General features: G+C 42.5%; 1 protein-coding gene and 1 long non-coding RNA gene across 8 annotated transcripts; one reads left to right on the top strand and one right to left on the bottom strand.

Annotated features, from left to right (window-relative positions):
• Positions 1–7362: 7362 nt before the first annotated feature.
• On the top strand, positions 7363–26118 carry LOC136626917 (uncharacterized). The gene is made up of 4 exons (XR_010792712.1): positions 7363–7495; positions 9012–9064; positions 20107–20154; positions 26070–26118. It is a non-coding gene; the product is annotated as an uncharacterized lncRNA (long non-coding RNA).
• A 52948-nt stretch (positions 26119–79066) lies between these two features.
• On the bottom strand, positions 79067–140584 carry SREK1 (splicing regulatory glutamic acid and lysine rich protein 1). Of its 7 annotated transcripts, none has more exons than XR_010792804.1 (14): positions 140400–140584; positions 134664–134797; positions 120062–120189; positions 117018–117050; positions 113652–113861; positions 110771–110949; positions 109334–109464; positions 103770–103872; positions 91017–91136; positions 90092–90235; positions 87028–87120; positions 85703–85841; positions 80449–80515; positions 80078–80201 (listed from the first exon to the last, which is right to left on the bottom strand). XR_010792804.1 is itself a non-coding variant. In XM_066602810.1 (13 exons), exons 1-13 carry the CDS (start codon positions 140522–140524, stop codon positions 80061–80063), a joined length of 1677 nt encoding a protein of 558 aa, XP_066458907.1. In that variant the 5' UTR covers positions 140525–140584; the 3' UTR covers positions 79067–80060. The 7 variants fall into 7 exon arrangements, 5 of the variants coding, with proteins under 5 accessions (XP_066458907.1, XP_066458904.1, XP_066458908.1 ...); XR_010792805.1 differs by lacking the exon at positions 80449–80515 and adding an exon at positions 85028–85080 and having other exon boundaries at positions 80117–80201; XM_066602810.1 differs by lacking the exon at positions 80449–80515 and having other exon boundaries at positions 79067–80201; positions 91017–91133.
• Between the last annotated feature and the right edge of the window lie 3595 nt (positions 140585–144179).

Raw genomic sequence — 144179 nt, 5'->3', positions numbered from 1 at the left:
ATGTGATTGAAAAATTGTCTAGGGATATAAATGGGAAGGGCTTGGAAAACGTACAGAACTCTGGGGAGAATGTTCAGTTTGAAGACCCCACATCTGCCGAACCATGAGAAAAGACCCTTAGACAATCCGTTCAAATCTGACCTGAGCTTGGTTAGAAGAGGAGGAAAGTTCGAGGTCGAAAGGTGTCTGTGGTTAGATAAATCCCAAGGTATTTGAGGTTGTCTCTGGACCAAGAAAAAGAAAATGAATCCCTTGGTTCTTCTACCAAGACTTGAGGTAGTGATATGTTTAATGCTGCGGATTTTTGATAGTTGATGTTAAAGTTTGAAAATGAAGCATACTGGCAGAGTTCATTTAGTAAGTTTGGGAGTAAAATATAGGGTCTGGAGAGGAAAAAAAGTAAGTCATCAGCGTAAGCAGCTATTTTATATGTGGACTCCCTTATTTGGATACCCCCAATGTCTGGATTAGTGTGGATATGCCCTAGGAGGGGTTTCAGACATAAAACGAAAAGGAGAGGTGAGAGGCAACATCCTTGCCTTGTGCCATTTGCTATTGTGAATGCTGTAGAATATTGTCCATTTACTTAAACTGAAGCTGAAAGAGAGGAGTTCAACCTGGTAATCCAGTGTAGCATGTTAGGGCCTAGGATGACGTAGTGAGGAGTCTCAAATAAAAACTTCCAGTTCACCCAGTCAAATGCTTTGTCGGCATCCGTGGAGAGAAGGCACAAGGGCAAGGATATGTTTTTTGCATGATATATGAGGTTTATGGCTTTAATGGTATTGTCTTGAGCTTCCCTTAAGGGCACAAAACCTACTTGGTCTTTATGTATGATGTGTTGGAGAAAAGGGGACAGTCTGTTAGCTAATATTTTTGTGAAAAGCTCAAGGTCAACATTCAATAGAGATATAAGATGGTAGCTTTGGCAAAGGGATGGGTCTTTTTCTTCTTTTGGTATGACTGTGATGTGTGCTTTCTCAGGGAAGCTTTCCCAGTAAAGAGGCAATTATAGAAGCAAACAAAGTGTGGAGAAAGGGTTTCTGAAAAGGTTTTATAGTATTAAAGAGGAAGTCTGTCTGGGCTAGGAGCTTTTCCTGTGTGGGATTCTTTCTATGTGGGGGCAAGTTCTACGTGCTTTTTTGATGCGAGAGCCAATACTAATGAGGGAGCCATGAATGAAACATTTATGGTCTTCCCACACCAGCAGAGTGTCTACATCTGAGATGGCATTGTTAGTGAAGTATTCTTGTAGGTTATTTTGAATCTACAATTTGGTAACTGGATCCGGTGTAAGGGACTCGTTAAGACGCCAGTACCAATTTTAATGGTGGATGGTTGGAAAGGCGAGAGACAAAGTAATAAGGGCGTGATCTGAAAAAGAGATGCTGTCAATGCCCACCCCTATGATAAGGGTGAGACTGGAGTGATTTAGCAGGAAATAGTCTATCCTGGAATAGGAATTATGGAGAGAGGAAAAAAAGGTGTAATCACGAAATCTATGGTGTGTGGAGGCAGGTTAGCTGCTAGATGCACATGAGGTGTCAATGGCAGGATCAAGAAGTACATTCATATACCCCCCAATTATCAGGGTGCCCTCCTTGAATTCCTCCAATTCCCCCAGAGCCCCTTCTAAAAAGGCAACCTGACCAGAATTGGGGAGGTAAAGGGGCGCCAGGGTGAGCAGTTTGTTGGCAAGCGTATCCTTGATGAATAAGTATCTGCCTTCTTCATCTCTGCGCATCTCGAAGTGTTCCCAGGGAATGCAGCTGGCGATGATGATGGAGACACCCTTGTTCTTGGATTCCGGGTTTTCACTATGGTAGCAATCTGAAAAGCGGGCATATGGGGACACTGTCCGCTCGAAAATGGGTTTCTTGAGCAAAGTCTACAGGTGCCATAGGAGAAGGAAAAGAGAGGATCTCTTTACTGAAATGTTCAATCCCTGCATATTAATGGCGACAATGACAAGAATTGTTTAAAGACATTGTGTTATAAGACAGTGCTATTTATAAAAATTATAGATAAATAAAAAAGATATATACATATTTTTTTAATTTATTAAGATAAGAATAAACTCGGGAGGAGGCAGGAATAGAGGAGGATCGGAGATGGAGCAACAGAGGGATAGAGAGATAGAGAAGAGCGACTTGGCAGTGGCGGAGTTTCAAGTGGCTCAAACCTCTATCACACGGTATAAATGATTCCTTATGGAAAACACAAAATAATTAAGGAAAAAAAAAAACCTACGGAAAAACTTACTACTTTGACTAGTCATGAATCATGCCCCCGAAGGTAATAACAGAATCAGGGGCAGGGTCTGAGACACCCTATTGGGGTAGCGTAGAATAGCAAGAGACGCCAAAGCAGGTGGAACCAAAGGCCAGTTATGTGTGGCAAACTGGCTATACTGGCTATCAAGTGGTTCCGGAACAGCACAACTGGAAAACTGATCCTTGTAGGAGAAAAGAGAGAAATCAAAAAATATATATGTGACAGGAAAATAACCGTTCTTGGTTATAGGAAAATCATCCCCGGGTGATGCAAAGAATATTTTGTCTTTGACTCTAAATGTAAATCAATAAGAGACCTGGAGGAGACCTGTTTTCTCTATGAAAAAATGAGTCCCTCAAATAAGGGGATGTTTGCATTATTGAGCTCTTGGTACGGCAGGGACCAGAGGGATGGTCCAGTCTGGAACCGAAACAGCTGGAGATTGTCCAGGAAGAGGAATGCTCCCTGTAGATCTGCAGGGGTGCTGACAGTGTATTTGCGTCCACGTCTCCTAAGGATGATGTGGAATGGATGACCCCATTGGTAGGTGGCATCAGCTGCTTGGGTAGCTTCTAGGAGGGGTCGTACCACTCTGTGCATGTAGAGAGTGGGTCTGGATACGTCTGGTAACACTGAAGATAAATGGGGATGCAAACAGCACAATCCTCACATCAACATTTGGGTGGATGAATGCATGCAAAGTAACTCACAGAGTCTGATCCTTAAGACCCAATAGATACCGTATCAAACAATAGCAATGTGACAGCATACAGGGTGCAGCTTCAAACAGGTTCCTTTATTCCTCTCCACAAGACAAAACACGAGGTTTCGACTCACTTGTCTTGAGGAGAGGAATAAAGGAACCTGTTTGAAGCTACACCCTGTATGCTGTTACATTGCTATTGTTGGATACGTCTGGTAACACTGTGACTTCTGCTCTGTTGTAGGTTATCTCATCCTCTTCCCAGGCTTTGCTCAGGATGTTCTCTTTTTGTTTTTTAGAAATGAACCCAGCAGATTATGTCTCGTGGGTGGTTGGGGTTCCTATTTCTTGGGCCTGGCAGGCGGTGAACTCTATCCAGTTCAATTACTCTATTCTCGGGTCTATTCAGTATCTTGTTGAACATAGATACGACAGAGTCAGGGCTTAGTCACACGGGTGCATCGGCACCTGTACACGGGCGCCGATGCGCTCGTGTGACTGAGCCCTTACTGCAAGACGGCCGTACTTCAAGACGGACGACTCCCCGCAGCGCTGAAGAAAGAACACATGACCGGTAATGAAACCGGTCACATGTTGTTTCTCCCGGCACTGCAGAGAGACGTCCGTCTTGAAGTACGGCCATCTTCTTCCTGCAGTAACATGGGCACCGATGCGCCCGTGTGACTAAGGCCTCATGCAGGGAGTCTGCGGCGACATCTTCTGGTACGCCCCTGAGTTTCAGGTTGTTGCGACGTTCTCTGTTTTTAATGTCGTCTAGGCGTAGCACGAGGTCTCTCATCTGCACTTATTGGCTGTCAACAATCTGGGTTAACTGTTGTAGGTCAGATGAGGATGCTATGGATCTTTGTTCTAGGATTGTGACCCGCTCTGTCAGAGGTTGAATTGATTAACTGCTGGTATGGTCGTGTCATGTTTCAATTCGTTGCAGTTGTGCCTCAAGGTCTGTTTTGGTTGGCAATGCGCACACCATCTTCCAAAACTCTTGTAAAGTATTGGAAATGTCTGCGGCATTGGTTGGCATGGAGCCCCTCGGAGGATTAGGGTCAGTATAATGTGAAGCAGTGGACCATGGTGCAGAATTCATGTTGTCTGGGCTCTTGGAGAGATGTGTTGCAGGAGGGGACTGTGTTGTGCAACTTGTGCTCCCAGCACGACCAGCATGTGCAGTGACTTTGTCAGGGGAGGGAGAGTATGGCTGAAGCCCTTCATTTCCTCCTGGGTCTGGAGAGCTCATTTCTGGGTTTCCTGAATATATATGCTTAGATCCTACCTGAGGATCTGTTGGGGTGCTTGTCATCTCCACCTCTGTGCTGCCGGCTGCTGAGGGATCCCTTTCACCGCTCCGAGTGGTGTCAGCACTGTCCCGCTGAAGCGGTACCATAGTGAATAAGTAACCCTTCTGTGAGGGGTAAGCCACGTCTGCCGGCAGCACAATGCTGGGAGAGCGCCGCGCTGGTGTAGCAGCTGCCCCACAGCTTAGCAAGCGGCTCAGTGGTGCTTCTGCAGGAGGTAATGTGCTCCCTCTTCTCTTACTCTTTTCAGCGGGTGTCCTGTCTGTTACTGTGGGTCCAGAGCTCTGGATCCCACTGCCTCACCTCTCCATGCCGGAGCAACACCCTCCCAACTTTTTTTTTAAACTTTCCGCGGCTGGCGGTAGGCGGGGAAGCGGTTTCACGCTATCTTCCGCTGTGCTACAGCGGGAGATAGCGTGACGGACGGCTTCCATTGACTGCAATAGAAGCCGTCCGCGCGTACACCCGCGGCACATAGAGCATGCCGCGGGTGAGGACGGGTGGTTTTACAGTGCGGAATTCTGCACCGTAAGCATTGTGCTATTAGGTTCAATAGAACCTAATAGCTGTGGGCAACGCGGTGGATTTGGAAATCCGTCCATGGGAAGGAGCCCTAATCTGTTGAAAATTATTGCAAAAATGCTCTTATGCTATTAATTTGGCCAATAATGTACAGTGTGTGGCTGCTATGACACCAGGTAGGCCAGACACACAGGGCCTTTGTCAGGCAGGCATAGTAAAAACTTGCATCCAGTGCTTCCTTTATACTCCATCTTGGGTATTCTACTCCTCCTCCTTTGTCACGCCCGTGGCTTGCAATAAATAATAACACATCCTTAAAACAAGTTACCCCCAAGATGGAGTATGAAATAAATAAACACTGCATTTTATGTTTGGATACCTCTGGTGCCTTGGACTTTTCTCCATATATTACAATGAATGGTGGTTTGGTGGAAAGACCATGCCGAGTAGCATGGAGGACCAAACAATCTTGCTTTCTATCCTCAGAATAGATCATCAATAGTTGATTGGTGGAAGTCCATCACTCAGGAAACCCTGGCTGAAAAGTTGTTCTTCTGGCCACTGTTAGTGTGTATGGAGTGGGAAGCAGGTAGCTCCATACACACTGCAGTGCACATTGGTAATACAGGCAATGTTTCCATTGATTTCAATGGATACACTGAAAAACATCCAGATGTTTTTGGACAAACGTGAAAACGTGAGTTGGGCCGCAATGTTTTAAATAAATGTTTTAGTATAGCAGCTGCTTCTTTTATGGTATGCTTCTGTGATCACTATTCTCGTGCAGTGTTTTTTTTAAAGTGGACACCTCAACATAGATTTTTGAAGCTTGTAGTGTCTTCTTCTGTTACCTTTTGGGTTCTTTCTCATCTCTTTCATGACTGCCTGTTGTACTCCTGGAGTGATATTAACCTACTTCTAAGGAAAGTAGCAAAATGATTGAATTAATTTTCTCCCCCCAGGTCTTTAGCAATGCTTTTGTAATGTCTTCCACCATCTCTATAATACAGCTTGTGAAAGTTGTTTGCATCTATAGCATATACATATTCCACAGAGCTAAATTCACCTATTAGTATGGGAAGAAACTGAAGTGCCCAAATTTAAACACACGGAACATACAAACTCCTTGCAGATGTTCCTTTTGCTAAGATTTGAACCCAGGACCCCAGTGTTGCAAGATTGCGCTGCTAACCACTAAGCTACCATGCTGCCCAGTAACCAGGCCCTGTGTGCCTTTCTTTAATGGGAAAAGCACCTGTGCATTCCCCACTTCCAATCTCATCTCTTTAACTGAAACACTTTTCTTCAGTTGGCTTTTGGAAAAGTCATTAACAGTGAGGTTCACTTACTTTTTCTAACTACATTGTGGATGTTTATTAAATGTGCTCAGTAAAAGACTCTTTGTCTGTTATTAATTTTGTTACATTTGTGTCTATAATTGTGACTTAGGCCTCATCTCCATGGATAAAATGTGATTTAAAATCTGCAGCGTTTTTCCCGCAGCATGATCGGCGCCCCATAGGGATGCATTGGACACCCGCAGGTAGTTAAATACCTGCGGATGTCATTTTCCCCTGAGGCGCGGATTGCATCTGCGGGAAAACACCCGCGGCATGCTCCATTTTTAGTGCGGGTCTCCCGCGGGGACGGCTCCCACAGGCTTCTATTGAAGCCTATGGAAGCCGTCCGGATCCGCGGAACATCCGTACCTGAATTTCTGCTCTCCGGCGTGGGAGAGTAGGAGTTCAAAAAAAAGATTGAGTGCACGGCGCATGCGCGCGGCACGCTGCCAGCGTGCCGAGCACATCCACCAGGCCGAAGAAAGAAGATCCGGCCGCGACGGAGGGAAGATCCGCAGCGTCCGGACAGATAAGTTTAATCTTCTTTTTAGCCTCATGTCCGCGGGAAAGGAGGGACCCGCTGTGGGATTCTGCATGAAGAATCCGCGGCCGGCCTGATTTTCCCCGTGGACATGGGGCCTTAGATTACAATCAGACCCCATTTTATTAGTAATCAATGTTGAAATCCAGGTAGTTCCAAAGGATTTGCTTTTTTTTTTTTTGCAACTATAGATAATGGGGCAAACATATGGGTTATAAATGAGGAACAGTTTCATAAAGGGAACTTTATTCTCCGGTGAACCAGTGACCTTCGAAGTATCACTCATCACTTGTTGCACAGTACATTATGTATGAGTAATATGGCGTGAAGGACTCATTTGAAGCTTTATTAGTGCCATTGTAATGTATATGTATCCCTTGGTATAAATTGCATCTAAATACAGTTAGTTTTTTATGGGAAATGTGATATATATTTATGGATGTGTACGTGTTTCCTACACATTACATAATACAATATATCACATTTTATTTATAGACTATTATGATCAGTAATGCCAGAGGTATTAAAGAAAAAGACCTAACTATAAGCTACAAATATCACCGGGGGTGGGATGTACTTTGTGGGATGTCCTCTGTCCTTGTCATATCTGCTTTGGAGAGGCAGATACAGATGCACTTGTTACTAGATTCAGATGCACATCACAACTCACCACAGGTCCCTTCCACAAGCGATTTGTTATCTGTGGTTAATCGTATCTACTAAACTCTATAGAACCTGCAGAACTCGAGAGAATTCATCACCTCAATAACTACAGAAGGGTGTGGGTGATGTGTGGGAAAAGGTAAGATACTATATAGCTTATTGCCAGTGTAATTCAATGTATCTGTTATATTAAGCAATTCCCTAATATTTATGACCAAATCAAAAAAGTAGATGAGAGTAGAGGAGCCACAGGAAAATACAATTCAATAATGCAACCCTTTCACTTGCCAACAATCCCAACTCTGTAGGCTCCATTTACCTAAATGTTGTACCTATTAATTACCTGCCAGGTGTATCTGCTACTTGCCCTCTGTTTGCACTATTTAGTTGACTGCTGCATGCTTTATGTGGATGCTTTTTGATACTATTTATCTGGATGCTGTATCCCTTATTCATCAGTCGCATACAGTAATGTGCAAAAGTTTAAAGCAGGTGTAGAGAAAATGCTGCAAAGAAAGAATTTTTTCAAAAACAGAAGGCGTCTGATTGGCTTCAGATTTATTCTGCAGTTGGACAACAAGCCCAAATATACAGCCAATGTCATTAAGAACTATCTTCAGTGCAATTAAGAACCTGGAAGTGATCATATGACCCCACAGATCCCATGATCTCATCATCATTTGAGTCTTTCTGGGATTATAGGAAGAGACAGAAGGATTTGAGAAAGCTTACATCCACAGGAGATTTGTGCTTGGTTCTCCAAGATGTTTGGAACAACCTCCAGGCTGAGTTCCTTCAAAAACTGTGTGCAAGTGTACCTAGAAGAAATGATGCTGTATTGAAGACAAAGAGTGGTTACATCAAATATTGATTTGATTTAGATCTCTCTTTCCTTCATTCACTTTGTATTATGTTAATAGACAAAAATAACAATAGACAAATATCAACAATTCTATTTTTGAAAGCATTTTTACTTTTCTACATTTTTCCTAAAAGTTTTGCATAGTACTTCATATCCAGAATTTGTTTGATTGTTGTATGCTTTATGTATGTGGATGCTATATGATACTGTTTATGTGAATGATACAGTATATTTCACGATAGCGTATACAGTATTTAAAAATGTTATTTACGAGGCGTGGAGCTAAACTGCAGCCAAGCTTCCTGTTCTTGCTTAAAAGTACCTTTGATTTCTTTCTAAATGCTGACAACTATAACACCTTGCATAGAATATGGGAATTCATGGCAGCCTCTATTCTGTAAGGTAAGGCCGGGTTGTCACAGTTTAGAAATCATTTATATGACTGTTATATGTATGTTTACTATATGTTCCATTTTTTACAACAACAGTAGGACTTATGTTTGAGACTCCACTACTATTACTATGAAATATGTAATTATTGGAAAGGTGGGTAAGGGCTCTTTCACTTTTGTGCTAAGGATTTTTGTTTTCCTGCTTCATTATAGGAACAGGAAAATGGCGCCCGATGGCCAAACGGATCTGCCTTATGACAGAACCGAATGGCGCAGAACTGACCCCATTGAGTACAATGGAGTATGTTTGGTTTCCTTCTGGCCATCCTGCATTTTACAGCATGCAGCACTGATATACAATTCAATTAATGTTACTTCTTATATCCGACTTTTACTCTTAGGAAAATCATGAAACACATTTTGGGGCTATTATTTGCTGTCTGCCTTGTGACAGGTAAGATGATATGTGTATATGATAATATGTAAAGTCTAAAATAATTTCCAATGACTACACTATATACATGTTTGACACAATCTTTTATTTTTTTATAAAATCGTAAATTAAAAAGTAATGGAAAATATGAATATAGAAATAACAAAGGAAACAAAGTGTTACAATTAATAAGTAAGGGTATATTCACATGAAGCAGAAATAAATTGCACGGCAAAATCCTCAGTATTTCCATATCAAAACCAAGTCAAAATTTACACCATTGGTGTGGATTATGACCCCGGATCGGCTACAGATTCGCACCTGATTTTCGCCTGGAAAGCGCGTTTCAAAACTCCCAATACTGCCCGCTGCTGAACCCGGAGCGCAGCTCACACTGGCAGCTGCTACTGAGTGTCACTGCCACTGGTCATGTGATGCCAGTTCACATCACATGATCAGCAGCAGCGTTGTGGATTTTGACTCTGGTTAGTATGCAGAAATACTGTGGAGTTTGCAGCATTTCCGCTACTTGAGAATATACCCTAAAGGGGATGCTATGTCCAAACTGAATGCAAATCTACGTGACCTTAAAGAATGAATATATACACACAGTGCAAATGCAGATAACATATACAGATACAAATGCAGATGATATATATATATATATATATATATATATATATATAAACCAAAACAAGGGGAAATGGGGAATCTACACCTAACCAACCAATGTGAGGAGACCCTACCTAAAAGTGGAGCACACACACTGATGAAGGCAATCTCACGTCAGGAATCTGTGGTGACCCGGACTCTCCCTAGTTGGAAGCAGGGAATGTGGCTACAGTAGATGTTACACAAGTATATGAAAAACTAGATGTACACAAGTACATGAACCACAAATATTCAAGAGATCAGATGTAAAAACACTCCAGTTACAATTGATAACCAAAAAGACTTATCTGAACTAGGACTAGACCATAAGCTGCCGACTTCACAAGAAATGCCTTCAGAAAAAGAACATAACCGGTGTCCTCTATGAGGAGGAGCCGGAATAACAAACTGAGGCTGATTGGCCAGCTGGGATACACACCTCCTAGCTGACCAATCAATCCACACACCAAATGAGAAGCATTTCCATCATTGTCCAGCACCGAAATGAAATTAGCATCAGGTTCACATGGGCCAAGGCTGACGCCGTGAAGTCACCCTGATCCCGATCCTCTAACATGGCTGGCGAGCCGATTCAGGGAATGTCTACAATTTTTCCCACAAACAGCACTACTCTTGTCCACAAGCTGTGTCTAGTAATGCAGTGAATAAGGCTGAGCTGCAATGCCAGACACAGGCAATTGACAAGAGTGGCAGTACTTCTGGACAAAAAAGATACCCTTCTTTGCAATCTTAGACAATCCCTTTAACAAATGTCTCAGTGTTATTTTACCAAAGTGCCGAGATAATATATTTCAGTCTTTGATTAGTGACAACGAACATTTCTCAGTAAAAACAAGAGACTGAACAAGGAAATAAAGAGTTAAAGAAGGCAGATTATAAAGTTAGGAAAATGGGGGAATAAATTATACAAGATCACAAAAAGAGGTTCAGGAAGACCAGCTGACTAGCATGTCAGGCTGATAGCAAAAAGGTAGTTTCAGGTTGTAGAGATCATGAGTAGATGGAGGAATAGTGGTGCATTTAGACATAGCTAGAGTACAGAGGAGTAGGTGGTGTTTACCGCAATTAAAAACCACATCAAAAAACGCATGTGCTTTTCAAAAAGTGAATGGGGTTTTTAATAATCCATGTGTTGTTTTTTTAAAAAAAGCAAGCAGTTTTTTTAATGCAGTTTTTCAATAGAGAAAAACCACAATTAAAAGCTGTCATCTAGCACAGGTTTTTTGGATACCTTTAGGTGGACCACCTAGATAGTAGTAAACAGGATCCACGGGTATAAGGACCCCTTGATCAAGGGAAGTTTCATCTATTTCACTAGTGGAGTGTAAGGAGATGTAGAATAATGACTCCTTATTAATTCTCTTTATATCATTTGGAAATAGGTGATATGGCTGCTTGTTTCCAAATTATTTGTCTATGAAGAGATTGAAGAATTTACCTGCTGTAGGTATTGTTCTCATTTAACTGCTGTCAGGACCGCTTCTAGTGTTTAAGGGGCCCTATTCTGGACTGGTGTGTTACGGTGGCATCCAAGTCATCTAATTGCATACAGTACAAATCAGAGAACTATGCAGCAACACACCAGATGGAGAAGGCAGAAATTCAGATTTTTTTTTTATACAGTGGCATACTTCAGAGGCTTCCATTAGAGATAAACGTATGATGTAGAGCATCAACACAGACAAAAATGACGCATGAACAGAACCTAAATAATTCATTCATAAACTAGGCTTATAAATACCTCCAAATACTATACTCACAAATAGTGTTGTCATACTATGTATTTAGAAAGTAGGCCACCAAATACCACCTGATAACCACCAAGTTCTGTACCACAATACTGTGTGTAACCCTCAAAGTTTGTTGCACAAGTCTGTGTGTAACCACAAAGCTCATGTCCTCTGTTAGAAAATGTAACAAGTATGCTAGTTGACTTAATCTTAGTAAACCTCTGGTCGAGTTCAATATTTCAGAGTCAATTTAAGTCACTGTGCCAAACTCAAGTACTATGTTAAGGGTCATAGCCCCCACTGAAATTTCGACCTTTTTACAAGTGTATTAGGAGCTCAGGCCCACAGATTGCTCCCCCAGTGGTCCAGTCCAACATTGAGAGCAGTTACAAAAGCGTGTCTCTAGCTCTGGAGGACCTGCTTGTCCTGCATTACACAGACAATCCAGTGATAATATTAAGCACTTAAAGGAGTATTTGCAGCTCGGCTTTTCATGGTTAAGATGGGAAAATCCGAAGCTCTGTGCCGACCACCCCTCAGAAAGATCCGAGCGCTGTTTCCGTAGTTATCATTGAAGTGAATGGGAGCTACGGAAACTGCGCTGGGTTAAGAGCTTGGCTATTTCTGTAGGCTCCAGCCAAGTGGCCAGTAACCATGGCAGCAGTTTTCAATCTCAGCTCAGATTTGGAACACCCCTTTAAGGTGTCGCTATACAATGTTGGCAGGACTGGCCAGCCAACTAATGTGTACAGATTTGTCCCGACTCTCCTCAAATAACCTATGTCAGGGCATGTTACATTTCATCATGCCAGATCTTTTTCTTCTCAAGGGTAATAAGTCATCTTCAGACGTGTTTGACATTGGCTTATTCCCCTCTCTGCATTGAGAACACGTACATTCAGCTGAGCATCATTTGTAAGATGTCAGAAGGCATTTGGCCTTTAGCTATCTAATTGTGTATGGCAACTTTCACTTCCAGGTTTCTCAGAATTTAAAGCTCATCACTGGGGGTCCTAGCAGTAGGGCATTCTGTGACCAGATTATTGCTAAGAGTAGAATCCTAGAATGGTAGAGTTGGAATGGACTTTCAGGGTCATCGGGTCCAACCCCCTGCTCAGTTCAGGATCACTAAATCATCCGAGACAGATGTCTGTCCAGCCTTTGTTTGAACACTTCCATTGAAGGAGAACTCACCACCTCCCGTGGTAACCTGTTCCACTCATTAATCACCCTCACTGTCAGAAGGTTTTTTCTAATATCTAATCTGTGTCTCCTCCCTTTCAGTTTCATCCCATTGCTTCTAGTCTTTCCTTGTGCAAATAAGAATATGGCTGATCCCTCTGCACTGTGACAACCCTTCAGATATTCGTAGTCAGCTATTAAGTCTCCTCTCAGCCTTCTTTTTTGCAAGCTAAACATTTCCACATCCTTTAACCGTTCCTCATAGGACATCATTTGCAGACCGCTCACCATCTTGGTAACTCTTCTCTGAACTTGCTCCAGTTTGTCTATGTCTTTTTTAAATCGGGGTGCCCAGAACTGGACACAGTATTCCACATGAGGTCTGACTAAGGAAGAATAGAGGAGGATAATTACCTCACATGATCTAGACTCTATGCTTCTCTTAATACATCCCAGAATTGTATTAGCCTTTTTCGCTGCTGCATCACATTGTTAACTCATGTTCAGTCTATGATCTATTAGTATATCCAAGTCTTTTTCACATGTACTGTTGCTTATCTAAATTCCTCCCATTCTGTATGTGCTTTTTTCATTTTTCTTGCCCAAATGTAAGACTTTGCATTTCTCCTTGTCAAATACCATTCTGTTAGTCACCGCCCACTGTTCAAGCTTTTCTAGATCTTTTTGAATAATCTCTCTCTCTCTTGCTTGAGTACCTTCTAGCAAGAAGAGATTGTCAAAAGCAAACAAACCCTTTAAGGTTCAAAATACCAGCACTAGGCGTGGCCTGACGGAGCCGATGCAAGTCGCATTCTGAGCAGCTCCGCGCTCAAGCCCGATAAATAGCAACCAAAAGCCTGCCCAGGGCATAAAAAACACACACAGAAGCTACAAGGAGGCAGCGGAACTTACCCCCAGCTGATGGCGTCCCGGAGGAGAACCGGGAAGACAGGACCGAAGCGCCTAACAGATTTCTATCCAGCGCGCGGTACGGAGGAGGACAAGATGGCGGAGGCAGCCTGCAGCAGCTCCGGAGGAGAAGAGATGAAGAGAGCGCAGGGTCCGCAGGATACAGCGGTAAGAAAAACCCCTAGACAGCCCGCTCCACAGCGCTCTGCTACAGCAGAAAACTCCCCACATGCCGACACTTCAGTGTACATTAACTCAGCAGGGAGAGAAAGTCCAGAGTCACAGGCAGCCACCGAGACAGAGGAGGAGGGGGGAGGGCAGGCGCCATCCTCTCCACAGGCAGCCCCCTCACACAATAAGGATAAAAGAGCCATAAGTTCCCCCAGCCAAAGCCCTGAAAAAAGGAGGCTAAAGAAAGACCCCCCATCTAGAGTTATTAACCATGTAGAAGAAGAGAGCTCAGAGATAGGAGAAAATACAGATCCACTACTAAATATTGAATGCTCTGACCAAATGGCTACACAGAGCTTTATAAAAGACCTGGTCATTGCTCTAAAAAGCTCTATTAAAAGCGATCTTGCCGACATCAATAGTAAAATAGACAGAAACCTCACTGTCTTGGAAGAGAGAGTCGATCACCTGGAAAATAAAACCGGGGAATTAACCAGCTCACATAACGAGCTTATCGACGCTCACTACAAGCTAGAGGAGGAAGTTAATTATTTGAAAAACAAAATGGCCGACCTTGAAGATCGTAGTCGGCGTAATAACATAAAACTCAGAGGTATTTCTGAAACAGTGAAAACTGAAGAACTAAACGATTTCGTGCAAGAATTAATTAAAATTCTCCTCCCCAATTCAAAAAAAGACGAACGCATCCTGGACAGGATACATAGGCTCCCAAAGCCCAAAAACATCCCCGAAGACGCTCCAAGGGATGTTATCGCCAGAGTGCATTTTTTCCAGACAAAAGAAAATTTGATGAGAGCAGCCAGAAATACCAAAGACCTCCCCCCCCCCTTACAGCAACATTAGTATCTTCGCAGATTTTTCCCAGACTACAATGCTGGCCAGGAAGAAATTCATAAACATAACAAGAGCTCTGAGAGAAAATAACCTAACATACAGATGGGGTTTCCCCACTAAACTACATATTAATAAAGACGGAAAAATCATCACTGCCCTCACCTACGAAGAAGGTTCGCGCCTTCTCAAAGAATGGAACATCCTAGAACCCCAAGAAAGACAACCTTACGTACCCAAAGACTGGTCTCGTAAACAGTACAACAAATCAAACAAAAACAAGACACCCCATCGTTGAATACCATCAAGAAGACCAAATCGCGTCTTTACCCTGGGCACCAACGCATAAAAAAAGCTTGGGCACAGGCTGAACTTTACCCCCAAACTAGACCTCCCTAGGGCCTTAAAACCCAATGAAGGACAGGTCCCTCCAAGTTTATTTCAACTTCAAGTTTCTAACAGCTACATGTACCGACTTTCTCCAGCCCCTCCAAGTTACTCTATTCCCCAGCTCCTTCTCCATGCAATATCTTTACCTGACTCTACACCTGAGGATAACTTCCGCACAAAAACCCAACTCCTTCCTCTCACTCCACTGGACTGGAAATGTTCTGAAAACCTTAAAAATTATCCTAGAGATCCAACCCAAAATTAAAGCAACAAATCAGGAAACAAGATGGACCTGAAAATTACTTCTTTGAACACTAGAGGCTTGAACTCACCATATAAGAGATCCTGCTTATGGAGAGAAGCTATGTCATCGCAAACAGACATCTTATGTGTTCAAGAAACTCATCTAAAAGCTTCAAACCACCCAAAGATTGAACACCCTAGATTTAACAGATGCTTTCTTGCCAACGCACCCAAGAAAAGATCCGGTGTTATGATTGCCGTTAAAGATTCGCTGGACTTTCAGATGCTGGAGGAAATCAAAGACCTGGAAGGTAGATTTCTAATTTTAATATGTAAAATTGAGGGGTTCCTTGTCACCCTGGCCAACATATATGCTCCAAACTCACAGCAAATTAGATTCTTGAACAGGGTGACGAGGAAAATTAGGAAAGTCCAGAGGGGCACTCTGTTGATATGTGGGGATTTCAATGCAATCAATGACAGTTTACTGGACTCCACCCACCCAGACAGAAATAGAGGAACTTGCTTGTCATCTTGGATCCAAAGCAATGAGTTATTTGACATTTTTAGAGTGTTGAATCTTAACTCCAAGGAGTTCACCTTTTACTCTTTCCGACACAATTCATCGTCTAGAATAGATATGTTTCTGGGAGATTTCCATATATTAAACAAAAGTCTAGAAGCCAAAATAGGAGTTACAACCTGGTCGGACCATGCGCCGATCTCGCTGAAATTAAAAGTAGGCCCCCCGGTAACTGTTTCCAATACTTGGAGAAACAACACTTTTCTAATGAAAATCCCCAAATTCCAACAAAAAATTAGAGAAGCATTAAAAGAATATTTTCTATATAATGATACCCCAGATATGTGCCGTTTCACGCTCTGGAATGCACACAAATCAGTTATTAGAGGATCTATGATCCAACAGGGGTCCATTTACAAAAAAGAGAAAAGCGCTCTGTTGAAAACAGCCCTAGAAGAACTGAAAGCCTTAGAAAACCATACCCAGACTGTTCACACCCCCTCAAATAGTAAACTCATAAGAGACGCCAGACTCAAAGTTCGTAACATCCTAATAGATGAATTCGAAAAAAACACAAAACTAATGAAAACCACATATTATACGGAAGCAAATAAGAACACTAAATGGATGGCAAACAAAATCAAACAAAAAAGAGTCAAGTCTAAGATTCCCTTCGTGATAGACCAGACCTCAAAAAACAAAATACTACACCCTAAAGACATAGCAGAACAGTTCAGAAAATTTTATGAAAATTTATATAATTTAAATAAAAACCCTGAAGTCCACCCGCCCTCAGATAAAGCTATAGACTCATTCCTATCAGCTCTACAGTTACCAAAATTAAATGAAGAACAACTAAATAAGATTAACTCCAAAATCACACAACAAGAAATAGGTCAAGTCATAAACAAAACTAAAAAAGATAAAGCACCGGGGCCCGACGGTTTCTCGTGTGAGTATTTTAAAATTTTCAAAGAAACACTAATCCCCCACATGGCAGATATATACAACAAAGCGATGCTCACTGGACATCTCCCTGCCGAGATGCTGCAGGCTACTATTGTAACTATCCCCAAACCGGGGAAAGATCCGACTACCCCTGCTAATTTTCGACCTATTTCTCTTCTTAATAATGACACCAAAATTTATGCAAAAATCCTCTCCCTGAGATTATTAGAAGTTACACCCTATCTCATACACACCGACCAAGCGGGATTTGTCAAGGGAAGACAGGCATCAGACGCCACCCGCCGGCTGATTGATGTGGTTGGAGAGGTGGAGAGCTCTCGTTTGCCTTCTCTGCTCCTAACCTTGGATGCGGAGAAGGCATTCGACAGACTTCACTGGGGGTATGCCTTCTCAGCTTTGGAGAAATTTGGACTTGAGGGAAATATACTATCAGCTATCCATGCTCTATATAGATCCCCGTCGGCGAGAGTCCTCACAAATGGAGTCCTGTCAGACCCATTCCTAATATCCAACGGCACCAGACAGGGGTGCCCTCTTTCGCCTACTCTATTTATATTAACAATTGAACCACTAGCAGAAGCTATTAGACTCAACGAAAAGATAAAAGGGATCCCGCTGGCGGGTAGGGACCAAAAAATAGGACTATTTGCCGACGACATCGTATTGATGCTCTCATCTCCGTTAAACTCACTGAGAGAGGTTTACAAACTTCTACTCAATTTCGGAAAGATGTCATATTATAAAATTAATCCGACCAAATCTAAGGTTCTTCCCATTAACCTTCACTCTAATTTAAAAACAATAATTAAAGAGGAATTCCCATTTGAGTGGGACCCAGGAGGCATCCAATATTTGGGAACGACCATAAATACCCCCATAATAAATATAATGGATAATAACATATCTCAACTTATACAAACTATCCACCAAGATTTGAACAATTTCAGTAAAACAGAACTAACTTGGATGGGCAGAATAGTCACTTACAAAATGATGATACTGCCTAAGATCTTATATATTTTTAGAACTATTCCACTAAGATGTAGTCCAAAACTATTAAAAGAACTACAAAAACAACTTATGTCCTTTATTTGGAATAATAAAAGTCCCAGAGTCGCCGCCACTATTTTATATACCCCCAAAAGGAAAGGAGGCCTAGGAGTTCCCAACATAGCTGCTTACTACGAAGCCAACATCATCCTACAGACAAGACCTTGGGGAACTTCCCAAACAGGAATCAGTTGGCTATCTATTGAACAAAACAGCCTGAGAGGAGGAACCTTAAAAGAACTATTACTGGCAACTTCCTTAAACTGGAGAACTAATCCAATAACAAACCCAATAATAGCAAACACATTAGTTATATGGAAACACATTCTTCAGATCATGGGGGAATTCCTCCCCAGAACATCTATACCCCTTCCATTGGGATGCACAGAATTTGAACCCAACACTATACACACCAGAAGCTGGAGGTTAAAAGGAATCGAAACGATTGAGGACTTAGCTGAGGGAAACAAAATGAAAACCTTTTACCAACTCCAAAACGAGTATGGGCTACAAGGAGGAGACTTTCTTCTATATTCCCAGCTTAAAAGCAGATGGCCTACTTTGACATCTCGAAGAACCTCCTTACCTAAAATACTAACAAATCTCCTCTTCAATCCCTCGCCGCACAAAACTCCCCTGAAAGATATTTACGAGATATTTTGCGGAGAATCCAGCTCACAGCCCAACCAAAAGAAAAGAGCGCATACCCTGAATTGGGAAAAAGAAATAGGCAGATCATATTCTATAGAACAATGGAACCATTCATACAAATGGGCAAACAAATCATCTTTATGCGCTACATTAATAGAAGTTCACTACAAGCTATCTACCCGTTGGTATAGATCCCCGGTGAGGCTGGCAGATTTCTTTCCTGAATCCTCAGATTTGTGCTGGAGAGATTGTGGGAGAAGAGGCTCCCTTCTGCACATATTCTGGAGTTGCCCAAAAATTAACGAAGTATGGAGAGAGCTCCTACAACTCTTAAAATCAATGACGGGAGTTGTTATCTCATTTGAGCCGGATATGCCTCTACTCCTGCTGGGGGTAGAGGGAGTGCCCCCAAAATCCAGAAAACTCATCACCCACTGTTTGATGACATGTAAGCTCCTGATAGTGAGAAACTGGAGATCTCACCACATACCTTCCCTAGGGGATATAACACAATTGGTGTCAGAACACATGAATATGGAAAAAATTCACGCTTTAAGAGAAAATAAAATACCTGGATTTGTGGAAACATGGGACCCTTGGATAAAACGCTTCTACCCACACCAATCTTTATTAAATTTAAAACCATAATATCTCCATCCAGAACATCCGGTACGGGAAACCAATGCATTTACAGAGAAGGAACAGAAGGAGAAAAATTTTTTTTTTTTTCCTTTTCTTTTCTTGACTTTCATACCCTTTGTGTATTCTAAGAATTTGGAAGATTCCGCTTTGCTCAAGCATGGACTCCCTTCCCCCATGGTTCCCCCCCCCCCCTCCCTCTCCCCCCCCCCCTCCTACCCTTCCCACCCCCGTCCCTCAACCCCCACCGTTATCACATGTTTGTGAGATTTCAATACACAACAAAGTATCCCACAAGGAAGTTGTGCTAATCCCATATTAATGATGTTCATTATGTTATCTTATTAATCTTTACTTAAACATTATATGGAATGTATGACCCTGTCTCTATACGATTGTTACCTAACTTTCTACGTTAATAAAAATTGATTGAACATTAAAATACCAGCACTAAAGGCTTGTCTTATGAACACACCAGTCCATATGCCCTATTAGTTGCATGTGTTTATGTGGTGGATTTGTGAGAATACACAATTGAAATCAATTACCCTTTTTTTGCATGTATATTTCTTACGCGAAAAAAATAGAACATGCGCACCAAAGGGCCCTATAGAATGCAACAGAAAAAAACACTGACCTCATTTGGCTAATCTGGACCTCATTAGGCTAAATAGCCTTTTAAATCAAGGTGGGTGGGTGTCCCTTGGTCATGTGAACATGCCCTGCGTGTGCAAAAAAGGACAGTACAATGCGCCGATATGCACGAAAAAGCGCCTCATTCTCAGTGCAAATGCGTTGTGCTGAGACATGTGCAAGAACATATACGCCCATGTGAAGGAGCCTTTACAGCTATGGTACACTTCTCTGTGTGCATTATTTTTAAACTATGTAATACATACCTGGGCCAAATCCATGAGAGTAGCTGCCTTTCAATATGGCTAAAAAAGTGAGGGTTTCCAGGAAGCACATATGCCCAAATATGTACAGGGTCGTCATGGGACAACTTTTCTAAGAGGATAACAGTGTGATGGATTCGGGTCATACTATTGCCTAATGACAGACCTCTTATTCTTTTTATTCAGGACTTCCACAAAACTGTGATGGTATTGTAGACTGTCCTGAGTCTCTAGGTACGTTATGCTATAATTTACTGAACTTGTCAATGTTGTTTGTGATGCGTCAAAAACCTGTCCTGACAAATACAGCTAATAAAGCTGTTTTGTGGCACTAAATTATTGATGACCAATCCTCAGGGTCCACCACTAAGGATCCCCGCAGATTAGTTGAGCGCCACTGTCACTTTAGTCCATACAAGGCATTGTATGTGACTGTGCCCGATATTGCAGCTCAGTCCCATTCAGTTGGGCATGTTCAGCATGCACACCCGATCCTTTTGTTCTACCTGGAGATAGACCGACACTAGAGGAGTCTGACTATGTGTTTCTTCAATCTCCCCACAGAAATCACATGAACCTTTCAGCCAAACCGAGCATTTGACTAAAAGCTACTGAAGGTGTATCTTTAGTCGTAATGTTGGAGGTACCAATTGCTTCTCATACTAATCTTCATTTATACAGTTATATCCATTTTAACCCGGAGATACTCTTGAGAAATCTTCCCTTTTAAGCTCGCAGGACAAGGGTTAATCTGGTAATTGCTCTCTAGAGGATGTTCTCATCCTTTGATTTGGGCACACAGGTAACCTGTTGGCAGTAGAAGTGAGAGCACAGCTGCTATAAACCAGTGGACCCATTACCAAGTGTGGACTCCATATGTTTAGATACAGATGTAGCAAAGTGTAACTGAAAGCTGATAACTTGCTAATATCATGTTATCCTATCTTAACAAAACAAAAGCCATATAAAAGCTGTTGAGAATGCAAGAAAAACTTCTGTACCATAGTCTATTTTACTACGTAATTAAGTGTCAAATTAAACTTTGCTACATCTATAATCAAAAATTAAAGAGGTCTGTACCAGACAACTAAGTACTCGCGTGATGGGGGTATTAAGGGTAAAACGGGTGAAGAATCAATCACAGAAAATTAGTCTCAAAATTACTTCATAGTAACATAACATAGTAACATAGTGGGTATAGTTGGCTAGGTCATCAGTATTTCATGGATGAGAGTCCATTACTTTGGACCCTCCTCCATCGGCTGATCATTAGACCCACTGTCAGTGCAGCATGCCGGACATCGTCATCAGTGGTCCGAGGAGGAAGCCGGAGCACCGGCTTAACTCGCATTGAAATCAGTGTGAGCGCTGGGCTTCACCTACACTTCCTGCTCAAGACAGGACGTGACATCCGGACCATGGTCCTAACCTAGTTTAAACACTACTCCAACCTTCTAGCTAGCTTCTTTCACAGCACAGCTGCACCCTTCGCATTGAGATGCAGCCCATCCCTATAGAAGAACCTGTAGCCATTTGTTTACATCCCTAATCTCCGGCTGCCTTTCTTATGTGGCACGTGGTACAGGTAGTATATCAGAAAATGCTACTTTGAAAAGGTCCTTGCCTTTAGCTTACATTCTAGGTCCCTGAAATCGTTTTTAAGAACCTTCCACCTACATCTAATTTTGTCATTGGTGCAATGGAAGGTTTCCCATTGAACACTTGCTGATCCTCCTGACCCAATGCGAGGCATTTTTAACACAAAATGCCTCATATGTGCATGGAAATCACATGTTCTCAGTCTGATATCGCACTCGCCCGTGTGAAATTGGCCTCAGGAAGACAACACACCATTCGACAGTCCCGATGAGATTGCCCTGTCTGTCCCCCTAATAATTGTGTCCTCCACCACTAGGACCTGTCTAGCCTGCCCTGCTCTCCTATTCCCCTCTTCCTGGAGCAGACCTCCTACTGAGGGTCAGAGGCCATGCCGTGCTGTAGCAGTGCTAATCCTGTAATGGCATCCCCCTCCTCTACCAACTTTGCAAACTATTGGGGGGGGTGCTAGTTCAGAACTAGTGACCCTGGATCTCTTCCCTCTACCCCTCCTAACTGTCAACAAGCTAGCTGGCTGATTGTCCTGCACTCCCAAATACCATCCACCCCCACATCTACCCTAGTGAGTGCCTGCTCAGTGTGCAGCAAACTCCTTTGCATATTGCCACTCGATCTCCGTGCTGAAAGCTGCACATTTAGATCCAGGATCTGGGCTTCCAAACATGCAATGCGCTCACATCTCGTACAGCGGTATACACCTTCATATCACAGAAAAAGGCTATAATTACTGATGCAAGGGTAGGCTAAAATACCATTTTCCAGCAGAATGTGGACAAGCCAAAATGTTATGAAGGAAGCATAGCCGCCCTCTACGATTTTTGAATAGATGTATCCCTTCTCTATGATTAGTGTGTACTGCTAGTGTAAGGACTTGCAAGATAAAAAGGACTTTTGACATGGGCTGCGAGCTTGTATAGTTTGGCCAAAATATTAAACAATACCTTGGATTTATCAGTATTTGTCATTACTTTTACAGTAAGCTGCTGGCTGGGGGAGCCTGAGGTGTCAGGTGTGAGAGGGAAACCCCTACCATGAGGCAACCTAAGCTAGTCACCTCAGGCGGCAGTCTGCAGCACTTCAGAGGGGTGGTACCTAGCCAGTAAGTCACCGACCTGGTAAAGAAGACCAGTATTTTTTTTTTACCAGCCATACAAACGACGCAACCCGACATCATCAGGCAGGGAAGATGGGGGGACTGCCATTTCTCACTTTGCCTCAGGCAACAGAAAGGTTTGGGGCATCCCTGAGAATGGGGGTATCAGTAAGAGTATGGGGTGTCAGTAATAGCCTGTAAGCATGCCTGGTATCAGTAGTATCAGTGGGACTGACACTCTTTGTATGCCTTATCTATGTGCAAGTATATTACTAAGCCGTCCCTCCAATATGTAGTAGGTGGGTGAGTGGCTGTACATCACTATATTCCACCTGGGCAATGTTCCTCATTATAGCAACTTACCTGTTCTGCATGCTGCTGGGAGGTGGTGTCTATACCTGCCCTTGTGTTTTGTATTAGTATACCAGTAAGTATGGCCGTCCTCTGTGAGTTGTTAGTATTATAAAAGCACGCAGATAAGGCAAGGTGAACCATGCTGGCTAACAGCCTTATTGAACACGGCCATACCGTTAGATCTGGCCGGCTGCCCAGCACCTTCTAAGTATACCACATAAAACACTGACACCACATTCTCCGGCAACATCATTGCATGACATTGTGGTCTGTCCACATCCTGCTGGAAACTGGTATATTTAACCTGCCTTTGTATTAGTCAGTATGGCCTTTTTCCTAAGTGAAAGGACCCCCACATAAGTTTATCAGTTTTTCTTAGTAAAATGCTTCTTGCCCCAGTGTGTAGAGGTAGAGAAATGGTGCGAGATAAGAACACATAACAAGATCTGATAGATACCGGATAAACTGCATGCTTGGATTAAACAGCTAGTCAGAATTGTATCAAAGATAACAAAGTGAGAAATGGAAATCTAAACACCCACAACTTTCTGATTCTCACTTTCAGAAGACTGCTATTTCCATCAGTGGTCAAGTACTGTAAAACAAGGCGATACAGACTGATATAAAATGCTATCTAGTTTGTTATAAACATAAACAAGATATTGAAACAAACCAAGTCATGATTAAAGTGTAAGAGAATAAGGGTGGTTTCACATCTGTGCTCGGGGTTCCACTTTCCTGTTTAGTTCAGGGAGCAGGAAAAGGGAATCCCCGTGGCCAATTGACTCCGTCTCAGGCCAAAAACAAACAGAACAAAATCCAAAATAGTGTACTTGGTTGTCTTGAAAAAAGTGTCTTGCTTTTTTATAAGGGCTTCTACCCACAGCGTTTTTTTAACACTAATATCGCTGCGTTTTTTCAATGGGACTTTCTAATGTTAAAATCGCATCGCCCAAAAATCGCAAGTTTGTGCTTCTGCGATTTTTGCGTGATGCAATTTTAACATTAGAAAGTCCCATTGAAAAAAACGCAGCGATATCGCAGTGTTAAAAAACGCTGGTGAGTAAAAGCCCTGAAAGTATTCGTGCCATTAAATACACATTTCAAACCCTTAGGCTGCCCGTCCACGGGCAATGCGGTATCCGGCGGCGGATCTCCGCCGCGGGAGCTGCCTCCTCGGAGCAGGAGCCGGCAGATGGATCTCTGCCGTGGGAGCCGCCTCCCAGGAGCAGGAGCCGGCAGACGGATCTCTGCTGGTCAGCCTCTCTGACAGAAAGGCTGACCGTGGAGGACCGTGGAGAATCGCGGAAAATGCTGCGATTTGCCATCCGCGAGCAGAGAATTGCAATGATTCTCCGCTCGTGGACAGGGGGAAGCGCTCTCCATAACTACGCTATGGAGAGCTTTCACTGCGCTCCCCACGGCCGGATTATCGCTGCAGGGAACGCAATTCAAACTCGCCCGTGGACAGGCAGCCTTAAATGGGTTCTTGTTCACCTCAATATCCACTCCATACACTTCGATTTAAATAGACTATTCACATCAATTTAAAACAACAGCAACTGAATTTTAACCCTATGAGCACTCTCTATATATTCTAATGGGAAATACCTTGTCCCTATAGCAAAAATCCTGTATATATCCCAAATCCAAGACAATACAGTGCGTATGCATGATTCAAAACTGGAATGCATTTTATTTTCAGTGCATTTATTTAATTTATATTGGGAACTGTAAATAAATATTTTTGTTTTTGTTTATAATTATATTTTTCTTTTCCCCAAATTAAGACAATTTCTATTACATATTCACACAGCTGATTCTATCTCTATTGAACCTCATAACTCAATGTTAGCTCAATGCTCGCGCTACGGAATTCCACTGCATGCGCTCTGGCCCTCCATCCAGGACGCGTATGGCAGATCCGGAGTGGTAAGAATGGGGGTTTTGGGAGGCGCCGTGATGGACTCCACAGTGATATTCCGCTGGCGGAGTCCGTCATGGCCGTGGACATGAGCCCTAATTTATAACAATTTATTTGATGGAAAGACAAGGAAAAATGTAGCTATTAGTTCCTCTTATTAGTTAGTTATGCAGAATGAAAGGTCACACTGGCTCACACAGGAGGGTTTTTTTAAGTGCGGCAATGCACTACGTAGTGCATGTGATCTGACTATGAAAGAAGATGTGTTCACGGATAACAAAAGAACAAAAGAGCATAAGATAAAAAGGTTTATTAACTGTAACTCTACCAATGTAATATACATGATAGAATGTATCCAATGGAATATTCAATATGTAGGGTGTACCCTTATGTGATCTGACTATGAAAGTAGATGTTTCATTGGACATTGTCTTCTACTATTAAATATAGTTCCTTTGCTGTAATAATGAAATGCCAGGATCCAGCTTCGGCAGCCCGTACAAATAAGACAGCTGTCGGTCAAATGCTTGTTCTTTTGATAGCTGTCTCGCCCTACACCCCCATACACATGCATGCTCAGCTTGGCCAGGCGTGCAAGTGTTTTGTATGTGATGAGGTGAGAAAAGCAATGCCAGACTGCTTCCGCAGTGGCTTATCTCCGAAAAACAAAATGATCTTTATCTCCCCAACATCAGTCAATCAGGTAAGAGTCTGCAGGCTGCCGCACACTAGAGGATTGGCCAGTCCTGCTGAAATCAGGTGGCTTGTCTGATATCCATTTGATGTGTATGGCCACCATTAGATGGGGGGGGGGGGTAAATAGATTTTTTTATTATAGATAATCCCTTTAAACTAAGAGCCACAACTGCTCCTCAGACCCTCAGTAAACCGCTGATTTTAACTAAGGAAGATTCTGCTGGCTGCACATGTAGTATGAGATGAACTGCCATACATGGGAAGCTCAGGTCCTTTAGCAACTCTTCACTCCAACTCATACAGTGCAGTAATCCCCTTGATGACATCCATATGCCTTAAAATGTCCTCATGGGTTAAACCCTATAAGAAAAACACACAATTATACTACAGATTTCTATGAAAAAAATGTATTTTATGTTAAAAAATGTTGTGTGTGTCATTTGTAAATGGAACGTCTTCTCCTAGATGCAGACTGGAACAACGGACTCTTCTGTCACTCAATTTTCAACACAGAAAAGCGATTACTATATGTGAATTGTTCTTGGTTGCCATATGCATCTTCTGTATCACCAACAACCACAGGATACAAGTTACATCTGGTGTGGTAAGTCGACTCAATGCTAGACTAGTGCCTACATTTTAGAATAGGCAAAGCCAAACTTCTACAACATAAAAGCCGGATTTAGGGGATTTGCTGGGGAACCAAGGACAGATGTCTCAGTGCCCTCATAATAGTGGTAGCAGCCACAGTCAGTTATATTGCACTTGTTTCACAGCCATGTCTTCTCAATACTTGCTTGTGCTATTCCCCCACCCTTTGCCCACCTATGTCCTAGAGTGCATATAAGCTATCAGGAAGTCTGTCAAACCCGTACCATCTAATAACAGTGATGAAGATTCACAGGTTACTACATGATTTACTAGTAAGCGTTTAACTAGAAGAGGGAGGTCACAAGCACACTGACCTATGGGAATACAGTTTTCTGTTGAAGAACAACTTGGTAGTCAAAAATCAACATTTACGAGTTCCACTATGAAGTCTACCAGTAAATTGCAATGCACTGTTTGGCCGCCACTGCTCTAGGTCAGGGTTTCCCAACTCCCATCCTCAGGGACCCCCAACAGGTCATGTTTTCAGGATTTCCTCAGTGTTGCACAGGGGATGTAATTATCATCAGTGCCTCAGACATTGCCACAGGTGTTCTTACTATAGGATATCCTGAAAACTTGACTTCCTGGGGGTCCCTGAGAACTGCAGTTGCGAAACACTGCTCTAGAACACGGTGATGAGTTCCTCAAACATATTAGCCTGCTTTCATATTTATGTTAGGGCTAAGTTCAGGGTTTCCATCTCTCTACTCCGTTTTTGGAGCAGAGAAACTGATGTAAAACTTAGACCGGTTTCACATGGGGGAGAAGGATGTGTGAGATTTGTGCATTGCGAGATGCACTAATTTTGCACAAATATGAAACCCATTACTATGAATGGGGCCATACACATGAGCGATTTGTTCCTGCATGGCACCACGATGTAAATTCCCCATTCATGCAAGGCGTTTTCATTTGAAAACAGTCTCACGTCATTTTAGGGAAGAAGCAATCCTCTGGTGTGGCTGTCACAGCAGCAGCAGAGGATCTCACAGTTTTTCCCAGTGCTTTCAATGGGGCTGGCTTTGCTGCCACCAGCCCCATTAAAAACCAATGGGCACTGCAACGCTAGAGCACGCAGCTAGATAGAACATGCCGCTATTTGTTTCTCGCATAGCATTATATCGTGGTGCCATGTGGGAAAAATCGCTCCTGTCTATGACCTCATTTAAAAGAATAGGGTTCATATTTGTGCAAAATTTGTGCGCCTCGAAACGCACATATATTGCGTGATTTTATCGCCCATGTGAAGTCAGCCTGAAATAAACTGATCAGTTTTTCCCCCATTAATTTCAATGGGGTTTAAAAAAAAAAAGCAGAATGCTTTCAGTTTGCTTCAGTTCCATTTTACTTCAGTTTTTTTTTACTGGAACAGTATTTTCTTATGAAATGATATTAAAAGAATTGTTTCCAAAAAATAACCCCAGCCCTAATGTCTTATTTAAGTTGCCTTCACATCTGTGTTGGAACGTCCGGTCGGAAGCTCCATTGCAGATGCGGCGCAAAATGGCGGAGCTAGCAATGCATGCAGCACTTTTTATTGTGGTTAAATGGCAGGCAGCTGAGCGAAAACCGAACGGACCTCTTAAAATTAATGGGGTCCGGTCGATGCTGTTTGGTTCCCGCCATAAGACGGCCTGTTCACCTAGGGGATTCCCCTTTCCTGCTTCCCGAATGGACGGTGCTGAGAAATGTTTGTCTGGGTGCTGCTTCCTCAGGGGTGTTAGCAATTACATGTAGGGTCTCTTATGAAAGAAGTTGACTGTAGTGAGAGGAACCCTAAAGCTTTTAGGTAAAAGGATTAAACTGATATATTTCATAAAGTAACAAATTGATATCTTTTTTTATTTTCAGGCCTGAGTTTCTTGACTGTGAAGTGATTGATACCAACGACACCTCTATCAGAATCCGGAAAGAGAAACTTCAAGTTGATCTGGTGACAAATATTTGGGTGTCACTTCAGATTTCTGAGCAGCTCTGTGTGAAAACAAATAATTTCTCAATTGTACCTGAAGGTTTGTCTTCAAGACTTTAGGATAAAATGGTTATTTCTGCAGTAACTTGTTTAGGCTGCTTTCACACCTGCATCAGGGGTTCCATTTTCGTGCTCCGTTCGGGAAGCAGAAAAGAGGGAATCCCCTGGCCAAACAGGTCCGTCTTATGATGGAACCGAACAGCGCCGAACGGACCCCATTGACTATAATGGGGTCCATTCAGTTTCCGCTCAGCTGCCCATCATTTTACCAGTAGAAAAAGCGCTGCTTGCATTGCTATTCCGGTATTTTGTGCCGGATCTACGATGGAACCTCTGAACAGAGTCTCCAACGCAGATGTGAAAGCAGTCTTACAGTACTCGTTTTAGTTTGACAGGCGCTTGACCATGATTATCACGGCCGCATAACAGGACTAAATGATGCCTATGTGAAGAAGTCCTAATAATTAGGGCCCTGCGGCTTAAAGTTATGCCTCTGCTTTCACAGTGTTTGTTTCAGCATGTGCCATAAACATGATAATAAACTATATACTATCATGTACCTTGACATCACTCTTAGTCCTCATGTCCACAGGCACGCATGGATTCCGCATGGGGAGTCCCGCACAGAATCCGCCCATGCCTGCTGTCGGCAACCCTGTGTACCTGTCCATGTCTTGAAGTTCTGTACTGTGGATGTGTGCAGAAGTGCCGACTGACGCGCTGGCATAAAGTGCAGTACAGATTTTGGTTTTTAAATCTCTTGCTCTTCCCGCGGAATCTGCGGCCCGTCTGCAATGTCAATCGCAGACAGGCTGCGGGTCGGGCGGCTTCCATTGACTTAAATAAAAGCCGTCTGTGTGGGAACCGCAGTAAAATAAAGTATGCTTCAATTTTTTTTATCTGCGAGCGGAAACCGCAATTGGTTTCTGCTCGTGTACATGAAAAATCATTTTTCCATAGCATGTTATGGAGGGATATAACTGCAGAATCCGGAGTGAAACGCCGACTCAGGACTCCGCAGCAAAAATCCACCTGTGAACATGTAGCCTTATTGTTTCACTGTAAGGCTATATTCACACTGGCGAGCGCAATATCAGAGAAACTCGACCCAATATCGCACTTGCCTATGTGAGTTTTTCATGGTGATGCAAAGTGTTTTTTATTTTAAAAAAAATCACATTACATTGCTTATGTGAAATTGCAATTTTCAGGCGTGTGTTTCACGCATGTGAAAGGATCTCAAGTGTACCCATCGCACTTGCATGCATATCGCATGGTATTTGAGTGCCATGTGATGTCTTCCAAGGTCCCATTGAATAAGCCCTTACTTTACTTTTGTCATTACTCTTGTTCTGTGACATCACCGTCTTTTATTCCCCATGTATAGTGATATCACTGTTTATTCTCTCTGTGCTTTGCAGTGTGATGTCACATTGACAGTGCAGCCCTTTACCTTGATAGGCATCTGATGGCACTGAGAAGGGGTTAATCACAAATGTGTTGCACAGAAACCAAGGGCATTTAGATAATTAATTGTTACGAATAAAATGACTGTTATTTGCTATGTGGTCATTATGAATGATACAGCGTGTTTTGGCTGTGGATATTAGTATGGGGCACGGTGCATGACAGCTGGAGATACATTGAATGCTTAATTTTTCATTCCAGTGGATTGTCGGTCTCCAAATATCCAGCATGCAGTTCATTCAGGAAACTTCTTAAGATTCCAGCTAGATAAAATTGGACAAGTGAGATATCGGGAAGTCACATCATCACAGTGGCATATAGTAAGTGGTGAGAACAGTGATTGACTCCATGATGACCAAGCGATGACCCTACTAATTGCTCCTTAGATAACTAATGGTAATGCATTGCTTTATATTTTTAGTTGGAGGCCCCAAGATGCAGATAATTGCAGGAACTGGGAAAGTTTCCAATGGCCATTTTTAATAGCCAATAGAATGTATTCAATGACATCCACGATAGATGTACATGTGGCGAAAATTTCCCTGCAGATCCACAGTAAATCTGCAAGTGTAATAAGCGGCAGATTTCACGAAGGATTTCGACCGCAAAATCTGCAACAGAAAACCGTTTTTGAGATGTTACAAACCACAAGACAGGTCAATTTTTCCGAAATACAACAGCATGTGGAAGAGAGTTTTTAAAATATCCACATGGCTGGCTCTGTGCTCACATCTGGATGGAAAATCCACTGCATTTCTACTACGTATGCATTTACCCTTAACCCTTTCCAATCCACTGTCTGACGTCTGAAGACATTATGATTTAAGGCTGTACAGCTCTGATGTTGGAAGACGTCCGTTGGGGTTCTCTTACTGTATATTGCCAGCCTCTCTGCTGTCGGAGCCTATCCAATGTGTCACCTCATGCAGTACTGGCTTTAGCCAGCAGATAGCGCCGTTGTATAATGGCAGAAAAAGAGTAAGCCCCCTAGGAAAACCAGGATACAAATTGGATTGGAAAGGGTTAAGCCAGATTCACATGAGACTAAGCGCATTCACACGCACATTTTGTGCTGCTTTTTTGCACAGTTGGTGTTGCACTTTTGCACGCATACATATTATACTGTCTTTTTTGCGCGTGAATGACCTACGTGATTGTGCGCGCAAAATAAAATGCAATAATGCTCAGATTGATTTCAATGAGCAATAAAGTTTATTATGGGTTAGTTGGTGCGTGATACACATCAAAATAAAACATGCTGCATTTTTTTTGCTACATGACCGACATGCGATGCATAAATACACACGTGAATAAATCCATAGAAATCAATGAGCTTTATCCACTGTTTAGGATGCGTGTAAGGGCAACTTCACATGGGCATAAGCGCAATTTTGCCACACAAACATGCTGCGTGTTTGCATGGATTAATGTACTAACAACCGTATGTTTACGGTGTAGATCCAATATATATCCAGTCTAGAATTGAATTCAGGCTAGTCTAAATCTTCAATAATAGGGAACATAGTTACATGAAGCTCTTATGACTTTTCTCCAACTTTGCAACATTGTTTTTTCTTAAAGGTGTATTCCAGGACTCTGCCGACTTTATCTATTGATCGCCAGCAGGTCATCAATAGATAATTGGCAGGTACCTGCCAGTTGATCAATGCTGATCAGCTGATTCCCAAGGCCGCTGTCACTAGGTCAGGGCAGGAAGCAGAAAGCACTGACCATAACACAGCAGACAGGATTTGTAATGCAGACGCAGCTCTCGTTGAATTCAATGGGATCTGCGCTGCAGTACTAATCCAGACCTCTGCACTATGATCAGCACCTTCTGCTTCCTCTGCTGACCATAGTGATAGTGGCAACGGGAATCAGATGATCATCGGGGATCCAAGCGGCAGGTCCACACCGATCATTTATTAACCTTCATCAATAGAGAAGGTTATCTAAGTCCTGAAATACCCCTTTAATTACTGCATTCAAAATGCTAAACTGAAGCAACAGTACAAATACTAATGCAAGATCTTATAATAGAGCGTCAGGGTGGTGGCTACAATGATGTATGTGAGTTCGTCTTCGGGAACTTTCCTTCAAACCTTCTAGTCTTCTGCCACTCTCACACATGCGTTGAGATAAACACTGATTGAAACCACAGCATTTTACCGCGATTTCGAGTGGCATTTTGTACCACGCATGGTACAGTGATTCTCAGCACTTTTTAACACACCCCATTATTGCGATGGGTGATGAGGTCCATTAAGAAAAACAAAAATGCTGAAAAACAGAACAGACAGCGCTCAAAAATTGCTAGAAACACTGTGTTTGAGCGCAGGTCTGCAAGGTCCCATTGAAATTAATGAGAGCCTTGTCCCACGATTAGTGCGGCGCTCGGGACGCTGCGCTAATCGCAGTAAAAAATGGACGGTGTGAGAGCTGCCCTTTGATGATCCTCAGAGGTTTCAACAGTACCCTCAATGGGGCTGTATTTACAGGTGGTGCTGCCCTAGGTACAGAGTCTGAATGCACCCCGCATAATGCTGGGTTGACACTGCATTTTACTGTGTGCCAAGCCTTTCTGTCCCAGAATTCCATCTGATTCGCTGGAAATTAGAACACTCCATTGTACCATAGATTTTAATTTGTCAAATGGACTCAAAATAGATTAGACTAAATAGATCAGGTATGCAGATTCTCACATCTCCCTGTTCCTTTAGTCTCCATTGCTTAATAAACTTGACCCTTGGGAGATTTGCCGGCTCCAGGAGGTCTCCTCTTTTTCTAAGAGTTTTCCAGATGTTCCAGGGAAGTTGACAAGTAGGCAATAATAGTGTCACACACAGTGCACGCATATATATTTACAAGTATACTAATGTGTATATATACTTGTAGATTTAATCACAAAAAATATATATATGTTTGTCTGTATATTGTGACAACTTGGGGGTTGATAGCTCATCGGATCACCATCTTTCCTCCACCTAGATGGGTGGTGGCAACTCAGTAACCCACATACAGGCCAGAATTGATGGTAAAACTCAGGAAGTCTATTTATTTTGGTAGCATAATAGACAACAAAGGTAACGATCCCTGCACTGTTGTTAAAGTCACAGTATAAACATGCATCGAACAACAGAATTTCTAGCCGTCTGGCTACTAACTCACAGAGGATTGCATCTCCTATCACACTGGTCTAGAACCTGAAAAAGTTCTAATCAGAATGCGTCTATGAAATAATTCTATCTTCATTAAAAAATGAGATATGGAAGGTGAAATCAAACTCACCTGGTGCTCGAAGGGTTAACCCTGCACTGGGAAAACCCTCCGGCACCCAATGTCCACGATAGCGTGTAGAAGTTTCTGATAGTCCGATATCCACCAAGCGCTGAAGAGACGTCCAGGGTTTACAAGCTAGTCTGGGTCACCAGAATCCAGTCATTAAAGATCCATAGTAAAGTGTTACATTTACCCCGCCCTACAGAGGACTAGGAATATAAACGTCTGTCGTGTAAAGTAATTTAATTCATAGCCATTCATTTCAGCACCTATATGTGCCTTTCTCAAGCTTAAAATACAAACCTTAACATCCTAATATATAAACATAAGTATTACTCACAGCAAGGTTTCACTCGGCGGCACCTCGAGGTAACTCATGACGTAATTGCTAGGTAGGGACTCCATTCCCTCTAACATAAACCATCACATGACCTTATTTATTATGAAAACAAAGGTTTGGTATGGTGTTAGCCAGTAGAGCAAAATGTGATTGTTCCCAGCAAGAGAAACCAAGTAATCTTGTAGATATGATACCTTTTAGTGGCTAACAAAAATACATGATGTAATAGTGAGCTTGCGAACCTCTCGGACTCTTCGTCAGGCAAAAACTGGAATAGATCTGAAGAGACGTGAATATTTATATATACTTATAACACACATACTTATGACAAGGCACAGACATGGATGTGATTGGTTTGCACTTAAAAGGAATACTGCAACAGAAACAAACTTTTTTGTCTAGGCACTGATAAAGGAGTGAAAGTTTTATGGTCCCTGAATTACTGTTGGGGGGTCGTCAGGCCAGGAATGCTACAAGAGGAACGCAAACATTTTTAACTAGACACTGATAAGGGATTATAAATTTATGGTCCCTGAATTACTGTGGATGGGGGTTTTCACCAGGCCAGCAGTCTTATCTGTATTATAAATGCCTCACACTTCCCATTCACGCATACATCCTGGAGAATAATTTAACCTAGTATTCAGAGTGTCAAAAGTTGTTATCAATTTATATTCCCAAATTCTTCTATGGTTTTGTGACTTGAAACCATCCTTCAATATCAAAACTCTCATATCTCCTATGTCATGTTCCTGGTTAGAAAAGTGCTCGGCCACAGGTAATTTTCTATTTCTGTGATTAATTGTGTGGCGATGAGACCTCATCCTCTCTTTCAGTTTTTGCCCTGTTTCTCCGACATAAAGACTCCCAACAGGACATTTACTGCACATGATCAGGTACACAACATTGGACGAGGAACATGTGAATGTCCCTGGGATCTTATAGTCCTGCTGTGTGTTGGGGATTTGTATCCTGTCCATGGTCCGTACATGTGAGCAGGTCTTGCAGCTCCTTACATTACAGGGATAAGTTCCTTTTTGTGTGTCAGAGGGTAATGCACTCCTGATTATAAAGTTCCTCAAATTAGACGGTTGCTTGTAACACAGAAGGGAAGGGTCTGGGAATATGGTTTTCAGACGGTCATCCTTGTGTAGGGTATGGTGGAGTTTCTTTGCGGTTTTTCTTAGTACCTCCAGTTGCGGATTGTAGGTGGATAGCTCTGAGTTCAACATGACAGGAGCTTTTACTCCTGTCTTGCCACACCCAGACAAATGTTCCCATGAAGGCCATCTTTTGCATTGCACTTCTATCTATCTATCTATCTATCTATCTATCTATCTATCTATCTATCTATCTATCACATTCACTCTGCACCATGTCTGCCTTTTTCTTGAAGGCTGGATCCTTGTATGTCTGGTGGCTTTTCCTCCTACTCCCACCTTTGATGTGAGACAGCAGGGAAGGGATCAGAAACGCTCTTTTCTCCTTAGGGAGAGCAACTATATACTATAAACTAAGTGAGGAGACTCAAATGGCCACGCACGCTCCTCTGGGTAATATGCAAATAAGGGAGATGGAATAAATCCTCCACAGTGCCACCTATTGAAAGGCAGCATTTATCTCGAAGGAATGCTGCCTTTCAATAGGTGGCACTGTGGAGGATTTATTCCATCTCCCTTATTTGCATATTACCCAGAGGAGCGTGCGTGGCCATTTGAGTCTCCTCACTTAGTTTATAGTATATAGTTGCTCTCCCTAAGGAGAAAAGAGCGTTTCTGATCCCTGTCCCAGGCCTCTCACTAGCAAAAGCCAGACTCCTACTGTACACTGATGATGGGCAATAACACGGAAACAGCTGTATGTACATTGGGTCTGGCTTTGCTTTTGATTCCCAGTCATTGTAACAAGACTTGTATAAAAAGTCCCACTTTGACTCGAAGGAATGCTGCCTTTCAATAGGTGGCACTGTGGAGGATTTATTCCATCTCCCTTATTTGCATATTACCCAGAGGAGCGTGCGTGGCCATTTGAGTCTCCTCACTTAGTTTATAGTATATAGTTGCTCTCCCTAAGGAGAAAAGAGCGTTTCTGACCCCTGTCCCAGGCCTCTCACTAGCAAAAGCCAGACTCCTACTGTACACTGATGATGGGCAATAACCCGGAAACAGCTGTATGTACATGGGGTCTGGCTTTGCTTTTGATTCCCAGTCATTGTAACAAGACTTGTATAAAAAGTCCCACTTTGTCTCGAAGGAATGCTGCCTTTCAATAGGTGGCACTGTGGAGGATTTATTCCATCTCCCTTATTTGCATATTACCCAGAGGAGCGTGCGTGGCCATTTGAGTCTCCTCACTTAGTTTATAGTATATAGTTGCTCTCCCTAAGGAGAAAAGAGCGTTTCTGATCCCTGTCCCAGGCCTCTCACTAGCAAAAGCCAGACTCCTACTGTACACTGATGATGGGCAATAACCCGGAAACAGCTGTATGTACATGGGGTCTGGCTTTGCTTTTGATTCCCAGTCATTGTAACAAGACTTGTATAAAAAGTCCCACTTTGTCTCGAAGGAATGCTGCCTTTCAATAGGTGGCACTGTGGAGGATTTATTCCATCTCCCTTATTTGCATATTACCCAGAGGAGCGTGCGTGGCCATTTGAGTCTCCTCACTTAGTTTATAGTATATAGTTGCTCTCCCTAAGGAGAAAAGAGCGTTTCTGATCCCTGTCCCAGGCCTCTCACTAGCAAAAGCCAGACTCCTACTGTACACTGATGATGGGCAATAACACGGAAACAGCTGTATGTACATTGGGTCTGGCTTTGCTTTTGATTCCCAGTCATTGTAACAAGACTTGTATAAAAAGTCCCGCTTTGACTCGAAGGAATGCTGCCTTTCAATAGGTGGCACTGTGGAGGATTTATTCCATCTCCCTTATTTGCATATTACCCAGAGGAGCGTGCGTGGCCATTTGAGTCTCCTCACTTAGTTTATAGTATATAGTTGCTCTCCCTAAGGAGAAAAGAGCGTTTCTGATCCCTGTCCCAGGCCTCTCACTAGCAAAAGCCAGACTCCTACTGTACACTGATGATGGGCAATAACCCGGAAACAGCTGTATGTACATGGGGTCTGGCTTTGCTTTTGATTCCCAGTCATTGTAACAAGACTTGTATAAAAAGTCCCACTTTGACTCGAAGGAATGCTGCCTTTCAATAGGTGGCACTGTGGAGGATTTATTCCATCTCCCTTATATACAGCAGGGAAGGGGACCCCTGCAGCACAGAGCAGAGAAGCCAGACAATGAGGAGGTAATTCAGGAACTCTTCTGTGCTGGAAGCTCTGTACAAAGGCTCTGAATGTTATCAGTATGCAGACAGCTATGTGCTGATTTTATCACTGCTAAACTGCTTTAGAGCAGGATGGTCAGCAGCACTAAGGTTACACAAACATAATAAACGATTAATTATATCTGCAAAGTGATGCCCCCTTCCTTTCTGGACAACCTTGGCATATAGCCACAAGTGCCTTATTATGAATACGGCTCTGATCCTCATGCCTATAAATATATAGAGTTCAATAATGTCCCACATACACAATAGAAATGTCTTTTTCTAGCAACGTTCATTTATATATTTCCATCTTTAACATTGCTTTTGCATCAATATAAATCTTGTGCCGAGCCACAGCAATCTCGATAGTTCTTGAGTGTTTCCTTGTGCCAGAGAGTGTCTTATTTTACCAATCCAATATGCTTGCTGTCTTCTGTGGCTCTGACAATCCTTCAATCAGTGTTGGTTTCTGTAGCTACGTTTGCATGGAAGTTTGCCTGGAGCCAAATTTCATGTCTATCACGGTCCATCAGCTGAGATCTGGCATCAACATGTGTCTGTTTGCAATTAAAAAACAGCAGCCCACAGCATCCCGTCCTCATTCCATCTACCACCTGCTCAGAAATTATTCATTTTCATTCTAAATATTGCTACCCCCGAGCGGTAGCTGTCCTGCCCTAGAGAAGCCATGATTAGTTCTTAAACAAGACAATTGTTAATGTGGGACATTGTTGAGTGCTGTATCACCATTGGCTTAAGGATACCATCAATAGCTCTGAGGATCCTTACAACAATGCAAATAACTTTATAACTAGTCTTGATTAAAAATCTCTTACAGCCCTTATGCAGGCCTATGTGTCTGGATGGTTACAGAAAACAAAACACACCCTGTGTGTAGTTTGCCTCATTTATTACTGTCTGTATGTTACCTATAAAAGGGGACAGATGGAAGGGAGTAATACAGGACTTCAGGATCAGATTCCACAGCGTTTATAGGCTGTAACCCTCTGGGGGGTCCCATGTTGCAGATTAGTTTTGAGATGGAGCACAGCACATTGGGGTAAACATTAATAGTCGTTACTTGGCAGCTGAATTAGTAGTGCAGGCCAGTTTTGGAACACTGTAACACAGTTTCAAATACTTTGGCAATGCAATCTGTAGAACTTGACAATACAGGCTCTGGAATCTTGGTAACATTGTCTCAGCTTGCTGGCCCTTGTGGAGTCAAGTACAGTCTCTTTACTGCGTAGCAGTTTTGTTACTTATAACAGCTTGCCTAGCTCTGTGGACACTCCCAATAGTTCACAGGGGTTAGCACTCGTGGTTTCTTAATGGTGGACTTTCTGAAACACAGTAGGTCAGCTCCAAAAGCTCAACTCAGATTGACCACGGATCAGAAGGCTTTCGGGATTTCACTCAACACAGTACTGTCAGCTGCAGCCAACCTCTTCTACAACAAGCCTTCCCACACTGTACACGTCTTTAGTGTGCACCCAACTTCTGTCCAGACCTTGTGAACATCTTGTGCACATGACCACAGACCTTGTGCACACAACCACAATTTGTATGTCACACCCTGCCTTTTTTACCACAACAGTCACCAACCACCCCGCAGAGCAAAACATGCCCACCATTCATCCACCACATGCACATGCCACACTCAGTATGGTACCCAGGTATGCAAACCTTCAATATGGCTACCGTAACTAAGATCAAGATCACTCACACAATGTGCACAGGGGGTCCCAACAAAGACTGTTACATTTTTCTAACTACATGGTCATACAGAATCATCATCAATAACTGTACACTAACCATCAGTCATTTTCACATTTTTCCTAATAAATATGAGCATTTACATAGTCTTTTGCATAATATGCATTAACAATGCACACTATACCATCAGTAACTATAGCATTTCTTATAATAAACTTTAGCATTCCTCCTCATAAACACCAGCATTTATATAACAGATGGCAGTCTCTCTAACATTTCCCCTATTGTCGCGAGAGATGGTACAGTAACAAAGATTCAGGAATATAATGCAGACAATGGAGTTACAGTAACACAATACTTATTGAGGAACCGAGAATGTCAGAGTGTAAACATTACAATGGCAGTTAACCAGTTGAACAGTTACTGTAAAATAGCCTGCAGCTAGCTACAGCTAACTCTTAAAACTAAGAAGACTTTGGTTATAGTATGAATTGAGAATCGGTGACATCAATGAATAAAATACCTTAAAGTCCTCTTTTACAAGTTTAACCCTCTATTTGTCCCAAAATAAAATAACCGTGCTACTGAATGGTCGATAATGGTAGTTCTTGATGTTTAACGTTACCATGAGGAAGAACTAAGGATGACAGAAGGCAATGCACAATAGCGTCTTTTGTGATAAATGCCCCAAGTCAACCTCTTAGGAAAGCTGCTAATGAAATACTCAGACAAAGTTTATTTAAATGACACAGTCTCTCACCCAAAGTTTAGTGTATGTGTTAGTAACACAATCCTGACAACTGTCCCTTTAAGTGTGCACACATGTGGGCTTTTATTGAGGTCAGCCTCACTTACGACTCAATGACCAGGAATTCTCCAATGTCCTCCAGGGCCTTTGTCTTTCACTAGCATTGGGTTCTTTGTTGTGTCTGGGGCACCTAGAAGGTTTGAGTCGATTCTTGGCATTTGGGGCAGGAATGTAGTGATGACACTAGGATTAGCGGCGGTAGCCGAGTTGCATTAGTATTACCGGAGTGAGGCAGCACTCTCCCCTCTTACATAATTACACATGGGCATTTACATCACTTTTCTAACTAAAGTTTAGCATATTATTTAATCTCTGTAATAAGCTCTAGCAATTATAGCAATTGACTAACTACACTAAGTTAACTTTTCCCATCCCACTTAGAACCATGCATGCACACAGCTCTGCAGAGAAGCTGTAGGCACAAACCAGTAGGATGATTTTAATTAAAACTATTTTAAAAGTTGTTTCATTCATTATTTTAGATGCATTTGGAGCAATGCCAATAATTGTTGCAAAGCTTGACGTACCCTGTAAGTCAGGCTTGGTGTATGTGTGGGAGCTGGCCAAAATCAATTATTAAATGTGGTTCTTCTCTAGTGACACATCTTAATTATATTTCTTCTTGGGTCATATATTAAAATGAATTCTATCTCTTTCTAAAAACAGGTTAATGTGACAAACATGATGGCCAACGTATCATTGTCAGGAACACTATTTCCAAAGTCATATTTCATACAGCAAAGATGTTTGAATGAACGTTGTTTTCATTGCAAATGGGAAAATGAGACAAAAGTTCCACATGGTAAGTGTTCTTATTTGATATAATATTGTTTCAACATGCTCTATAATGGAATCTCTAGTCCTTAGTATCAGAGATTTAATTATTAGAGATGAGCAAGCATACTCGCTAAGGACAATTGCTCGAGCGAGCATTGTCCTTAGCGAGTACCTGCCCGCTCGGAAGAAAAGGTTCGGGTGACAGAGGGGAGCGGTAGGAGAGAGCAGGGGGAAACGGAGGGGAGATCTCTCTCTCCCTCTTTCCCCCCCCGCTCACTCCCACAACTCACCGCTCACCCGCACCGGCACCCGAACCTTTTCTTCCGAGCGGGCAGGTACTCGCTTAGGACAATGCTCGCTCGAGCAATTGTCCTTAGCAAATATGCTCGCTCATCTCTATTAATTATATGATCAGCCATAACATTAAAGCCACTGGCAGGAGAAGTAGTTAGTATTATCTGGAAACATTAACACCTTTCAAGAGGTGGGATATCTTGGGCAGCAAGTTAGCATTATGTTCTTGAAGTTGATGTATTGGAAGCAGAAAACATTGGCAAGTGTAAGGATCTGAGCGACAAGAGCAAAATTGTGATGAATAGATGACTGGGTCAGAGAATTTCCAAAATTGTGGGGTGTCCCCAGTAAGTAGTGGTTAGTACCTACCACATATTGTCCAAGGAAGGACAACCGGTGATAAAATCATGAGCACTCATGGCTGGTTGATGTAGATGAGGAGTAAAGGCTCGTCCATCGGGTCTGATCCTACATAAGAGCTAGTGTAGCACGAACTCCTGAAAATGTTACTACTGGCTATTATAGAAATGTGTCAAAAGAAATAGGGCTTTGGAACTTGTATTTGGGGCCACAAACCACAGACCAGCCAGAGTGCTCATGCTGACCCCTGTCCACTGCCAAAAGTACCTACTATGGGCACATGAGCATCAGACTTGAGCCATGGAGCAATGAAAGCAGGTCACCTGGTGTGATGAATCATGTTTTCTTTCACATCATGCATCTGCGTCACTAACCATTCACCATTCATATTATTGAGATTCCTAACAATAGTTCACTTTGATATGTTATCTATAAAGAGTTCTCCTTTATAAAAAGGTTCATTGAGCATCTACATTGTTAGGAAATTTAGTCTGTCTGTGCATGGAGTCTGGCTTTGCTTTGAATTCCCTGTCATTGTTACAAGGCTTGTATGAAGAGTCTAACTTTTGCTTGAAGGAATGCTGCCTTCCAATAGGTGGCGCTGTAGAGGTATTATTCCATCTCCCTTATTGACATTTAGTCTTGTACACAAAGGTTCCATTCTAGATGGTCCAAGCTAATGCTTACCATATACCTTATATAGCTGTCTGTCGAATGCTCAAATTCTCATTTGGGAAACAGCTACGATATTGTTCCTATCCTTCTACATTCAACATACTCAATCCATCATTCATCTGACATCTGCCATTGGAAAAGAGTCAGGACACCCTGATACACATTCGATTGTTAGCTTGTCCCTCCAACGTAGGCAGGTTTGCACAACATTTATCTGATCTTAAGATGCAGAGTTATAAAGTTCATTCACAATTAGGATCCAAAAATAGTCTGGCTGGTTGCATGTGGCCAGGCCATGCCCAGTCATGGTCCCCGTGGTCACACAATTTACCAGTAGAATCATGCAGCCAATGGCCACTGTGGATAGGTGTGGTCTGGATGCACCCGACCTACTGCACTGTGTGTATATATACTCAGTGTTCCTTTCTTCCAAAATTTTTTGCTAATTTATATGCTTCCCATACACATGCTCAGCTTGGCTGATTGTACATGCGTTTGCAGTAGGGAGAGGAAAATAATTCACTAACAGCCACCTCCAATAGCAACTTATCTGCTGTGAAAGCAAAGGATGGGGCTTATTAAAATCCACATGCCCAATACTTCTTTCTTCTGACATCTGCTAATGGGGTAGAGTTAGTATACCTCCATGCACATTAAATAGTCAGTCAGTCACATTAGACAGTCAGCCTAAAATAGGCAGGCTCAGAGTTTTGCCAAAATGAAGTTCACTTACAATTAATGTGACTTTTTTAACTCATTTTGTTAATTCATTTTAGAATTAATGGGAGCCCCGGATATCAATGTCACCACCGAAAAGCTATCACCAGGCAAACAAAGACTTAGTGTTGCATGGAAGGTACCAATGTTGAGTTCACTGGTTTCAAAGTTTACTTACTGTATCTTATAAGAAATGTTAGAGAACCACAGATGTGGACAGTGCCAACTCAGTAAATGTAATTAAAGTGTACCTCCATATGTTCATACACAGTGGAACTGTTGTGGAATTTAGGCTGCGGAATGCAACCTGAAATTCCACAACAATGTAAAGTATAATGTAAGTGAATGAGTTTTATCAAACCTCATTCACTTACAGCCCAAAAAAAATCCACAGTGGAAAATAGTCATGGTGTGGATTTTCAAATCCATAGTATGTTCTGTTCGCCAAGGAAAGGCAATGAATTTCCACTGTGGATTTAATTCATTGCAATACAATGAGTGACATCTGCACATAAATCTGCACCCAAATCTGTGCAGAGTTACTCTGTGATGTGTGATCATACCCCGAATTCAGTTGATTAGAACTGCAGAGTATCCAGCTGTTGCAACCATAAGATTGTAGACTAAATATGGCTGTGTGTGACCATTCTAACTGTAGTTCTCCTCTAGAGTAGGGTTGCACCATATTTGCTGGTCCATGCTGTTATAAAAAACCACTCTTAGGGGCCACAATAGAACATAAAGGAAGTCTGTCAACAAATAATACCCCTATGAACAAATCATACCATTGGACTGATGGGTGTATGGTCATAGGTAGCATAACTGTATTTCTGTTGCCAGTACTACCATCATGGAGAAATCTTTGTTTTTCTGACCCATATGTAAAGGAGCCCTAAACCATCCAAAGAGTATTCTTCCCAATTTAGACTGGTCTGTCTTTGCGCTTTAAGTCCTCCCCAACCCTTGCCTAATTACTCACCGATCCCTTCTGCTTTGGAAGGGTCTCAAGCAAAAGGAAGCTGTAGCCCCAAATGGATATACTTCTTTCTGAATTGCAAAACAAGTGATTAATGGCCCCCCTCTCCTGATATATGGAGGACCTAGAGATGGCCACATAGTGCACCATTAGTACTTGTCTGTCCCTGCTCCTCAGCTGTATGCCACTCCTCTGATATGGAAACTATGTGTGTGCGGCCGCCAGAGACAAACATTTTTGCATCCAGATGGTTGGGGGACAGACGAAGAATGGAGGATCACATGTGGCTTGTAGTTGGCAGGTTGTGTACATAGTGAGTTTCACACTTTAGAGAATCAGCAGAATGCAGTCATGGACATCATCTTCTACCCAAGTAATTAGCCCACATCAGTTGAAAGCTGTCCATAGTGGGTTTGGTAAGTAACATTAAGGTCCTACATAAAGTGACATGAAAAGTATCTAAATAATCTAGAGAATATGTAAGTTTTTAGACCTATTATCCATACCCATTTCTTAGCTGTTTGTTTTCCTTTTGGCAGTATATCAGTCATGATTACGTGGATGGATACCATGTTAGGATACAGAGGGTTCCAAACAGTTGTGGTCACATTATCACCTTTAACACAACTAATATGAAGATCCATCTGAACGTTTCTGTGGCTTCCTTCAATGTCTCTGTGACGGCTTACAATAAAGCTGGGAAATCCAAGACAGCTTTCAGTGTAGTCCATTTGGTGTTCCCACCAGGTAATACTTCACCAGCAGTTTTATTATGTGTTTAATTTGTGTCTTAGTTCTAGAGACCTCATCTACAAAAAGACAAAGTCCAAAGATGGGCTACGAAAACAGTGGAAGGTCTCAAGAACAAAACTCATAGGGAAAGACTTTTTTTTATAGCCTGGAGGAAAGAAGGGAGAGGGGAACATGATTAAACTTAAATATGTTAAAGGTATAGATGAGGTTCAGGAGAGAAGTATATTTATTAGAAAGCTAAATACTGAAACAAGGGGGCAAAATCTGAGATTAGTTTTGGGGAAATTAAAAACAATGTTAGAAAATATTTTTTTTTACTGGAAAAGTAGTAAATGCTTGAAACAAACTTCCAGCAGGCAAGATTGGAAAATCAACAATAAATTAATTCAAGTCCAGCATAAGAATAGATCTATCCTAAGGGAGAAATAAAAAGGCGATAATATAAGGGCAGATTAGATGGACCATGTGGTCTTTTTCTGCCATCAATTTTCTATGCTTCTAATTAAATATGTGTGTAAAGGAAGAAAGCAAGATAGGGAGGGAGAACATACAAGACCCACGAATGGTGTTTATTATTATTATCAAAAACCAAAATGAGTTGCTGTTAGGTAGGCCAAATTTATTAAGTTGAGCATGCTTCTTAATACATTTAGTGTGTCTCTGGCTGTCTAGAAATTGAAATATATGTCTGCTAGGAGCAGGCATAGATTTATGCTATAATTTTCATTTGTAGTACATTTGTTGGCCTGTGGAAAGCCTGTTCTCTCCTGTTCAACTCTGCCTAGTTTTTTCTCTACATTTCAAAGATGGCAAGAGAAGCGCAAAATGGAAATAAGTAAAAAACTACCTCAGAATTGTGCTGTGCCACCATAATTTCATAATGTGTGCCTTTTGTACCCCAGAAAACTATTGCAAAGCTTTTAATAAATCTCTTAGTTTAGGCAACCTGTAGCTTTCCAGATGCTGGGGCAGAATATGGCAGAAGCAATGAATCTAGTAGATAGAGGCATACAGTAGCTGGGGGGCTACCGGGCATTTGTCACAGATGCAGAGTAAGAGGAGGAGACACTAATACTAGCAGCAAGAGTTAATAATAAAGGTTTAAATGGGTTGTCTGGGTCCCAGCTATTGCTAAACTATCCTCAGAATAGGTCATCAATAGAGATGAGCGAACCTACTCGGCCACGCCCCTTTTTCGCCCGAGCGCCGCGATTTTCGAGTACTTCTGTACTCGGGCGAAAAGATTCGGGGGGCGCTGTGGGTGAGTGGGGGGTTGCAGCGGGGAGTGGGGGGGAGAGGGAGAGAGAGAGGGTTCCCCCTGTTCCCCGCTGCTACCCCCCACACTGCCACGCCTCCCCCCACCCCCCGGCGCCCCCCGAATCTTTTCACCCAAGTACTGAAGTACTCGAAAATCGCGGTGCTCGATTGAGTAATTACTCGAAACGAGTAGGTTCGCTCATCTCTAGTCATCAATAGTTGATCGGTGAGGGTCTGCCACACAGAATCCTCAGTGATCAATACAGGAACAGATCCAATTGAATTCCATGGGAGATCAGAAGGCCCAGTCACATCACGTGAACATTCTGCAGAGGCCGAACAAACCCAATTTCGGTCCAGAGTTCCACTGAATGATTAAGATTTGGGGCAGAGGAGGGATTAAATTGGAAAAGAATGTGTCTGAAAACCCATGTAACCCAAATGAGTATAGACCCATATTTGTAGATTGTTACCACAGTGTGACAATATAAGGATGGTAATATAAGAATAGATTAATCTTTCCAAACCACTGTCTGACCTGTGAAGACATTATGATTTAAGGCTATACAGCTCCGATGTTGGAAGACATCCGTCAGGGTTCTCTTACTGTATATTGCCAGCCTCTCTGCTGTCGGAGCCTATCCAACGTGTCACCTCATGCAGTACTGGCTTTAGCCAGCATATAGCACCATTGTATAACAGCAGAAAAAGAGTAAGCCCCCTAGGAAAACCAGGATATGAATCGGACTGGAAAGGGTTAAATGGGATGTACACTTTTCAGATGTTTTGTTTCCTTGCAGAGTTACCAGGAAAGTTAACTGCTACCTATAAAAACAACACAATATTCCTCCATTGGAGCCCATTGTTTGAATGTGATTTTGCTGTGATAAACTGGGGAACAAACTACTCCCAAATGGAATCAAAAATTATTATGGACAAAATAGATAATTATTCCATTCCAGGTAACATCTCTTCTTTCTATTTTGTGAAATTTGGTTAATTGTTGCTGAAACCTGCAGTATATTAAATCTTGAAAAACATTAGCATTGTATGCAGCACAATATTCTATTTACGTAGCACGGAATCAATGTGTTTGTCAGCCATAAGTGGCTTTCTATAAGTGGTGGAGGAATCTTACTGAGCAATAATGTCCACAATTATGTTCAGAAAAGCACCTCAAAGTGAGTGTCCATCTTTGAACACCATTTTTTTTCTTTCTAAATACGTCCAAACTAATTTTTCGAAAATGACCCTCTAGTTTTGGGACAAAATTCTGTCCCAGAACCAAAGTGGTAGGGAGTATATTATCTGCAGTTGTTCTTTTTTGCCATCCATGATTTCAGGTCCCATTTTCATCTATCCAAGATGGCTGGCACAATGTTCAATCTACCAAATCCCACAGTATATTGGTAATGTTAGACTACCATTGCATTTTATCAGCCCTCTGATTGGCCAGAACTGGTCACATGATCGGCACTGTCCAATCACAGAGCAGTGCGCAGTGTGCATTAGGTAGTGTTAGACTACCACTGCATTCTATAAGCCCTCTTATTGGCCAAAACTGGTCACATGATCAGCACTGTCCAATCACAGAGCAGTGCGCATCAGGTAGTTAGAAAATTGGTGCAGCCATCACGGACATGAAAATGGGACATGAAACTGGTGGATCTGAATGGTAGCAGAGTAGATTAACAATGGGTAATATACACCCCATCCCTTCTTGTCCCAACACAGAATTTTGGCAGGACACTGGAGGGCTGAGTTCTGATTTTCTGATATAGAACTCTAAATCCACTGCACAGATATAGAGTTAAAGGGTTTGCCTCTGAATAGATATAGATTAGTTCTATAGCATTAAGATGCATCATCATCGTCTGTCTGTGGGGACTGAACTGCTGATACAGCCCATGATCACTGAAATGAAGTGAGAACTGTGATAAGAAGTAGCAAAGCACTATCGGCATTTATACATCCCTGATGCCCAAATGGTCCATGCACTCCCACATACAAGTTCTCTGACTTTTCATAAAATACCCCTGAGTAGAGTAATTATTTGAGCTTCCTTACAGGGATCTTTAAAAGCAAACCCACCCATGTTCCCTCCAAAAAAAAAATTAGTGCACCCTATAAGGCTGAAAAATTCTGGTGTTATATTTATTTTTAGGACCATTTGAAGCTATGAAACGTTACATGATCATGATTTCCCTGTATGACTCCTGTCTGTGTAAGGATGCTACAAAAGAAACAACCTATGGACTGACCTATTTATATACAGAAGAAGGAGGTATGTATGATAGAAGAAATGACCCATACCCTACAGAATATCACAACATTGATGAGAATAGAAGAAAATAAATTGATATATGGCAGGGAGGACAATAAAATCTAGATTAGAAGACATGGTGGGACTTAACGGTCTGCTATAGTGATTGTGCCAAGAATCGGCTAGTCAGGGAAAGATAGAATGGCCGTAATGGTTTAGAACTCTTTGCAGAATTTTCATTATGTTTCCAAAAATTCTACTCATTGAACAAAAACCTATAATACACAGTACCTGACGTATATAGCCAAATACCTATATCTCTGTATTCTAATGGCCACTCTGTGTTATGCTATTATCTTATTATTAATATACTCCATTACTTTTTATTTTGTTTTTTTTAAGTTCCAAGAACAGGTCCACGTAATGTAATCGTGAAAAATATCACCAAGACCTCAGCTGTCATTGAGTGGGAAGAGATCCCTGAAGACGACTGGCTGGGATTTTTGTTGGGTTACAATATTTCCTGCACTGATATTTCAGAAAACACCAGAATAGGTAAGTGAAGTAAAACAATGTTCTACCCTGAATAGAGGATTGTGATTGTAATTGTCTAACTCATCACGTTCTGAATAACGCCCTAGCGGATCCACAAACTCTCATTTAGTATGGAGAACATTCTAAACTCAACCTTGTGCCCCACACACATACATGTGCATATTCAAATGCTGCTGCTCCAACTTACCAACTGCTGGACTGGGAAAGAGCAATATGTTAAATATATGTTCCTATCTCCGAGAAGAAGGTTCCATAGGTCCCTCTTTCTTTGCTTTCTGTACAAGGCATTGTGCTCTATATACATAGCAAAGTAATTATATAAAGGACTGGCTGAGAGTTTGTTCTCAGCCAGTCTTAAGAGGTGAATGCACAGCACCCAATCGATCCTGAGAACTGGTCCTGGTCATCGATAGAGAAGTGCCAGTGCATGTTTGGTTACTCTTAGTCATTGATAGAGAAGTTCCAGAGTATGTTTTGTTACTCTTGGTCATCGATGGAGAAATGCCAGTATATGTTTTGTTACTCTTGGTCATCAATAGAGAAGTGCCAGTGTATGTTTGGTTATTCTTGGTCATCGATAGAGAAGTGCCAGTGTATGTTTGGTTACTCTTGGTCATCGATAGAGAAGTGACAGTGTATGTTTGGTTACTCTTGGTCATCGATAGAGAAGTTCCAGTGTATGTTTGGTTACTCTTAGTCATTGATAGAGAAGTTCCAGAGTTTGTTTGTTTATTCTTGATCATCGATAGAGACGTGCTAATGTATGTTTGGTTACTCTTGGTCATTGATACAGAAGTTCCAGAGTATGTTTTGTTACTCTTGGTCATCGATGGAGAAATGCCAGTGTATGTTTTGTTACTCTTGGTCATCAATAGAGAAGTGCCAGTGTATGTTTGGTTATTCTTGGTAATCAATAGAGAAGTGCCAGTGTATGTTTGGTTACTCTTGGTCATCGATAGAGAAGTGCCAGTGTATGTTTGGTTACTCTTGGTCATCGATAGAGAAGTTCCAGTGTATGTTTGGTTACTCTTAGTCATTGATAGAGAAGTTCCAGAGTTTGTTTGTTTATTCTTGATCATCGATAGAGACGTGCTAGTGTATGTTTGGTTACTCTTGGTCATCGATACAGACGTTCCAGAGTATGTTTTGTTACTCTTGGTCATCGATACAGAAGTTCCAGTGTATGTTTGGTTACTCTTGGTCATCGATACAGAAGTTCCAGTGTATGTTTGGTTACTCTTGGTCATTGATACAGAAGTTCCAGTGTATGTTTGGTTACTCTTGGTCATTGATAGAGAAGTGCCAGTGTATGTTTGGTTACTCTTGGTCATCAATAGAGAAGTTCCAGTGTATGTTTGGTTACTCTTGGTCATTGATACAGAAGTTCCAGTGTATGTTTGGTTACTCTTGGTCATCGATAGAGAAGTGCCAGTGTATGTTTGGTTACTCTTGGTCATCGATAGAGAAGTTCCAGTGTATGTTTGGTTACTCTTGGTCATTGATAGAGAAGTTTTAGTGTATGTTTGGTTACTCTTGGTCATCGATAGAGAAGTGTCAGTGTATGTTTGGTTACTCTTGGTCATCGATAGAGAAGTGCCAGTGAATGTTTGGTTACTCTTGGTCATCGATAGAGAAGTGCCAGTGAATGTTTGGTTACTCTTGGTCATCGATACAGAAGTTCCAGAGTATGTTTTGTTACTCTTGGTCATCGATACAGAAGTTCCAGTGTATGTTTGGTTACTCTTGGTCATCGATACAGAAGTTCCAGTGTATGTTTGGTTACTCTTGGTCATTGATAGAGAAGTGCCAGTGTATGTTTGGTTACTCTTGGTCATCGATAGAGAAGTTCCAGTGTATGTTTGGTTACTCTTGGTCATTGATAGAGAAGTTCCAGTGTATGTTTGGTTACTCTTGGTCATCGATACAGAAGTTCCAGTGTATGTTTGGTTACTCTTGGTCATTGATAGAGAAGTTTTAGTGTATGTTTGGTTACTCTTGGTCATCGATAGAGAAGTGTCAGTGTATGTTTGGTTACTCTTGGTCATCGATAGAGAAGTGCCAGTGAATGTTTGGTTACTCTTGGTCATCGATAGAGAAGTGCCAGTGAATGTTTGGTTACTCTTGGTCATCGATACAGAAGTTCCAGAGTATGTTTTGTTACTCTTGGTCATCGATACAGAAGTTCCAGTGTATGTTTGGTTACTCTTGGTCATCGATACAGAAGTTCCAGTGTATGTTTGGTTACTCTTGGTCATTGATAGAGAAGTGCCAGTGTATGTTTGGTTACTCTTGGTCATCGATAGAGAAGTTCCAGTGTATGTTTGGTTACTCTTGGTCATTGATAGAGAAGTTCCAGTGTATGTTTGGTTACTCTTGGTCATCGATACAGAAGTTCCAGTGTATGTTTGGTTACTCTTGGTCATTGATAGAGAAGTGTCAGTGTATGTTTGGTTACTCTTGGTCATCGATAGAGAAGTGTCAGTGTATGTTTGGTTACTCTTGGTCATCGATAGAGAAGTGCCAGTGAATGTTTGGTTACTCTTGGTCATCGATAGAGAAGTGCCAGTGAATGTTTGGTTACTCTTGGTCATCGATAGAGAAGTGCCAGTGAATGTTTGGTTACTCTTGGTCATCGATACAGAAGTTCCAGTGTATGTTTGGATACTCTTGGCTACTGTGGAATGGAAATTCCAGAAATGCGCTAGTATCAATCACCAGAAATGTTCTTGGGACTATTGGGGGCCACTGTAGCCAGAAATCTTATCACAAGTCCAGTTTAATTTTGGGGAAATATGTATAGGTTTAAAGTAGTGTTTTCCAACCTTTACTGAATAATTTCATAATATATCTTTAGGGCAGGGCCCCACATAGTGGCCTCAAGGTCAAAGTTTATGCAACTATCAAATTAATTTACTGTTTACTGTAGGCTGCATGGCATTTAACAACCTACTGTGTGTTAACAATTTATTTAGTAGCTTCACAGACTTGGAACTTTTATCCACATGGCGACTGCATCTCTGAAATGCAATGTCTGCAATGTGAAACCCTAAAGTTATTAATTTGGAACTCAGTTTTATTGCTATATAAGAAAGGTATTGGCAGGCTGGATGGGGCTGATTTTGCAGGTGGCAGCCCGAAGGGCAGCGGTACAGTTCCATTTGCTCCAAGGGAAACATCCATTCCCATTTCCTTCCGCTATAGGTAACATGAAGCAGGGTGGTGGTGGGACACAGAAGATGTGACCACATAACGCTGATTTTTATATAGATTTACAATATATAACAGTTCAACTTTTTCTTGGTAAACACTTGGCATGAGGGCAGATGTGGAGAAGTGTGCACCAGGTGACCACCTGGAAGAATACTCAGCAGTCTCCTGTTCCACGACAAGATCAAAATGATCAGGTGTCAGTTTTAAGCACTGGGTGTAGCCACAGGTTGCAGGTCTCTAATGGCATCTCTGGAGCAGCATTATTAACTCTACAGCAGCATTCTCTCAGTAGCATTTTCTCCTTCACTGCTCATTCTGCGGCAAAATCCAAGAACCTTCCTCTATATTCCAACATTACCTCTTGCGATAACTGTGTGGTAACCAAGGCTTCATCTCCCCACACTTTACTGCGCAGTTAAAGGAGTCATAACCCATTAACACACTACAACACAGTGTAAAATAATCATACAGTGAGACAAGAAAGGCGCTATGTAGTACAACTATACTGCACCCCCATTACCGATACACCAGTAGAGCCACATATCACCCCTTTTCATAATAGTCCAGCTACTGTATGTTTTTGCAAAATCGTTGTAAATATTTCACCAATTTCTTTAGTTTTCCAAACGTTAGATTTTCTTAAAGTAGAATAATTCCTCTATATATGAAAAAATGCATGTTTCTGAAACAAGCTGATCTAACTGCAATTCACAGCGTAGCCCAACTATTATGAAAAGGGATGGTGTAAATATGGCTCATATAAATGAACCCAAGACATGCTCTTTATTTTTCTTATAGACACTTTGTATTTCATAAAGGTACATGAAACTTTACACTGCAGCCTTTGAGGAAATGATTAAAAAAACCAAGGCTTGCTGTGGTTACACATTTCTTTACCTGCTTTGTTATCAGCTGCCATCTAGAACATTTGCTCTGCTGGCATTTGGGTTATATAAAAAAGTAAAGGCAGCAGTATTTATGATGAGCCTGAGATCCTGAGTGCTAGATTTTAATATTTTTTCAATCTCGCATATATTTATCACTTTATTCTTGTTGTGACTTGTTGTATCAACATTTTGCTTGTCTTTACATAATAGTAAGATAAAGTAATCTTGGTCGAAGATGAGTTTGATTAAACACCACATACAGTGGTAAACAGTCTCATAATGTACCTCATAGTCCAGAAGTTCAGCATGATGGTTATCAGACAATTATTCATCTGCTCCCCCTCCCCTCTTACTAATACCAAGCATTCTTATCCTTTCCTGTACCCTGTGCCCCATATGTACATATGCTGCTCTCAATCTAAGACTGCCTAGCTACATTGCCACTTATCTGTAACAGGATCCGCTGACTTCTGCAGCTCTTCTTCAGCTTCACTTCTTTCATATACGCTACCTACCGCCTGACACTCTCTTCAATCTGCTGATTCTCTCAACAGCAGAGGTCCCCAAACTTTTGTATTTTGTGAGCCACATCCAACTTTGAGTGATGGTTGGGAACCGCGTTAAACTAAAAAACGGAGGAGAGGCGTAATAAATGCAGAGAAGCACGAAATCATACAAAGTTGCAAACATTTGCTGCTCAAAATTTGTCACACACTTTTTGATTTGTTTTTACCCAAAAACTGCATGTAAAAAGGCAGTCTTTTTAACCTGTAGATCCATTTTTGCAAGCTTTTTTTTTTTTTAGAGGAGTTTTTTCTGTATACATTTTTAACTTTGTTCTTTTCTGGTGTCTTTTATGTTCTGTAGAGAAGCCTAGGCAGAAGTAAAACACCAAAGGAACAACCTGCTGCAATTACATAAAAAGACAACTAATCCCAAAAAGAAAAGAGCATGACCAGCAGAAAAAAAAGAAATAACAGCACCAGAAAAACTGCACTGTTTGTAGCATGTTTAATATTTTGCTATTGACTTTTACCTCTACCTCGCAGCAACACTTTTTGCAAAAAAAAAAAAGCTGCAAAAAAAAAGTGCCAGGAAAATTTTTCAAAAAAAAGACACCCTTTTAGTAACTAAAAAGACTGTGTGTTAAGCCACCCTTATTATGCCATCCAAATTGCTATTCTTTGGTAGTTAGTATGTGTCTGTAATAATGTAAATTTCCAATGTACATGGCTATAACCCAGAATTTGAGTAAAAGAAATGAAAAAGGAGGGTGGAGCAAGACCCAGTGAGGGTAGTGGAATATTTATGGAGTACACAGAGTTTTCAATGATTGAGTATTTTGAATGGTGGAGGTGCATAACCCAGAATTTGACATGGAGAGCCACACAGCAATGGGTCACAAACCACTTGTTGGGGACTACTGCTCTATAGGGATGTATAGGGAAGTACTAATTGGTTATCGTGGGCACCTTCCACTATGTTGAATTTGCTTATTGATTGCACAACTTTTTTAGTGTGCAACTGCTTTTCGGTAATAGTTTATACCAAGGGCAAAAGTAACAGAACAAGGTAAGGCCCTATTCAGATGGTAGTGTTTGGTCAGTGTTTTGCATCAGTATTTGTAAGCCAAAACCAGCAGTGGATCTAAATTACAGAAGAGTTACAAATCTTTCCATTACACTTTTTCTCTGTAAGTTCCGTTCCTGGTTATAGCTTACAAATACTGATGCAAAATACTGACCAACATACTGTTGTCTGAACAGGACCATAGAACCTAGAGGTACTGATTTTAAGGAGACACATTCTGATTTGATTTACAATACAACAGAGTTCAAAGTGTCCATTGGAGTCTAAACAATGGCATAAAAAAAATGGTGCTTTTCAGAGAAAGTGAGGACATTCCCTACAGTATTGCATAACCTCAGCTTTCATCACTCTCAGCTTGACGTGTTAAAATCACACAGCTTGGGTCCACTGGGCTTTATGCTATTTGTAGACAGTTAGGAGCCTTGCATTCATGTGATTGAGAGCAACAACAATTCATGGAGTCAGGCAACATTTTAGGAGTCATCAGTGGTTTAGTTTTGGTCCTTGTCTGGAGACTGTGGTCATCATCATCGGATAACACTAGAGCTCAATGTGAAATCTGAAAGTAACATGATGTGTTTCTATATAAAATAAGTGGTGGGAATTGACAATGTTACACCCAGAAGGAATTGGTGGAATTTCATGAAACCTGATATGTACAGAATCCTACCCAGAATAAGTGACAGCAAATTGGAATGAATCAGACAGTTTATTACTGTTGGGTTCAGGTTTCAGTAAGAAGTGTGCCCTCCATGGGCACCTATACACACTTGGATCCTTGCAGGTGTTGAATCTATAAGTGTTCAGATATCTTGTTGGGATATGTCTCTTCAGCCTGCATGACTTGTACAGTCAGTTACTGTATAGTTTGTGGTAGGTAGCCAAGTGACATAATGCATTTACCTATGGTGTCCCAGACATGCTCGATTGGGGATAACTCTGAGGACCATGCAGGCCAATCATGGTTGTGACCCCTTCAAGGTGTGTCTTGTGATGACTGCAGTATGTCGTCAAGTATTATCATGTTGGAAGGTACCATTTTGGATGTTGGTGATGAAGGGGGGGGGGGGGGGGGGGCTTGAAATATAAGCCACCCCCCAAAAATAAGCCCTAGCTACACTACATGTAAAAAACCCTAAAACAATACTCACCTAGCAGCCAGCGGTCGTGTCCCTCACGCTGGTCTCCATCACTGCTGTAGCTGAGGAAAGATGGACACCCCCATAGCCATGTTTAGAGAACAGAATAAAAAAAATTCTACAATCAGAAATTAAAAACAGGTTAGAAAAATTTAATACGTTTCTCTATCGGGTATTAATTAATTTTAAAAAAGGGTGATATAGTCCCTTTAACAAATTCTTCACTTTACAACAGGAAATTAAAATTTAAAGGGTCTTCATTGAGTTTTCAAGGCTCCAAAATAACAAATCGGCCTGGACAAAAAATATAACTAAATACATTTTTTTAAAGCTTGAAGAGGGAACAATAAGTTTTTAATGAAGTTTTTCTTTACCATCAAACTTTTTTTTTATATTCTTGTTCAACCATTTCTTAGACTGCTGTGATAATTGTATCACCTTAATATTTGGACGTTTATTTCCTAGAGATTTTCCTAAATGCCTCAAGTCAAAGACATTACCAGATGGAGGGACTGACAGGCAGTCGCACATATGAAGTAACAGTGTCAGGAGTGACAGTAAGAGGTGCAGGAGTGCCCAGTGTTCCTCAGATGATCCAGACTCTCAGCTACGGTACCAGCAATGTTCAGCCATTTCAGATTAATTTATGAATTCTTATGAATATTTATTACATTTGTATATTAAGTTACTTATATTTCTATATTGTATATTACATTTCTCCCTAGCTTTCAAGAGTGATATCTACTGAATAGCCAATTTTTCTCCTTATAGATTAGCAAGGGCCCCAGGATAACCTCAGTAATAGAGATAAGCAAACTTTTGAAAAGTTCGGTTTGGTCAGTTGCAACACAAAAAATGACAGTTTATGTGTTTGATATAACGTTGACCTGACAACATTTCTGCATTCTGAGCAGAAAGCAACTGTCCCCGAACCTTTTCATTCTGTTTTATTGAAGCATGACTAAAGTAGGGAAGGATTGCATGACTTGAATTGAGCAAAAGTTCAGTGACCAAATGTTTATTCATCTGGGATGTGTCATACAGTCCGCCGCCCTCATTTACAGCTTATAAAGTTTCCGTTTTTTTCTATTTAACATTTTAAAAGCACAGAATGCTGAGAGATAAAGCTCAATACTGAAATCAATGAAGAAGGAAACACAGTGATACATCTTGGCTAGTTTCTGTTAATCTTTGCATTTTTAGGGAAAAAAAACTATCCATATAATCCAAATAAATCAATATCAACTAAGTTAACCGTTTCCTATCCACTGTCTGACCCCTGAAGACATTATGATTTAAGGCTGTAAAGCTCCGATGTTGGAAGACATCCGTCAGGGTTCTCTTACTGTATATTGCCAACCTCTGTGCTATCTGAGCCTATCCAACATGTTACCTCATGCAGTACTGGCTTTAGCCAGCGTGTAGCGCCCTTGTATAACAGCAGAAAAAGAGTAAGCCCCCTAGGAAAATCAGGATACAAATTGGATTGGAAAGGGTTAATGTGACTACTGCTGGTTGCCCCATATCTGTGAGCCATAATTGTAAACTGAACACTAAACTGACCAAATGCTTGGTCTTTATTCACTTTTATTTTCTCTTACCGTCAACAGGTGAAGCTGAATTCCGTATCATCATCATAGTTACTTGTGTTGGACTTATCATCAGTGCTGTCATGGTATTCATAGGCTGTTCCTATATAGTTCACAGGTATGTATGCCATGGACTCGATGTCACCTGTGTTTGAATGATGAAGATTAGGGCTCCTACCTATGGGTTTATTATGGCTTATTGTTACAACGCAACCATATCGGTTGAAGATCATCAGTCCCAGGTCTCATTGGCACTGACAAATCCTTTACTGTCTGTGGGGCGATTGGTTGGCTGGGGGGTGGGACAGCCCAGCCAGCCAATCAGCAGTAGTGTGTGTACATTTATTTTAGTTCCTCCTCTGAGGGGGTCGCAGTTTTGATGATGTCTGTGAAAACAATCGCCTTGAAGGTATTTCTGGTGGAAGTCTGTTTGAAGACTGTGGTAGGAAGGTGTTCTGGGTCAGTCTGCAGATGGTTCCCTGCCTGACTTGAGTCTCTAGTCAAGATAGGATTGCAACACATTCACTTTAACACCTGTGAATATGATTAAGACCTTGCTAAATGTTAGTGGGCATGTGCATATTATAATGTCATTTATCATTTGCCACATTTCCTTATTTCCACCTAGGAAGAGTCATGGTTGCCATAGGTTCTTGAAGTGGGGTAGCGCTCCACTTTTAAGCAGAGAACCCTCATGCTTTTCTATCCTTCCTAAATGATGGAAAGGGATAGAACCATTGTGAAATGGAGACCAATGTGGTCTCTGTTTCACACATTACAGTGTAGGGATCCATCTCAATGCTAATTTCAGCATGTGAGATGGAGCCCTGGGATGGAAAGAAAAATAAGGCTTGAAAGAAGCCTAACTTAGCTTAGATATGCACCATGTTTTCAAATACATCCAGGTTTACTATTAAGAGAGGGTGGCAACTGTATGACAACTGTATGCTGTTTTTGATAGATCCGGGTCTTCTTTTTTTTAATCATAATGGGTATATTTCTTTTCTGACAGAGGCGAATGTAAGCTTATTCCTGTTACCAGATCTACGCAGGAAGCTTATTCCTGTTACCAGATCTATGCAGGAAGCTTTGTTCTCCTAAGGTTGTGGTCAGACATGATGAACTGTCACATACTGCACACCACTCCTCTTCCCTCTCCCAGGCATCGGCCCATAGAGCTTGTGAGTGCCCCTGCACCCTTTCTTGAAGGGCTAAGACGCACTCCCTAATCCTGTACTCTACCAATCATCAGCCATCCCCAACTATATTAGGCATCCTCCCTATGGAGAATGCCTAAGCAATTTGGTCTCAATAACTATTACTGACAAAGCCCCCATTTATGTACATTCTGGTTCTAACCTTTTGACTGGCTGACTGTTCTGACTTCTGTGCTCCATGACCTTGGCTCTGTATTCTGGACTTTGCTATTGCTTGCTGCTTGCCCTGACCTTTAGCCGGACTTTGTTTAGGCTCCTGTGCTTCCAGACCTGCCAGACTCCTGTTCAGCCCATTAGTTACCATGCCTCAGGCCAATACACTGTGGGCAACTGCATTGCTAGGATTATATGTGTGTGTAACGATTGGGGACCCTGCAGCAAAGTTGGAATACCCTTGGAGGGATCAAGTGTGAAAACCAAGGTTCCCTAGATGCTGCCACCCATCAGATAGCCCAAAGTCAAATACTTTATAGCAAGGCAGATCTACATTCGTCTGCCTCACAGTATCTATGTAGCAAGCTTGATTCTGGTACCATATCTAAGTACTAAGCTTGGTTTTGGTATTGTATCAATGTAATAACATCAGTTCTACTATTGCCGTTATGCAGTCAGCTCATTTTCTTTACTGTATCTATGTAGCGAGTTTGCTTTTGGTATAATATCTGCATGGTATGCTTGGTTTTGTTACTGTATCTAATCAGTAAGTATCAGAACATGGAAGCCTGTGGCCTATGGAAGCCTTAAACCACCCTTGGTCTTGTGCCATATACTGCTAAAGTCAGTACTTGACTGCAGCGGTCATGTGACTATATGGTTATGACATCTCTTTACACAAGCAATCGGAGACAAAAGGGGGGTATCAGAGCAGCAGCACTGGGAATAGGCAAATAACAGCTCCTTTATTGTTATATTACATTTACGCCCTTGGAAAATCTTTGCTTAACTTAGAAAACCTCTTTTCAGATATATCAAATAGTCAGATAATCTCCTCCCAGTTGAATATCACCGTTTCAGTATACCTAATATTACTGTACACATTTCATGAAACTCACACTGAGTAAATAGCAATTCATTAAAATGATTGCTATGCACATAGTATACAATCTGTGTACTGTGCTAGATTAAAAACTAAGAATCTGATAAAATGGGATCGCCTCCAAATTGTATTATTCCACACAACAGGATGTTTCCGCATGTGCTGAGAATATAATTTTGAACCTTTAAAAATAAAGCATTTAATCTGTAAACTACAATTTATTTTAGAATTTGCTTATAATTGGCTCCCCGTTTCTGCATCACGATTGGAGATAAACCTGAGATTAATAGGATTTAAAAGGAATATAATCCCTTGTAGTATAAGGCAGTTAGACTAATTTAAAGTAAAAATCCAGCAGCATGATGACATTCTATCAGCCAACTCCCTAATATTGCACCCATGATAATGCTGCTCTTGCAATATGAATCTGCATAATGAATATGGTGATGTACGGTAAATAAAAAATAACAAATTTTGCATTGCTTTCATCCCTATGACAGTACAGGCATACCCAAATCTAAATGTATCAAACGGAGAAAACACTCTGGTCTTATGCACACACTGTGGTATTATGGCTCCGTTTTGCATGGAGTTGTAATAGGGCTACCATACAGGCTCATGGAATCTAACTGTACCTCTATATGTATCTGATTTCATAGGCATAAATCATGTTATCTTCCATTACATAGGTATACTTCAAATGCATATTAGGGGGCAGTATAAAAGTGAAGCATTTACCATAGAAAGGACAACGTTTGGTGAGCCTCTGAAGAAAGTACAGCATTTATGTTAAAAAAGAAAAAAGTTTGGTACGATGTTAGCTAATAGAGCAAAATGTGATTGCTCCCAGCAAGAGAAACCAAGTAATCTTGTAGATATGATCCCTTTTAATGGCTAACAAAAAGACATGATGTTATAGCAAGCTTTGCAACCTACTTAGGGTTCTTCCTCAGGCCTGAGTAGGTTCAAAAGCTCACTATAACATCAAGTATTTTTGTTAGTCATTACAAGGTATCATATCTACAAGATTACTTGGCTTCTCTTACTGAGAACAATCACATTCAGCATTTATGTTATCACATCATGTCTCCAGGCTTGGAGCCTTCAATATAATATTTAGAGGTTCCTTTATGCTAGCCTACAAGGCTTATGTTCTAAGTGTATGCACTACCACTACGAATTTATGCCAGACATCACATTTGCTGCTTTCAAAACCCTCGTTGTAATGGACCGCTTGTAACCACAGATGTGATTAGTGACGCCGTTGGTGGTGGTGGTGGTGGGGGGGGGGTGTAACTAAATAAGTTGCAGAATAAGTTGGCACTATACAAATAACAAGTCCTGGTCCCTTCCCCTTCCTTATGACATACAAGCTGCAAATTATGGTATAATTGCTCTGAAATTTGTACTCGCCAGTTTTGAAAAGTGATGAGAAAAGGTGGGGTTTACCGAGAGGAGTGTGACTTAAGTTTAATTCCTTAACAACCTCTGACAGATATATCTGTCATAGGTCACAAGGGGGTTTTATGATGCAGGGCTCAGGAGCTAAGCTTGCTTCATACCCAGCAGCTATCAGCTATTTCTGACAGATGCGGCTAGAGCTAGCTCCGAACGCGGCCCTTAAATTGCATAATGCCAGTCAAACATGATTGCAGAAAGCCAATAGATTCACATGACAGCCTAGTGAATGCTTGTGAAGGATGCATTTCAGCCTATTAAACCATGCCTGTGGGAGGGCTTAAGACACTGCCAGAAAAATTCCAATATTGAGATATTGCAGAATATTGTACAGGCGATCAGATGATCAATGCTCCCCACTCACTAGGCCCAACCCCCCCCACCTCAGTCAAATATCAGAAGTGATTCTTCTTTCTTTATTCTCACACAGGACTCAGATGCCACAACAGTGCCACTCCCTCCCATCCATCTCCGAGTACAGTGTGTCCAAAGTTGGGGGAGGCATCACGTGATGTTGTGTACCGGGATGGTGCTGTGCAGCAGCTGAGTCATGTATAAGGATAAAGAAAGAAGATGGACTAACTGTTTGAGGTGAGAGAGCAAGGGGCATGCAGCGAGATGGAACATGCCTCCTGTAATGGCCCCCAAAATTCAAGATTGTCTCACCAAATCTGGCATGCATCAGTGTCATATACATCGCTAGATCTTGGCATCAAAGACATAATACTGTCTTGAGATTTAACCAGTTGTGGTGAGGATAAAATAATCATAAAGGACTGTGTTTAGGTCTGAACTATTTTAGCTGTGAGGCATTTTGTAGAATGTGCTCTAAAAATTAAAAACAGTTTTTACAAAAACCTGTCTTGGCCATATTGATATACTGTATGTGCCTTACTGACCCCCCTGATGTTTTCTTGGACAAGATGATTGCCACTTTAGGATCTAAAGGATCACTCCTCCAAAAATACATTTTTTCATCCCTGTCCCCTCATCTAATTGTCACTCTCTGGAGTTCTCCTCTTTATGTTGCAGCCACTTCCATGCAGTGCAGCCCCCTGCCTCATGTTTATTAGGCACCTTCTTGATTCAGATAGAAATGAATAACCAACCAAGGTAACACTAGCTCACTGAGGGGATAGCTACATAATGAATGGGGGGAAAAAAAAATCACCAGAGTGGCCCCCTAACATAACAGCAAAATGCAATAGCAATGTAATGCGAAGCTGACAAATACTAGAATTGCTATATTAAACCCTTTACCTTCAATTTTCAAATCATTTTACTTGCTGGAAGTATGGTAATTTATGGTCTGATTTTACAGAGTGAAGACCTCGTATTTTCCACAAATTCCTAATCCAAAACACAGTCACATTGTCAAGATCAATGAAGTAGCCGGTACAATGGTAAGTAACTGAACTACAGTAGTTACAATATACTTAATTTCACATTATGAAACAAACCATGGAGATAAACAATATTTGGAAACTCGGTCATGCTTTAAATAAGTAAAGAGGGGGCGCATTTATGGATCATGCTGCATATACAGTTGTGAGAAAAAGGCGACCGGGCAGTTTTACACTAGCGATGGCTGCTACATAGATTCCTATGGGAGCCTATGCTAGCTGAGGGAGAAGGGAGGTGGGAGGAAGTTTAGCAGCATGACTGCTAAACTCCCTCCCCCTTCTCCTTTCCTCTCCGCCCCTTGCTGTTTGCAATGGGAGAGGGCAATACAGGGGTGGAGCTAAGCTTGACATATATGCACCAGGCCCTTTGCCATGCAGGCGTTTTTTACAGCAGTGGTGGGTGCACGTAAAACGCCTACGGCTGTATAAATAGGCCCTAAAAGTGTAAGTAAACTTCTGTGTTATTGACTTCTCTCAAGATGTTTTATTCAGGTGATTGGATTGGAAGTGTGCCTTTCACAGGTGCTTTGCCCATTAAAAAAAGGCACACAAATCCTGGTTACTGACAAATCCATTCTTCTCAAGAAAGATTGGCTAGTGTGAATCATGTCTTGATGCAAACAACTTTCAGAAGACATGTTATAGAGACGTATGAAGCTTGAAAACATTTTAGTTATCAATGCAGAAATCTAAGTCATTCCAAAATGTTAAAGAGCCACTCCACTGAAAAAAATTTTTTCCCATCCTTGCCGCTCTCACCTGATTGTCTGTCAAACTCTGGAGGTCTCCTCTGTGTACTGTAACCACTTCCATGCAGTGCAACGCTCTCTGTCCCATGCTTATCAGGCACCAATTCCGTCATGCATCAGCCCAGCATTAGCTGATACTATACCATTTTTGCCTGTTGGGTGGACAGTTTAATTATCATTACCTTCTATATTCACCTAAATAAGCAATAGACATAAGTATATAGTCAGGTGGATGAGCTGTGATCTCCTCTGTTATAACTGTGTGACTGGAACTTCTAACTATCATCATTACCTGTGATAGGAGTGTCTATGTCCCCCTCTAGACCGTTTCTGAGAAACTGACTAGTTTCAGACATTATAACTCCAAGTAGATCTGAGCTGGTCAGAATTGAGATATGACCTTCTGAGGAAAGAGAAGTCAGACATTTCTTATAGAGAGAAATAACTAACCAATGTAATAATAGCTGACTTACATATAAAAGGGATAGCTGCATAATAAATGAATGGAAAAAAAAATCGCCCTTTGAGTTACAACTCCATACAACTGAGGTTACACTTACAGGAAAATGTAACAGGGCACCCATAGATTTCTGTGAGGCCCTACTAAATTTCCATGTTCCTCTGATTCCATATGGAGATGCTGTCAGATTTGTAGAGAATATTGAAAAAATAATGGCATGGACCTTTGGCTGATGCTTTACATAGGTAAGCACATCGTTAAGGGGAATATATGTTTGTTGTAGGTAGTTAGGTACTGAATGTAATATAAGGCTAAAGGATCCGAATAATTAATAGAAATACCTTTTTTCTCCTTTGCACTAGCTTTGATAAATTTCCTCCACTTTACTGTCTTACTTCACAGACTTTGCTCATGCAGTCATCAACATTTGATGAAGAAGAATCTTGTTTTCACCAGCTTGGTGTGGAGGTGACTCAACGGACAGAACCTCTAACAGAATCAAATGTCCAGGAAATGGACAGAGGGGTCTTACAGAAAACCTCTAACCAGCAGAGGACATCTCATGCCTGTGCTGCAAAAGCAGAAGATTACAGCAACATGAAGTCAGTGCTGAAGGTATTCCATGGGCTGCCAGAAACCAATAACTACTTATGACAACAGCCTTCAGCCGTATAGGAGAGCACTTATTATATAACGTATTCCACGCTTAAAAATATTTGTGATATTATGCATTATGGATTAGGCTGTTACATGGAAATTAGGCCATGGCATGGGTGGTGCGACCTAAATTTCCTAATCTAATAGAAGATAATATAATCAATATGGTTACAGTGTGGCTCGTCTGATTGCAAGTCCAGCAAAGTTTGATTACTTATGAAAAGTGGGTTGCAGTTACTTGCAAAACACAACATAACCTGCATTGACAACTATTAGATTAGGAGATCACATGACTATATTGTGATCTTTGCTCATAGAACCCATGTTTTGGCCTAAGTCACCATGTAGTCATAGCCTCATCCTTCACAGCTACTTTTAGAAATATCAATAGCAGAACTAGTTTATCAATCAAAATGACTAATCCCAAGAGCAGTTCACATGCTTTCTAACCATGATATTTTTTCCCCATCTCAAGGAACCCCTTCTAAATTCCTTGTTGTGGGACAGGCAAAGCTTTCATGCACTATGTTCTAGCCAAGATTTCTTCTGTACCTTGTCATTCATCATGCCTAGTGTGTAGGAGCGAGGCTAAAATAAGTTTGCTGACCCTACTGACAACAAGGGTTTACGGTTACTTTCTTCCATGTAATCTTTGATGAAGTAACAAAGGCTAAGAAATGTTGCCCTGAGAAACATGGCATGGAGGATCCATGATCCTTCTTTAACCTGTTAAATGGCTTATTCCACAAAAAATCTAGTTTACAGTTACACCCCGCCCATAGTTCAAAACATTTTTTTAAATTTACACTTAGTAAAAATGTTTCTATCTCCAGATATTCCAAGACTAAATATTGGAATAGCGCAACCTGCTGTTTCTAGTTTGTGTCCACCTCAGTAATAGCTTCTCTCTCTGCTCCACTGGGTATGTAGATGGATCTCTGGTGTGGGGAGCAACTGCTGGTGAAGTAGCTTCATCTTCTCTGATGTCAGAAGTGAAGTTGAGTAAGTGATAAGAGAGTGCTACTACAGCGAAGCAAGACTGAGCATGTGTGACCACCCTAGAACATTTACTGAGGCGGACCGGTCACAGTAAGGCTCTTCAATAGAAATGGCAGGTGGCGCTATTCTAACATTACTCCTAAAAAATATCTAGGGATATAATTATTATTTTTTTAAGTATAAATAAAAAAAAATTATAATTATACGCCGGATTTAACTCGAAGCAATATTTTTCAAGGGACAACCGCTTTAAGAACATAGCAATTTTTCTTTTATTTTCATTATTGTATTCCAGAAGCCAGAACTTTTTTTTTCTTTTTTACATAGCCATATAAGGGCTTGTTTTTTCCAGGAGGAATTAGTATTTTTTAATGGCATAATTTTGGTCTACATATTTTTTACTGACTTTTATTAACTCTCTGGGAAGTGGAAAAAAACAGCAATTACATTATTCTTTCTTTTTGCAAATCTTCAATTTTGCGCTATTCACTCTTTTGTACAAATAACAAATTACTGTGATGCCAAATTTACACTTTCTTGTTTTACTACTTTTGCATAACACTTAAAAAAAATATTGTTTTTGAGTCTATACTTTGTTTAAATTTATCGATGGAGCTGTGTTAGGGCTTGTTCTTAATGCAATATGCTGTAGATATTGCTGCTGCCACTTTGGAGTACAAAAAATCTTTGATCACTTTTACATTTTTTTGGGAGGTGAAATGACCAAAAATTTGTCATTCTGGATTCACATGTGGGATACATAATGTTAGTTTTAGGGTTTATTCCGACGTGCGGCTATCGGCCGGGTTTTCACGCCACGCCGATATACACTGTCTCTCTCTGCAGGGGGAGGAGGCGGGCCGGGAGCAGTGCACTTAGTTTCCTCCCCTCCCATTGCAAACAGGGGCGAGGTGCGGGAGCTCAGTGCACTGCTCCTGGCCCGCCTCGCCTCCTTCCCCTGCAGAAAGGGACAGCGTATAACGGCCAGGCGTGAAAACGCGGCTGATATACGCACATCGGAATAAGCTCTTATAATCCAGGTTGTTCCCTACATATGGATACCAACAGTTTTTTTTTTTTATTGTTTTATGTAATAGCAAAGTGTAAAGGGAATATAATATTTTATTAAAATGTCTTATATAGACACTGCAATACTCCCATTTAAGTGTATTATGAAGTACCTGACAGTTTTACTATGTTAGGGAATCTATCAGACCAAGCCTTAGTCAGAGCCAAATTGGCTTTCAGAGATCGTAGACCAAGAACCACTATTGTTAAAGGGGTTGTCCAAGTTATGTAAAGAGAAGCTTAAAAGGTCAACCATGGTGTAAGAATAACAAAGCATCTGATATAGTAACAAAGCATCTGATATAGTAACATAGTATGTAAGGCCGAATGAAGACAATGTCCATCTAGTCCAGCCTGTTTATCCTCCTATGTTGTTGATCCAGAGGAAGGCAAAAAAACCCAGACAGAAGCCAATTAGCCCTTTTGGGGAAAAAATTCCTTCCTGACTCCCTAATGGCAATCACACTAATCCCTGGATCAACCCCTAATAGTTCCTACCTGCCTGTATACCCGGATTAACAATTAACCTAAGATTTATATCCTGTAATATCCTTCCGCTCTAGAAAGACATCAAGTCCCCTTTTAAACTCCTCTATGATACTCAACTCTCCCCATTCGTCCCTAGCTGACAGCTCCTAGATTCTGCTGTGCCGCTTGTTTACAGACTGCAGTCAGTCTGTAACGTCCTGTAAACCTGCTGCCGTAGCGGAGTGCACTCAGCAATAATCGCTGAGTGCTGTCATTGGCTACAGCAGCTTGTTTGGAGACAGCTCAGGCTTACTGCACCCTCTAAAGATGACATCAGCGGTGGATGAATGGAGGGTGATGACAGATGAGTATCAGGTGCTTTGTTATTTTACCTTTACATAACTGGGCCAACCCCTTTAAGCCTCCAGCTGCCACAGGGAGCCCCTTCTCTTTGTCAACTACTTAGATATCATGGTCAATACTGACCACAGCATCTAAGGGGTTAAACTTCCATTGCTGCTGTCATGCCCTTGCCCCTGATCTCGCAGCTTAAATGACAATAACTGTTAGATCAACATGATATATACATCTGTCTTGCAGCTTAAAGTAAACCTCACTCTGGATGTATATATAAACCATGGAGCACTAAGAGATAAAAATAATTTTGCATATAAAAAAAAAGTATGGTCTTTTTTTCCTAGAGTTTTCCTACATTGTGTTGAGGGGGTATATTGAAGGGTTATATTGTTAAACATTCTTACATTTAAAAGTACATATAATTTGCTTGTGGGTTTCAGGTTTCATTGCTTTGCACAAGAGATTAATTAGGGTTGGGGTTACCCAATAGGGATGTGACAAATTGCATTTGTGGAACTTCCCGTATCCTTTCCAAACAGAGGAGGAAATAGAGCTACAAAATCATCACTACAACACGCATGTATGTGATCCGGCTGTATCTGCACGGGCTACAAAATCATCACTACAATGTGAAGCCAATGGGTTCTTTCACATGAGTGATGTTTTGTAGCCCATTGGAAACCATAAAGTAGCAGTGTGTCAGGAGAGCGCCTTGTGAATGGGTATAAATCCTACTTAAACTACAGCAGGAAACAGAAATGAGTATTAACTTACCTGGTGCTGGGTGGTAAAACCCACCTGCACACCACGTCCCGATATGCGTGATAAAAATCCTCGTCCACGATCCAATCCTCTGGAGAGAAAAAGCAGCCTGAATGATCAGAGGCTCTGATTTGAAAGTCGCTAAGAAGGAAGAGAACACCGCGCTCTTGTGGATACGAGTATTGGTGTAGCAGAAGACACCGTGCACCTCTGCCTGACGTCATCTACGGGGAGATGACATCAGGCAGAGATACATGGGAGTCTTCTGGTACCGCGCAGATCTCAGCGGGATACCGCTAATACTATTGTTTCAGCTGGTATCCTACTGGGAGAACACAGCAGAAGTATGCAGAAGACAGCGCTCCAGCTGTCTTCTGTATACCCCGCTCGGAGCGCTCAGCTGGATACTAGCTGAGTGCTCCGAGAAGACAGAAGTATGCAGAAGACAGCACTCCAGCTGTCTTCTGCATACTTGCTTGGAGCGCTCAGCTGTATACCAGAGAAGACAACAGCTGTATGCAGAAGATAGTGGTCCAACTTGTCTTCTGCATACAGCATGAGCCTTCATTTACACACTTATGCAAAGTGAATGCTCAAAACTGTCACTCAACCTGCCGTTTGAGTGATTTTTGAGCAATCATCTAGCCGTGTAAATGCGCACAACGATTATCGCTCAAAATATGTCTTTTGAGCAATAATTGTTGTATCTAAACAGGTCTTTACAGATAAGTGCTATATAAAGCAAACATAAGTGAGTGTGCGAGCCGAGTGAGTGTGTCTGGCAGTATTCTAAGTGTACTATATTCGAAAGTGTGCTGTGTGTTAAGTTAGTAACTTTGGATTCAGGAACTTTGGATGTGTCATTACTGCTTATCTATTTGAATTTTCGCATATTGTACTTTTATCTAATCTATCTGTACTCGCCTGAATGTAGCAGGGCATTCCTTCCATTAGTCTGCTGAAAGCACGTGTGGAACCTTGGCCAGCTGCAAGTCCAAGCAGCAAAGAATATACTTCAAGAAAAGGGATAAGTTGCCAGCTTCTTCACACAACTTCTTTCTTTATTGAAAACTCATACTTAGAACACAAGACACATAGATAAAAACACCTTGTCCGCAGCTCCGGACAAGGAGTTTTTATCTGTACAATCCCCATTTAGAATGTGCTTCATGACTGATAATGCCGTCCAGGATACATCTTGTGCCATGTATGCGGTCCTTGAACAGCCGTTCAAGGGTCCATATTGCTGTACAAAATGTGAGCGCGTTGCACATTTGGAAGCACAGATCCTGGATCTAAATACACAGCTTGCAACACAGATCCATTGGCAACATGGAAAGGAGTTTGCTTATCACTGAGCAGACGCTCGCTGGGGCAGATGTAGGGCAGGCTAGACAAGCCCTGGTAGTGGGAGACTCAATTATAAGGGGAACATAGAGGGCAATCTGCCACACAGCCTGGAATCATCAAACTATGTTGTCTTCCTGGCGCTCGGGTTTGACACATCGTGGATCGGATTCACAGATTACTGAGAGGGGCTGGTGACGATGCAGTGGTCATGGTACACATTGACATCAATGACAAAGTTAGAGGTAGGTGAAGGGTCTTTAAATGCACAGCTGAGGAGCAACCTAATAACTATATATAGATATCAGGTATCAATACAATTTCTCCCACAATCTACACTCCTTGTAAACAAAAATCAAGTACCTAAAAGTTGTCATTTTACTGCAAACCTCAGCATGCAGTTACATTTTAGGCAGATATGCAAATGATTGGATTTGTGGCGGGATTAGATGTGTTCTTGGAATGCGTGAAGCTGGATGATCGTATCGACGAATTGCCGCCATTCGGGCTGTTCTGGCTAAACTGTTAGGAGGTGTTGGCACCATTGGATGCATGAGAGCACGTTCACAAGCCGAGCGGGCTCAGAACGCCTTACCCAAACCACCAGTGAAGAGGGCCATCTGATCGTCCAACAAGCACGAGCATCTCCAGACACAGGTGGCACCATCGTTACAGGCCCCTGTGCCTGTCACAACTATTTCCACGTGCTTGGCTGAAGGATATTTAGTCTCACGGAGCCCATTATGTGTACTGCCTTTGATACCCATCCACTGTCCCCTCCATGTGCACTGGTGTCATAAATCGTGAAACTGGACTGTTCTAGAGTGGAACCGCGTTGTCTTCAACAACGAATACAGGTTTCGTTTGGTCACTGACGGAAGCTGTGTTCGTGTCTGGAGACCTTGGGGTGAGCACCTCAATCCTGCATTTTCCAGCAGGATAAAGACCAATTTGGCCACAACGATTATCGCTGAAAAGAGTGATAATCGTTGTGTGTAACTGCACTGACATCGTGCAGTTTTTGTTAAGCCGTCGCTCATCGTTGTCTGACGACAATGAGCCTTATCAGGGATTCACAGCGGGATACAGCTGATACTATTGTTTCAGCTGTAACCCGCTCCCTGATGACAGGCTGGGTATGAAGAACAGAGCGGTCCAGCTCTGTTCTCCATACCCCGCGTGGAGCGCTCGGCTGTATAACAGCCGGGAGTTCCGTGCAGAAAACAAGCGGTGACACCCCGCTTGTCTTCTTCATGCTCCGCTCCGTTATACAGATGGGCGCTCCGAGCGGAGAACAGCTGGATGCAGAAGACAAGCGGGGACACCCGCTCATCCTTAGCGATCATCTTGCGCTGTAAATGACACAACGATTATCGCTCAAAAGTCCCTCAAAAGACATATTTTGAGCGATAATCGTGTCTAAATGGGCCTTAATGCTCCAATGCACACACAAGTGGGTCATAAGGAATGCAATGTGTAGAAAAAAGAAAAAAATTAGCTCACCAGTCTTCTTATGGGTTTCCAGAGAAGTGCTTCTGCTGCTAGTAGGAAACTTTTGCCTGTACCTGGCTTGCTGCAAGTTTGCACAGCTAAAGACTTTAAGTTTTAAGTTGCCATGACGTAAATGCTACTCTAAGATTTTAATGCACAGTCTTAAGCTTTTATGTTAAAACGTCTAATAAAGCAACTTTTTGCACTACAAACCTGGCTATATTCACTTAATTGAAAGTAACAGAAATGCCCCCACAACATTGTCATACTTCCGTGTCCAGTCACCAGATTTATGACCAATAGAACATGTATGGGGCCACCTAGGACACCAACGTCAACAGCCTACAAGTTTACATTATCTAGAGGCTCAGTTACAGCAAATGTGGACCGATATGCCGTAGGGTACCATACAAAACCTGTACGCTTCCATGCCAACCCATATCACATCTTACAACCAAGCTACAGCCTCCCTTTAAGTCCGTCTCCCAGCGATGTCAAAGTATTAAGTGGGTGGTCCCAACCGCTTACTGTCACCTATGTTATTCTCACTGTTGCAGTGCTGTGCACTCAAGAAATCAGCTCACACGCAGCATGACGCAGATTTTTTAGGGGCATGGTGCTGCAAAGGGGGACCTGGTGAGTATAAAAAGCAGCTCCATGGACTCCCCGTTCCCTCACCCTTGAGCCCCATAACAGTTTATGGGGCTTAAAGGTGCCGACAGGTTCCCTTTAAGTCTGGTTCCCACCCTATCAATGTACGAAATGGATAGTCCCCAACGCTTACTGTCAATGGGAAATGTTGGGATGTCAATTAAGTTCAACATCACTCATTGACAGTGGTGGGAACCACTCACGTGACATACTGACACAGCCCCTGGAGCCAGATCAAAGAAGAGCCCTCTAGCCTGACTATAAAGGAAAGGAAAGTTTTAAGTAGAGAATACTTTTCCTCTTTTGTGCTGTCAAAACTTGGAGTGCATCTTATGGTCAGGAAAATACAGTAGCTCCTCACAGTAGCTGACGCAGCAATCCTTGTTGTACTGCTGAAGTGCCCCTGCCTCAAGTCATTTGTCCTGCTCAGAGCTGCCCTGGGTCTTGTTTTCGGCTCTGTCCTCCTACCACAGCTGTCACTTGATCACCAGGATCAATGTAAGAAGTGGCGATGCATTGAACGAGTGAGGTTTATACAGGTATTAGACGGTAGAAAAAACATTTTTCAGTTATTTTCTTCAGGAGAGTACTGCTGACAACAGCAACAATGCTTGTGCAGCTACTAAACTTACAGGACACACATGTACAGATGTGCAGAGACACAAGCCCAGCATGTGCACTCTAGCAGCTGTCAGAAAACTGGAGAGAATTTACAAGATAAGTTTGTGTGGTTTTGTTAAGGACCATTTAGATGCAACGATGATCGCTCACACATTAGTTTGAGTGACAGTTTTAAGCGCTCATTTTGCATAAACTCTTAAGTAACTACTCAGCTACTTAAGAGTCTATTAGCGTGCAAATGAAGTCTTTTGCCAAATGCAGATAACAGCTGGATGTCTATTATCTGCATTCAGCTCCATTGTTCTCCACCAGGATAGAAGCTGAAAGAATACCATCAGCGCTATCTTGCTGAGAACTCAGCGTGTGGTCCTGATAAGACACATCGCCGACCTTAAGCAAGCTTGAAGTCAGTGATGAATGAATAGTGCACGAAAAATGCAAGATGATCGGGCGTTTAGACACAGCGATTATCGCTCAAAAACGGGAATTTTTCTTACCGATAATTCCCTTTCTTGAAGGCATCATGACAGCATACATCTGGAGGTTGCTTACCTGCTGACCTGATGGAACAGGAAAAGGCAGAGCATAAAAGAAACCTCCCCTCCACCAAACACCACTGCGTTCCAAATAACCACAGTGACAGAATACTTAACCAGAAGGTGTGTTTTTATTGACATCACACACCTTAGACAAAGAAACATAAGCATACACATTACCTCATGTGTTGGACAAAACAAAGGTAACCATGTCGGTAGGGGGGGGGGGGGGGGGGGGAAAGCCCGTATGCTGTCATGATGTCTTCAAGAAAGGGAATTATCGGTAAGAAAAATTCCCGTTTTCCCTTCGACATCATGACAGCATACATCTGGAGGAATACCAAATAACTGGCATGGGCTTTTTTAGGGAGGGATTACCGCTTGGAGCACCTTCCTACCGAAGGTTGCGTCCTGACTACATTTAAAGTCCAGCCTGTAGTGTTTAATAAAAGTATGGTCAGAAGTCCACGTGGCTGCGTTACAAATCTGCTCGATTGACGCGTGCGCTCTTTCTGCCCAAGAAGATGCCACCGCTCTCGTCGAGTGGGCCTTCAATCCATCTGGAGGAGGGATGCCCTTGGCCTTGTAAGCCTCCTGGACAGCTCTCCTGAGCCACCGGGCGATCGCATCTTTAGAAGCGGCCCTTCCTTTGGCCTGCCCCTGAAATTGAACGAAAAGTTTATCAGTCTTTCTGAAACTTTCCATTGCCTCAAGGTACGCTAGTACAGCTCTTTTGACATCTAGATTATGGAGCTTCTGCTCCTTTTCGTTTTTGAAATCTTGGCAGAAGGCTGGAATGACTATTGGCTGGCCTCTGTGGAAATCTGACAAGACTTTAGGCTGAAAGGACGGGTCTAAAGAAAATACTATTTTGTCTGGGTGAATAGTCATATATGGGGCCCTTCGTGAGAGGGCCTGGATTTCACCCACGCGTCTAGCCGACGTGACTGCCACAAGGAGGGCTACCTTATACGTCAGCAAGGCAATGGATAGATCTCTAATAGGTTCAAATGGGGGATCGCAGAAGGCCTGAAGGACTATGGTCAGATCCCAGGGGGGTGCCGTAAGCCTTGTAAATGGATGCAATCTACTTGCCCCTCTAAGAAATCTCCTAATCAACCTGTGCTCCGCAAGCACGAGATCAAAGAATGCCCCCAAAGCCGCAAATTGGACTTTGAGGGTATTCGGACTCAACCCTTTATCCAGGCCCGCCTGGAGAAAATCTAGGGTTTTACGGATGTCTGGCTGATCTAACTGCTGGATGTCCTGGCCCATCCACTCTGAGAATTTTTTCCAGACTTTGGAATAGATCTTTTTTGTCGAGGGTTTAAGGCTCTCGCTAATAGTGGAAATTACGTTAGGAGAAAGACCCTTCCCCAAGAATTTTACCCGTTCAAGATCCAGGCCGTAAGCCTGAACTTGTGAACCTCCGGGTAAAGAAGAGGGCCCTGCAGCAATAGGTCCGGTCTTGGTGGAAGGTGGAAAGGCTCTCCTACCGACAGAGATCTCAGGAGGGGAAACCAAGGTCTTTTGGGCCAATAAGGTGCTACCAGAATTACTGACAGGCTTGACCGCAGTAATTTCCTTAGTAGGAGCGGAATTAATGGTAAAGGGGGAAAAGCGTACGCCAAGTCCCAAACCCAGGGGTGAGAGAGAGCGCGTCCGTGCCCAAGGCCTGTTTCTCCGCGCCTCGGGAAAAGAAAACCCGGCACTTGGTATTTGCGTTTGACGCAAATAGGTCTATTTCTGGTACCCCCCATTTCGTCACAAGCAGGCTGAACACCTCGGGATGGAGTTCCCACTCTCCTGGGTCCACTTTCTTCCTGCTTAGAAAGTCCGCGGACGAATTCTCGGCTCCTTTTATGTGAAAGGCCGACAGTGACTTGGTTGTGAGTTCCGCCCACTGAAGGATCCTTCCCGCCAACTGCTGCAGTAGAGGATTCCTGGTGGTACCCTGGTGGCGAATGAGTGACACTGTCATATTATCTGAAAAGATCCTCACATGCTTCATCCCTAAGAGCGATTGCAGGCTACATAGGGATTTCCACACCACATTAAGTTCTCTAAAGTTAGACGAACCAGATCTCTTATGAGCGTCCCAAGTGCCCTGTATATGACCGCCTTCAAAGTGGGCCCCCCACCCTTTGGCGCTGGCATCTGTTGTGATTATTATTGCAGGGTCCAAGTTCCATTCGGATGCCCGTGACAGGTTGCCCGATGACAACCACCAGCGGAGTGAAGATCTGGCTTTAGCAGAAATAGAGATTGTCTGGTTGAGTGAGGACTGTAACTTGTCCCAATTCTGAAGGATTAGTGACTGGAGACCGCGACTATGGAACTGGGCCCAGGGAACCACACCAATACACGAAGTCATTAGCCCCAGGATCCGCATTGCATCTCTTACTGTTACTCTAGATTTTTTATAGAGAGTGGAACATTCCTCTAAAATAAGCTGTTTCCTTAGAGGAGGAAGGGATGAATTTTGGAGACTGGAATCCAGAATGACTCCCAGGAATTTTTCCCTGGTTTCTGGTTCCATGTTGGATTTTAGATCATTAATAATCCAACCCAGGTCCTTAAACAGTTGAAGCGTGGAACCCAAGTGTGACCTCAGAATAGTCGGGGAATCTGCCACCAAAAGGAAGTTGTCCAAGTAGGGGACGATAATAATCCCACGATTGCGCAAAAAGGCAACCATTTCTATCACCACCTTGGAAAAAATCCGCGGAGCAGAGGAAATTCCAAATGGGAGGCAAATAAACTGAAAGTGACAGATTTCCCCTTCCATTCTCAGCGCAAACCTCAGGAACTTTTGCGAGTTGGCGTAAATAGGGACGTGAAAGTAAGCATCCTTTAGGTCAATTGTAGCCATTACATTATCCCTGGCAATTAGGGGAGTTGCAGTTCTGATAGTCTCCATTTTAAATTTCCTATACTCAATGAATTTATTCAGTTCTTTGAGGTTAATTATTGTGCGGTGGGAGCCATCTGGTTTGGGAACCAGAAAAAGGGGGGAATAAAATCCCTTCCCCTGTTCCTTCTTGGGGACGGGGATAACCGCGCCAAGATCCAGCAGGTTCTGTACACCTCTAAACAGAGCCTGCTCTAGGGCTGGAGACTGGATTGAGGTTACAATAAATCTGTCAGGGGGGCGAGATTCTAGTTCGATCTTGTACCCCTCCGCCACCAGGTGTAGCACCCACTCGTTAGTCATTATGTTATGCCAACTAGTGGCAAAACGAGCCAGTCTACCGCCCACCGGGCACGAAGATGCGGGCTGAGGGACAACAATAAGAGTCTTACCCCTTCCACCCTTCGGATAAGACCATCTTCCGGTCTTCCCTTTCCCAGCGTATGTAGACGAGGGACGTGGAGTGAAGGGTCTCTTGGGCGGTCTGATGGCTGGCAGTCCCTGGTTCTTGTCAGCTGCTTTTTCCAGCAGGCGATCCAGGTCCGGTCCAAAAATGCGTGCGCCCCGAAAGGGTAGGGTACACAGCTTGTTTTTGGATGTTAAGTCCCCCGACCACTCCTTTACCCAGACTGCCCTTCTGGCGGTGTTGGATAGGGCTGCCATGCGAGCTCTGAAGCGGACCGTTTCCATAGAGGCATCCGCCAGAAACCCCATTGCCATCTGTAGCAGAGGGATGCCGCTCGCAAACTCTTCCCTGGAGGCTTTTTGGTCAATTAGGGACGCGAGCTGATCCAGCCAGACTGCCATGGAGCGAGCCACAGAAGTGGCCGCGATATTGGATTTTATAATAAGGCTGGACGTGGACCAGGCCTTACGCATGGTCATGTCCACTTTATTGTCCAAGGAGTCCTTTAAGTGGGACGTATCTTCAAATGGTAATCCAGACTTCCTGGACACCATAGCGATAGCCGCATCTACTTTCGGCATTTCGTCCAGAAACGCCACCTCGTCTCCCGCAAATAAAAGGCGCTCCTTGAACTCCCTAGGGATTAGCGGAGCCTGATCCACACAATCCCACTCGTTCAGGATTAGTTGTTTGAGTCTGGCATTTACAGGAAACGAAGATTTCCGTTGTGGAAGCAATCCCGCAAACATATCGTCTTGTGCCGTGCGGGGTTGCTGCACATCTTCCTCCACCTGCATGGTTCTACGTACAGCTTTTAAAAGTTGATCCATGTCAGCGGTGGAAAAAAGGTACTTTTTCTCCTCCTGCAACACTTCCCCAAGATTATCAAACTCCAAATCTTCCGCCATGTCAGAGTCAGACTCTGACACAGCCGGAGCAGACCTTCGTGTAACCCCTGAGGGCCCAGGTTGAAGGTCCGAGAGGGAGGACTGAACTTCTTCCCGGACAACCGACCGAATTTCGGACATAAGGGAAGATTTTTCCTCCTGCAGAACTTTTGCAGAACAAACGGCACATAATGTTTTGGTGTAGGAGTCGTCGAGTTTGGCCAAGCACAGTGGACACTTTTTACTCCTCCTCCTAGCCTCCCTAGGTTTTTGAGTATCCCTGTCCTGAAATGACAAGGGAGAACTCTGTTAGTCATGAAGTGTATGTAGTGCAGGTGTCTGTAGGTTGGCCCACTTACAGTTTGGAGATTCTCTGGGTCCTCTCTGGCCGACATCATGCGCTTGTGGGATCAACTCCTGTACTTAGGATCGATTCCCCGGCGTGAAGAAACACCAGCCGTCTTTCCTGGTGCAGAGGAGCTTTAAAAATTGAATCCGGCGCCAGCCGCGCTAGGCCACGCCCCTTTCACACTAGGCCACGCTCCCTTGCAGAGCGTCTGACGTCACTGCGTCACTCCCGGAGCTCCGCCGAGGCCACGCCCCCTTGAGGAATGCTGCTGCTCGGCCCTTGACCCAGAGATGGCGGCCGCCACCTAAATGACGGCCGCAGTGGTGCCGGAAAGCCCGTACTTGGACCCAGGCCCACGCAGTCCCCGGTTAGCTCCCAGATGAGGTACTTCCCACGGGGGCAACCGGGGCTGCCAGGAGAGATGCCGCCGCTCACCGGTAAGCCCTGGAACCTCCGGCATGGGACAGCATCGCTGGAGCTCTGCCGCTGCTGTCCTGAAGGGACAGGAAAAGCACTGGTGTTTGGTGGAGGGGAGGTTTCTTTTATGCTCTGCCTTTTCCTGTCCCATCAGGTCAGCAGATGAGCAACCTCTAGATGTATGCTGTCATGATGTCGAAGGGAAAGATGGCTTTTAAGCGATAATCGTTGTGCCTCAATGGGCCTTTAGAGAACAGTCTACTATCAGTTACTTATCTACTAAAGTGGTTATTCAGTCAATATCTGCCTTTCATGATTGGAGTTTCCCTGTATGGAGATTAGACATGTAATCCCACAGTGTAGCAAAATCAAATGAGCAAGTTTGCCATGGATCAGCTTCGGTGTGAATCAACATTAGATAGGAAGTATTAAAGGAGATGTCCCGCGCCGAAACGGGTTTTTTTTTTTTTAAACCCCCCCCCCCGTTCGGCGCGAGACAACCCCGATGCAGGGGTTAAAAAAACCACCCGCACAGCGCTTACCTGAATCCCGGCGGTCCGGTGACTTCAATACTTACCGCTGAAGATGGCCGCCGGGATCCTCTATCTTCGTGGACCGCAGCTCTTCTGTGCGGTCCACTGCCGATTCCAGCCTCCTGATTGGCTGGAATCGGCACGTGACGGGGCGGAGCTACACGGAGCCCCATAGAGAACAGCAGAAGACCCGGACTGCGCAAGCGCGGCTAATTTGGCCATCGGAGGCCAAAAATTAGTCGGCACCATGGAGACCAGGACGCCAGCAACGGAGCAGGTAAGTAAAAAACTTTTTATAACTTCTGTATGGCTCATAATTAATGCACAATGTATATTACAAAGTGCATTATTATGGCCATACAGAAGTGTATAACCCCACTTGCTGCCTCGGGACATCTCCTTTAAGCAATCTGAGCGACTTTGAACAAGGCCTGGTCACTGTTGCTAGACTATACATTATACTTACCTTTCCGCACGCTGCGGGGCTCTCCTCCATTGCGGTCGGATCTTCTTTCTTCTGCTTTCTTCTGCAGAAGAAAGAAGCAGTGGCGGCTGTGGACGTGCTACGGTTCCAGACGGCTTTCATTAGCTTCAGTGGAAGCCGCAGCAGCCATCCGTGCGGGAAAACCACATAAAAATGGAGCATGCTGTATTTGTTTTCCCATGAATGCAATCCGCACGCGGGGAAAAATGACATCTGCAGGTATTTAATTACCTGTGGGGTCCCAATGATTCCCTATGGGCGTGGGAGACCCGCACAGATTTTGAAAAACAATTTATGCCGTGGACATGAGGCTTAAGAGTATACCAAGAATGGCGTGATCAAGAAAAAAAAATCATCCAGTGAAAGGGGATCATGCGAACTTAAAGGAGTTTTCCAGGTATCGCCGGCTGTCCAACCCTTGTGTAGTGGCCATTGCTCAGAATTATATCCGACCCTTATGCATCCCCGGTCCTGACAGCTGGCCCTGCCTGGAAAACCCCTTTAAACAACTCTTTACAAGAAGGGGTCAGAGGAGAGCGTCTATAATCATTCTGACAACCAGCAGTGCAAACAAGCAAATTTATACCAAATACAACTGGTGCTCCAATTAACATGTCCAAACATACGACTTGTCGTACTTTAGCACAGATAAGCTATAACAACAGACAACCTGCTCCAGTGCTGTTAATGTCTAAGAGCTGGCTCACACAAGCATAATTGTAAAACACTGCATGCATAACAATATTTTACCGCTGTGTGAGTCGGCGTTTTGCTGCGTATTGCAGCGATTTTGGACTGCACCCGACAACGTATCTCACGCACACTGTCATGCGCAGTCTTCCCATTTTTTCAATTTCCCGCTCTGTGGCTTAGTGACTATACGTATAAATGCTGCACATACGCAATTGCATAGGTACAGTGTTTATTACATGTCCATAGAGAATAATATGGCTCTATCGCGTGTAATACGCAGTAAAACAGAATATGCTGCGTTCTTTTTTTACGCAATATATAAACGCAAATGTGAATGGATCAGTGAAAATTAATGTACTTTCATTGGATCCATTCACTGCATCGTAATACGTGATTAAATTAAGCTCATGTAGCCTGCCCTAACAGAAAGAAGACAAGACTCCAGTGGGTAAAAGTGCAAAAATTGGATTACTGAGCAGTAAAAAACATCACCAGGTCAGATCAATCCAGATTTCTGTTGCACCGTGCTGGTGGGAGGTCAGAATTTGGCACAAGCAGCATGAATTGATGAATCCTTCTTGTCAGCTGCACAGAGCATGTCAGTACCTCCATCTAATTTACAACTACTGTAAGAAGGTTCCTGTCCACATGGGTCAAAATTACTCTAAATGGAGGTTCCAGTCCAGATGTGAACTCGGCTTTACATACAGTATTAGGGTGTGTTCACATGTTGCTGACCTGCTGTTGATTTTAGCAAAGATTTGCAGCAGATTTCACCTTTTCAATTGCATTCAAACTGAAGGGGTGAAATGTGCTGCAGATCTGCACCAAAATGCACAGTAAAGCAGTGGAGTGTGAACGCACCCTTACTGCTGCAAACTGACATAGCAAAGAACACAGAACTATAGATAGAAACCAGTTTAATGTAGGATATTTACTAACAGGTCATTTCTAGGTGTGCAATGTCCCTTATAAGAAGCAGTCATGTAAAACAACATGCCACAGGATCAGAAGGCACTGAAGTTTTACGTTGTGCTCTAATGCAATGAAGGAAAAACAGTACCACAACTTTCTCAGTCCAGCAGCCTGCTGCTCAACACTAGAACTGGACTCTAAAATCTATCAAGGCTCTCATGGAAGTCAGATGGGAGAAAGAGGGCGGTAACAGCAGGGTCCATTTTTGCTGCTTTAGATGAAAGAATCCCGATTTCAATACAATAAAAGCAAGGGATCCTCTAATAAAAGGGCAAGTGACACAAATAGAAAACATACATAGGTAACACGAAAGTGAGAACCCCGCAGTGCTGTATACAAAACGTTGCCGTATTACAGAGAAAAATAAAGTACATTGTATACTTTTGCAATTTTTTTAGTAGTAAAACTGGAGAGAACTGTTATTGGTCGTCAGTTTCAGAGTTTGGAGGGAATATTTGACAAGTTAAAAAAGACCCTATCGTACGGTTATAAGCGTCGCTCCCACTGTGAGTCCATGATAATGTGAAAAATAAAATATACATTTGTGTTACTGGCAGTGATTACCGTCAGCATTTACAGCTTTCTGACTCTAGTGAACATTGACATGTAGGAAGAAAAAAAAAAAAAAACTAAAAAGGAAAATATCAACCCATACTGACAAATTGGAAATATACAAAATGTCAAGACTTGATGGAAATGATTCAAGATTAAAATCACCTTCTAAAAGGTAACCGGTTTGTACACTAGCCAACACTGTAGTGAACCAAATGTACAAAAAAGAAGAAAAAAAAAAAAAAAGCTTGTAATGGAGTTCTTTTACGGACACCACGTAATGCCCACGTTACGTTCATTGTGAAACCAGATGAACACATCTAGGATTTTGGCTGCGATTTCTCTGAAGATTCATCGGTCGTGAACAGGCTTAAGTCATTTCTGTTTTCCTTGACTTATTGTACTCTTTCATTGTACAGTTCCCATTGTGCCGAGAGCCCGCTTCATCTTCAAAATGGTCTTCATTGGTTTCATTCACAGCGTCAAAGTCATCCTTTAGGTTATCCTTTTCCTGTAAGTAAAAGTAAGAAGATGTTTTAGTTTTCAAGCAAGGACATGTAATTAAGCCACTGGGCTAATTATGACACAAGTGACGGACATATGAAATAGGAGGAGGAGTTGTTTTTTTTTTAAACTGATTATTTCTCTACTGAAAATGCGAACAATATACATAGAAAATTAAAATAAAGTCACAGAGCGGCACTTTAACTGAGGTGTTCATTTCTAGAAGTTTTTAAAAATGAGATTTTTGTACTTACTGTAAAATCTTTTTCTTGTTTCGTTCATTGGGGGACACAGCTTGGACCAGGGGTATAGCTACTGTCACTAGGAGGCGGACACCAAGCAGAAAAAGTGTTAGCTCCTCTTACTAGCTATACCCCTTCCTGTAGGTACCAAGCTAATCAGTTTGTATGCAAGCAGTAGGAGCAGCAGAGTAGGATATGAAAAAGGTACAACAGGTAGTGTAACATATAAAAACATTAAAAATTAAACCGTAACAGTGGAGAACAATACGTAACTCCGGGGAAAATGCTCCAACAAGGAGGGAGATAACAAACAAGTCTCAAAATTGTAAAAAAAAAAACTGGGTTGGTGCTGTGTCCCCTAATGAACGAGATGAGCAGGTTTTACGGCAAGTACAAAAATCTCATTTTCTTGTCCTGGTCATTGGGGAAGGGACAGCTTGGACCGTGGGATGTTCTAGAGCAGTCAGTCCCTGGGGGTGATAAAAATATGTAATAAGACGTGCAGTCAGTTATATGGCTGTCTGCAAAAGGCGCCGACTGAGAAGAAAGGATCTCTTGCCCTTTGCACGGTATGCCTCTACCACGGCTAACCTGATCCAGCATGAAATGATCACCTTGGAAGCCGCAAGGCCTTTTCTAGGTCATTCTGAAACCATGAAAAGGGAGTCAGAGGGTGTGTACGTCCCTCCCCTTCCAAGGAGACTGGTGTTCATGGTCAGCACCAACCACTGTACTGTCAGGAAGAATCGCCCTTGGTGAACTAGAGGGGATTCCAGTCACCAGTTGAGTGAGTGAGCGTCCAAGGAAGTTGGATTCACGGATTCAGCGAGTGTGTAGATTAGTCCAAGCAAGAGAGGATTTCAGTGGAGAGGTCAGGTGTGAAATTGTCTAAATAGAAACACCTCGAACGAAGAGACCATTAACCCCAGGACTCTCATACAATGTAGAGTGTGGATCCAAGCCTGAATTTATAGGGAGCGCATGTGTCTGGAGTAATTTTGAAGTTTCTGCTATGACAGCAGAACACGGGAATTTATGTTGAAGACAAGGCCCAGAAATTCCAGACGCTGAGAATGGAAGAGGGAATTAAGGTAGTTGATATCCATCTGAAACAAAGCAAGAGTGTCTAGAGTGATGTCAGGACTCTCCAGAACAGGTAAGTGGGAAGGTTTCTTCACTAGGATGTTGTCGAGATAGGGAATAGTGACAATACCCCTGGAGTATAGAAGGGTCATCACTGGCGCCAGGACCTTTGTGAATACCCACAAACCCATGGCCAACCTGAAAGGGAAAGCTACAAACTGGTCATGTGCCAACTGAAGTGTGAAGCGCAGAAAACATTGTGCTTTGCAGATGGGCACATTGAGATATGCATCCTTGATGTCGATGGATGCCAGGAATTCGCTTTGTTCTATGGATGCAATGTCCGACTTTAGGGACTCCATGCAGAAATGCTAGACATATTGATTCAGTTTCTTCAAGTCTAGAACCGGGCGGATGGACCCATCCTTCTTGTTCTTTGAAAAACCCACGAAATCGAGACAATTAGAGCCTGGGTAAGTAGCTGGCATATCACTTGATCCAAATAGTTTATCTGTGAAGGAGACATCGGAAGTCTGGACCTGAAGAAACTATTCAAAGGGTGGTTGACAAACTATGTCATATCCTGAAAAGATGACCTCCCAAACCCAGGCATCGGAGACCTGGAAAAACTGGATATCTCAAAAGTAGGAAAGCCCCCCCACCCTGAGTGACTGGGGTGGGGGGAACCCATCATGCAGAGGTTATTGGGGAGGAGAGCCTGGGACGGGGACACCAGGTGGGTCAGGATTTGAAGTAAGGTTTCTTCCTGTGATTCCGAGTGGTTTTCTTGGAATCCACGATCTGTGGACTGGAGCTTCGAAAAGAACGAAATTAAGGGCACTTCTTCTGAGAGGAGCTTGTTTGGCTAGTCCTGTTCTGAGGTAGTTGGGAGCTCTTACCACCCATGGCTTCCTAAATAATATTGTCTTGCCGAGCGCCGAAGAGGCGGGAACCTACAATGGAAGTACCTTTTAGACACTTCAACTGTGTCCCAAGATTTCAGCCACATGGTCTTTCATATTGCTATGGAAGCTGATAAAGCCGGGGCCACTAGTCTGGGTGCATCCAGGGAGGCCTTGCAGAGATATTTACCAGCATGGTAGATTTGTGGCGCATTATCTGTGAGTTTTTCCGAAGACGAATCGGATAATGCCGCAGCGTAATTACTTAGCCCACTTAGAAGTAGCCCTGCTGACCCAGGTGGAAGCAAAGAGAGATGAATCGGATAATGCCGCAGCGTAATTGCTTAGCCCACTTAGAAGTAGCCCTGCTGACCCAGGTGGAACCAAACTTTCCGCCTCAAAAGATGTTTTGCCAGTGTTCCCAGTTTCTTATTGTGGGTGTCCGCAAAGGAAGAGGTGTGCACCATAAGCAGAGTGGTGCATTTTGCCAAGCGTGACATTGGAGGGTCCACTGAGCAAAATGATGCCTATTTCTTTATGGACTCCTCCGTTTAGTGAAACACTTGTCAGGGAGATTCCATTCCCTGATCAGGACGTCTTCAAATTCCTTGTGGGAAGGAAAGCCCTTGGGGAAACATCCTGGACACTTGAAAGTGACTTTCCCAGCGGATTCTTTGGGCTCCGGAAATTTTACCTACAGGGTGTGCTTCAACGTAGTTATCAAACTATCAACTAAAGATGATAGTTTGGAATATTGTTCCTCACCCAGATCTGAATTAGAGGGAGATTCAGACCCCTTGCCTTCCGAGTGAGGGTCATCTCTTACAGAAAGCTCAGAGTGCAATTCAGTTGGTGGGTGGAATGGTGTGTGTGTGTGTGTGTGTGTGGGGGGGGGGGGGGGTAAAGAGGTTCCTGTCTGGTCCCCAGCAGTAGGCACCTTGTTAAGAAAAGGAGTAGAGAGGCACTGGTGGGGTTAACGGTCTCACTGGTATAAATGAAAAGGAAAATAAGCACTGAAGCAACAGGAGGGGAGCACTGAAGAGGAGCTAAACTTAGGTGAAGAGCCTTGAGCAGGTATGATGGGGGTTGTAGTAGGCACCCTAGCAGGCGAGATGAACAGACTCCCATCTAGTGGCTGAGAGGTTAAGAGTGAGGAGGGGGAGAATACTTACCTCATAGTGACGTATACTCATCCATCCTTAGAATGACTTCTGTACTCCTAACAGTGTGTGCTCCAGAGTTCAGCTACCCTTTGTAGAGGGAAAGCTCTCGTTGGAGGGTGCACGCTATGGCTGGCGGGTCATGGTCAAACTGGTGTTAGACCATACCTCTTTTTCTTCTAAGACTCAAGCATACAACAGGTTGGTTGGCTCCATGCTGTTAGCCCTCCTCAGTGGTGTACCAGGAAGAGTCTAGTGCCAACCCTGCATATCCATAGATCGTCGTAGAAAAAGGACTGAAGACCGGTAACAGAAAGTTCTGCCTCCTACAGACACTAAGTTAATACGGATTAGCTTGGTGCCTACAAAAGGGGTATAAGCTGGTAGGAGGAGATAATACTTTTTCTGCCTAGTGTCCTACTGGCAGTTGCTATACTACCAAGGTCCAAGCTGTTCCCCAATAATACAGTCAAGAAATGGGTTTTCCTATTTTACAAAGAGATTGATGGCATATCACTAGGATATGCCAAGTACTTGGTGATCGGAGGGGGTGGCATCAGTTTTCTTTTACATTTTTACATGCATATTCATAAGAAAAAAAGGAAATCTTGAATTATTTGAATTTGTACACTGGCCACTCAGTTGACACTACGTGTTTTCTCCAGCAACCTTGTCGGGTTTGTTTTGTAAATTGGTATGGGGTCGGCAGGGGGTAAGTGACAAAGGTCTACATAAGGCAGGATGGCAACATTATACACATAGATAGGCTCTACATGCATCTCTGGTCTCTACATAACTGTATTAACTCGCACTCATCATAGCTGCCAGAAAGCACACACATTGCTCTTTATTGTATAGACTGTATACAAAGAGTACAGAAAGCATGTGTCTCCAATTTGGCCATCTCCAGGGTTATGTTTAATATAAAACATAATATGATTACATTTGCACTACATAATCAAATTAAATTAGTGAAATGGTTGTGAGAAGTTTAATTCACAGGAGAGGGAAAAAGTGTGCGATGGTGGGTATACAATCGTTGGGAGCAACACCAACTGCAAGAAAGGGTCCTATCCCTCACCCCCATATGAATGTAGTGGTGGTCAAACATGCACACTGCCGCTTCAATTATCACTATGGGACTGACAGAATCTGCTGAGCACTTGTACTCCGCTATCTCAATCAGTCCCATAGAGATGAATGGAGCAGCAGCACGCATGCTTGGCCTCTGCTCCATTCATATAGGGGGACAAGGGACGGCCCCCTCTTTGTGAACAGTGGGGGTCCCAGTGATAACAGCATTTTGCAAATGCTGTGGTTGCAAGGAATGATAGACATGACAGTCTGTCCAATCTTCTATCCTTCTCCAATCCAATTACATCTTTTAGTTATTAAATCGTGTAAGTATGAACAGCACCTAAAAATGCTGATGTGCATAGCCTGTACCTGTAGTAATTGAAACAGCACTGCTGCTGCACTTACTTCTGAAGGGAATATTACTGGAAATTAAAATAGATACGGTGTTATAAATACTTAATATTGGAAGAAAAATATTACAAACAACTTTAAATGACATTATAAAGGGCTAATGCCCACGGACAGATTTCTGCCGCGTGAAATGTGTCGGAAATCCACGGCGTTATTCCATAGCTATTGAGTTCAAATGAACTTAATAGCCTTCTGCCTTGCAATTTTCATGCTGCAGAATTCCACCGCGGATTTCCGCAGCGTGAAAGAAATTGTGGCATGTTCTATTTGCCGTGGAAAAACGCAGAGTCGGCTTCCATTGTAGTCAATGGAAGCCGTCCATTCCGTGATACTTCCGCTGTGAGCACAGTGGAAATATCGCGAAAATATGCGCCACCACCCCCGCGTCATGCGCACCGGCTCACCAGACGGGACTCCCGCGGTGGATCCGGAGAGGTGAGAATGGGGTCTTTGTGGGGTGCAGTGTCGGACTCTGCTGCAATATTCCGCTGGCGGAGTCCGACACAGCTGTGGGCATGAGGCCAAAAAGATTACTATAGCCTTCCTGATAAGTTCAACAGAAGTGGACAATTTTGTGATTTGACCTAGAGACAGAGAATAACTGCAATAAAACAAACATAGCAATTATCTTACCCTTATCTTGTATTTATTGAATGAGTCTCTCATTTCTTTATCTTTATTGCTATTTTTCTTTGATGAGGAGTGATCACTCTCCCTTCTATCTCCGCTGTGATCCCTTTCTTTCACTCTCTTCTTCTCCTTCCTATTTTTACTAAGAAAACAGTCATTACAAATTTGCAAAAACTTTCAGTATGGCTTAGTTATGTGGAAACTTCTCCAGTTGCAAACAAAGAAACACTCCAAGAACAACTAAGACATTGTATTATGCTGAAAGTAGGAGCCTAAGGGGCAGCACACAACTACTAAACCCTGGAATATACTATGAAATTGTAGGAATACTCCGGGTCATACAAACACAATTGCCAAAGGCATCCACATCAACTGGGAATGCCCAAGGACTTAGCACTCAATTTTTCTAAGTCCTTGGGCATTCTCAGTTGATGCGGATAGAATTCAACAATTCTTTTTAAGTGTCTGCATACGCTTTATTGAGTTAGCTGCACTTGCTATTTTCTAAGTCCTTGGGCACGCTCAGTTGATGCAGACAGCACTCAATTTTTATAAGTGTCTGCACATGCTCTATTGAGACAGCTGCACCTGTTCTGCATTGGGCATGCTCAGTTGATGCGACAACATTCAATTATTTTTCTAAGTGTCTGCATACGCTCTATTGAGGCAGCCGCACCTGTTCTGCATTGGGCATGCTCTGGCAACACACTATGATTTGTGGAGTCATCGATATGGGATTGGTCAAACTATAGCGCCATTCGCTGTCTGTCAAGAGTTTCTCACATCACTATTTGTTGCTGTCTTGTCTCTGGTCTGGATTGACTACTCAAAAGAATGTTCCGCCTCTCTTCTATTTAAGAGTTATCAGTTCAGCGCTCGGCTCACTATAGCCCTGGTTGTTGCCACCCCTGAGGATGCCACAAGGCAAAACATGTCAGGGTGGGTATAGATTAGATTTTAATAGGGTTTTAGTGGTGCTGACGTAATAATCTCTACATAGGCTTTTGGAAGTTAGCCATCCAGGCCTATGTTTTAGTGTGTACATGCACAATTACACAAAGATACTAACTGATGACTGCTGGTCACCATTTGCCCCTTTATTTTAAATATTAGTTAATGTTGTCTTTGTCTTTTTGAATTATAAAGTATTTAGTATTTTTTAGGGGATATTACCTATGGGTATTTTTTGCCTTTGGCAATTAGAACTACTGAACCCTAACCCTTTCAGGCTTTGAACTAGATGTAACACGGTGTTAGATTTTTCTTGAGCGGTCCATGTTATGGCTTTCTATGATAACCACTAATTGTGCCTGCTGGTGGAACATTACCTTTTGGGCGAAGGAGATCGAGAAACTCTCTTTGCAGGTTTGAAATTTCTGGGGGATTTGGAAAGACTTCGACTCCTCCTTTTACGTCTTTCCCTGCAACAAAAAGTATTTACACCAATAGTTTTAAAAGTAATCTATCAACTATTTTCTAACACATTAAAGACCAAGTGCCGTAAATACACAGCGCTTGGTCCTGAGCTTTAATCTCAGCCAATAGTAAATATATGGAGCAGGATTAAAGCTCCTGCAATCAAGGACCCAAAGGAGAAGACAGGAGTGATTTTTATAGCCCCATTTACACGAAGCGATGATCGCTCAAAAGCGATCGTTTGAGCGATCATCGTTGTGTCTAAACGCACGGCCATCGTGCACTACTACTTGATCGTTAAATTCAGGCCAACCTAAAAATCGCTGTTCGGCTTATCAGGAGTTCTCCGCAGGTAGTGTTGATAGCATTTTTTACCGTCGGAGAACAAAGAAACTGAAAGCAGATAAGAGTCCTCCGGCTATTAACTGCATTCAGCTCAAGGCTTTATTTGCATGCTGAATAGCTATTAGGTAGCTGAGTAGCTACTTAATAGTTTATGCAAAATAATAAAATAAACAACCCACCACCAAGGCAACCTAAGCAGTCACCTATCTGCTATGTAATTTGAGGTTACATTATTAAAACATTCTAAACAAAATGGCGAATCCATTCCTATACTTTACTTTTAACATTATTACATTTACATTAAAATAAAGAACTATGAATTTTTTTTTACACATTGTCCCAAATAAAGTGTGAAAAAAACAGAAAAAGATTTCAGTGAACAAAAAAAGGTATTAAAAAAGAAAAGCAGCACTATATGTGCCGAAGGGAAAACAAAAACTTACTAAAAAGGGTCTGGTCCCTTTTTAGTGAGTTTAAAAAGGAAGTATAAAATAAACACTGGTCTTTATGGGGTTAAGTAATTAAAACCAGATACTGCTAAATATTCTTTTTTTTAATCAGTTTAATTTTCTGATTGTAGATTTTTTGGGGGGCACTGGTACGGTTACAGAAGAGTGCTCTAATTATGGAATTAGATAGCACGCGATGAGAGGTCATGGGTATGCTCTACAATGCTGTACTTATGCTTATTGATTTACTTGTGGGAGAAAAAACAAGACAGGATATTACATTAGAAAGTTGTTTCCTGAAAGTGTGAGATTCCTTTAAACAGAACAAAAGTAAAAACTAAAAAGGTACTTTACACGGGGCAAGTAACGGCTGAATTTTCACTGGAAACAGCTAATTTGAGCAATAATTATTTAATGTACACGTGGTTGCCGACAGGGAACTGAGTAACAAATCGTTCACCTGTCAGAGGCTCCTGGTTTTTCAGCAGAATGTTTGAGTGATTCCCATTTAGGCCGGTTTCACACACGCGCTAATCACGCACAAGTTTTGTGCGTTGTGAAACTCACCCGTGTGAATATGAACTCCATTCTTTTGAATGGAGTCATACACATGAGCAATGTTTTTACTTACAGCGATACTGCAAGGAAAAAAGTCGCGGCACGTCCTATTTTTTTGTGTTCCTCAGAACGCATCGCTCACTGATTTCAATGGGACCTTAAATGCATTGCAAGGCTCTTGCATACCATATGATGTATAGTCGAGTGTGATACAAGGTTTCCCATTTAGATCAATGGGAAACACTTCTGATCCTCTTGCACGAGTTTCACGCGTGGATTGGAATTTCACAGAAGTGTTATTGCCTGAAAAGCGCCTTGCATCCATAGGTAAAACACACACAGCCCACTGTGAATGGAGGCAGGCAGGCAGGAACAATCTCTGGCTGCTCCGCCTCCATTCACTTGAATGACTATCAATCCTGTTTAAGCACAGTACCAATAGTCAGGCAGCAGTCCGTGGGACAGCTGTCAGGCGCTAATGTGCCTGCTGCGTGTCCTATGTTAAGAAATCTTAAAGAAAAAGAAAAAACACTTTTGGATGGACATTTATAATATATTCACATGGTGGATTTTGGCACGGATTCTGTGTGATTTTTCTGCCACAGATTTGAAATCCACCTTGCTAAAAGGAAAAAAAAAAAAAAAAAGGAAGTGAAATTTTACATCGCAACACCAATCTGCATCACAGATTCTGCATGTGCATTTTCTCCATTCACAAGGACTAAATCAGCGGCTTAGCCACAGATTTCTGCTCAGCTTTAGAGGCAGAATCATGGAATAAATCTGCATTGGATTCCACTGTGAACATACCCTATGACTAGTAAAGTGCTAGAGATATATATACACACATACCGTATATACCAGCGTATAAGGCGACGGGGCGTATAAGACGACCCCCCAACTTTCACCTTTTACGCCGGTAATACAGTGGAGAAAAAAAAAATCAGTACTCACCTCCCCCGGCGTTCTGTCGCGCTCCGGCAGGCTGTCGCTCCCTCCTGGTCCCGGCAGAGCATTGCTTTCTGAATGCGGGGCTTGAAATCCCCGCCTCCAGAAAGCTAATACACACGCCGTCAGCCAGTTACAGCCATTCAATGGCATCATTGAATGGCTGTGATTGGCTAAAACACACGTGGCTTCAGCCAATCACACTATTCAATGACATCATTGAATGGGTGTGATTGCTAACACACGTGCGCCTTCAGCCAATCACAGCCATTCAATTATGTCATTGAATGGCTGTAACTGGCTGACGGCGTGTGTATTAGCTTTCTGGAGGTGGGGATTTCAAGCCCCGCATTCAGAAAGCAATGCTCTGCCAGAGACCAGGAGGGAGCGACAGCCTGCCGGAGCGCGACAGAACGCCGGGGGAGGTGAGTACTGATTTTTTTTTTTGACACTTTTTTTTTTGTATTACCGGCGTATAAGACGACCCCCGACTTCAGAGGAGATTTTTTGGGGTTCAAAAGTCGTCTTATACGCCGGTATATACGGTATATACACACACACACACACACACACACACACACACAAACATAAACATATATACACATACATACATACATATTATATATATATATAGATTTGGGAAATATTCTTCAACACGTTGCATAAAAAGTCTAACCTGCTAATGCTTCGAGACTTCCTAGCAGAGGAGTGGCCCTTTGAGGGGCTCCTAGACTGCTTTTCCTTCTTTCTTCTATCAGTTTTCTCTTTCAATCTTTCTTTTTCCCTAACTTTGCTTCTGTCTTTGTCTCTTTTCTTCTCCCTGTAGAAAATAAGATTGAAATAATACAAAAATTTCACATTATACTGAAAAATGAACTTAGCAACCACCTCTCTCACACATTCTTGTAGAAATAGTAAATATTAATTGGAAGATGTAAGAGGAGCAAGACAAGGACATTATGTTACATGTATAGAAGACACAATTAGCAGCGAACATGCTTTGTAGACTACCAAAGAACGTTTTTCCCCCTCTTCAATACTGCCATCTACTGCTAGGTACACAAAACATTCAAAAAGAACTATGCAATTGCAAATGCATCTTGAGCAGCACTTTGTCTTCAGATACGCCTTCATCCATTTAGGTAACACTTAAAGAATTTTTACACTGCGAATGGGCATAAATTAACACACAGAAGATAGAACATTCATAAAGTAGAGATAATCTCTGCGGATGATCCTGAGACACAATGAGTGATAGTCATACTAGGGCCAGCTTCACGCGGTCTTAATATGGCTGCAGTTTAAGGTTTGTATTAGGTCTACTTATTTTACAAAATACTAAGCAAAGATAATTAGCAAAACCTAGCTCTTCCTTACTTTTTAAATTAACGCCGTAATGACCTGTGACTGATATATTCATCATGGGTTGCAAGGAAAGTTATAAAGCAGGTTCAAGAGCCCAGCTCCCTTCATACCTGGCGACTATCAGTAGTTTCTGGAAACCATAGATACATTTCCACCAATGGGATTTTCTCCTTGCACAGTTGTTGCATTAATGTTACCTTATGGAGACTCTAATTCTGATCGAATTGTGATCATACCTTGAACGTGATCGGCTTTTTGACTTGCGTCTGTCTTTTGATCTAGAGCGTTTCTTATAAGGACTTTTGGACCTTCTGTGTTCTTTATGCCTAGACCGGGAACAATTCCGTGATCTGCTTCTGAAATAATATTAAAACTGTTAAATCAACTAGTTTATTTATTGAAATTAAAAACTGGTCACCAGTTGGACAAATCCCTACGGTCATTCAAGACGGTCAACATGAGGCCTTATCAAAATGAAGCCATACCTAAAAGAAATGTACGTGACAAGATGGTCAGGAATGTCTACCCCGTAAGCTACAGTCATCCCCATCTCCTGAATGGATTAAAGATGACTTTTATAATATTTCATTATAATGATTAGCCTCGATGATCTTGGTTCCCTGTCTTGAATAAGACAAATGTGAAGACCTTGATGTGTTAAAAAGTTACACATCGAAAAAATACTTAAAAAGGGGTATTCCTTTGGACATTTTTGCTCTTAATGACCGACAGGTCATGAATAGATGTTCGGTGGGTATCCAACGACAATTTCTCAGTGCCGCTATGGTCAGCAAAAGAAGCAGAAAGCGCCGGCCATAGCGCAAAAGTTCAGGTTGGTACTGCAGTGCAGCACTCACTGCATTTAACAGGAGCTGCACCTGCAATACCAACCCGGCCACTACGCTATAGCCAGCACTTTCTGCCGCCTCTGCTCACTATAGACACAGCAACTTCGGGTATCAGCTGATTGTTGGGGATCCATGTGGAGAGTCCCCGACAATCATATATTGATGTCCTGTCAGTAATCAATAGCTAAAGTTAAAAATGCCTCAAAAACCCCCTTAAAAAGGGGGTGACAGATATTTTAGGAAAAAAAAACAAAAAAAACAACTTGGGTCTCCCACGACAGTGTAAAAGATATAGTTTGGTTCATGACATTGGTTCACTCTGAAAATCCCTTTAAGGCCTTCAGATGAGAACACACTGGCCTGGTCATGAACTGTGTGCTGATTTAGCATGTCACGTACACATGGTGATTAGTACAAGGATGTTTTTGCATTATGAAAGTATCTTTTTCGTGGAAACCAGGATGCGTTGAGTTTGTGGGTGCGGAGGGGTTATCCTATTATTGTGTAACTTTGCAACATCTGTGAATTCCAATGTCTCTATGTCAAATGTGATATTTAGAGCCTGAGAAAGTCATTTACCTGCCAATAATGTATACTCCCATATGTTTTACCTATATCTCATTTGAATATGCCTCCCCTCTCTATATGTTAACCACACCTTCTTTTAATACTCAATAAAAGTTGGGTGCCTGGCTCACCAGGCATTCTTACTGACTTTGACTACATTCGGATGTCGTGTCTGAGTTCTGGTTAAGGTCGCTGTCACTAGTGACTCTTATACTTATTTTACCTGATCTAGGCGTACTTCTTTATCACTGCTTTATCAGTTGGAGGCCCCAGCGAGATTGCTAAAAACTATACACTTCTTACTGAACGTGGAGCACCGGCCTACTTCTCTTGGATGAAGCAGTACCCCGGGGCAAGAGATTTCTCTTGACTTCTCCTAGGGGAGAGGGGTCGGCTGCGGTGTCAGTGCCAGGTGTACAGCTTCAGCATTTATGAACTTGCTCCCTATCAGGTAAAATACATCTCTCTTACTCTTTTTATATGTTCTTCTTTCTTTACCTTTTGTCCATTTTCTGTACGCTGTTATATTTGTGTTTCTACCTTAACTCCTTTTGTACTACATGTTGGTTCTTCCCTGGGCTATCCCATTGTTATTATGTTACACTAATATATGTCTATGTTATGTCTAATGGTACTCAACACCCCTGTGATACTCCTCTAAAGTGGGTGGATGCATATTGTGAAGAAGGTTGTTTTCTTGCATTCTTCCTTATTCTTCTGATGTCATTGTGGATTGCTTATATTGTGTATAAGAATCATAGAGCTGGCTTCCTTCCCCGCATTTGGTTCTTTTTCTGTTTGTATGGTTTGTGATTTTTTGCATTTGTACAGCAGTACTGACGCGAGAATCTCCGATTACTCCTTTTGTGTTGTCTCATGTGCGGCATACTGTTACCTCCCGCCATTCTTATTATTTGCATCACCGGTTATATCTTGAGGTTCCATGCCATGCAGTTCCTATTCTAAATAGTGGCAGTTTGTGGGTTAGTATTATTAATAATCGCTGGTATATTCCGTATTGGATTGATGATCTTGAATGTCCTAATACCTTTGATGCTTCTGCTGGTGATTCCGGCATTGATGCGTAGTTTTGTGCTTTTGTTCACATTGGTTGTCAGGCTGATTCACGCTTGCCTTGCCCACAGTTTAACTACGACTCTACGGTTCTTGGCTACCGATAGGGTGTAGGGCTACGTAACTGGGCTCTGGGATAGCCGCCCACTGACAGTTGCGTGACAAGGGTTTTATACATAGCTGGATATCCAGAAGACGGGACTGGCGCTCCCTGACTGGTTGCTATGGGTGTGATACTTACCAAACTCAACAAGATGTCCAAGTACAAGCCAACAATTGTTGATTTGGTGGGGGTCACGTTTGGGAAGGCTGCGGTGAAGAATGCTGCCACCATACTACGTAAGGCTGGTATGCCAAAAACTGGCTGCCTTGACTTACAAGCATGGCGTGACTTTGCTTTGAAAGAAGCACGGTGGATTGCTGATCATAACTATGGTTCGCAGGTTCAAGCATGGGTTGATGCATCTTTGAAATTTGATCCCCTTATTCCAGTAGATGATGATATTGAGTTACATCGTAAAAGAACTACTTTGTCTCCACCAGCTGCAGCAGCAGCTGATTCAGTTATGGAGGTACAATCTACGTCAGTTAAGCAGGAGATTCCCTCTCCTGTCCTGGTTTCCAGTCCTGCTGTAATTCCGCGCCCCGTCTCCACATCCACTCCTTTTCCCAGTGGATCGGGTGATGGTGCTGCTGGGATGAGTAGTCCTATCCAGTATGACGGGTTTAGATTGGCACCTCCCCAATATAGTGTTACTGGGTCCACAGGTTCTACGGGTTACACCTCATTACCGAGCCCTGCCACGAGTAGTATATACCCACTTCACGAATTGCAGGATTACGCATCCCGGTTATACAGAGAGTTTCAATCCCCCGCAGCTGCACACCCCCCTTCACACAATTCCTCACACATTTCCTGTGCTTCCAGTGCAGAACACAAGGCTTCACCAGCATCAGACAGCAGTCTGTGTCAGCAGATGCGTCCCTTGCACTTAGCCACAAGTGATTCGTCAGATTCACAGTCACCAACACAGGCTCATCAGTCAGGGAATAACGTTACACCACGCCGGGTGGCAAACATACACATGCAGCGGACTGATGGGGGTCATTGGATCGTCTCTCCTGGCCCACGTCCTCTGGGAGATTCACCTCAGATAGATCCTGAGCGAGAGCAGGAGGCAAGGGAAGAGGAAGAACGCAGAGAACGTAGACCTCCAGATGATGATAACAGGCTCACCCGCTCTAACTCTTGGGTCTGTAAATGTAATAAAACCCTACCCAGTGATGTGCAACACTGTAGCCAGTGCAAAGCGACCCGGCTTGTCCATCCCTCTGCCCCTAAAGCATACCCAGTCATTGTACAAACTACTTCACAGAATCAGGACGGACAGCATGTCAAGGAAACTACACGCTGGTTTAAGCCATGGAGTCAGTCAGAGCAGTTAGTGATGGTTAGTAAATTACCAGACTGTTACAAGAGCCCAATTGCTTTCTATAAGAACATAGATCGCATTCAGAGAACTTATGATGCAACGTGGAGTGATTTGGCAGGATTGTGTTCTCTTGCTGCTGGTGCACCACTGTTGATTAAAATCCGTGCTGTGCCAGTGCTTGATGACATTACTGCAGTGCCAGATGACAAGAAAACTGAGGATTCTGGAATTCAGTTTGTTAAGCGTCTGCATGTTCTGAGCAGGCAGCGCTCTGATGAACTATCGTCTGGACTGCCTGAAGCAGTCCAGGGGCCAGAGGAATCCGTTGATCAGTACCATGCGCGATGTGCCAACATATTTACTGATCAAGAATATGATATCAATACGGCCACAAGTAAAGATGCGCGATTGTTTCGCACATGCTTTATTAATGGGCTCCGTGAAGATATCAAGACTGAATTGAACGCAGTGCGTCCTGAATGCATGTATACACCACTTGAACATTCTCTGGTGGTGGCTAGAAGCATAGAGGACAAATTTAATAAGAGAAAATTAAAGAAAAGTCAGAAACAAACACCAGTCATGATCTCTGTCACTGCCCCTCCAGAGTTAGCGCTGTCTACAGCACAGGGTAGAGGTGGGCAGGATCCTGACACACATAATGCACCAACTAGACAGAGAAGGTACGCTTCATGTGCCCCTCCGCCACCGCCAAGGAGGGAGGATACAAGGAGGGCTGGATTGTGCTATGGCTGTGGAGGAAGGGGACACATGAAGAGAGATTGTCCATCAAGAAGGGGCCAGACGCATGCTCAACTACTTGGGATCGAGTATCCTCAAGTAGACTAGGAAGTTGGCAGCCCCACTTTGCTTGTTCCACCTGTACCAGGTCCACATGCTAGTATGGAATTAACGCTCCCCCATGGTAACAAGCAAAGATTCATGATTGATACAGGGGCCGGCCGTTCAATAATACGCAGACAAGACATACCTTCCAGTTTCATAGAACCTGGTTGGGTGGGGGGAGTAGGAATTGATGGACCGTGCTCCTTACAACAGACTAAACCATTACAAATTCGCCTAGCTGATACAATTGATGTCTGTGTACAGTTGCTAGTGTCTGAAAATTGTCCTGTAAATTTGATTGGCGCAGATGTACTGAGTGCTATCAATGCTGTTTTGCGGTTTGGCAAAAAGGGTATCACTGTGACGGGTCCTATGTCAGAGGAAGTGTTGACAACTCTGATAGGTGTTGTGCAAATTGATGACGCATGTCAGATTCTTGATGCAGATGTTGAGGAAATGTTGCGTGACATTCCAGCTGAGTTGTGGGTAAAGAGCAAGACTGATGTGGGTTTGTTACGTGTTGCACCTGTAAAGATTAAGTTAAAACCTGGAGCTGTTGTTGTGTGCATTAGGCAATACCCCCTGAGCAAAGACCAGACAGCAGCAATCTCAATGCAGGTTGAGCAACTTCTTAAAGCGGGTGTTATAAGGGTTTGCAGATCCCCTTATAATACACCGCTATTTCCTGTGAAAAAGAAGTGCCAACCAGGACAGCCGCAGGCGTACCGGATGGTGCACGACCTGCGGGAAATCAATAAATTGATGATCATAGACGCACCAATAGTCCAAAATCCACACACAATTTTAAATCAGATACCCCCAACTGCAGTGTTCTTTAGCATCTTGGACTTGGCAAATGCCTATTTTGGAGTGCGTGTCGACGCAGAATCCCAACTGCTGTTAGCCTTCACACATGAGGGTAGACAGCTATGCTGGACCCGATTACCACAAGGAGGGGCCACTTCCCCCTCAGAGTTTTCACAAGCGCTGGCGTATGTCCTGTCTTCCTGGCACCCAGAGGACCAGGACACACAGCTACTGCAATATGTTGATGATCTGATGTTGTGCACCACGACCAGAAGTGTCTGTTTGATTGAAACCCGATCCCTCCTGCTGTTTTTAGCTGCGGAAGGGTGCAAGGTTTCAAGGGACAAGTTGCAGATCGCACAAACAAAGGTGGTGTTCTTAGGACACTGTATCTCGGCACAAAAGAAACATATCACTGACGGAAGAAAGACTGCCATAGAGCAGGCACCTGAGCCTTCAGGTGCGCGGGCACTACGAGCCTTTCTGGGGTTGGTGAGTTACTGCCGAGAATGGGTCCCCAGTGCATCAAGCTTGATGCAGCCACTGTTTGATGTGCTGATTGCTTGCAACAAAGGACAACCTTTCCAATTGACAGTTGAAGCACAAGAAGGGTTTCAGAAACTCAAGACTGCCATTGTTTCAGCTCCAGCATTGGGGTTACCTAATTATGATTTACCATTCAATCTGTTCTGTCATGAAATCGAAGGACACGCAAAAGGTGTCCTCACCCAGCAACATGGATCTAAACAAAGACCCATAGGATATTACTCAGTGAGACTGGATACAGTTGTGAGAGGAGCACCTTCATGCATTAGAGCCATTGCCGCCTGCGCTGTTCTCAAGGAAAAAGTCGCTGACATGGTGCTGGAGCACCCTCTGGTGGTACAAGTACCACATGCAGTGCAGGAGGTGTTGTCACAAGTGACAACCAAGCATTTGTCAATGGCAAGGCTCACCAAGTATGAGGTAGCTCTCCTCACTCCTCCCAATCTCACAATTAAACGGTGCACTGCTTTGAATCCTGCTACACTCTTGCCAGATGTAGGGGAAGAGACTGATGAGGATAATGACATCCCTGCACATGACTGTATTGAACTAATGCATACCGAGACTAAACCACTTGACAATGTCAGTGAGACTCCCATTCCAAACGCTGACCTAGAGTTGTTTGTAGACGGATCCCGGTTCTACCAAGATGGTAGGCCACACACAGGGTATGCCATAGTGTCCCAACATGAAGTGCTGAAGGGAGAATCCTTGCCATCCTCCATGTCGGCACAGGAGGCGGAGCTGACTGCACTCGCTGAGGCGTGTTCAATGGCAGAGCATCTTGTAGCCAACATATACACGGACAGTCAATACTGTTTTGGTATATGTCATGACTACTTACCCTTATGGCGGGCCAGAAACTTTACCTCCTCCTCCGGGAAACCTGTTAAGAACGCCCCACTGGTGGCACAGCTGTTGAGGGCTCTGGAGCTGCCCAAGAAGGTAGGTATCATTAAGGTTAGGGCACATACTAAGGAAAGATCGCCAGAAGCCCTAGGAAATCAGCGAGCTGACTTGGCAGCCAAGGCTGCCGCTCTTCTGCCTTTGCCCAATCAATCATACTGCTTGGCAGCGGATGTTGTTTTGGAAAAGGTGGATATCGCCCTGCTGTCAAAGCTCCAGAATCAAGCCTCAGACCGTGAAAAAGAGGAGTGGGCTAGACACTCCGGATCTCCAGGAGAAGATGGACTGTGGAGGGTGGGAGCCCGTACCTGCTTGCCTAGGGTCTTGCACCCCATGATGTGTTCTCTATCTCATGGCCCCACCCATCAATCCAAGGACGCAATGGTAAGTTTGGTTAGTCAGCATTGGGTGGCGCCAGGGTTCCGTCAGTCTGCCACCAGGTTCACACAAGGTTGTGTTATCTGTGCCTGCCATAATGCCGGGAAAACTGTTAAAGTCCCTCGTAAATGCACTCCAAAGCCATTGTATCCTTTCCAGAGATTGCAGATTGATTTCATTCAGCTCCCCAAGGTTGGGATCTATGAATATGTCCTGGTGTGTGTCTGCCTCTTCTCAAACTGGCCAGAAGCGTGGCCCTGTAGCAGGGCCAATGCAAAAACTGTTGCAAAAAAACTGCTTTCCGAAGTAGTATGCAGGTATGGTGTCCCAGAAGTGATAGAAAGTGACAGAGGTACACATTTCACATCACAGGTGTGCCAAGAAGTGACTCAAGCATTGGGGATTGAGCAGGCGTTCCACACTCCATACCACCCACAAAGCAGTGGTAAGGTGGAACGCATGAATGGTACCCTCAAGACAAAAATTGCTAAGGCTGCAGCAGAAACTGGGCGACCTTGGACAGAGTGTCTGCCTATAGCCTTATACTCCATCCGTACTACACCTAATAAGCGCACTGGACTTAGTCCCTATGAGATACTCTTTGGGGCACCACCTAAAACTGGTCTGTACTTTCCACAGCAATTGCAAATGCTACATTCAGATTTGACCTCTTATGTGGCATCCTTGCAAAAGACATTGCAGCAGATTCATAAACGTGTTTTTAGTTCCATTCCAGATCCATCCTCACTCTCAGGAACTCATCAATTGCAACCAGGAGATTGGGTAACAGTACGTAAGCACGTCAGGAGGGCATTGGAGCCTCGCTTTGAAGGTCCTTACCAGGTCCAATTAACTACTCCCACCTCTGTGAAGGTCCAAGGGAAAGAGACATGGATACATGCTTCCCACTGCAAGCTGTTCGCAGGCTGCCAGGAATAAATCAAAGGAAGTATTCAGTCATACTTTGTCTCTTATGTACATTGATTACTGTTGTTACTAATCAGGATGGTCTGGACACCAGTTGTAACAATAAGTTTATCAAATATCATGGAATTGTGTCTAGAGTGAAAAATCTTTCAGATTGTTGGGTGTGTACACATTCTCCTGTCTCAGCTAAGGCAATGCCCTATTTTGCATCTCCTTTGACTGAGCAGGAGTTGTTGACTTCTATCTGTTGGGATCTTCCTCTTATCTCTCTCCCTGAGGATCAAAAGAGAACAGTGATAGCATTACCTGTCACAGGATGGACTAGACACCCCTGGTGGCAGGTGAATTTAACCTCTAGAATTAATAAATTCTTTGAATTAAGGGATGAAGGTGCAGGGTGGCATAATAAACCACTTCAACTGTTAGAAATGGGAAACATACCTACAGATAAGCTGCAGATCAGTTTTTCTATTCAAGATAAGGTAGCAGTTGTCCAATCCAGAGTAATCTCAGGTGTTAATGTGGTGCAGAGGAAACCCTCTGTCCTCCTGCGGGAACTGCATAATACCACATGGCAATTTTCTGAAAGGTTTCCAGACAGTGACCCTACACAGTGTAAAGACCTACACGGATATTACAAGGAGGGGGGAGAAGTGCGAGGGCCTAGACAGACTACGGATAGCGAGCAGCCACAGATTCATGAACATTCAAGCGATGAACAGCCAAAATGTGATCTTAAGGCCTATTATGCAGTCTTGACCGGAGATAAGGCTACATCATGGTGCCTATTCCCTGACACAGTTCTGGTAGCTTATATTGCAAGTGCTCTCATACATGGCGCACAGCTTAAACTGCCAGAAGGCATATACGTAGTATGTGGAAGTAAGGCATACAGATGGATTCCTCTTGGAGCCGGAGGCACATGTACCCTTGCAAAGTTAGAGCCAGCCACCTGGGTTTGGACTAGTGATGAATTTCCCTATCAGCACATTCCTTCACACATGTTATACAGGCGTGATGTCCCAGAGCATAAAGTACATTTTGCACATACACACTGGGCCTGGAAAGCTGGAGCAGCTCTGGGAGGACCAATAGGTATGATGTTTAACTCATTAAGAAATACTCACATGATAGAGGCTTTGGGAGATGCTTTTGATAACATCACTGATACACTATTTGACATACTTGGTGTTCAAAATGAATACACTAAACAACTGATTCTGGTCACTAACCAACACACAGTGGTCCTAGACTATCTCACCGCCTCACAAGGAGGGTTATGCCAGGTGGTGGGTCCATCTTGTTGTCACTACATAGATCCAGCAGGAACATTACGGATCACTCATGATTTGGAACAAGCGAGAAGGATAAAAGAGTCGTACCGTAAGGCTATCTCTGACGATGAGACCAAATGGCCCGAATGGTTATCTTACTTGAACCCTGTGAACTGGTTTAAGGGGTTGGGTGGCATGATCTCTGGAGTAGTGGGCCTATTCTTACAAGGAGTGTTGTGTGTCATAGTACTCGTGATTGTCATTAAGCTTGTAATGGTAATCATCAAGAAAATTCTGGGAACTAATTGTAAATGTTTTTCAGGAAAATCCGCTAAGAAATCCCCCGGTGTGCTAAAAACTGAAACTCATCTCATGACAGTGTTGACAACTGATAAGACACCTTGTACCTTGTGTGGAAAACCTACTCTGCAAAAATTTGATAATTGCATGTACTGCGGATATGACAGCGTGATCTAAAGGATCCTAACCTTCAAAGAACAATGACCTTTCAAAGGACTCATGCATTATATGGACTTTTAATCATACCATGAACATTTCCTTATATGGACTTCCATTGGACTCATTTATTCTCATTTACTCTTACCTAATCAACGCTTTTGGATGTTGTGCAATGGGATGTGATAACCCCTTCTACTGTGTGCCTTGAGGAGACTAGCAGGGAAAGAAGAGGCCTGACCCAGTGGGGGTGGGGTAGAGGAGTGGGAGGAAGATCTCCACACATCCTCGGGGCGGGTCTCTCTAGGAAGGGCTAGTGAGTGTAGCAAAGATAGCAGGTCTGCTTTGTTTTACATCTTCTAGCCTAGGGTGCATCCTACCATTCCACTACAAAGATATTTTAGGAGGGAAATTGTAAAAGATATAGTTTGGTTCATGACATTGGTTCACTCTGAAAATCCCTTTAAGGCCTTCAGATGAGAACACACTGGCCTGGTCATGAACTGTGTGCTGATTTAGCATGTCACGTACACATGGTGATTAGTACAAGGATGTTTTTGCATTATGAAAGTATCTTTTTCGTGGAAACCAGGATGCGTTGAGTTTGTGGGTGCGGAGGGGTTATCCTATTATTGTGTAACTTTGCAACATCTGTGAATTCCAATGTCTCTATGTCAAATGTGATATTTAGAGCCTGAGAAAGTCATTTACCTGCCAATAATGTATACTCCCATATGTTTTACCTATATCTCATTTGAATATGCCTCCCCTCTCTATATGTTAACCACACCTTCTTTTAATACTCAATAAAAGTTGGGTGCCTGGCTCACCAGGCATTCTTACTGACTTTGACTACATTCGGATGTCGTGTCTGAGTTCTGGTTAAGGTCGCTGTCACTAGTGACTCTTATACTTATTTTACCTGATCTAGGCGTACTTCTTTATCACTGCTTTATCAACAGAAAATAAGAAAAGAGCTAATACTCACCTCTACCAGGTCCAGGCATAGCCCTCGCTGACAGCTTGGAGTATTGTCTGTGATGAACAGGCTGCAGCAGCCTGTGTATGGGACGTCACAGCCTGCTGCAGCCAATGACAGAACTTAGCGCCTGTAAACAATATTTCACAGTGGAGACCCAAAGCTGTCAGTGAGGGATGTGCAGGAACCCCGGAGAGGTGAGTATTCGCTCTATTATTTTCTGCCCTGGGGGACCCGTTTAAAAAAAAAAAAAAAAAAGATAAAATATGATATTATATAACAGTTTTAAGCATATATCATGTCATTAGCCGCTGAACATAAAGGATTGGGTAACTTTGGTTGAACCCAGCATTAACACCTTAAAGACCACCCATATGCCTTTTTACAATGGTCATTAAGAAGCTCTATTCCGATGCATGCACCTTTTTATGGAACAGCATTGGAAGCCCAATACTGGTTTTCCATGCCACAGGGAGCAGGGGCTCAGCTGTGTCATTCCAAAAAAGTTGGGACACCGTGTAAAATGTAAATAAATGTTGGAAATCTCATATAACCAGTAGAAAAGTAGAAAACTGACCCTCTAGCATTTTTAATAAGTTACATGACTGCATATAAAGAGAGGCAGAGTCTCTTAGAAGCAAAGATGGTCAGACGTTCACCAATCTAAAAAAAAATATTACTTCTGCAAAAAGCAAGCACTCATACAGCTATTAGACAGAAAAATCAAAAAAGTTGAGGCTAAAAGAATACAATGATAAAAATGAAAATTTGTTGGTCATTAAAGGGGTTGTCCCGCGAAAGCAAGTGGGGTTATACACTTCTGTATGGCCATATTAATGCACTTTGTAATGTACATTGTGCATTAATTATGAGCCATACAGAAGTTATCAGAAGTTATTCACTTACCTGTTCCGTTGCTAGCGTCCTCGTCTCCATGGTGCCGTCTAATTTTCAGCGTCTAATCGCCGGATTAGACGCGCTTGCGCAGTCCGGTCTTCTTCTTTGCTGAATGGGGCCGCTCATGCCGGAGAGCGGCTCCTTGTAGCTCCGCCCCATCACGTGCCAATTCCAGCCAATCAGGAGGCTGGAATCGGCAATGGACCGCACAGAAGACCTGCGGTCCACCGAGGGAGAAGATCCCGGCGGCCATCTTCACCAGGTAAGTAAGAAGTCACCGGAGCGCGGGGATTCAGGTAAGCACTATCCCGTTTTCTTTGTTAACCCCTGCATCGGGTTTGTCTCGCGCCGAACGGGGGGGCTATTGAAAAAAAACAAAACGTTTCGGCGCGTGACAACCCCTTTAAGGCCTAAAATGGGCTGGTCATTAAATAGACTCTGTCACCATCTTTTTCACCCCTCTCTGAGGGCAGTATAATGTAGTGTCAGTCGCACTAATTACATTGATATGTCTGCTGTGTTGATCTGTGCAGTAGTTTGGGAGAAACTTGCCTTTTATAACTAGCAGCACATGCATAGAGGACTACTTAAAAGCAGCCCTGGATATTCGTGAGTTGCAGGCTAGCTACATCCACCCTGCCCTCCAGCCAATGATGGACAGGTTAACACTTATTATTGTGCATAGACAGAGAGCTGCCAATCATTGGCTGGAGGGCGGGGTGGGCGTGGCTAGGCTGCAGCTCATGAATATGCAGGACTAGTTCTGTGTCTGTTTGCTACTAATAAAATGCAATTTTCTTCAAAACTACTGCACAGATCCACACAGCAGACATATCACTGTAATCAGTGTGACTGACACTACATTATTGTGTTCTCCGTGAGGGCTGCAAAGTCATGGTGATAGTGTCTCTTTAAGGGGTTAGGATAGGCAAAGGTAGGAATAGAATTTCTAGAGATCCTTTATCTCACAGCACTCTAATGGGCAGTGACCATTACTTTTAGGAAGTGGCGCAAGCTTCCCTAAAGGTAGCAAAGCAAGACAACTTTTTACCTGTGCTTCGAGCGCGACCTTTTCCATCTGGATCTCGACTTGGAACGAGAACGGGATTGAGTTCCAGAGAGTTTCTGAAGCTTTTCGATAGGTTTGCCTGTTTCTGTTGAAAATAAAACAAAGAACTTGAATTTATAAAAAAAACCTTGACATAGAAAACATAGTAAAGACCGTCTTCAAGATAATCGGGAAATGTGGAACTCCCCATTAGCATGCAACATACAAAAGAAACTACTGGCTAGAATGCACTTCCTAGTCATGAGCATAGACAGATGTGAAAATGTGCAAAGTCTCTGAAAAACATAACAGTACTTCTTCACTTCTACTCAAGCTAAAGCAGACTTTTTGGAGAAAGTGCAACTTCAATCCCTCTAATCTGCAGCCTAAGGGGACAATAAATAAAGGCCCAATAAGACAGGACAATTGTTGGGTAAACGATGCTTGACTCTCGTCCCCGCACATACTCGCTCTCGTGCTGCTGCCCGGGAGCTAGTATCGCTGGCTCACAGCAGGGCGGCTGGAGATTTCGCTTTTCCCCGCCCCTCTCGAATGACTTAACATAGTGGCCGTCCAGTACTGAATGGCTGCTACTTACACTGAGCGATGATCGTTTATGCAGCATAAACGATGGATGATAAGCTGAACGCTGATTGTTCAGTGTAAATTGCAGCCGTTCAGTATTGAATGGCCACTATGTTAAGTCAATGGAGAGGGGCGGGGGAGAGCGGGGAGTGAAATCTCCTGAATCCTCCCCGCTCCCCTGCTGGCCGCTCTGTAAGCGAGCCAGCGATACTAGCTCCTGTGCAGCAGCACGGGAGTGAGTGTATGCAGGGACAAGTGTCGGGCATCATTTGCCTAACTTTGGTCCCGTCTAAATGGGCCTTTAAGGCTCTCTGCTTTGGACATTAGATGGGTCCTGGACGATAAGCTAATCAGAGGTTGTCTCAGCAGTGAACTGCAATCTGGGAGGGAGCCTAATACAGATGTAGCAATTGTTAATAGGTCTGGCGCGTCATGATTACTTGATTTTACACTATTGTAGTATATGGTTAACTTGACATTTAATGCGTTACGATAACTTAACATTTGCAGCTAGCAATTTCTTCGTAGTAATACCGCACAGTGGCCATTTAAATCAACATGTTTCCATAGCCCTCATTCACTTGAATGAGAGCTACGCAAACAGCGCTGGGCTAGGCACTCCACTTTTTCGGGTGGCTGGTAACGCCCACGGGTTGTATTCTAATTAAAGAAACCAATGTACGTTACTTGCTGGGCATTGGACATTTGCCTTGGCAACAGTCCAGCCCATCGTGTAGTGGCGTCTCTCAACTGCTAATTAAATGGGATTGTATTATGGCCCGGCAACTCTTTTAGGAGTTGACCTAAAAGTGCAGGTCAGTGTGGCCTTACATTATAAGCTGCTCTGTAAGTGACAGCCAGAAATGTCAAGGAAAATTGCCAAGGGAAAGCTAGGTGCCGTCACAAACAACTATCATTTCTGTCATTTCTGCACAGTGGATGCAGTACATCACCATCAATACAGAGTCTCTCGAAGCATGAAGACAACCGCTTCAGATAAAACAGGCATAAACCGCTTACATAACCACAGAAACATGTAGACTTGTCAAAAAAAGAGACATACTAAAATGTGGCAGTCTCAAAACCATTTTCCTTAGGGACTCACCTTCATAATACAGGATACCGGGGGCATTTCAGTGGCACAAGTGACTGTTGCCATGTACATCTGCAACTAACAAGCTTATTCATAGCATTCACATGCAGCTGTATCATCATGCTATTATACTGTCCACTATCACGAGACATATAGTGTGTACCTTTCCTGGGGCATCCATTAGGATTACACAACTGAATATCTGGATTAAGAGTTAAAAAAAAAAAAAAACACAACTCACATTGCAATCATGCTAGAAGTGCTGAGAATTGTAGTCTGTTCCCAGTCCTGTATACCGTACTTATAATGCAATGAACAGTAAGCTACAAATACCAGCCCTAGTAGGTCCACAGTAGCCCATCCACCCCTGCAAGTACCAGTGCCAATAGGAACAAGTCCTTGTCATCAGTAAAGTGTAATGTCTGGTTGATTGACAGTGACTAAAGCCAATCAAGTTTCTGCAGAGGAAACAAGGAGAAAAAAAAAAAGCAAGAAAGAAAGTGGTAATGTTTATATGTGACATTGCTGCAGTAGATCGTTCCAGAAGGCATGAAAATTACGGGTGCGTTTGCAACAAAAACAAAGCATATCCAATATACTGTCCCATGAAAAAGTACTTATTCCCCTATCCAAGCACTGGAATCCCATGATCATGAGAAAGAGGGTCCCGAGTGTCCTCGCATTAATGGGGCAGTAGTTACGTATACACACTACAGCTCCACTGAGACTGCCAGAGATAGCCGTGAACAAGCTCTCGGCTATCTTCGACCGTTATGCTGAAGTGAATGGGGTGGTGTTGCACATGTGTGACCATCACTTCATCCATTCAGGACTCCCTTCTCGTGATCAGTCAGATCCCCCTGATAGGATATTTATCCCTTATTCTTTCTATACGGGTGTTATTTGTTGGACAACCTTTTTATGCACCATATTCGGAGTTAAGGTCCTTTTACATGGAACAATTATCATTCAGTTGCTCGCTGGATTGTGTAAAGCCAAATAAACACGACTAGGAATAGACGAAGAACAATAATTCCTTCACTTGTCTTCGTCGTTCAGTATAGAGAGGCAAAAAACTGAAATGACAGTCGGCCTGTGTAAACAGCCAGTTGATCACCTATGAACGACTGCCTGTTAACTGTGAATGGAGGCAGGCGGCAGAGAACTCCAGCCCGTTCCGCTTCGCTTCTATTCACTTAAGTGTTTATCGTTCCTGTGTGAAAGCATAGGAGTGATCATCTTTGGGACGACTGTCAGGCCCCCCGACAATCGTCCCGTGTAAAAGGACCCTTAGTGCAGCAGTATGCATGAACAAAACGAGAGGAAGGGGGTGACTAACTCAGGGGTAGAGTAAGACACTAGTAAGGCAGGGAACGTAAGCAGAGTAGCAGTATCTCTCATTCTTCCTTGATGAATGGGTTTCTTTTTCAGCTCTACCTCAGTCTAGAACAAGAAGCATTCTCCCTATCAATTTTAAAGCACATCACCCAAATTGTGAATATTCAAATAATCTTTACTTCACAGGGAGCTAAGAAACGTAAAATCAATCAAATAATCCTTTAAGAAAACTAAAGATTTAAGTAGTGGCGTTTGGGTACTTGGGACCCCCATCAATACCTCAATCAGAGGATCAGAATCACTCAGCTGAGCGCTGTGAAAATTGCAAATGAGTGATGCAGCATGAAACATGTGCATGCCAAAATAATGTATAAACAAAACTTTAGTTAGGACCACACTATTAAAAACACTAAAATCCAAAGAAAGGGAGACATTACCAAGATCATCAATCAGACAATACCAAAATGAGGTGTAAGCAGTGACAAAAGATGGTTATACACAAGGCACCAATTTCATCTTCGATAAATAGAGCATAAGAGTGATGCATTTCTACTGCACAATGCCTACAATGAATAAAGCACAATTGGTCACAAAGTACATAACTGTAAGAGACATGCTCTACGCAGCGATACACGTGAACTTCCATACATATCAGTTGTAGGCAATGGCTTCACTTCGGTGTGTGCACCTTTGCGCCTATGTCTGGTGCTATTATTAATTGGAACACATGGATGTCACAGCCATCTCACTAGGCACCTTCTGTTTCTTGGATTGTTTTCAGTGCATGTCTCTTACTTGTATGTACATTGTGACCAATTGTACTTTTATTTACCGGAAGCATTGTGCAATATGAATCTATGACTCCTAATGGGCCTATACCTTATGTAGGGAACATGAAATTGGTGCCTTAAATTTAATCACCTCTTGCCATTCCTCCCGCATCACGTTTGTAATGGCTGCTATGTATTCGGATTAATTAATCTTAGTGGTGATCTCCCCCCCCTTCTTTGGATCTTGCCCTAAAGTTTTGTTTATACATTATTTTGGAGTCTGTACTTTCCATTCTGTGTTGCGCTTTCTTACAATTTTCATTGTTGGTTTAACACAGGTGGCATACTGAGTGGTGGCGGCTTTATTTCTTTTCTTACAGGTGAGTTCTGTGCTCCATTTGGAGAGCCATACACTGAAATGCACAGGTTCATATGTTTTCTAAGGATCCGTACATCACACACTCGGGTCTTCGTACGGCTCTCCTCTGAGAACGGTCATAGCTGAAGGAGAGAAGTGCTAAATTGAGAACTTCTGCCCCTTTAATTCTGGGATTGGACAGGGTCTCAGCACTCAAATCTCCACTAATCAAAATTACTAAAATGTCAAAAGATTTATGAAATGACTTAAATGTTAAGTTGACATGTGGATAAAACAATGTTTTTACAGCCTTTAAAAGGTCCCATTTTATCTTTCCGGTTGGGCAAATTTACCATTATAGAGGTTGTCCGGTTATTGGGCAATCCTGCTTTATTTGCGTTGTCTGCATTAAAACAAACTGAAACTATACTTACTCCTCTGTGGCCACCGTGATCATGCAATGCAGCCCATGAGAGACTGCAGCATCACCGTTTGTTCTCATGGCACTGGTGCTCCCATCCTGAGCACCATGATGCTGCAGTCTCTCATGGACTGCACCGCATGATCCCGGTGGCCACAGGGGAGTAAGTATAGTTAAAACAGACTGCAACAGCACACAAAATGATGGAGATTATTCTATCCTGTTTAAGAACAAGACCCTAGGTGTTTTGTTTTTTTTTATTATTAAATTTAAATCCCACATCGGACCCCTCCTACATACATATGCAGAAGTAAACTCTGATGATGGACCTATCTTCTGCATAGTGTTAGAAACGTGTCAGACCTCACTCAACATAGGAGCTATGCAGGGAAATCTGAATGTCAGAGGAGGTCCGACACTGGAAAGTGTTAAAAGGGTACCTCTACTTTCTATTCTTGGAAATAAAAAAAACTCTACTTCTTAATTGGATGCAAAAATACAAAGTGAAGAGGGCATAAAGCAGTTATGCACTGTTAGCATTCTGAATTCAGCAGCCAGACACCACACCAGGAGTCAATGTAAGCATCACTTGAAAAGTAAATGAAGGTTGTGCTTAAAAGGCGTAGACCACTTTGGACCATTCTTTTGTTGTAAGAGTTCCACAACCAAAAGTAGATCAGAGTCTCTTCTCAGGGATTAGCTATAAAGAACTTGGCAGAAAAAGCTTAAAACTCCCGTACAGCACCACCACAGGAGAAATTGAAGCGTTACTTTTCTGCAGTTGAAATAAATGGTCTAGGTGTGTACTGCATAGAAGTGTTGGGTCCTCCAGCATGAAAGCAGCCCTTTACTCTGGCATATACAATGGAGGGAAACTCCTCCATTAACTCAAAATTCCCATACAGTACTTGAAAATGTGTTTTCTAAACCAGACCACAAACAGAAAATAGCTGACGTCTACTAAGATATATTAGCGATAGGAGTCGGCGCCTGGTGATGTACCTGGTTCTATGGCCTCGGAGATCAATGACTGGGCTTCTCGAACACGCTTCATCACTTCTTCTAGTTCTTTTGCAGCAGCTTGTGGCGTCAGCTCAGGAGGCTTAACAATTGCATTATTGGAGTGATTTATTCTGTATGGGCGGCAAAGACAAATTTTAGCTATATAATGAAATGTCTATATTGTAACTAAGCATGGTAAGGACAAAGTAATACACAAAACCGAAAAGAAATTCTGCTACAGTCATATATACAGTATACAAAAAAACCATTGTGGTAACTTTTCCATTTTTGTCCTAGCTCTTTGTGCTCAATAGAGCATAAGAAAAATGGAGATATATCCATTGTCTCTATTAAAAGTTATGTCAAGGCATTAGGATTTTAACATTTTTTTGGCCTGATTTGCTATAACTAGAAGAAGCATGTCTATTTAAATCGACCCTGCATAGATGATCGATGTATAAAGTGGGTTAACCCTTTTAAAACCTGAAAACAGCAATATATGATGTGGAAAACATCTCTACATACCAGTTTAATTTGCACTTTAGACATTAGTAATAATCGAATCACGTTTCAGCACTCATACAGATTTACTATCGGAATAAAACTGCACACTTGTTAATACTAACCGCGAAAAAGTGTAAGGCTCTTAAAGCACATTTTGATCAAAACATTTGTGCCCATCTGCCACATCCAGGGCACTTAAGTCGGGCACTTACCTCTCTTTGGAGAAAAAGCCTCCAAACGAATGGGAAAGCTGGATGCCTGGCTATATACTATCACTAAAGCAGCTGAGACAGATTGGTGAATGGAGTGCATGACAAAAGTGTAGACAGCCAGTCCCACACAAATGCACGTGTAACAAAAAACAAAGTCAGCACTTCCAACAAAGAAATGAGATGTGCACATAAACCAGGGCGAGAGAGGTGTCTATAAAGTTAGGAAGCCATCCAAAAAGGTTCTCCTGGACGTGGCGGATGTGCCCCTCATTTTGATCAAAATGTGCACTAAGAACCTTGTATTTTTATGTGGTTAGTATAAACAACAGTTGTGCAATTTTATTCAGATACTAAATGTGTATGAGTACTGAAGCATGCGTTTCCGTTACTGTATTTGTCGCAGCCATGGCTTGTGGCTTCACATTTAATTTGTTGGAAGTGCTTTCTTTTTTGTTGTATGTTCACATTTGCATCATGACTTTTGTTCACAACGTAGTCTTGACAGTTTTACCAGGATCCATTTTTAAATCATGGAGGATACCCTTTTTTGAGGTCAAAAATACTACTGCACTCTACACCATGCTTGCTGTAAAACAAATGCTGGAACCTTCCCATGGAAAGCAGAAAATGAAAATGCGAACAGTCTCTTAAATTTAATTTTAAAACATCAAACCAGGCATAAAAAAACAGAAAGAACTCTGTTCACAATGCTCAAACTTACTTCAAAGGTCTATCACCGAACATGACTCCATTGAAGTTCAAGGCCCTGTTTACGGAGTTCTGATCAGAGAATTCTACAAAAGCAAAGCGTGTTGGCTGGGTTTCATCACCTGCCATACGGACGAATCGAACATCTCCTACTTGTTTAAAAAACTCAAGAAGCTGCTCGGCTGTAGTCGACTGAAAAACAAGTAAAGTGAAGAAAGTTAAAAGCCTGTGAGCACTTTTTAGTAGTCAACAAAAAGGAACATATAGAAAAGAAAAAAAAAAAACAAAACAGGCTTTTTGTTACTTACCCATTTCTAATCACATTCTTCGGGGGACACAGCAAAATCTTGGGTATAGCTACTGCCACTAAGAGGCTGACACCAAGCACAAAAACAATTCATCCCTCCCACCAGCTATACCTCTCCTGCAGGCACTGAGCTAAACCGGTTTGTACAAGAGCAGGAGGAGAGAACAAATGAACACATGAAGGTAATAATATGGATTACAACAAGAAAACAAACAGTTCTAGATAAGAACCAGGCCAGATTGTTTTCTCAAAAAGGGGGTGCTCACAATTGGGTGGGTGCTGTGTACCCCAATGAATGTGACAAGAAATGGATTTTACAGTAAGTAACAAAAATCCCATTTCCTTGTCCGTGTATTGGGGAACACAGCAAGACCTTGGGACGTCCTAGAGCAGTACCCAAAGGGGTGGGAAAAAGAAAAGATAGTGCGGTCAGAATGTTCCCAATGGGTGCAAGACATTTACAACACCAACAACGGCTGCAAAGGACTTAAAGATAATGAAGACTAGAAGGCAGCCTTATTACTAGAAAGGCAGAAGAAGCTGCCGATTTATCATAAAAGTTAGTTGAATGGTATAGGCAAGGAAATGTGATGCCCTTGTCCTTTAACAGGTACGCTCTGCAGAAAGCAGATATGGACAGAATAAGGGAAGATTAGACACACTGAGTGTGGAAAAAGTAAAAAAATAAAATAAAACGGTATCTGAATACTGTAAGAGCAGCAGGGAAAGACAAAACTAGACCCTCAAAGGGGTTGAACAATCAACAGGAAAAGTAAAAATGGAACATATGATGTGCTCTCCGATTTGCCATTGCTCAAAAAGGCCAACCAAGACCATGGTATAACCAATGTAGAAAATGGGATTCCACCTGGACTTTCTAAAGAATAGCAAGACGCATGGCCCAGACTGCCCTTCCTTTGACTAGTGATTCTGGCCTCAGACTGTTCACTCTTAGAAGTAGAAGATCAGGAGAGCTTCATTGTGGGACTCTGTTCGCCACAGTATACTGGATTTCGTCATGGTGATTTTTTTCTTCCTTATGGTGGATCTCCAGGGAAGAGAGTAGCTACCGCACGTGCCCTATCTGGAAGAAACTAGTGCTACAAGAAAAAATGGAGTGATGAATGCCTATCGTACACCAAGGATTAATTACCACAGATAGGTCCAATGGTAGCACAGCCGATGTCTTGACGTTACATACTGAGGTCTAGATGAAATGGAATTCAACTATAGTCAAGATATACTGCATAGTCTATTTTCTAACGTATGAAAGGAATTGATGTAGCACACTGCCACTCGCCCAACTGCAAACATGGTACCCCAGTGGTAAAAAAAAAACAAAAAAACGGGTGCAATGGGTGACCTATTGCTTGTAGAAAATGCAATAGAGATGATGATGTCAAATGCAGGCCTTTAATGTATGGGCTTTGTAATTACTGATGATACTAATAGGTGAATAACTTGTCCTGGAAGGGTTCACAGTGATAGACTAATGCTGCAGTGGACCGATGCGTGGGCTGCTGAACTGCATACTAAGAGAGCGCAGTCCTCAACGGGCAGATGTACCAACTGGAGTGGCTTGAATAGTCTGCCTCAGTGTTACACAGACAAGTCTCATCCACAGAATGCCCTTCTTGAGGGAAAAACATTGTCAGTAGCTGTGAGTGCTTGGGCTTGAAATCAGGACGCCCCATCATGCTGAGCAGCCTCGGCTACTGTGCTACCAAGGTGTCTAAGAATGTTGCCCAAAGTGATACGCAGGGTATGGAGGGAATAAAAAATGTGTAATTAGCACTAGTGGTGAGTGTCATGAACGCAAGTCACACAACCTCAAACGGGAGGGCGATCTGCTATGACAAAACTGCTCTGCCTAGGGGACATTAAGATAAAACAGATTTAGCTCAGTGTTGCAGGAGGGGTAAACCTGGTGGAAGGGACAAACTCTTTGAGCTTAGGGTCCACCTCCTAGTGGCAGCAGCTATACCCAAGGTCTTGCTGTGTTCTCCAATGACTCGGACGAGAAATTATATATACACATACACGCACACCGATCAGCCATTACACTAAAATCACTGACCGGTCATGTGAATACCTGATTATCTTGTGACAATTGCACTTCTCAAGGGGTGGGATATATTAAGCAGCAAGTTGATGTGTTGGAAGCAAAACAGGGGAAAGAAGGAGGATCTGACAAGGGTGAAATTGTGATGGCTAGATGACTGGGTCAGAGGATCTTCAAAAAGTCAGTTTGTGTGGGGTGTTCCTGTTATGCATTGGTTAGTACCTACCAAAAGTGGTCTACAATGGGCAAGGGAGCATAAGGCCTGGACTACAAAGCAATGGCAGAATGTGGCCTGGCCTGATGAATCCTGTTTTCTTTTACATTACATGGATGACCGGGTGCGAGTATGTGCATATATGTATTATATATACTGTGTATATATTTTATTATTTATATATTTTTTCAACCTTTCACATTGTCATGCAAGGTATCTACCGGCTTATATGAAATTTAAAAGGTGACTTACTGGCTGAGAAATACAGTAATAGTCGGTACTGTTACTGGAAAGCAAATGCAGAAACTCACTACCTGGGAATTTAAGTTTCCAACATAAATCGTTCTTCTGATTTCATCAACCTTTGTGGGGTCAACATTTCCAATTAAAGGTGGCTGCTGCAGATCGGCAAGTGAAGATATGGCAGGTGCTAGTGCTGGAAGAACTGGTGCAAGAGCCGGAATAACTGGTTCCAGAGGTGTTGGTAATGTTGCTGCCAGTGTGGTGAATGGGACACTGAGCTACAAGCAAAAATGAAAAGTCAAGTTAAAGAATTGGAAAAGGAATTAATTGCAATCACACATAATGTGCAATTCACGTAAGTAAGCGCTGATCATAATATCTCGTCCTTAGGGGATCAGAGGTGGAAGGAAGGTAGTAACTCTAGTACGTTAATTGTATAAGATGATTACTTGTAGCCGTCTTGTTTACATGTACACATTTTAGCTAATTTGTTTTCTAAATCCAAAATTTGGAGGGAAAGCCACAGGTGTGAATTGCCAATATTAGATGTTGGCGTCTAATCAATAGGTTTGCGTTTTAAAAGGTATTTATTAAGAATTGTAGCCCGACAGGATGGCAGGGGGACATAATAGAGGACAGATATAAGTGTGTAGGTAATAAAAGTGAAAGGGACAAACATTCCAAGTAACCCAATCAAAGTCCCTAACAGAACGTATAGAAGCATACAGCACAGCTTAGTATATTGTAAATAAAAGGGGACTGCAGCATGAAACTGAAACAATCAAAAGACGTCTCTCAAATATCCTTGCAGAAGATCCCGAGTTGTATATAAGATTGAAGATTGGTGACATTAATAGAGGATACCCATAATCTTATAAAAAATAGTGACTTTATCTAATCGAATGGCCGTTTCTTATATAGCATTATTTTGATTATGCAATTGATCAATGGGTCAAATGGTAGATAAGGCTGACACCATTGCTTCGCCATGTGAATACGGGCTGCCATTGTAATGCATTGTAGCAGTTTGAAGGAAGAATTTTGGATGCCAGTTAGCTTGTCCCCCAAAAGGAAAACAAAGTTGTCTAGTCTAAGGGATTGACCTATAACAGAGGTAGTTAGATGAGTCACCTTTTTCAAGAAAGATTGTACAATGGGGCACATCCACCATATTTGGAAATGTGTGCCTACACTGACACAACCCCGGGAACATCTGGGATTTCAGGGTGCATGGCCTGAATTCTGGTAGGGACCATATAAGTCCTTTAAAGTAATTTTAGTGATGTTTCAGTCGATGAGACTTGCCAACTTGCCTCTTACTTATGAATTCACAGGAATGGTGCCAGCGGTCTAGAGTCAACAGGGAACCCAAATATTCCTCCAATTGGCTCATAATTGAAAGTTTGATTTTACTTAAGGCACCATTCAAAATACTATATTAGTGGGAAAGGATACCTGGAGATATAGGTGAAAATTTACAAGCAGCTTTCATGGTGCTGAGCTCTATTTTAATTGAGGAGTTCGTGAGAGAAGAAAGAAAATGAAAAACCTGCATTTTTCTCCACCATTCCTCAGGTGGAAAGAGTTTAGGGAGATCATCCTTCCAAGTAGCAAGAAATCACATAGAGTAGTAAGATTATTAACAGGCCACCGAGGAAATTGTCTAACATTCTACCCTGGCGGAAAAGTAGGGTTTAAAAATAATGGGGTAAGGATCTGACTGCAGGTTGTATTTAAATATAACCCTATGCCACAATAGGATTGAAAAGAATGTAAATGGGGCCTTTTGTTTAAAATTGGTAGGGATATAAATTTTGGTCCATACCAGAGCTGGCCAGGTAAATGGATGAATTAAAGGGGTTTCCATACAAACCCATAGAGGGCACTGTGAGCGTGCCTGAATAGGGAAGAGTTTTGCTAGGCAGGTGGCCATTTAATACTTTTTAAAATTAGGCAAGAATAAGCCCACCGTATCACTTATGTAGGAACGTGATATTTCTGGAAATATATGGGCCCTTGTGAGACCAGATAAAAAAGAGAAAGTTTGTTTTTATAATGATTAAATGGCCCGGTTTGGAATAGGGATAGGTAGTACCATTTTGACACTATGAACCCTACCTATCCAAGAGAGATAAGGGCAGTCCCTTTTCAACAGAACTTGTTTGAGATGGCAGAAGAAAGGTCCATAGTTCCATTTATATATGGTGTCTATAATCTTGATCCCGACATACGGAATGTCATTGGTAGGAACATTGAATCCAAAGTTGAGCTCACCAATCAATAGGTTTAATGTCTTCACAGGTAAATGCAGAAAAAGCTGTCAACCCACTAAAATCAGGAGTGAACTTATCTTGAAGAAGTAGTCACCATAACGCATTGTAACATTTTTAAAGGGGTATTTCAACTTTGAAAACCTTGTTTTCCCTCAAACTCTCATATTTAAAGGGAACCTGTCATGACCTTTGAGCCCCATAAACTATGCTATGGAAACTCAGTCTTAGAATGCGGCTCTCTGTGAGTATGAAGCGCAGCTCCTAGGACTCTCCATTCCCTCAACTTTGATCCCCATAACATAGCTTATGGGCCTCGAAGGTAAAGACAGGTTCTCTTTAATAAAGTGTTGGAAACATACTCACTGTGCTGTCCCTTGTTTCCACCACCAGCCTATTTTCTGAACACTGCAGCTTCAATATGTTCCAGGAGGCCCAGAAGAGCGCGTTGTGGAACACCCATTTGAGTGTGATAAGCTGAGCTGCTCATGAGCTCCTCCTTGCCCAGGGATGTGCAGTATTGAAAGCCTCCAACGTCCACATAGAATGACTAGATTATATTTGTGCAAGCTAGTCCTGCATGAAAAACTACAGCAGGATATAACCAGTGGCAACTCTATCAAAAACAGCGGTGAGATCTGAGGTACTTGGGCCAAAGTTTTATTACAAATTATGCTGTTTGGCTAACTGATGTCAATTACATATATCAGCAATATTTATGTGCTATTAAAACTTCACCTTCACTGTTGGAATACCCCTTTAAAAAGGAGACTTCCAATATCCAAGTTGCTCTAAGCCAACCTAGCAAATTCCCAATGTCTTCTGCTGAGGGACATACTTTATCTTTGCCTGGTAACAGTTCTGCAGTCTCGCAAAGTTGCAGTCAATGACAAAGAAAACGTACATCACAATTTTGAAGGTTCATGTTATATATATGTTTTACTAAGAAATGGGATGTTAATTTTTGGATCTAAATTAATTTTTAAGAAAGACATAAAAGTGAATGCAGAGGTAAACTATAGCCAACACCGAATTTCCACATCAAAAACAGCTAATGGGATTTCCGCAGCCAAACACACAGCGAGCCGTCATTAATAGTGTGGCTTGCTTTGGGGAGTGAACAATCCCTTTACCACAGTTAGTTCAGCTGGCAGGCTTACTTACCAGCGGTACCTCCACTTTCTCTCTTCGCAGAACCTAAAATGGAGATACATTATTTACACATCTCATTATGTGCTCGGTGTACGCTGTGCATAACATATAAAAACAAAGGTTCGTGTTGCAAAATGAATCTGAATGATCACAAAAGCAAGGTGTTATGGAAAGATAGGAAGATTTTCCCAGTACAAATTCATCAGTGCTCGCACATATCTGATCGTCGTGTTCCCTATTGCATCTGTTCACATGTGATTACAATTGGTCCATGATCAAATCGGAAAAGGTGATGAATTTTCTTAAGTATGAAAGTGCACTTTTCTCCCTACTTCCTACCTGTTATTGACAGGCTGACTGAGTTAGGAAGTTTTATAACTCAGCAACACTTTGTGTGGTCTCACCTATTACTACTCTTAAAGGCCCATTTAGACACAACGATTATCACTCAAAAGATGTCGCTCAAGCGACTTTTGAGCGATAATCGTTGTGTCATTTACAGTGCAAGATGAGCGATCACCTGGCACTGCCAGCGGAGGCTTCAGAAGACAAGCAGGGTGTCCCCGCTTGTCTTCTGCATCCAGATGTTTTCTGCCCGGAGCACCCGGCTGTTATACAGCTGAGCGCTCCGTGCCGGGTATGGAGAACAGAGCTGGACCACTCTGTTTTTCATACCCAGCCTGTCATCAGGGATCGGTATACAGCTAAAACAATAGTATCCGCTGTGAATCCCTGATAAGGCTCATCGTTGTCTTTCAGCACGCTGAAAGACAATGATGAGCGATGGCATAACGAAAACTGCGCGATGTCAGTGCAGTTACACACAACCATTATCGCTCAAAAGACTGCTTTTGAGCGAATTTTGAGCGATAATTGTTGTGTCTAAATGGGCACAACATGTGGGAGGTGGGGGTACATACAGAGGAACAAAGAGGTTGGAGATTGGTAGGGAAGGGTCAAACAGTTGTCGGGATGAAGGGGGGGGGGGTCGTTTGATAGATGATGTAAAAATGTAATTCACTAGATATTAGTCACACAGGAGACTGAACTGATTGGTGGTGAGACTGGGATCACATGACACAGCGGTTCATAATGAAAGGGTTCAAAATGTAAGGATACAATTAATCCAAAATGAAAGAAATTACACTGCCAGAATATTGCTGGTGAGTTAGCATTACATCAAAAAAAAAATAAATTGCTAAAGTGCATTTTTAACCCCTTCCCGCTCCATGACGTACCGGTACGTCATGGAGCGTCGGGGTATGTATGTAGAGAGGTTGCGTGGCAACCTCTGTTCATACAGTGCGGGCGTCAGCTGTTTATAACAGCTGACACCCGCGGGCAATAGCCGCTATCAGCCGGTCGCGGCTATTAACCATTTAAATGCCGCTGTCAATTCTGACAGCGGCATTTAAATCCCCTGGACGATGTTCGGGGGTCCCGCACGGCACCCCCGCGGTGAGATTGGGGGAGCCATGCAGGTGTCATGGCAGCCGGGGGCCTAATGAAAAGCCCCAGGGCTGCTTTACCAGAATGCCTATCAAGCCATCCCCGTGGGGTGGCTTGATAGACTGCCTGTCAAATTGCAGTATGACGTAATGCTATAGCATTACGTCATACTGCAGGAGCGATCAAGGCACCGCATGTTAAAGTCCCCCAGGGGGACTTCAAAGTAAAGTAAAATGCAATAAAGTTTTTTTAATTGTAAAAAAAAAAAGTTATAAAAGTTTAAATCACTCCCCTTTTGCCATATCTATTATTAAAAAATCTAAATCATAAAATAAAAATATGTATTTGGTATCGCCGCGTCCGTAAAAGTCTGATCTATCAAAGTAGCGCATTATTTTTCCCACACGGTGAACGTCGTCCGAAAAAAAAATAACGAATTCCAGAAATGCACTTTTTTAGTTACCCTGTCTTCCAGAAAAAATGCAATAAAAAGCGATCAAAAAGTCGTATGTATTCCATGATACTATTGGAAACTACAGGACATCCCGCAAAAAATGAGCCCTTGTTCAGCTACATCGACTGAAAAATAAAAAAGATGACCGCAGAAAATAATTGAAAAAAAATAAAATGTCTGAAAAACAAAAAGAGTAGTATAGTAAGAAAAAACCTATACAAGTTTGGTATCGTAGTAATCGTACTGACTTACAGAGTAAAGTTATAATGTCGCTTTTGTTGTAGTTTGTGCGCCGTAGAAACAAGACACACTGAAAGATGGCGAAATGTCTTTTTTTTCCATTTTACTCCACTTAGAATTTTTTTTTAAAGTTTTTCAGTACATTATATGGTACTTTAAATAGCACCATTAAAAAATACAACTCATCCCGCAAAAAAACAAGACCTCATACAGCTACGTCGATGGATAAATAAAGGAGTTACGATTTTTTTTGAAGGGGGGAGGAAAAAACGAAAATGGAAAAAGAAAAAGGGGCCACGTCATAAAGGGGTCATCACACTTCTAGCTGTTCTGATGCAGGAAGCAGACAGTGTTGTACATTCTTGAGTCGCCCAGGTTGGTAATGCAGTCGTACTGAAGCCAATGGGACCTACTGAAGTCAATGGCACTCAGTGTGCAGTACCAACCTGGGCCACTGCGCAATGTATGGAGCTGTCTGCTTCCTGCAGTAAAACAGCTAGTAGTGGAGCAATCCCTTTAAGCTGCTTGTGGGTAGATTTCAAGTACACTGTTTGTGCAAGACCACTAAGCGACCTTTCATAGTTCCAGAATATTTCTGCAAGATGCACCTAAAAGGCAAATTAAATTTAGCTTCAAAATCTGCATGCATGCATATATGCAGGTTATGGAGCAGAAATCTGCATCAGCAGAAATATTTTTTGCTGAAATATTCTGCACATGTAAAAGGTCCTTAAGCAATACGTATTTACTCGTGGATTTTGATGCAAAACGTTTTGCGTCTTTAAGCGCGGATTACGGAAATATGGAAAGTTTCTAAATCAGAGTCAGTCTACAAGTAACAGTGTAAAAACAAGACACAGTCTGTAGACACCAATTCCAGCTAAATCTTCTGCATGTGTCCTCTGATACTTACAGATGCTAGTGGAGATGGAGTAGGTGTAGGAGTAGGTATAGGAAGCAGACCTGCACCAGGAAGCAAGCTGGAAAATGTTGGAGCTGGCGCCAAGAGAGAAAGGGCCTTGGCTTCTTCAGGTATTTTACCTGTAGAGGCAACAGTCTTAAAGTTATTATAAGGATGTATGCAGTTCAATATTTCTGATTATAAAGCACTACATAAACCAAACAAAAAAGGACTAGTATATCCTCAGTAAGAAAGAATAAAAATTCGAGGTATTTTCACCCCTCCTGTAATTACCCTGATCTACAAGGAAACAAAATAAAAGTGAGGAAAACTTCAAACACTAAATCTCATCAAATGGAATTTTACTTATAAAACTGAATAGACAAGTATTTAACACTTTGAGCTATGGGTCACCTGTACTGGAAACTTAAGGTTCATGAACCAAACGATATCAAGCATGGAGCCATTTTCCAGGGCGCTGTTTTCACGCTGATCGAAAGTTGTGTTACACATGACAACCGTTCGTGTTGGCTGCATCACTAATAGCACACAGAACATCAGATACAGAAAAGAAGAACATTTTTTAAAGTTTAATCCCCAAAAAATGCAAAGTTACCAAATTTATAGAAATAAAAAAAAAAAATTTAAAGCAAAACAAAAAAAATAATGTTAAAGTAAATAGAACAAAAATATAAAAGAACAGGGAGAGTGAAATACAAGTCCTCATAGAATGTTCACTCCTCAGTAAGATTATTGTTGGGGTTACTGAACTGCGAGGTAATGTGGTAATTAAAGGTCTATACAAATCAAAGATGAATTTAGTGTGCATCGGTGTGATTATGGTTGATTAGGTAACACCATGCAAGCCAACTAAACAAGGGCGCAGTCCTACCACAAATTAATGTCCTGCAAATGGAGACCAAATATCAACAGGGCTGGATTTTAGCTTATTGATCACAAGTGATCATTGTATTCACTATACCACAAGGTGCGGAGATTGCTTCCGATGTCTATTATTGTAGACATAGAATTATAGCACAGTGTTACAGCCAGAAAAAAACATGGAATATGTAACATTAGGCACAAACACGATATGGAGAAATAGACATTACTAGGTAGACATAACTGGCAACAATTGTTCAATGGATGACTAAAAACCTGAAAAATAATTCCACAAATAACCAATATACCAATATGTACTATAATATGGTGCATATATTATAAATAAATAGAACATAAAGGGTCAAAATTGTACCCTTCCCTTCCTCGAAGTGGCTAATTTCCATAATCCCCCTTAGGCAGAGCCCACATGTAACATATTTGCCCATACTGAAAATTTACAATAAAAGATGGTGCAATGCAAGTGAATGTGGTTTTACAAGATCCCCAAGTAATATGGATTTTGTTGAGGATTTTTAGACTGTATCTATAGTGTATACATATATAGACTTAAAGGGGTTTTAGACAATAGGATATGCCTTAACTGAATGGTTGCAGGAATTTGACTTTGAGGACATTCGCCAATCGTGAGAACGAAATTACAAAAGGTACCTTATTTGTTTCCTATGGAACAACAGTGCAGGGAAATACTGAAAAAGAGCAGACATCACGTATGGTGTTTCATGGACAGAACTCCTGTTGCCATCATAAAAAAGATGGGTGCTTCACCTGAGACCTTCTCTATGAAGATGGGCCACCATGTAACAATGGCTGAGGTAGACCCAACCATCCATGCATTACACTTTTGGCCATCAATCTGAATGGCTGGTATGCATTTCCATATTCCTAGTCCCCACAGGTGGTCCGTATAATCAGATGTGGCATCCATGGGCTATAACTCCTTTAACGTTATGCCCCCTACATTCAGATTCCTTAAAGCAAGTGATTGTATATCTTAGCGAAATGCCATTACATCTTGTGATGGAAAAACTGTTAATGCCCATACTTTTTACAATAGGTAGGAGAAACATATAGCCAAAAATATGTGGACATGTTAATTAGCCACAACTATTACAAAAGGTGTACTTAAAAAAGGGAATGATATTGGCAGAATAGTCACAAGTGAAGTGTTTTTAAGGGATATCGGGAAAGAATGTCAGCTAGCTAACTAGTGACTATGTCAAATCTAAAACCTTCTATAGCTGCCCCAGTAAAGTTTATTGAGAAGTTAACATCTATACGGGAAATAGGAGCTCAGTCATGAAGCATCCTCTAAAAGCTGTCAGACAGGCAGACTGACAGACTGTTCGCCATCACTGAATGCAATGACAGAAGGAAGAGCTGGAGATGTGAAACTAGCAGTTTATTGCAGGGGAAGGAGGAGACCATCACATTTCATGTTACAGCTGAAGGAGGAGATGTATTTATATACTGCCGGGGAGGAGTTCAGCACCTGCAGTTCTATCACACTGTGGGCTGTTTGTACCCAGGAAGGAAGTCTTGATCATACAGTATGCAAACAAAGCAGAACAGATTCAGTGTGCTGAGCTCCTGTAAATCTGCTCTGTATAATCACGGTCAACCTTCCCTCCCAGGTATAGACAGCTGACAGTGCCATGTAGCTGCAAGCATTGAACTACTTCTCCACAGCAATAAAGTAATCATTCAACTCCTCCTTCTTCAGCAGTAACATGCACTGCTATCTTCTCTTCCTTTTCCCAATGATAAACTGCTAGCTTCATATCTCCATTCAGCCTCGCTTCTGTCATTACATTCACTGCTGAAGAACAGTCTGCCTGACTGATGGATTTTAGAAGAGCCTTGTTCTTTCAGTTTCTAGTATATTGGAAGCATAACAAGGAAACTGTTAAAAGCTTTTAATGAAAACCAATTAGAGAAATGTTTTATATCCAAAAATACGTCCATTTAAAAGAAAAATTCCAAGCAAAGGTGTTCATGGTCTTTAATCCTATCAGGCACCTTTGGCATGGGGAGCCCAACTTCACTAATGCTCTTGTAGTTGCATGAACCGGAATCCCTGCTACCATAATCCTAATGGGAAATTCTCTTTTATGGCCAATACGCCAAACACGCACAACAAATATTGCATAAAAGGAGCCTTTATTTAGCCTAAACTGCTCAAAATTATATATCTTTCCATAAAAAAGTGGGGCTTATTTACTAACACTGTCATAAAGTTAGTGCAAACTAAGACAGCGTCACAACAACTCATGCTGGATGGTAAATCTGTCAAGTTTTAATGCTGCCTAGTGTAAGTTTATATTACCTACTAGTTAGCTTACTTTACCAAAGAAAACTATGCCAAAATTTTGGAGCAAATCTACGAAGAAATGCCCTTTTGTCGGGTGCAGCAAAACAAGTGTCCAGAAGAGTCTAAAACACATAGTAAATGTGGCGCAAAGCACGTCTAACAGTTTTCTGGCACAATTTTCACCACAAAACTTTCAAATTTGTAATAGTAAATAAGCCCCAGCATGTTGTCCGTATGAGACAATACTCAGATTACAACTTTATAAGTATAAAAGCCTACATAGAATAAATGGGATTAAATATACATTGAATAACAGAATTAAAATAATGAACAATGTACTAAAGTCTTAAAGGAGTTGTCCACTTGTTACAATCCCTTTTTGTTACAGCAAGGTCACAAAAATAAGATAATGACGGGGAATCCTGCTTATGGGACCATAAAAAAAAAAAAATCAGCTATAAAATCGGCAGGAGAATCCAGCAGTGAACATTCAATTTCTCCGCAATGCCAGAACAGAAGACGTATTACACAGATCCCATCGAAATCAATGTCTATGCAATACACATTAGGTCGTTCACAGCTAATTATACCCAGCTGCTCTCCGGTCAATTGATGCTATTTCTCCCCTTTTAATGAAAGGACCCCCTTCTATTAAAAGAGCTGCGAGTAGATATAAAATTATCCTCTAACCTGTAAATAGGGAATAACTTTATTATCAGTAGAGGTCAACCACTGGGACTAAGAATGTGGTCTCAAAGGTCCCTGCATGAATGAAGTGGCAGTTGCACCGCCACTCCATTTATTTCAACGGGAGCACCGGAGATTGCAAAGTATGGCTGCTTGTCAATTTCTGACACTTCACTGAAATGAATGGAACAATGGCACGCATGCGTGACCTCCACTCTATTCATGTGTGGGCCTTCAAGACCCCTATTCTTAGGATTAGTGAGGTCCTAGTGATTAACCCCCACAGATCATAAGGTCTTTGTTGATATGAGATAAGTTTATATCTTGGCACAAGTCCTGTAAATGGGATGCTACAGAACTTTAAAAAAAAGTTTTGACAGCAGCAGAATGTTGAAAAATAAAGAAAATAAAATCCCACGTTCCCCCACTCCAGCGGCTCCCCGTACAGAGCTGAAGCCCCACTGTTTGGAAACCGGAAGAAGCCTTCAGTGGCAAATGAAGGAATAATCACCAAATCCTATGATTGCAAGCAGTCACATACACAATGGTAGGCACATGACCGCAGCTGACTTCTTCTGGGTTCCAAGAAGCAGAGGGGAGTCTTAGCAATTCTCTCTATTTTACACCATTCTACTGGTATCAAAATTATTCTAAGTCCCAGGTAACCCCTTTAACTTCCCCGATTGGTTAAGAAAACCTATTTTCAAACACCCTGACATATTGGAGCAGATTTACTAACACCGTCTAATAGTTAGACAGACTAAACAGTCTTAACCCCTTAGTGACCACCCTATAGTGTTTTTACGTCCTGCAGCTGCAGGACGTGTATGGAGGGAGGTAGCGGCGCTATCTCCCTCCATACAGCGCGGGCGTCAGCTGTTTATTACAGCTGACACCCGCGGGCAATAGCCGCGCTCGGCCGAGCGCGGCTATTAACCCTTTAAATGCCCCGAACGCTGTTTGGGGGTCCCACACGGCCCCCCCCGCGGTGAGATTGGGGGATCCGTGCAGGTGTCATGGCAGCCGGGGGCCTAATGAATGGCCCCAGGGCTGCCTTAGCAGACTGCCTATCAAGCCATCCACACAGGGTGGCTTGATAGACTGCCTGTAAAAAAGCAGTATGACGTAATGCTATAGCATTACGTCATACTGCAGGAGCGATCAAAGCATCGCATGTTAAAGACCCCCAGGGGGACTTCAAAGTAAAGTTAAAAAAAAGATCAATAAAGTTTTTTAAATTGTAAAAAAAAAAAAAAAGTTATAAAAGTTTAAATCACCCCCCTTTTGCCATATCTATTATTAAAAAATCTAAATCATAAAATAAAAATATGTATTTGATATCGCCGCGTCCGTAAAAGTCCGATCTATCAAAGTAGTGCCTTATTTTTTCTGCACGGTGAACGTCGTCCGAAAAAAAAAAAAAAAGAACGCCAGAAATGCATTTTTTTAGTTACCCTGTCTCCCAGAAAAAACGCAATAAAAAGCGATCAAAAAGTCGTATGTATTCCAAATTGATACTATCGGAAACTACAGGACATCCCGCAAAAATTGAGCCCTTACTCAACTACGTCGACGGAAAAATAAAAAAGTTATCGCGCGCACAAAATGACCGCAGAAAATAATTGAAAAAAATTTAATATCTTAAAAAAAAATACAAGTACTACAGCAAAAACAATACTATATAAGTTTGGTATCGTAGTAATCATACTGACCCATAGAATAAAAATATCAGGTCGTTTTTGTTGCAGTTTGTGCGCCGTAGAAACAGGACGCACCGAAAGATGGTGGAATGTCGTTTTTTTTTTCATTTCTCTCCGCTAAGAACTTTTAAAACGTTTTTCAGTACATTATATGGTACAATAAATAGTGCCATTGAAAAATACAACTCGTCCCGCAAAAAATAAGCCCTCATACAGTGACGTCGATGGACAAATAAAGGAGCTACGATTTTTTAAAAGGGAGTAGGAAAAAACAAAAATGGAAAAAAGCAAAAAAGCCCGGTCACTAAGGGGTTAAAATGTGTCAGATTTATCACAGCAGGTCTGTTGTATGATAAATCTGTTGAGTTTTAAGACTATCTAGCCTAACTTTAAATAGCTCATTGGTTGGCTTAATCTATGCCAAAAATTGCATCAAAACTTTGGCACAATTTAGTACATTTAGGCCATGCCCTCTTTCAACAAAGCCATGCCCTTTGTTGGACGTATCAGGGAAAAAAGTGCCTGAAAGTGTCCAAAACATGTTTGCTTATTGTCGCAATTTACACCAAAAAGCTGTCAACTTCTTGATAGTAGATCTGCCCCACTGTCCTCTAAATATTTATCAACATGGTGAAGGCTATGATCTAGAACAATCACCAACAGCGTTTAGGCCTCTTTCTCATGGGTGACAGCAAGATCGCACTGTCAAAGTTGCATCCCAATGCACAAAAACCGTGTCTTTTGTCGCCCGTGTGAAAGTGGCCTTAAAAGTTCCTGGTTATGCCAGAAATAAGGGAGCCATCTAGTTTATCCCTACCATTCAAAATCTCCAACAGGCATCCTAATTATACTGAGCAGGATAATATAAAAGGTGAACATTTCAAGCACTAGTAAAGAAGTAATAGAAGGAGAAAAAAACATGACATCAGCTATAGTACATGCACGGAAACAAAGCTGCTAAAGGAAATAGTTTACCAATTACATGAGTAATCTAGCATTCATACCTAATAGTTGTTTTAAGAAGGGTGACCGGTGACATTTATTGAAAAAAATTCTATAATATAAAAAAAACTAAGAAAATAAAGAGTCTAAATAAACAATTTCCACACCGAATCAACAGGTGATCTTGCGTTACAGTTGCAGCAACTGCAAGAATGAGAGAGAAACAAAAACACTGCTGTCGTGTAGAAGCAGCATTACAGAATACTCGGGTAGCATGAGTTATGGCAACATTGAAATTAATTACACAAGACATTGGCTAGTTCACAGAAAGAGAACACCTATTATGTAGAGGAAGAGGGGTAAAAGTAGCAAATAAAAGTGGGAGGAAAGAATATAAAAATAAATAAAACAAAAACAAAAAAACAACAACACACAGAGACAGGGCGTCCATCTTCGGTAGTCAGACTCCGAGCTCATCCTCACATGTAGGTTTTCCCTTGACGGCTGGTTTAGTGTCAAACAGTGCCTTACTCTGGCATGTGTAACAGATCTGCCTTGGCCAGGCTAGTCATCTAATAATGCACATATAAATCACACAAAAGAGAAAAAAAAAAAAAAGAAAAGAAAAGAAAAAAAAAAAAAAAAACATACAAAACCAAATTGTTAAAATCCGTCTGCTTTGAAACATGGACATAAAAGAAAATGAATGTTCTGAATGTTGCTCAGGTTATACAGCGGCCATTTACACTGGTGAAATACGTATATACACTGAAGCATTGTATCACTTAGACATTAGATTGAGAAATAGGACAGCATACAAGAGGGATAGGATATAATGACCTGGAAACGTTATACGCTGCATACTGTGTAATAACTAGATTGGTCACTATGAGAAATATTTAAAGAGGTTGTTCAGATGCACACAATTATTTTTGCTGCAAATGTGCCAAAACAGCAAAAGCAACTTAATTAGTTCCCGCAGCGATCAGTGCTGCCACCCCAACCATCATCACAGTCATTGCTTAAGATTAGCTGTACCAGTCAGGCGGTATCTTATCAAAAAGCTAAAGCAGTCATGTGCCATGCCAACTCAGAAGCCATGAGACCGGGAGAACACCACACGACCGCCGCAGCCTCTGACCGGCTGCAATGGTCTGCTGGTGGCTGACCGTAAACAGAGACCATGAGGACTGCAGGAGCTGCAGCGCTGGATCGCCACAAGACGGATAAGTACGGCTGCTTTTATTGTTTTAACTCATTTGTAGCAATTTTGAAAACCTTCTGCACCGGCACAACCTCTTCAGTATATCTAACAGCTTATAAAAGGCACACAATGACAGACTGCATGGAGATCCTGGAGCGCGGCCCTCAGCATGGCCCTTTATACTTCAAACATCCCAAATTTTACTGTTCTTGTTGTCTTCTCAGGTATAAACTTCTCCAGTACATATGTGGTAAAGATGCTACATTTTCCTTCTTCATTCCACACTGAAGACAAATGTATATCGCTACTTCAGAGGGGTAAAGATAGGGAGCAAAAGAGTGGGGAAAATGAGATGAAGGTACCGCTCTGATCACACTACTGTTGGGGGCCATTCTGCGGGGTTTCCTTTTGTTCCTAACACCCCCAATAGAGGGCAAAGGATCAGTCAGTCATAACTCGGGTAAGTGAAAGCCGTGATGATACCATTATGAAAGCCTTATTTAGACCCATTTTAAAATACTAGGCACCATAGTATATTTTTTTCAATCCAGACCATAAACCCCAATCTGAAGAACTCAAGCTATAGGCATGCGGACATGCAGAGGACTGTGTACATGACCCATGAGATCAGCGGGTGTTTAACATGTGAGCTCATCTAAGAAGACCGAGAAGTGTCAACGTCAACCTGAAGATCTGCAATGCAATGTCTCTTGCACCACCTCCATTCCTACAGAACAAACCTTTTATATGGCAACCCTTCTGGGATCTAAGAAGGGGCCATCGGCTACAGGTAGAGAACTATACTGAGAAGTAAAGATTCTAGGCCAGTTTAAGTATCAGGCTATTATATCCTCCATGTTATTTTACAGCTGCATGGGACTAAACATTTATTCCTGCTTAGATAGGCTCACCGCTGAGATTCGCGGCAATCGCAGCATGTCACGATTTAAAACCCGCAAGCGGAGAATCGCTATGATTCTCCACTGGTGGGCGCCAGTGCTGAGCTTTCCATAGCAACCCTATGGAAAGCTTCACAGAGCGTGAATAAATAAATAAATCGCAACCGGATCATCGCCTGTGGACAGGCAGCCTTAGAGCTGCTACTTATTATTGTCCTTTATGTGATATGCTATCCAGCCATACATATTGTTTAGCTCTGCGCACATCGCTTACTATAGATACTTTCAGCAGCTACTATGGTGTCTTCCTGCTCTGTGATGTGATGTCTATTTAATTGATATTTTGTGCTTCAATACAGTTTGCCTTTTTTGATGACCGACGTCTTCTCACATATTCTCTCAGTGGTCTTATGTATTTTTTGCAGCCATTTACTTTTGTTTGATTTGTTATTAGTATATGTTTTGGGTCGTATCCCACTACTATTTTGGGTTTATTTATTGAAGTATTAATACTGCAGATGTCTCACATTGAAAATCTGTAGCATTTAGGCTGGGTGTACACTGGGCGGATCCGCCTGCAGCCGCTAATCCCGGGATTGTCCAACTATGTGGATGAGATTTCTCAGGAATCTTGTCCACACGGGATGGCGAATACGCCGCTGCAGCGCCGATTCGCCGGCTGCAGCATGTTCATTTTTTTTTTCTTCCGCTGCGGCCACACTCTCCTCTATGGGAGCACCGGCCGCAGCGGAAGAGCGTGCGGCCAAGCCATTTCAAATCCCGCGGCTAAATGCTGTGGGATTTGAAGAAACGGATTCCCGGCGGAAATCTTGCGGTTTTTCGCTGCAGCCAAACTGTGAGATTTCCGCCCGGAATCCGACCAGTGTGAACCCAGCCTTACAGTACAAACCAGGTGGATAAGATGTAACAAATCTCATGCACATGGAGCGGAAAAAATCAGTGCCGTGTTCATAGTGGAACCGACACGGCACTGATTTTTTTTACTCTGCGGATTTTAAATCCACAACACATCAATTGTCTGCTGCAGATTTCAGCACGGATTTCATCCTTTGCAATGAAAAGGGTGATATTCTCGGCAAATCCACACCAGAAATCAGTGCAGATTTTGGCGCTGCAAATGAACTGTAGAAAATCCTCGGTGGACCTCACCTGTGTGGGCATTCCCTAAGAGCTCCAAAGATGGTGTGGTTTTTTTTTTGTTGTTTTTTTTTTTAAATATACAAGCATATTCCGGAGCCAACACTTCAGGATGCAACCAGCTTATCATGCCAAATGCTTACAATAACCCTACTCTCCTGGAAAAAGAATTTACCAAGTTCCTTGGTCAGATGTCAGTGATTAAAAAAATAAAAGTCTAAACATAAAAAATAAAGAAATAAAAAAGAAAAACAAAGAAAAAACAAACATTAATTTCAGCAGTACAGGATAGGTAATACAATCATCAAATAACAATGAGACTTATGGGCTATGTTGTGGCTTTCTGTGCCAGGGCTCCGTCTGAATCACCGAAAACAATAGTCACACCGTCTCCATTTAACTTATTAAAGTTTGTCGTTCCATTCGGGTTTCGACTAAATACAGTTTTTTGCTATTCAAAAGGTATCCCAGGTCAGAAAGCCAAAGCATGAATGAAAATGCTGTGTAAATGCAGCCTCAATGGCCTTTTTCTTTTAGCATTTGGTCACTTTTGTCCCCACAAACCTTCTGATCTAAGGGAACGCAGCAACATGGGCTGCTCTTTGAATAGGATACTCCATGGACATGTCCACAGCGTTACATGTGGGGTGTATGTACACATGCTCCACCACCTGCAATCAGTCTCCCAGATCAGTACTTGGGGGTGCAAATGTGGGCATACGGGTCACTTTTCCTCTGATGCAGTTCAGTAGACAGGCTAGTCTAATTTTGCCTTATCTACTACAAACTATAGGACCCCTTTAAGTGTCTGCGTAGACAAGTAATATCCTACTAAACAGCCTTTGGTTGGTGCTAATTGTATGTATACAGATCATTAATTAGCAAGATATCTACACCAATGAAAAAGAATGAGAAAAGGAAAACAAAAACAGGACAGCGATGACTGTATCATTTACTTTCTAAGCAGTAATGATAAGCCACACTAGAAAGAATCAATGATGTCAGACAAGAAAGAAAATTGACTTAGACTCTCCTATCAGGCACATGGACATTATAGGGGGGATTTTGTGCTTTTGACTTACTCCATCAACCAGAGCCACTTGCAATGTAAGGACTCTGGTGAACCCAGTCCGGCCCTGTAAGATATGGACAGCCATTCATTTTATGCCCACTCCCACCTGTGTTTGGGTTTTCTGTCTCTCCGTTTCATTTTTAGAACAGAGAAAGGTAACAAAGACGGAAATAAGGGTTTCCATTTTTTTGAAAAAGACGGAAAGCAAATGTAAAGGTTTGTTTGCTTACGTTCCTTCAGGTTTTCGTTTTTATTTTTTATGAAAAAAATAGCGCTGGAGACTGGACTATTTTTACATTCAAAAAATGGAAACCAAAACAAAACAGAAGCAAAAGGAAACCTTTTCACTCGCTATCCGCTTTTTCTTTTGTTTTTAAAACCATTGAAATCAATGGGGAAAAACATGGGAATTTAGTTTCTCTGTTCCAAAAACAGAATAGAGAGACGGAAACCCCTAGCACAGGTGTGAATGGGCCCTAAATATGCTAATGCTACATTTGTCAAGCACACAGCCCTGGATGGTAAGTGAGCATTCAACAGCACTCTTTCCTGGTATAATCAGATGTCTGAGGTCTATGAGCTGAACTCTCATATTAAGGCTATGTTCACATGGATTTTCAGTGCGAACCTTCCACAAAAAACATTTGCGGCATTTATAGTAGTAGCAAAGTGGATGAGAATTTCAAAACCTCGCCCACACGCTGCAGAAAAAATACGCACAAAACCCATGAGGAAATTAACATGCAGTGCAGATTTTAAATTAGCATGTCAATTATAGCACTGGGTTTTTGGTGCTGAATCCACCCTTCTAATAAGGGAGTGAATTCTGCACCAAAATCCATACCAGATGGTGCGGATTTTGATATGGAATTTGCGCTGCAAACACTCTGCAGAAAATTCCACCCAGTGTGAACATAGCCTTAAAGAGACTATCACCATTTTTTTTTTATTAGTAATTAAAACCAGATAGACAAACATATTACAATTTTCTAATCCGGTTTAATTTTCTGATTGTAGAATTTTTTTTCTTGTTTTTAATACAAGAATATGGGGACTGCCATGTTTCCTGAGCTAGAGTTAAGAGCATTTGGAAGATATGCTTTACAGCAGCTTCAAGGGCCATTCACACAATAGACAGTCTCCCTCCCTCGCCCTGATTTTGCAGGGAGGAGAGTAGATTGTCAGTTTATCACCTATTGTGAATGGTGAACCCTGTGTTATCTATATATTTACCTTTCAGTGTAATCCTGTCTGTGCCATGAAGCTCCTTTTACCATGGCATGATTATCGTGTATACATTATCCTTAGTTCGAGCGGTTTACACGATAATTGTGCCGTGTGAACACACGCAGGAAAAGACCGATCAGCAATAAATCAGCTGATCAGATCTTTCATGCGAACCATAACACCATCGTTGGTCTGCCGCTGCAACGTTCAGTTTAAACAGGCAGTAGTTCATCTATGAATGACTGCTTGTTTACTGTAAATGGGAGGCAGGCGGGACTGATCTCTGACCCGTTCCATCTCTCTTCACGCCTGAGTAAAAGCACAGAAATGATCATCGCTGGGACGGCTGTCCAGTTTTCCTGTGTAAAAGTGACTTAAGTGAGATGCTGCAAAGATCAAAGAAGTAAAACTGACAGACTAGTAGTTTTAGGCTTTGGGGTCAGTGTGGAAAATGCAGGATTTTAGGGCTTTTTTTTGTTTGTTTGTTTTTTTAAATATAGATTGTGACCAAAAACTAAAAAAAACAAGAAGAAAAAAAAAGTCGCTGAAAATTCTAAAAAAAAGAATTTTGTAATACAAAAATGTAGCTTATAGAATACGTCATTTTCTGATGACACATTCCCTTTCAGATGCTGTCTGCAACAGGAGAATACGTATAATCACAAAAAAAGAGATTCCTAGGAAGTGGCAGACAGGAAAAAAGAGAAAAGACTTTATGGCACTTAGGCCTGGGTAGTAATCCTGGCTGATAGCAAAAATACAACCTGGGATTAAAGTCTCTGCTCCTGCAATCAAGCAGACACAACAGAGGAGCCAGAGGAGAAGGAAGAAGCAGCTTTTAATCATTTCTGGCTTCTCCTTCCCAGGCTACATGGTGCTCAATGAGCATTATGTACTAGAAAGTGAAAGTATAACTTCTACTATACGACCAGCGTTCACGTGACCGCCGGGAGCCCCCTGGCATAGCAGAGCTACCAGGTCCTAGAGGTCCCAAATCAGCTCTGCTACTAACTACTGTCACTACAAGGGGATGTTTTTCCCTATAAATGGGGCTCCTATGGAAGCCCCAACTACAGTGGAAAAGTGTGAAATGAAAAAAAAAAATGATAAAATGTAAATGACTCCCAGAGGTCTCACATGACGTCATGGGGGACATAGATTGTCAAAAAAAATGGTTACAAGAATAAGTTTAATAAATTACAGAATAAAATAAAAATATATACATAACAAAGAAAATGACCCGACGCCAACTAAAACCGTCGCCATATGGGCCCTGTAATCCGAGACAATGCAAATTGTATATGAAAACGTCCAAAACAAAATAAGGAACCCATTCCCATACATTATTTTAGTGTAAATATACTAAATTTAAAAATAAACAAGTATAATTTTTTTTTTTTTTTTTTATTTTTTTTTTTGGCTTTTTACTCCCAATAAAACTGGAAAAAAAAAGGAAATAAAATTCTGTGAATAAAAAAAGATATATATATATATATATAAAATAGCCCTATTTGTCAAGGGAAAAAAATGCAGCAAAAATAATTTTGGTAGCTGAAGAAACAAAAATAGGGCAGGAAAAACATCACATGGGTAAAATCCCTAAAAAGTATCTGTTCTCTTAGGATCAAAACAGCCTGGTCCTTAAGGAGTTACGTGCAAGGGACAATGGTGCACGAAACAAAATTAGCATTTAGGCGAGGAGGAAGACTATCTGTCAGAGTCCATGAATACTCTGTTAAGCCCCATTTACACAGGACAATTATCGCTCAAAATTCGCTCAAACGATGTCTTTTAAGCGATAATCGTTGAGTGTAAATGCTACCATCGTTTGCTACTTGGCCGAACTATGATTTTATATTGAGTTTAAAATCCATGGTTCGGCCAGCCAGCTGATAGCAGGGACCGCACCCTGCGATTCTCCACATGAGATCTGATAACATTGTTTTCAGCTGCAGTCCCATGGCTGAACAAAGGGGCTGCATGCAGAGAACAGACCACCTGCTGTTATCTGCATACAATGAAGGGAGGCTCATTTACATGCAAATGAAGCTAATAAGCTACTAATGGGCATTAGTGTCCATTAGTAGCTTATGTAAAATGATCACTCAAACTGTCATTCAAGCTATCTTTTGAACGATCATCTTTGCATGTAAATGGGGCTTTATTATGACTGAAGAAATTCGATAGACTACATAAAGTACCCATGTGGGATCCTAGCCTAATGCACTAATGTTTCCAGGTATAATATAATGGAACTCTGCAAGTCAGGCATTTTCACAGCATTTCCTATAGTTCCAGGTCTCCAAACGCAACTATATAAAATAGTTAGAGAAGACCAAGAGTGCAGTGTGGAGGCAGGACCATAGTAATATCAGCATGCGGGGACTAGAGAACATACGCCTGATTTCCGCTCAGACTCAAGCACTCTCCTACATATGACTGCGCTCACTGACCGCGATTACACAATTGGTTCAGAGCTAATTATGAATAGATTACATCAGCGTCAATACTCACCTTCTGCACATGGTACAACTATCAGGGCTCTGTCAATAAAAACCGTGTTGGTTAGATGCTGGGCCACACCGACACTTGAAGGCTCACGAAACTTAATATAGCAAACTTTGGAGGAAAATGCAAGGGGCGCATTGCTGGAAGAAAAAAGAAGAATGATTAATCTGATCCAGATTTCCCTTAGAAAAAAAAAGCAGATTCGCTAGCTGAACACTTCTATCTCCAGTTAGGGCTAATTCACACGACTGTGATTTTGCGATGCATGGCCACATGGCGAATGGAGTCAAAGGAAGTACATGCACCTTCATCTATCCATTCACATTAGCACGTAGATACGTGTGTGAAAAAGATTGCCGTGTGCTTTGTTTCACCGCGTACCACGCAGCATCAGCTCTATTCTTTTCTATGAGCTGCGAATGCAACACTGTTTGTACGCAATACATTGCGTATGGGCGACAATATATACGCGACCCCACTATGAGGCAAAATTTATAAACACAAAGTCACACTGCGCCTGACAGCGTGCGTGAGACACGTGGTCATGCAGTGCGCTCGCTGCCACACGCGGTCCCTGTGGTGCACACAGACCAGTTTACACACTAAGTCATGTGAATGAGCCCTTATGTTTCGATATACCAGACTCCGGGCTTGGAAAAACAAATATTCACTTGAGCACCCTAGTCTAAATATTTATGAGCCAAGATATATTTTTCAATTGCCAAATTAAAAATCAATGTTATATGCAAAATAAAGAGTTTACACCAGCTTGTGGACCAACCACCAGGGGGCAGCAATGACACCAGCCTATAGACAGGCCATCATGCTCCAGTATATGTGTGAAAGTAGCCGATTCTGAGTGGCAGACCCTGGCCAATCAACTATTGATGTATATGTATTATTTGGGACTTGTGGGTTATCTGTCACCACTTTTTGGAGTTGACCCATTCAACGCAATCTAGCAGGCTGTTGCCGTGTTTATACCATCTGAATATAATAAATATTTATGTTTTGTCGAAATAAAAAGACTTTAAGGAATAAAAAATGTTTTTTTACGCATATGTATTGGTGAACAATTTGTGAAATTAATTAAATGGTGACAGATAACCCACAAATACCTATTTTATTTTGCATGGAAAATCCCTTTAACCCTTAGTAACTGCCCCTATGCCTTATGTCAGTCACTAAGGGGCCTTAAAACTGCACAATTGCTTTTTAATGGCGGTGAAGATTTAAGCCAAGATGTCTGATGACAGCTGGGTTCCTGCTGTAACTGCTGGAAGCAGAGGAACCTCTGTTTCCAACTGTTTAACCCCTTCCAGGTGTGCTTGCACCTACTCCTCGTCACCCATGAACATCCCACAATGCAATCACGAGACATGTATAGGTTTCCATGGCAGCCGGACGTATGACAAAGGGATCCATGTCTGCCATGTCACTCAGCCTACAAGACTGTGCCTCAGGCAGAGTCTAATAGGCCGACAGTGGATGCATAGCTCACTACAGAATTAAGGCACTGTGCTTGCAATGGAGAAGGAAAAATAAATAATCACATTTTTTGGTCATCTTAGAAAAGGGAAAAAAAATGTAAAAAGTAAAATGAAAAGCAGCAAAAAAAGTCATCAATGAAAACTACAACTCTTCCCACAAAAGAGGAAAACACAACCTCACAAAACTCTGCAGGTGGAAGAATAAAGTTGTGCCTTGGAATGTGGTGATGCAGGTTTTACTGTTTACGGGCTTATTCAGATGACCGTATATCGGCTGGGTTTTCACACCTGGCCAATATACGCTGTGTCTCTCTGCAGGGGGAAGAGGCTGGAAGAGCCAGGAGCAGTGCACTGAGCTTCCGCCCCCTGGCACTATTTGCAATGGGAGAGGGCGGAGCTAAGTCCCAGAACTTAGCCCCGTCCCCTTCCATTGAAAATAGTGGCGAGGGGCGGAGGGAGCTCAGAGCACTGCTCCTGGCTCTTCCAGCCTCTTCCCCCTGCAGAGAGAGACAGCGTATATTGGCCGGGCGTGAGAAACCCTCGTCTGATGCCGCCCTAAAAGTAGTTATAATTAATTTAAAGAAGCCTCTATAAAATTGACATCCCTGTAATCATACCGACCCGCAGAATAAAAGGTCACTTATACTGCACAAAGGGCACCAGAAAGGAGGGGGGGGGGAGGAACACTACAAAAAAAATTCTAGAACTGCTGTTTTTCTCCCAATCCTACCTCTTCAAAAGTTGAATTAAAAGGGTTCCAAATAGTCACTTGCAGACCAAAATGGTTCCCGTAAAACCTACAGGTTGGCTCTTAAAAAATATGTCCTTATACCTCTCTGTTGAAAACGAAAAAACACTATTGTGTGTCTTGAATGGAATGAAAGATAAGGAATTTTATTTTGTTTTTTGGTGTGCAAATGTGGTAACACAATGAAAGGAAGTTTAAAAAAAAAAAACTAGGTAAACTTTATATCACTTTAATTGTGCCAGATAAGGACATCAATTTTTCTTTTTTACCAGAAGGTGAACGCCAATATAATAAAACCTGAAAAACAACGGTGACTTTTTATTTTATTTTTTTACATCACCCCCAAAAAAATTATTAAAAGAAAGTCCACACCACATTACATGTACCTCAAAGGAGTACAATTAAAAAAATACAACTTTCCATTAAAAACAAGCCCTATTCTAGTGAAGTCAATGAAAAACTAAAATTATGGCTTTTTCAATAGGATGATGGGAAAAAAATGAAGAAAATAACTTCGCGCAAAACAGGCCTGTCAGCCTACAGGGAGTTGTCCACTTAGGTTTTTATTACTTTTTTATTTGATCCAATTCTGATTAAACGATACAAGCAGGGGTACCGACCCGTTGTCACCCCTGGCAATACAGCAGAGCCGGCCCCATTGACAGCAATGGGAGAGCATCGTGACAGCTGCGGCGGGGATGAAGGGAACGCCTGCAGGGATGCGAGGCTGTTTCCATGTGAGACCGCCTCGCATCCAGGGGTTTTCAGAAGGATTGTGAGGGCGTCCGTGAATCACGACCCATTATCGCCCTCACCAATGTGCAGGAGCCCCTAGGGTGTATTTACACAAACGATTTTCCAGCGCTAATTCCCTCCAATGGTGAAATAGATGAAACTTGCATAGAAACAAAAACACCTATTCATGACGTTTATTCCCACGAGTGATTGTTCTCTCGGACCAATGGCTGACATAAAAAAGTTGCTGTATGCCAGATTTTTGGGAGATTCTGTTCAATAATCTCCCATTTCTCCCTAAGCCCCAATGTCCATGGGTGGATTTGATTTGGGCGATTCGCAGCTTGAGCGGCCCATAGAGAAGCACGGGGCGTCCACACTTCATTTAACACCTGCGGATTTGATTTTACATGATGCACAGATAATAAATCGCAGATGTGGCTCCATCTCTCTGGGAGCTTACAATTGCAGTGCATCTGTGAATACATTTAAATATATTTGCAGATTTAAAGGTTAAAATCAGTTAGGCCCCATGTCCACGGGCGGATTTGATGCACGGGAGACCGGCAAATGAAGCCGCCCATAGGGATGAATTAGCGTCCACAAAATAATTAAAAGCATGTGTGGCTGGCTCGCTCGCACGGGAGAGGGGGGGAAAATCGCTGTATTGTGGTCAATGGAAGCCATCTGATCTGCAGCCTGCCCAACACTGACACTGTGGACTTGCTGCGGATCCGTAGGAATCAGGAAGTTAAAAAAAAAAGTACTGTGCATGCACGCAGCATTTTGAACGCAGTGCAGAAGAAAGAAGATCCAGCCGTGGACAGAGAAGCCCCGCACCAGCTCCGGACAGGGAAGAAAATTTAGAAAAAGGTTTCTAGGCCTCATGGCTGCAGGTACGGATGGAAACCACTGTGGGATGCGTGCCCGTGGACATCAGGTCTCAGGGAGGTGGGGTTGCGATGAACCGTAGTGCATTCACGAACATCTGCGCGAGAAGAAAAAAAAACGCAATCTGCACTCTCCCACAAGCGCATGTCTGCATGAAAAATCCGCACGTGTCGCGGACATGAGGCCTAAAGCCTCATGTCCACGGGGAAAATCAGATCCGCTGCAGATTCTCCATGGAGAATCTGCAGCGGGTCCCTCCTGCCCCGCGGACATGAGGGCTGAAAATAGGAATTTAAAAGCATTTACCCATCCGGAGCGGGCGGGGAAGCTCTGCTCTTCCTCACGGCCGGATCTTCTTTTCCGGCCGGCGGATGAATTCGTCACGCCGGCGGCACGTCGCCGACGTGCCGCGCGCATGCGCCGGGCACATCCGCCGAGCCGAAGCAAGAAAGATCCGGCCGTGAGGAAGAGAAGGCTTTCCCCGCCCGCTCCGGTTGAGTAATTCTTTTAAATTCCTATTTTAGGTCTCCCGCGGATCCGGACGGCTTCCATAGGCTTCAATAGCAGCCTGCGGGAGCCGTCCCCGCGGGAGACCCGCACGAAAATGGAGCATGGTCCGGATTTTTTCATGCTCCATTTTTTTTAAAATCCCTTTTATTGACCATCCGCGGGTATTTATCTACCCCGCGGGTGGTCAATGCATCCCTATGGGATGCGGATCCGCGGGCAGGAGAAGAGTTAAAATCCGCTGCGGATTTTAATTCTTATTTTGCCCGTGGACATGAGGCCTTAGGGAGGAAAAAAATCCTCTAGCTCAGGGAGCGTTCACACGATTGAGTTTCTCCCCATGTTCCAGAACCCGCCGCACAATCTACTTTTCACAGAACTCTCATCCGTTGTTTCCAATGGGCGAGAGGCAAAAGAAAATGTTAAAAAGCGCGCCGCAGCCACACGTGAATTTAACATTTTTATATTGAAAATCCGTGCAGTTTTCTTGCGAATCGCAGCACTCACAGTGAATATCCCAACTTCGTAAGCGCCATGTTGGTCCAGCCGTCTTGGACAGATATGGCGCCCACACGTGTGAATGCCAAGGGGATTTTTTTTTAAACTATTATACCAAGCAATAAAAATCCCACGGACCGCAGAGCGCTTTTATTTTTTTAGCAAAACACGTAGCGTGCACAGCCAAAAAAAATGGGCAAGCGCGGTATTGGTCCGAGTCATAGTGGGGACGGTGAGAACGTGGCCGACCCCTAGGATAATAGGACACCCTGGGTTATCCCTGCTAATAACTCGCACTACACGCCCCGACGGCGGCAGCACATGCAGTAAAACATTAAATTAGCGCCCTCGGCAGGCGGCTGTCAGTCTGCGCTCTTCTATTTCCTCAACTGTGCAGCAGGCGGCGCTATTTGGTCTGGTACAATGCTGAAAACCCAGAAGGCCTCCATTATGGTCGGTGCGGGAGGCTTTATTATTCTGTGCCTCTAAAGTCACAGAGAATGGAGATGACAGGACTTAGTATTCACAGCCGGGCTGCTATGTCTGCAGGTCAGCAGCTCCATCAGCTGCCTGGCAGTAAGAATGTCCTTGCCCCTAGCAGCCAATCACAGCACGGCTTTCAGTTTACCTCAGCAGTATAAGAAATGGCAACCAATCACAGCGCGGCTTTCATTTTCCCTCAGCTAGTTACGAGATGAAAGCCGCGCTGTGATTGGTTGCTAGGGGCAACGAGGATCGTCGTACTGGGGGTCGGTTTTGATCAGCGAGGCCCGCTGTGTTTTTGGTATTTTCTGGACCGGCCTCGGACCCCGGATATAGAATACTGCCCCCACTATAAGGCACGGTAATTATAAGGAGCTGCACCGCACTCACTCGGGTGGGTAAAGCCGCAGCTCTTCAACGTCTCCCAGGAAGGAAAACAGCGTCCGCATCTGCTCGCTGGTGACGGCGGCGGACAGGTTGGTCACCTGAATGACCGCGGTCTGCCCGCTGCTCATGGCGGCGGCGGGGTCTGCACCGGAGGAACCGACACCGGAAAGCAACCGACCAACAAGCGCAGATGCACAGGCGGCTAGAACGGCGCTAGAAGAAGCGCGATACGTGCTCCGTTCGCGCAGCGACCTCTAGCGGCGACACTGGGAAATGCCGTGCAGATAGATCCAGACGTCCTAAAGAGGGAGATCTTCTCTATAAAATCATCGATATGGGGCGAGAGAATAAGCATCCGTGGACTGAGCATGCGCAGTTAGAATTTGCAATACACTGAATAGCATTGTAGATATCAAAGAAAAAATAATCATGTTTCGGTAGAATTCTTTATTATCAAACTATTCTATTAAAATTATATATAAAGATATATTTTTTTTTACGTTATCATGGCATTAGCGCCCGTTCACACAGGAGTATGCAATTTTGGTCCGTAAAAAATGTCTGTTTTTACTGCGTCCCTACGTGTTGCATGCGTTGTTGATGCGGGCTAAAAAATAAAACGCAAGAAGACCCAATTGATGTAATTTTTCTTCACACTTTGGCAACATGCGTAAAAAAACAGTGAATACATATTCAATGGCGTATTCGTTGCATTTTTATGGAATCCCATTGATTTTAATGGGCGATTTTTGTCCGTAAATAGAGACCATAATCGGACATGACGCAATTTATTTTCACGTGTAAAATAGGTGCGTAGAAACCGTTCAGCTGAATATACCGATGTAAATCACTGGGGTTGTGTGCTGTCTATATTCGTAAACATGGATCCAGCATGGACAGAAAACCCACTGCTGTGAATGGGCTCTCAGGCTCCCTCCAAGCTTTTGTCTGCTCTTTCCATCCAGAGGAACAATAGAGTCAATGGCTTCCATCAGGCGCTGCTGGCATCTGTGACCGCCGTTTTATTTTCGCTTTGTTCCCTAATGAGAGGGAAGTGCGCACAGAGCCTTAGGGTACGTTCCCATGGCCGATGTGTTCCAAGGGAACGCCCAGAGAAAGGACACGCCACACTTTTATTCCTGCACTGCGATGCATGAAAAAACGGCTTATGTAAATGACCCCATTCAAAAGAATGGGGTTCATGCTAGTGTGAGAGTGGTCTGTCTCGCATCGCACAAATCTTGCGCAATTTTCATAGCCGTGTGAAAGCGGTCTCAGCGTGAGACAAAAGTAGTCCGTTGAAAAGCGTGTTTATTGCTCATGAATACTGGGGATCGGTTCATTTAAATGATGACAGGACATTTCGAAATGAGTCGGGTGAAGGAAGTTACTGACAAAATCCTCAATTCACAAATTGGTGAAAAAATTTGAGGCAACCGGAAGTTTTGACTCAACACACAAGATATCTGATCACATGATGTGGGGTGTGGAGGATCAATTCATTGCATCGCCAAGAAAATCCTTAAAAAGTTTTCCAGGCAGCGCACACCATAATACAGCGGGATTGGAGTGAAAGCACTGCTCTGACCCCTGTGTAGTGGCCGGCACTCTTAATTGTAGGCGCAGCTCTCATTGAAATCCATGGGACTCCAGCCTGCAATCACAAGCGCAGCTCCCATAGGATAAGGGATTACTTACTGATCAGTGGGGGTCTCACCGATTTGCCAAACAAAACTCCCGTGTCCCATTCTCCTGTCAGTGTGGGGGTCGCTTCTTCCCTCACAGTGACGTCAGTATGAAGGGAGCGATACGGCAGGAGTTTGCCAGACTTGCATACAAAGTGCTGGGCAGATCTGGTTTTGCAACATAAAAGATATACAGATCACATTTCATAGGGAACCTTACAAAAACTGCAATGTTACTGAGGAAGGTTTGGGTTTCCTAGAGAGAGAGAATCACTCTGTATTAGTCCAGTTTCACATCTGTGTTGGAACATCCGGTCACAGGTTTGGTCACAGATGCGGCTGAGAATGCCAGAAGAAAAAGTGCTGCATGGCCCACTTCCATGACTTGGAGCCCAGCTCTGAGTACATCTTTATGAACTTGGTGACAGAATCGCCTTAAACTAAATCAACTTTTTTTATCACAGAGAGTCTATTCTCCAAATATCTGCTTTTTTACGCTTGCAGGTTAGTATGCTAATTTCTTCTAATTCTTCTAATTTCTTTTGTGCAGCGCATACGCAGTCTATGTAGGATGCACTGCATCTCAAGTACAGCGCATGCACAGACTATGTTGGATTCATGGCTTCTCTGACACTGGAGACAGCAATCCACAGCAGGAGGGACATGTTTTACTAAAGAATGGGGCGAGAACCCTGACAAATTTGAGTGAAGGACAGCCCATTGGATGGTTTAGAAGAAATTAGCATAGCTCACGGGAAGTGCGGAAAAGCAGATATTTGGAAAATGGACTGTATGTGAAAAAAGGCACATTTAGTTTAACCTCTGAATCCCACATATTCTGACACCATTAATTGTTGTACTCTAGGAGCATTGCCTTATAAGTCTCCTTAGCTTTTAGGTGTACCCACACCCCTTCTGGGTGCTATCCTTGGGGAGAGACTATACCATCCCCTGATCCACTCACTCCCTAGGTGTCTCCACACACCTTTTGGGTGCTCTCTTTAAGGAGACACGACACCGCTTCTGACCCTTGTTGTACTGTCTAACACGGTGCCAAATTTCTTTCTTTTTGTTAATGCCTAAATTAGGTAACAGACTTCCTTTAATGTGAATGGAGGACAAATGATTGTATACATAATCCCGCAATAGTCTGATCAACCTGTGTGGAGGCTGAGGTAAACAAGCTCATGTGAAAGTATCAGGGTAATTCTAAGTACAGCACCAATCGGGCCCACCCCACTTGCCCCGTTGCCGGCGGTAAGAAGAGACACCACACAGGGATCTGGTATCATTCCTCACACGGGACATGGCTCTCAGCTGTGCCAACCGTCGTTGCTTTATTACAGATTACATGAGATCTTATACCCTTTGTCCCATCCCCAGCGAAGGGGTGATGGGCTGATAACCATATATGGGCAGTCCGGATTTGCGGACTGAGACAGTGAAAGTCATACAACAGTCATTATCTTGATACTGGCGCCTCTGGCTTATGTACAGAAAATCACGTATTCAATTAACTCCAGTACAAAGAATCACCCACTCAATTCTAAGAAAACGGCCAAGCATGTATTCTCCATATATGGGAAGTCCGGATTTCTGGCCTAAGACAGTGAAAGTTATGTACATTTGAACATCTTGATATCTTGTTCCAGCGCTTCTGGGAAAACAGCCAAGTACATGCGTCCTTGTGTCTGGTTCCGTATCTTCTCTGAATTTCTAGAACATCTCTCTCAGCCTTCTAAAGCCTTGGAATATCTGATGTAAGGCGACATATAAGTTTTTTCTCATTTGGAATTGAATAAAACTTGCATATAGGTATAAAAGTATAAAGAACATATGGCAATATATATATATATATATATACCCTCACAAACCCCCCTAAAAAACTTAATATGGAGATCAAGCATCAGACTTTGCACTCTTCCTCGGTCGTCTCTCCCTTGCGTCAGGGTTTCTCCACTGCCCGTAAGTCCCTACTCCTAAAGGGGAGGGATCCCTACCTCACCTCAGAAGGAGGCCATGGATTCCCTGGGCTTATTTCCGGGCATCCATACCCTCTATCTGTACGAGTTAACACCCCGCAGGGTGTGCCCTCGCC

Source organism: Eleutherodactylus coqui, chromosome 5 (genome assembly GCF_035609145.1).
Source record: "Eleutherodactylus coqui strain aEleCoq1 chromosome 5, aEleCoq1.hap1, whole genome shotgun sequence".
NCBI lineage: Eukaryota > Metazoa > Chordata > Amphibia > Anura > Eleutherodactylidae > Eleutherodactylus > Eleutherodactylus coqui.
This window is presented reverse-complemented; position numbering and strand designations above follow the sequence as displayed.

Coding starts and splice junctions, on each gene's coding strand:
- SREK1 (XM_066602807.1), bottom strand. CDS start 140,524: ATGAGCAGCGGGCAGACCGCGGTCATTCAGGTGACCAACCTGTCCGCC. Junction 113,862..117,017: donor AGAAAGTGGAGGTACCGCTG/GTAAGTAAGCCT, acceptor TTTTGCTTGTAG/CTCAGTGTCCCATTCACCAC. Junction 109,465..110,770: donor TTCGGTGATAGACCTTTGAA/GTAAGTTTGAGC, acceptor CCGCCCATACAG/AATAAATCACTCCAATAATG.